The following is a 144,179-nucleotide window of genomic DNA, read 5'->3' on the forward strand; positions in this document are numbered from 1 at the left end:
GGACACTACCTGCCAGCTAAAAACAGCTACAGAAACCAAAACAAAAATACAGTATACTAACACTTCTATGTAAAAAAATAAAAAAGTCTTTCCTAAGCAAAAGTCCATTCAGGTATATTGTCACCCTGAAATATCATGGAAAAGCAGGATTCTTCTGTTAGTGGAAAAATTAAAGAAGGTCAAGAAAAAACTGTGAATGCACCCAGGAAAAAATAGAACAGTTCAGTAGAAGATTATTTATGTTTATTGTTCCCTAAAAGAACCACCAAGAAAAAATAATCACTTTTTCACCCCTGTTTTAAATGTTGCAGTGAGGATAAAGGAGAAACAGGAATTATACCTGATATCAGATAAATCACAATCACCAGAATTGTGGAGCTGGGGCCAAAGGATGTAGCGGCAGCGGGGTGAGCTCATGGCACCACTGCAGGACTGCCAGGCCTGGCAGGATGCTGGACTTGCTCTATTAATCCTCAGAATGAGAGAGCAACAAAAATGGGGGCTGGAGCACGTGACTTATGAGGAGAGGCTGAGGGAACTGGGCTTATTTAGTCTGCAGAAGAGAAGACTATGGGGGGATTTGATAGCAGCCTTTAACTAAGCAAAGGTTGATTACACAGAGGATGGAGCTAGACTGTTTTCAGTGGCTGCAGATGACAGAACAAGGAGCAATGTTCTCAAGTGGCAGGAAGGGAAGTTTAGTTTGGATGTTAGGAAAAACATTCTCACCAGGAGGGTGGTGAAGCACCGGAGAGGTGTTGAAATCTCCACCTTTGGAGATTTTTAAAGCCTGGTTCGATAAAGCCCTGCCTGGAATGATCAATTTAGGGATGGTCTTGCTTTAAGCAGCGGGTTGGACTAGATCAGCATTTCTCAACCTGTGGGCCATGACCCAAAAGTGGGTCGTAAGAATATATGAAAGGGTCGCAAGCAAACTTTAAAAATGGATCAACAAATTTGAAAAATGGATTCTCCTTTAATGGAGAAAAACATGGGAAACTGTGGCTTTTCCCTTGCAGGCTGGCAGAGTTCCAGCCTGCAAGGGGCTGCTTGGAGCCCCCCCACCACACACACACACACACACCCCTTCCCCACACAGTGTGGGGCTGGAGCCTGGAGGCAGGGGGCAGTGGGTTAGGAGTGAGGAGCACTGGGTCGGGATTAGCCATTGATGTTTACAAATGGGTCCTGATACAAAAAAGGTTAAGAACTATTGGACTAAATGACCTCCTGAGTTCCCTCCCAACCCTAATTTTCTATGATTTTATGATCAGAGTAAGTGATTATCAGAAAGCTTAGTCTTTTGCTGCAACTGCATGCCAAGCAGTGCTTCAACCACACACACTACTAAGTGGAGTTAGTTTAATTCACTAGAACAGTCTGGCAATAGCACAGTCCTATAATCTCAGAAAAAGGAATAGAAACTAACATAATTGTCAACTCGCTAATGGAAAAAACTATACTGAATCATGCTTTGTAAGTCTCCTATAGTTAAGATTATCATAGCATTTCTATTCTATCCACATATATTGAGTTGTTCTTAACTTCCTGAAACTTTAACTTGTTGGGTTGAAATTCTTCAGGCTTAGTCTCTGCCTGAAGGTAGGTACTTCTGAGCTCTCTCATAAAACAAAAAGAGAGAATGAACTCCTACTGAACATCTGTTATTTAATTCTACTTTTTTCTAAATACCTCTTCTACCATTCCCTGTGTGTAAATTGTTCAACTTCGGTAGGCTAATGGCTGTTCTTGTGGAGGAGTCACCTCAGGGCGTTCTCATGGAAATCATTCTGACTTGGCTGACTTTTAGAAACTACTGTAATATAGGCTCATGAGTCAGAGGTAGCATTTAAAGCACTTCTAGCAAAAGAAAGAATAGAGTGAGACAGGGTACCAGAAGAAGAGTAACTGGTATGCAGGAATGGATATGATATGGGGAGCAAGATGAATCATTGGAAAGATCTGTAGATAAGGAGGCTTGGGATTTCTCAGAGACAGAAGTCAGGGGGGAAAAAGGAGAGAGACCGAGGGTTTATGGGAAGGGCAGAAACTTCCCTTAAGGGTATGTTGTATGAAGATTGCAGGTAAAGCATGATATGGGAGCCTACAGGTGAAACATGGTATGGGAGCAAAAGCCTATTCCATAGAAGAAGCAAGAGGAAATCACAGTGATATGAGAGTCCAGGAGACAAACAAGTGGAACTTGATGGTGAAAAGGAACTTGTGAAATTTGAAGCCAGAGTGGATTAGGAAAGTTGGAGACATTTTTATAGCACTGCAAAAAAATCTCTCTGTCCTCACATCTATGAAAGGCCTCCACTTATCCTAACCTTTTCTATAAATTTGTAGTGTTAGTGGGATATCAAACTATTTCAGTGCAATACTGGTGTCAACCTATAGTAATAGAACACTGATGTTTTTTATCATACAGCTAGGGTTAAACCTTACAACCCCATGTTCTTTTCATTCTTTCTTCCCCTTCATATTACAAAAAAAATCAAATATGTATTTTTAAAAAGCTTTTCTTGTCCAATGTTAAGTTTGACCAAGAGAATTCATTGTATCTTCTTTCAAAATACACTTCAAAAAACCAATAAATGGAAACAGCCTCTATTTCCAAGATAAGTGTTATATAGCAACACCTGGCTGGAAGAGACACATCTATCACAGTCCCCAAAGACATTCTAGACAGGTACCACTACAGTGCTGATTAAATTTATAGAGAAAAATATCAGTATTTGAGGAAGGAATTGAGACAAGACATTGATTTCCTTTAGGTTTCCCAATATCAAATATCAAGCCATTCAAATTGCAGTAAAAGCAAAATATGTTAAGAATCATAAAATACAGTTATAGAAATCATACAATTTATGAATACTTTAATTTAATGTACATGCAGGAATATGCTTTTCATTAAAATATAGTATCAGTTCAAGAGATCACTGTTCAGTTTCCTGCTCTATACAAGCTTCCTTTTGAGACCTTGAATAAATCATTTTCTCTAACCATGCCTCATACTCCCACCAGTTAAATGGTGTTAATATAATCTCATCTCTTGCCTTTGTCTATATTTAGGCTGCAAGAACTTTGGGGTGCAAACTTTCTCTTTGTGTGTTTATCTAACACCTAGCATAACAGGGCCCTGATCTCATTTGAGGACTCTGGGTGTTACAGTAATGCAGAGATTCACTTACATCTTTATCTCATGTATTACCTGGTGAATCCAGCTAACCCCTAAAAACTATTACTATGAAAAGCCATAATTTTCTCTCAAGTCCACTTTTGACTTGGCATTTCTGGGATGCTGGGTTAACAAAAAGTTCTTGACAGGCAAAAAAAAAAAAAAAAATGATAAGCACCACTTCAGACAAAGCATGAACATAACAGGGAGTGACCTAGTTTAGCCGGATTTTGGAACAAAGATAAGGAAAAATTTAAAGGAAGTTATTTGGAAGAACTGTATATTATCAAGCACATATGGTAACAAGGTATCAGCATTCACCTTTCTCTATACACATCATGCCTTAGTAACGTGGAATATTTAGGTAGGGAAAAAAACCTGTATGAAGCTGCCGCAATAAACATTTAATTTGGTATAACTGTTACTCAAAAGATGATGTGCTGGGAATAGCTAGAACTAAGACATTTCCCCACTTAGACAACAGTTCTTCAAAGCAAAAGCCCAAAAACACTTTGACTCCATGAATGGAAAATGTAAGTCACTGGAATTCTAGATAGAGAGGTATGAAAAGCAAGTGCCTCTCACGTCAACAATCTCTCCTACTTCTGTATGATCCCTTCTTTACCAGACTCTCTAGAAAATACAGGGAGGAACCAGACAGTGGTTGGAAGCATTTTTGCTGGTTCACTGAAGTAGTAGGGTGCATCAACTTTCATGTACAGGACAATGCCTTCTGTCCTCCTCTGAAGTACACACTGGGTGCGTCTACACATTCCTTAATGTGCCTTTGCTACTGCTGATTAAGTTTAGTACTTCTAATATGAGGTACTAGATAAAGGCACAGTAACTGCACTAATTTTCATAGATTTCATAGACATTAGGGCTGGAAGGGACCTCAGAAGATCATCAAGTCCAGCCCCCCACCCAAAGGGCAGGAAGTCAGCTGGGGTCATAGGATCCCAGCCAGATAAGCATCCAACTTACTCTTGAAGGTATTCAATGAAGGTGCTTGAACCACCTCCGATGGCAGGCTATTCCAGACCTTGGGGGCTCGGACAGTAAAGAAATTCTTCCTTATGTCCAGCCTGAAATGGTCTTGCAGTAGTTTATGACCATTCGACCTCGTCATCCCTTGGGGTGCTCTCTCTGGTGAACAAAAGTTCCCCCAGACACTGGTGAACAAACGTTCCCCCAGACACTGGTGGTCATCTCTGATTAACTTAGAGGTGGCCATCAGATCACCCCTGAGCCTGCACTTTTCCAGGCTAAAGAGCCCCATAGCTCTCAGCCTGTCATCTTAAGGTCTGTTTTCCTGACCTCTGATCATGCGCGTGGCTCTTCTCTGGACTCTCTCAAGCTTCTCCACATCCTTTTTGAATTGTAGGGCCCAAAACTGGACGCAGTACTCCAGCTGCGGCCTCACCAAGGCCGAGTACAAGGGGAGAATGACGTCCCGGGATTTGCTTGAGAAGCATCTATGGATACAAGCCAGCATTTTGCTTGCTTTACTAGCTGCAGCATCATATTGAAGGCTCAAGTTTACCTTGGGGTCAATGATGACCCACAAGTCTCTTTCTTCCGTAGTACTAGCTAGCGTAGCACTGCCGAGCCTATAAGGATGCTGCAGGTTTTTCCTCCCAAGGTGGAGAACGTTGCATTTTTCAGTGTTAAACACCATCAGGTTCTCGTCCGCCCATTTGCTGAGCCTGTCCAGGTCAGCCTGGATCACCCACCTGTCTTCAGTTGTGGATGCTTTGCCCCAAAGTTTGGTGTCATCGGCGAACTTGGCCAGTCCGCTTCTGACTCCAGTGTCCACATCATTAATGAAGATGTTGAACAATATGGGTCCAAGGACAGAGCCTTGCAGGACCCCACTGGTCACAGGGCACCATGATGATTGACTTTCATCAATTACCACCCTCTGGGTCCGACCATGGAGCCAATTTCCCAGCCAGCGGATCATGGTGGACCCAAGGCCACAATTGGCCAGTTTCTCCAAGAGGTGATCATGGGAAACCAGATCGAAGGCTTTTTTGAAGTCAAGATATATGACACCAATCTCTTCTCCCTTGTCCAGGTGATAGGTCACCTGGTCATAAAAGGAAATGAGATTGGTCAAGCAAGACCTACCCACAACAAACCCGTGCTGGCTATCCCTCAGGATGTTGGCACTGGCCAGTCCATTAAGGATGGCCTCTTTAATAAACTTTCCTAAGATCTTCCCCAAGATAGAAGTCGGGCTGGTGGGCCTATAGTCTGACGGATCTACTTTCCTCCCTTTCTTGAAGATAGGCATCACATTGGCCTTCTTCCAGTCTTTGGGCACTTCACCAGAGCACCAGGAGTTCTCAAACATCTGTGCCAGAGGCTGGGCTATGATGCACTCCAGCTCCTTGAGTACCCTGGGGTGTAGATTGTCAGGGCCAGCTGACTTGAAGGTATCCAGCCTCTCAGGGTGTTCCTTCATGAGGTCAGCATTGATGGAGGGCAGGGGATCTCCCTCACCCGGACCTCCCTGTCCCGTAGTGGGCATGGGCGTCCCATGGCACTGATGAAAGACCGATGCAAAGTACCCATTTAATAGGTTGGCTTTTTCCTGTGCGTCAGTTGTCAGCTGTCCCATCTGGTTTAGCAGGGGTCCAATTTTGCCCTTGCTTTTCCTCTGGCTCCCCACATATCTGAAAAAGGACTCTTTATTGTCCTTGATGCTTGAAGCTAGTTGGAGTTCAGCTGCAGCCTTGGCTTTCCTGGTCTGCTCCCTGCAGGACCGGACCAGTGCAGAATATTCGTCCTTGGAGGTGAATCTACTAATGTGCAGTAGAAAAGGCAAACTTTTTGTGTAGACTAATTTTACTGAGCATTAGCATGGTTTTTGTCATGGCATGCTAATGTGCAGTAGAACAGTCCACTGCACATTAAGGTGTCTCATTTAGAAGCAGCCACTGTGTCCCATGTTGTCACCCTTCACACACCCAAAGATAACATGAGAGGCATAAACAAGGTGCATGTACTTATGTGACATTCCAAGTGAGGCAGACTCTGTGAAGTAGAGGTTTTTTTTCTACATCCCATCCCCTCAAAACTGAACTGTAAAGACTCCTCACCTAAATGTCCTTTCTCCACTGTGGTGAAGGCTTTTGAAACATGCATGTAATATATTTAAAGAGATTCTTCTCTTCCTAGTGATATTGACATATCTGCACAATATTTTTAAATGCTCTATCACTTCTCCTTAAACAATGACCCTTGCTAAAGAACACTTGGTACTTCTAAATTTGCTAAGACTAGTAGGCGTAGTTCTTTAGTGTTATGTATATTATTCTGCACAATTCAATTTACCACAAGCCCTCTTGTGTTGCTAATTAATGTTAAATATTGTTTTCTTAAAATTCAATTAGACCCTGGACACTACTTCCATATCAAGTCTGATGGTCTTCTCAGAAAAAAATGTTTCTTTCAAGTAAAACTCATTTAAGGACATACTGACCTGAAATGCATTATTTCTTACATCAAATTTAAAAACTAAAATTCACAGTAAACACACTGTCTTACTGTCATATAATTACTTAATTTTAAATAATTACATGCTTAGCACATGCAAACAGATACATATACGTGTGTGTGTCTGTTTACATATGCTAGGTATGTCATTACTTAAAATTAAGTACATGTGCATAGCTAATGAACCACAACTTGGTATATTATGGACTCTGTTTAATGGTTCATAATACTGTCATATAAATCCAGGCATAGAGAGTCTGATTCTGATCTCTTAATGTAGCATAATTACCGTAGTTACTCAAAACTAAGATGAGGTCCATCTCCCACATCAACATGGGGGGGGGGGAAAAAAAGCCTTGTGTTAGATTTGAGTACTGGCCGGGGGCAAGTGGTAATTCAGTCCCAGATTCAGCCCCAGAGCCAAAGCCAGAGCTGAGTCACCATCTGCCTTAGTCAAAGAGGTTCATGTGACAGTGGAGGGGATGTGAAGCATGAGGTGTACACAGTGGGGTGGGAGATGCACAGAGGAGACCCATGGTATGCAGCTTAGGGAGAGCACAGGAGAGACCACACAGCCACTGTCTCCCCACCTTCAGCCACTTGCCCCCTCCCCACCACTTTATTTCAGCTGTGGCTCCAGCCCCAACTTTGGCAGTAGCTTGGGGCCCTGCTATACTGCTGTCTGGTCAGGCTGGGCCAGGGCCCACTCAGTGCCCCAGAGCCAGAGCAGAGCCACCACAAAGTAAGCAGTGGGGAGATGCAGGTAGCAGGGGGGGAGGAACAGTGGGTAGAGGAGACGGGCCCAGGCAAAGCAACAGGCACAATGGGGTAGGGCAAGTTATGGGCAAGCAGGCACCACAGCAGCAAGTGGAAGGTTGAACAGGTGGCAGGGGGGCAGGCACAGGCATGGGAGGGGGAAGGGCAGGGGTCTGATCCCTTGCCCCTCGCTGCTGCTTTCCCAACCACGTTGGTGAAGGGGATAAATTTGAGATGACCCCCACCAATAGTTAGATTCTATACATGGAAAATTATAACATATATATAATTTTCCATGTATAGAAACTAACTCTTAACAGGTCATCTTAGATTCAAAGTCATCTTAGATTCGGGTAAATATGGTAGTTGTTATATCAGATAAAAAAATAAAGTGGCATCAAACTAAGATTCATAATTGTCATTTATTTTACATTTTTTGTCCACATATCCACTTTGCTACACACGTTAAGCAATATTAAGCCTCCCTTTTATAAATTATTTTGCAAAATGTATTCTTAATTTGTACACTTATTGTGACTCAGTACTCAAGTCAAATTAAGCATACAATCCAAATTTGGCATTTTCTTGCATTCCTTGATTTCCATATATACCAGCAACAAGTTATAAACCTAACCATTTAAAAATTAAACTTGAAAGTTGCTTTTTTATTTTTACAACAGGAATCTGGAAAACTCCAGAATACAGTTCAGATCTAAAATCTAGACTTCTTCCTAAACCACAAGAAACCAACTTATTATTTTTCTTATTCCTCTTTCATTGCAGCACTTCTGTAGTGTGTGCATTTCATTTCAACTGTGCCTTAGCATGACCTGAACCTGTAGCATTCAGGTTACAGTAAATGTATAGAGGTGTACCTCATTTCAAACAATTCTCTTCCATGTGTCCACTGCACCCTGCAGTAAGAGGAAGCTAAATTTCAGCAATTAGCATCCGTTTCTTCCTCTTGTAAGTTGCCATGGTTTAGCATTACTAACTGCAGAAAAGAATGGACGCATAGTAGTTATAATGGATCCACTGACATGCACTAGCAGGCCACATCCACACACATGTGGACACTTGGTTCCCTGGGGACAACTAGCAGTGGTGTACCTTATGCTGCCACTACTTGTCCCTGGGAACACCTGTGCCACGCACACGCCCTCTGGCACGCAGCAAGTTACCCTGGGTGGGGTAGCGGAGGCTGGGGCCAGCACTGGGCTGGCCCCAGCAGCCTTACCTGGGGTTGTGGGGGCCTCCTGGGGCTACAGCAGCAGCAATCTTGCTGTGTGGAGACTGGCTGGCAGTGGAGCACAGCTCTGGACAGCCCGGCTCTAGTTTTGAGTTGCACGCACTGCCCCTGCATGTTCCACTCCACTTTTTTTTTTTCATGGTATTTTTTTTTTTTGCCCCGTAGGTATTCCTCCCTCCCCCTGCTCTCCACTCCCCCTGTCCTGCGCAGTTCCCTTGCAGCGCAGAGAACAACTGAACATGCAGTATGTGCTGCCGCAGATGTGTCTGTGGCACTGCATACCACACAGCCGCGCTTATCTGAACGCGGCCTCAGGTAGCAATTTTCCCCCACTTTAAATCCATTTACATGTTGAATCTGTCTAAAAACTACCACATTTTAGGTGAAATTTCTTGTTTTGCTGTAAACTAGTTAATCCTCATAATATGCATGTTTTCATGTCTACCCCTTCCCCCCTCCCTTTTTCAGTTGACAAAGCCAGTCCAGAGCAACAATTGTGAGAAGAATCTCATTAAGCTTGGATTACAGAGGGTGAAATCATAGCTTGATTAGAGTCAATGGCAAAATTCCAGGATTGCAGGCAGTCTTTACAATGATTATAAACAAGGTAGGTGATCATGTATTTTTAAAAAAATAAGAGTACTTAAGAAACATTCCCCTCTCTGGAGAGCTGCCCCTTAATAAATATATAACCCAAAACTTTCAGCTCACTATCATACAGTAATGAGAGTAGCTTTAAAGCATTCAAACCTCAGTGGGTCTATTAATTTTTAACTCAAATCACAAAGTTGCCTTAGTGCACTTCTTGGTTATAATCACTTAGGTAAATTTATTTCAATATTCAGGGAAACCCAAAGCTTACTTAGCAAGGACTGTCAGCATAGTTCTGAGAACTCAGTTTTCCCGTTTTTTGTTTTGCTGTATGTGCGTGCGTGCGCGCGCACGCACGCACGCACGCACGCACACACACACACACACACACAAATTCAGTAGCCTACTTTCTCAATTAACTTCTAATTCTGTTTCATGGAGTATTTCTGACAGTTTTATTACGCTTGGGTCAACAGAATGGGTATAAAAAAAATCATACGTGTCTAGCAGAAAACCTCTTACCCTTATTCGTTTTGGCTTTGTAGATATGTAACATGCTAAATTTTACATTAACTAAAAACTTTCTTCTTATAACTCTGCTTATGCTTAAAATGGCTGTGTCTGATTCTAGGAATTTAAGTTGCTTTTTCATTCTGCGTTCCACAGGACCAATGTGTAGCTCTATGTTATGCAAAATTCAGTCTTTTAACTGCTGGCTGCTGTAAGTTAAATGCAGAGCAGGAAAATATTCAATTTAATCATCTTGTAAATCATTATTTAAATTTAATAAGGAATTGATTATTTCTGATTAAAAATGTTTTATGAAACAATCATGTTGAGCATGTCTTCCATTTCAGGATTTTGAAGACAAAGTCCTAGAAGCCAGTGCCTTTATGAACCTGTCTTGAATTCTAACAAGAAAATTCTTTTAAATGTATTTTTTTTTTTTATTTTAGACCAAGACCGTGAGCCAATCCATTCACTAATTATGTAATAATTAGTAATTTGGTCAATGCTTAACTAACAAGTTGCCCAAGGTTGGACATTTCCACTGCAATATACTATAATGATGAGATACTATGGCTGCACGTTCCCCATCAGTAAAAGGCTTGTGCATCATCAAAAGCTATTCACAAAACTGCCACCAACTAAACGCATAATCAAAGACACCCAGTCCCATCAACAAGGCTAACCGTCATAACACACAGAAAAAAAATTATCAAAAGATACCACATAGAATCTTATTGAAGAATACATTATGTTTGTGTTTCCTTGTTGGGGGGAGGGAAGTCTGTTGTAATTAAATTGGCATCTGAAGGAAAGGGAAACAAAAACCTCTACTAGTCAGTTAAAATAAAACTAATGTAACATACAGGCAGTCCTCGGACTTACAACACAATTTGTTACTGAAAACCACGTCTTAGGTTGAAACGTAACTCGGAACCAATTTTCTCATAAGAAACAATGTTATAAATGGGGGATTGGTTCCTGAACAAGGCCCAATACCCTATTTTCACCAAAAATACCTCAAAATTTTGTACTCGATCAATTACAGATGAGTAATATAGCTACATTAATATATTTATATTGTAAATAGCAATCACATTGATTTGGAAGGACTTCTTTGAGGTGACTGCAGGACTTTTTAAAGGGCTCTTGGTTGGACTTTTTGAGGGGTTCTTAGCTGGAGTCTTCTCAAGAGTCTTGGCTGCATGTTTTTCTGGAGTCTTGTCTGCTTTCTTAAAGAAAGTGTCCAAGGAAGTTTGGACAGATGTTCTCCAGGGAGATGAGCAATGCAGCGAACTTGTTTGCTGGCGCGGCATTGCATCGAATCAAGCGTTGTATAGTCAAAACTGATGTCAGAAAGTTGAAACAGGGTGTCGATTTATAAACATTGTAAGTGGAAAACGTTGTAAGTCAAGGATTGCCTGTATAACTAAATGAGCCCATTAGAGCACAGAATGACTTCTGCAGCAGCTACATTGTAGGAGGTTGAAATGGGCCTATTTGCAAAGGAAGTTACTTGTGCCTGCATAAATTTTAATCTGAAATACATTTTAAAAACTTTCTATGTTTAACTGAGATCCATATACTTATCTAAATTTATTTGGCTGGTTTTAAACCAAATTAAAATATAGTGGGTGTATCTACACTTTCAATTAGTGCAACACAATAAACTCCAGCACAGTTCTTGCTGGAATTAACAGCTCCCAGGCACAGCGTCTACACATGCACCCTGGACTGCAGCAGCTTGAGCCAAGGCAGAGCAGCCCTGGGCTGGCACCAGGCTCAAGAGGTCAGCCCTAGGCTCCAGGTTGTGGTGTCAAGCAGCAGAGGGTGCCCAAAGAGCAGAACCATGTGGTTAGGCAGCAGGCAAGGGTCTGGCCCCCTACTGCCTGGGCTGACCAGGCACAATTTACACCTGAGTCAGCATTTACCCATGTGTTTAAGCTTCATTCTTTTCAAAAATTAGTTTGCTGTGGTCTAATAGCATTGCACATGTGGACTGTGACACTTTACACTGCAGCAAATTAGTCCACTGTGTAGAAGTGCACATGTACATGCTCCCAGTAAGACTCCCTCTAGAGCAGGCTTGTCCAATATACGGCCCGCCAAGCCATTTTATCTGGCCCGCAGCAGCGGCAGTGCCGCCACCCTGGGGCGCGAAGCCGCCACTGTGGAGCACGGAACCGTGGCAGTGGCACAGAGCATGGAGCCATGGCAGCAGCAGCAAGGTGGGCAGGGAGCGTGGAGGGAGTGCAGTGAGGTGGGCAGGGAGTGCTGTGGACCGTGGATCCGAGGTGGTGGCAGCGCAGAGCTGCGGCGGCAGTGGCGAGGTGTGCAGGGAGTGCTGCAGAGCATGGAGCCACCGCGGTGCAGAGTGCGGAGCTGCAGCGGCAAGGCGGGCAGGAAGTGTGGAAGGAGCATGGCGAGGCTGGCAGGGAGTGCTGTGGAGCGCAGAGCCGAGGCAGTGGCAGCGGCGTGGAATGCGGAGCCGCCACTGCGGAGCGCAGAGCCACAGAACACAGAGCCGCCACGGTGGTGGCAGTGAGGAGTGCAGAGCCAGTGGCGGCGGCACAGAGCACGGAGCCACTGCCACGGGGTGCGGACCCACGGTGGCAGCAGGGCCACGGCAAGGCAGGCAGAGCTGGCCCGCGGGCCCCAGCCAGCAGCGAGGGGAGGGGAGCTGCTTACCCCTGCAGGGCCCAGGGAAGCGGCCTCGCGCAGGAGGCCAAGCAGAGGCCACTGGCACTGCCGGACCATGCCTGCCTCCTCACCCACCCACTTCAAGCCAGCCCCACTGCCCTACCCTGCCCCACAGCAAGGCCACGCCTGCTCCCCCGACCAGTCTCCCCCCGGGCGCTGCAGCTCTCCAGGCCCGGCCACCCACGCATGAGGCCCCGCAGGAGGAACCGGGCTGGGTCTGCACCGGCCAACAGAAGCGGCGGCGGAGCTGTGTGCCGCTCAGGATGGGACAAGCCTGTACCAGTCAGTCCAGAGCAGCACAAGGCTCCACCGCCACTTCTGCTGGCTGGTGCAGACCTGGCCAGCCTCCTCCCATCTCCAACAGCACATGGGAAGCCAGCTTCAGCTGCATGCTGATTTTCTTGGCCAGTGCCAACCTGGTTCTGCCCAGGCAGGTCCTGCAGCACCATGTCAACCCGGGCATGCATGCCATGTCAACCAGCACCATGTCAACCCCTGCAACTTCACTGGTGTCAAAGGTCACGTGACATCACTTCCTGATATGATACCACTTCCTGTGACATCTTTGAACATGGCTCGCCAGCCCACTGGGTGATAAAAAGTTTGTGATCCAGCCCCACATTCAAAAAGGTTGGACACCCCTGCTCTAGAGTCAGTATCATTAATGTTAACACCTTAGCCCAGGACTGTTCAAGTGGTAGCTACATAGGCCACATGTGGCCACTCAGAAGTTGGAGAGCCCTGCCTTAGCCTACCGCACAAGTATAGAATGCATGTCAACAGAAATTTATCTTCAAAGAAAATACAAGTTTTCATTTCAGTAAGAGTTGTCATAACCCGTTCTATCATCTTGTGCAGCCTTCATCTAGTGCAGTGGTTTTCAATCTGTGGTCTGTGGACCACCAGGGGTCCATGGAGCATGTTAAGGGGAACCCGTGGTTGTAAAGATGGTGGCCCTGTCCAAAGCAGAAGCACCACCAGTGCCACTGCTGCTCCAGCTCCTCCCACCGCCGGAGGCCACCTGAACATCAGCAGCAGGCAGCCCAGCACCAGCAGGCAGAACACAGCCAAACAACCTCAATTCATTGTGCTGCCACCACTGCTTCATGTGGCACATGGCAATGCTGCAGCCCCGTGTGTCCTCCGCTTGCCTGGTGATACCAATCTACAAACTGGAAAAGGCATGTGAGAGTGCATACCAGGCTGGATGGAATTTCCATTGGGAAAACTGGCAGTGTCTTGATGCACCTATGGAAAGCTTTATTTGGAACAATAAAGACTGCACACATTTTTACTGAAAGGTTAGCTCCTACAAAACTGATGGAAGGGCAGGAGCAAAAGAGTGGTGGGGTATAGAGATATCTGCTAGCTCAGTCTGTGCCCCAACTTTTCATTTTCACAGTACACCACCTAATACATGTGAATATATGAGGATCTGATATGCCAATCTGGGGGAAACCCTGGGTGAATAGTTACCTGATGGCTTTCATCAAAATGCTTAGGCCATGTGTAGACAAAATGAGGGGCATGTGTGCACGACCCTTTAAAGCGGGTTAAATGCTTTTGCACCGCTTTAAAGGTGTTGGTGTTTGCACACATCAGCAGCATATTGCACAGTAATTCCAGCCACTGTAACAAATTTGGTGGCGTAATGCACCTTAAGTGACTTGAGGTGCAGCAAACTAAAATTCCTCCAAGGAGTTTTAGTTTGCTGCTCTACAGCTGTAGAGCGAAGCACCAGGCTCCATGCAGCTCAGGGGCTCTGCAGGAAGCCATGCAGGCAGCTTGCCAGTAGCCCGGGAAGGCAGGCTCCGTCCAAGAAAAAAAAAAAAGCGGCAAGCCTGATTCCCCCCACCCCCGGAAGCCTGCCTGCCTGAGCTGCGCAGGGGCCTGGTACTTCCTTCTGTGGCTGCAGTATCCCCCGAGACTGCCCGAGCCAAGTGCCTGTGGGCAGGTGCCACGGGGCGAGGGGTGGAGGGGGGGACTGCCGCTGCTGCAGAGGGAAGCACCAGCCCCCACCCTGCAGCCTAGGGAGTGCACCACCCGCCGGCAGCTTGCCCTCTCCTCCCTACCACCCGATAGGCAGGTAAGTGCACGGGTGTGTGCATGACACAGGGGCTTACTTGGCCCTAAATTGAAGCAGTGCTTTTAAAAACCCACTGCTTCAATTTAGGGCCCCCAGTTCCTCTATACACACCCTTAAACTCTGGGTTTCTCAAGTAAGAGAAAATGACTTCTATACATTTGAAACCCTTGACAGCTTTGGGCTGAAAATGAGTTGATGCTGGACAGTGATATGAAAAGTAAAATTGAGGAACATTTGCTGGTGCTCAAATCTGTTTCACCAATACTTTCCTGAAATGGGCAAAGAGAATGAGCGGATACATAACTCCTTTGTAGCAGACTGCAACTTTAGGTCCTGTCTAACAGCAAGAGAAGAGCAATTACTCAAGTTATCCTGTGATGGGGACTGAAACTTGAAATTTGAGCAGGAACCCCCTTTACCTAATTTTGGTTGGGGGGTGGGGAGGGGAGAACAGTATCCTGATCTGATAGATAAGGCCATTAAAGTCTTGATGCCAATCACCTTCACATAGATGCTGTTCACCATTAATTTAGAAAAACTGGACTTACACAAGTCCATGGGGCCAGATGAAATAAACCCAGGGGTGCTGAGGGAGTTGGCTGATGTGACTGAAGAACCACTGAACATCATCTTTGAAAACTCAAGGCAATCAGAAGAGGTCCCAGATGATTGGAAAAGGGCAAACATAGTGCCCATATTTAAGAAAGAGAAAAAGGTGGATCCAAGGCACTACAGACCAGTCTGCCTCACTTCAGTCCCCAGAAAAATCATGGAGCAGATCCTCAAGGAATCCATTTCTAGCATTTGAAGAAGGTGATGATTAGGAACAATCATCATGGATTTACCAAGGGCAAGTCATGCCTGACCAACCTGATTGACTTGTATGATGAGATGACTGGTTCTGTGGATGTGGGGAGACCAGTGGAGGTGATATACCGTGATTTTAGCAAGGCTTTTAGTACGGTCTCCCACAACGTTCTTGCAGGCAAGCTAAGGACATATGGGCTGGACAGACTGTAAGGTGGATAGAAAACTGGCTGGCACATCAGGCACAGAGGGTAATAAACAATGGCTCAATGTCTAATTGGCAGCTGATATCAAATGGAGTGCCCCAGGGGTCAGTTTTGTTCAATGTCCTCATCAATGACCTGGAAGATGAGATGGAGTGCACCCTTAGCAAGTCTACAGATGACACCAAGCTGGGGGGAGTACTAGATACATTGGAGGGTAGGGCTAGGATTCAGAGTGACCTAGACAAATTGGAGGATTGGGGCAAAAGAAATCTCATGAGGTTCAAAAAGAACAAATGCAAAGTCCTGCACTTAGGACAGAACAGTTCCATGCACTGGTACAGACTGGAGGCTGACTGGCTGGGCAGCGGCTCTGCAGAGAAGGATCTGGGGGTTACAGTGGACAAGAAGTTTAATATGACCTAGCAGTGTGCCCTTGTTGCCAAGAAGGCTACTGGCATACTAGGCTGTATCGGTAAAGGTGTTGCCAGCAGATCAAGGGAAATTATTACTGCCCTCTATTCAGCACTGGTGAGGCAACATCTGGAGTATTGTGTTGTTTTGGGCACCCCACTACAGAAAGGATGTGGACAAATTGGAGAGAATCCAGCAGAGAGCAACAAAAATGGTAAGGGGGCTGGGGGGCATGACTTATGAGGCAAGGCTGAGGGAACTGGGCTTATTTAGTCCAGAGAAGACTGAGGGGGGATTTAATAGCAGCCTTCAACTAGCTGAAGGGGGGTTCAAAAGAAGACGGAGCTAGACTGTTCTCAGTGATGGCAGATGACAGAACAAGGAGCAACTGTCTCAAATTGCAGCAAGGGAAGTTTATGTTAGGTATTAGGAAAAACTTGTTCACTAACAGGGTAGTAAAGCACTGAAACAGGTTACCCAGAGAGGTTATGGAATCTCCATGTTTAAGACTCAGCTAGACAAAGCTGTGACTGGGATGATCTAGTTGGGGCTGGTCCTGCTTTGAGCAGGGGGTTGAACTAGATCAGTGGTTCTCAACCTTTTTTGTACCGGGACCTATTTGTACACATCAATGGCCAGTCCCAACTCAGTGTCCCTGACTTCTGACCGGCTGCCCCCAGGCCCTCAGTGTGTGGGGGAGGGAGGCCCCAATCAGTCCCTCACAGGCTGGAACTCTGCCAGCCTGCAAGGGAAAAACCAGTTTCACACATTTTTCTCCTTTAAAGGAGAATCCATTTTTAAAGTGGATTCACAACCCTTTCATAGAGTCTCACGAGCCACTTTTGGGTCACGACCCATGTGTTGAGAAACACTTGGCTAGATGACCTTCTGAGGTCCCTTCCAACCCTAATTTTCTATGATGCTATGTTTTTATGTACTTACATGAAAGTGGCTTTTAGCCTTAGTATCAATAAAAATGAACTCCTTCAACACACACATTGTTTTGGGATATCTAAGACTGAAACTGTCACCTACCATACCAAACGTTCATATCCTTGAACTGACAACAAAATGGTGAGTTCACAAAGTTGTATTATTGTTATTTGAACATAGCTGCTCATCACCCTCTACTTATGTTCGCTACACACAATAGATCTCCAAAAGGGTCCATGCCTCTATTAAAAAAAATGTTAGGGGTCCATGAATTAAAAGAGGCTGAAAACCACTGAGCTAGTGGGAAACTCGAAGAGCACAGAAAAGCTTGGATTTTATCCCTGAAGTTCAGGTCAAACTTGCCCAAGTAATATTTTAAATCAAAAAGGTACCATGTTAACTCATGTACCACACACTCACCCTTTCCTGCAAAAAAAATAAAAATAAAAAAAATAAATCCTCCAAAACTGAGTGTGGGTGGCAGGAAGATATCAAGCATCAAAGTCGATTTTCTTTGCTGGAACAGAAACATGAAGATGCTGTGCTGCAAAATGGCTACCAGATTGCTTTTCCTGTGTATTTCCTGAGAGAGAGTCCAGTGTTAACCCCTACACAGCTGGACTCAGCTTCCTGGCTAGAGAAGATGGCAGCCATTGTGCAACATAGCCTCGCCATGAAAAAGCCAGCTCCAGGCCATTACTCCAAAAAATATATATTTCCTACATTGTGCTTTTCAAAAACAAGGTACGTGAGGCATGTGCAAAACCACATTATATTCAGTTAACTGAAATTAATATTGGTTGACTATTTACTTATTTTAAAATATGACAAAAGATATTTTCTTTCCTTCACTGGCATGTCTTTAAATAAGACATTAGGCCTAAGAGACAAAACCAATTCTGAGGTTAGGCACTGTACACATTACTTGCATGTTTTCTTATTGACTTGTGGTCCAAAGCATCTATTTTATCTAGGGGTGAAGACAGAAGTGCAACTCTTAGCTGATTCTCAGAACATTTTCTGCAAAGCTTTCCAAGTTACAACCTTACCCCAAACCAAACAGAAGTTTGCTGTTGGTTGCAGGGAGGAGGGGAATCTACTTGCAGGCTGGGAGCCTGCAGCCAGGTTCCCATAACAAGGGCGAGGGAATCTCTGCCAGTGCTGTTTTCAGAATGAGAGGAGGGAAAAGCAGCAGAGAGAGCTTGTTCTTGGGGATCCCCAGCTGGTGCTAAAGGGCAGGGTGGGTGAATTGAAGCCCCCACCCACACACCCCTCAGGGGGGCTCCAATTCACCCACCCTGCCTTCCAGGGGAGGCTGAAAACCCCCCAGACTTAACTCCCTCCGCTCCCTTTCCCCACCTCCCATTCTGAAAACAGCAACAGGCTGGGACTTTGGCAGACAAGTTACAGATGTTACATTTAGAAACTTCTTCAAGTGATAACCTCATGCAACGAAGGGTTAGATTTTTACCCAATCAGCCATTTTTAAGCTGTCTGCAGCCATGCACTTGTGTTTGGTCACAGCCACAGACTGCTTTCTGTGGCCAGATTGGGCAAAAATTGTCACTGTTTCCTGCACTCTATGAGAGCAAAACAAAAATTCTTTGGTTTGTGTCATTCTTATATCCCCATGCCTTTCATCAGAATTTTAAGCACGGTAAAACACATTAAGCTCTTACAAAAAGCTCAGAGCAACATAGGGCCTCTGCAGGACAAATCAGGACAGCTGGTGGTTGACACGGGGAAGAAAGCAGAGCTCTTGAATGAGTTCTTTGCTTCAGTATTTCTAAGTACCGACCAAGCCAATTCCCCCACCTCGATCATTGACAGATGTCCACATGGCACCAGTCCACCTACAGTTAGTTCTGAAATAGTTAAGGAGCTCCTGGAGGTGCTGGATGGGTACAAGTCAGCAGGCCCAGATGACCTTCATCCATGGCTGCTGAAAGAATTGGCCAGTGTCATAGCTGAGCCGCTGGCACAGCTGTTCGAGCACTCGTGGTGCTCCGGCCAGGTCCCTGAGGACTGGAGAAGGGCCAATGTGGTGCCCGTTTTCAAGAAAGGGAGAAGCGATGAGCCGGGTAACTTTAGACCAGTCAGTCTTACCTCTATTCCTGGGAAAATGCTCGAGAAAATAATCAAAAAACACATTTGTGCAGGCCCAGCAGGGGAAAAGATGCTGAGAGGAAACCAGCATGGGTTTGTCACAGGTAGATCCTGACTGACATAACTGACTCCAAAATGAACACAAGCTGGCAGTGTAACGAGACCATCAACAAGGCCAACTACACCTTGTCATGCATTAGCAGGTGCATGACTAACAGAACAAAGGAGGTGATGCTCCCCCTCTATGCAGCACTGGTCAGGCTGCAGTTGGAGTACTGTGTCCAGTTTTGGGCGCCGCACTTCAAGAGGGACGCAGGAATCTCCAGAGGGTCCAGAGGAAGGCCACTCACATGATTAGTGGCCTTCGTGATAAACCCTACGGGGGGAGGTTGAGAGAGCTGAATCTCTTCAGCCTTCACAAGAGACAGCTGAGGGGAGATCTTGAGGCTGCCTATAAATTTATTAGGGGAGGTCAACGGGGAGTAGGTGACGCGCTGTTTACTAAGGTGCCTCAGGGAGTGACTAGGAATAACGGATGTAAACTAGTTGAGAGTGGATTCAGGTTAGATATTAGGAAGACATTTTTCACAATAAGGGTGGCCAGGATCTGGAATGGGCTTCCAGGAGAGGTGGTGCTATCACCTAGCTTGGAGGTCTTCAAGAGGAGGCTAGATAGTCACCTGGCTGGGGCCATCTGACCTCGGTCCTCTTTCCTGCTAGGGGCAGGGGGTCGGACACGATGATCCATTGTGGTCCCTTCCAACTCTACAATCTATGAATCTATGAAAAAAAGAAAAATCATATCGACTCTGCTTTTAGTTTTTATTTTTAATAAAACAAAAACAGCCTCCACCTTAGAAAGTCAGGTTGCTGCCATCTTAAATTACAGAATACAAATCTGAAAAAAAGCTATAAAAAAAAAAAACACAAAGACAGGACTTCAGTCAAGTATTCAGCTTCTTATTGCTGTAGTTTTAACTCAAGTCCACTTGAAACCTTATGTTTTGGCAACTTATAGCAAGAACACATTCAAATGTTTGGAACACTAGCTGCTATATAAAAGTTTAGAACCTACACATAAATACCTCCCCTCCTCTGCAGAAGGACACAATTCTTGGGAGATTAGTACAATTACAGTCTACTTCAAAGCTAGAACAGCAGCATTAAAGTGCTATCACAAAACCTTACAAGAGCCTAAATGCAGTACATGAAAGAATGCAAGTCCTGCTTTGCAGAGGTTCATTTGCTCCAACCTGGGAATGAACACATCCACAGTTTTATCCCAAACATGATGGATGAAATTTTAATTTGGTCTCTTCCCTGTATTTTTCAAACAGAAGCTTTTAAAATTTATTGCTAAAGCCAAAATTAGTGACACACACAAATACTGTGTTGAACAAAGTTTGGACAATAAACGGTACACCTGAGTTCAGTCTTACAAATTATTTTTGTAAGTAGTGATAAATTAATATATCCATGTCTCCAATATGAATCTAAATGCATTTCTTATAAAATGTGTTAATAGAAATATCCAGGCAAATATATACCATACGATAGCAAAAAGCTTTAAGCCCCATTTAATAAGATGACATCTGATTAAAAAATAGGAGGCAATCAGAATTTACTCAAAGTTACATTAAGAAAAGCTCTCACAGTGCAATATTGAAACTGTCACAAAGTTAAGAAAATACTGATATCAAAGTACAGTCACAATATTTAATAGACAAAACTACAGTAGAAGGGCATCTTGTAAAATTAAAAGGAATGAACGTAATGCAGGACGTATTTAACATCCCTGCTCTAAACATCTGGTTTCCTAGTCTTTAGAGTCATAATCATGTGTTGCTTTTTCTGACATTTGTTGAAGTCTCATTAGAAATAAGGAGTCGGTCTTCTCGGTAGCATGAATCTCGGATCATGATTGCTTCATGAATATTCTTCATCATTGCACAATTTCAAAATAGTGTAATATAGCCATGATGTGCTGAGGCATGAACACGTAGCCAGTATATAGTGCCATCCCGAGGATAGAAACTAGCATGGAATCTGAGGAACAGTTAAGGAGGGATGTTGTCTGAAATTGTACCGAGTCACATAAGAATGTTTTAATACTGTATTAACTTGTCCTCTTACGTTATATATGTTCATCTATATTTATGTATTAATACCAGTAGGAAGAAAAAAACTGTAAATGTAACAGGTAAGAATGACTAGTATGGTAATAGCTTGCAGGTTTTCCACTGTGTCTCTTGCGATGTCCATTTCTTGAAAGGGGGAGGGGGATACAGGGACAGACAATAAAGGGTGTTTATTGCAGAAGCCCATACACACACCACATTTTGTAAGAGCACCAGAACAGCTGCAGGTTCTAGGGTGGGGGTTCATCCAGTCAGCAAAAGCAAGGACATGGGTTCATATGATCTTTTCATAAAGTTAAGATATTGTTCTCTGAATACTGATCACAAGGGCTCTCCTAAATGGAACACAAGCCATTCTATTCAAGTCTGATTGAATTGATAAGGTGCAAATCTACCCTGCCTTATGCTTTACAAATAATTTAGGTACATTACAAATGTGCATGTTACAGAATTTAGTATGTAAAATGCCTTGCAAATTAACATAATGTGTGTGCATGTACATGCCTGGACAGTGGTCTTTTAGTGTAAGCCTGGACCTGGATTCCATTCCTAGCAACTATATACAGCTTGTATGCTTGAGATCACTTAATCAACACATCTCAAAGTATAACTTCAGTTTGAATTCCAACCACATTTGTAAGGCAGCTTTTTGCTTGTATAGCACTAAAAATAGTTTCAGCTCTTTACAAACTTTTTGTAATGCTCACAAACTACAAGTGTCAAAATAACTAAAAACACAAATTAATTAGGTGTGGCAGGATTTGATTTCTGAAATCAACAAATGCTGATTTTACCTGACACTTATAAATCAATGAAAAAAACACTTCCATTGGTAATCATCAAGATTTATAGAACACAATAGGAGCAGGGGTCAAACTTCCACCAAACCCAGACCAGTCCCTGCATGATCAGGTATGCTTTACTGATTTATGGATATTTATTTTTTTATATTTTAACATGTGATTTTTATAAAAAAGTTTTACCAGTAGGCTGAAGTAGTTAAACTGTCTGCCCACCATGCCCCTAATTTCACACAATCCTGAAAAATGTAAATTGATAAAAATCGAAAGAAATGCTTAAGAATAAACAGATTTTAGCCATCAAAATTATTTAAAAAATAAAAATCACGTTCTGCCAGACCTAATAATTATCCAAACCATACATGTATCCAAGTGAGGACATGCTGTCAATCTGCATGGTGTGCAGTGTAAGCAAGAGCAACAAAAACAGAAAAGAAGCAGAACTGCTTTAATAATTGAGAAATAAGTAACTGAAATTAGCTGAGAAAAGGCAAATCTGTTACCAAGCTTGCTGTAGAATACAGCATTGGAAAAAGCAATGGTAAGCAACATAAAATTAAGCGGTAACAAAATTGAAGCTTACAGCAGCAAGTTATTTTCAGCAGAAGGCACTCAGGCATGAGAATGCTTGAAAACTGTTGATAATGAAGTACTCAATAGTGCTATTTATTTGTGGTTTGTGCAAAAATGGAACCAGAGTGTACTAGCATCATAACCAGTGATTAGAGAGAAAGCAATTTGGATGAACAAACAGATGGGGAGGTGGTCCATCATTTAGATTAAGCTCTGGAGAGCTTAAAAACTTTCAATCTCCAGCTGCCTGACAAACACTCTGAATGTGGAAGGGAATGAGAGGGGTAAGGGAAAATTTGCACGGATATCAAGTCAGCTAAAAAAATTAAAAGCAGAAGTCTTATTTCTAGTACTGAAGAAAGACCTCAGTCAAGACCAACCAGACAGCAGCAATGAGATAGGCTTTTACTGGAAAACACTTCCTTTCAACGCCTTGGCATCTCAACAAGGTGGGGGCGGAGGGAAGCAACACTTGATTATAAGTTTGGTAAGAAAAGGACAACAGTGCTTGCATGTTGTAACATGACAGGCTTATGAAAGTTACTTGCAGTTGCATGGAAAAAAAAAAAATAAATAAATAAAAAAAATCAAAGAATCCACAGGGCTTTAGTGAAGTGACAGACCAAGCATGACTGATCACAAACATATGGGTAAATGAACACAACTCTTTTCACCAACTGGCTTTATTAACTGTTTGTCCCAGCTGTGAAGAAGCAAACCAAAAGTAAAATGAAAGTAAAGGAAAATGTATCAACCTATCCATCTCAGAACAGCTATGGACATCAGATGATGCTACTGAATGTCTTTTCCTACCTTCAAACAATTTCGTTCTTTCAGCTTTTAGATCAAGGGGTTTTAGAGAATTACAGAAAACAGCACTTTGATGCTTGCCAATTTCTGAAGACTGAGTCTGACATCTTTACCTTATGGAAAAAGTTTGACTCAAAGATATACATGTGTGCACTGAACTGTCGAATGTACACAGACAGCTTCAAAGAAATGGTGGAAGGGAAGCTAGTGCCTATAGCTGATGGGAAACAAAAGCAGCAAAGTGTTTCAAATAACGCCCCCAAAATTTAATTATGATGTACACATTAAGACTTTTGTGGATGATGTACAGAATATTCCAGGACATGTGAAATACAATCCTAATGATGGCGGTTAGAAATTCAAGCTACAGATTCTAGATAAGAAAAACACAAATGCAGCTATGCCGGAGAGACTGCCAATTAAGATAACACTGCACTGGACAACACCTGTGAAATTACTGCTTATTCTGAAGCTATAGTAACACTTTCAGAGGGTATTAAATGGCAACCCAAGGCAGAATCCACAGTTTTTGTTTTTAAAACAATTGAAAGATCTTGTTGCTGGAAGAAAGTTCTTAGAGACAAACAAGATTGATCAAGCCTTTGCATTCTTAGATGGGACTTTATACTGTATATGCTTCAAAATTAAGTTTATAAGTGGAAAAAGTATTTATGTGTTTATCAGATGTATATCCTGCCCTATTCTATAAGCTCAGGGCATTAGGCACCCACTGATTTTATAAACAGGTTTTGGTTCCAGTTAGTTTGGATAACTGGCACTCCACTGTACCTGCAATTACCTCCATTTTAAAATGCTAAAGTCTAGTAAACAGAAAGCATTATAAACCAACTAAATATTGTGGTGTACATTAAGGGGCCTTATGATAGAAGTATCTAGTTCCACAGTTTCAGGAGAAATCAAATAGCAGCTGCTCAGTTCCTCTGACAAAAAAGTAAGGTCCAAACAGTGAGTGTACACAACAGCTAAATCTCTCTGCTTGGCATATCTGTTACACAGCATAGATAAAAGTTATGCTTATGGAAATTAACTGTATTTTCAGTTCTGGTATCGCATGAATTATTAGTTGTTAAACCACTAAGAGAGACCATTTCATAAATCTACATATCAACATGACTACTTAGTTATGATTTTGGGAGTCTAGGATATCAGATGCTAGAGCTACTTAGTCAGCTCTATGGGGCAGGTACCTTTTTTGTTCTTTGTACAGCATTTAGCACAGTGGTACCCTGGTCCACAACTGGAGCTCTTAGAAAGCATTGCAGTAACAACTAAATCAGGAATACGGCCCATTATCAGCAACAGTAAGTAGTGGATCTTGGTAGAGTCAAGCCTTCTGTAGTAATGCTTTCTAAAGCAGAGCTGCTTCCAACAGTACAAGTAGAAAATAGTTACTTTCAACAGCACATCATACACCTAGTATTGAGAGACAGTCACTAAAATCAGATCTCTATTTACGTTGGGGTGGGGGAAGAAATGATATTATAAGAGATGCAAGTTTAAAGAGCACATCTTTGTATAAGTTCTGAATATTTTGTATAAACTCTACCCTCACTCTCTCTCAAACACAACCTAGAGCTTACCTTAACCAAACAGCTTGAGTAAGTCTGTTTTTTCTGTTTGATTATTTTGTGCATTTCATATCAGTTTCACCATTTCACACTTACAGTGGGTGAATTAGTTTCCCCTGGTCTAAATTTTCTTAATTTTTCCAAAAAGGGGAAGTGTGTAATAAAGTCATTTATAAAATGTATATACATTGGCAGAAAGACTGGGAGCTGTTATACTAAGAAGTTAAATAGTTTTTTATAAGATAGCGGACTTTAAACTGGTGATGTACACCTTTAAAAATGAAATGAAAAATTTGATATCTATAGCTTTAAAAAAAAAGTGGTGTAGAACTATTTCACTAACCCTACTTGGTTCACAAAACATGATTTGTACTGTACTGTTTATTCCTGTTTTGCACCATATTAGTCACTGTACAGACACAGAACAAAGAGACAAATACTAAGCTTTTTGAAGTATACATTACAGGAAAACAAAGTGATGGAGAAAGACTTAAGAGTACAAGGGAACATAAAACAACAGCTCTGCTGTATCAACAGACTCTCTCCGAGCAGACCAGATGCAGCCTTCATAAAAATTACTGATCTCTTAGACAATCAATGATATATTCAGCTTTGGAAAAGGTTTTTGTAGCAAGTCTAGGAACTTAATTTAAATACCTGAAGAGATTTCAACACCTGAAGAGCTTTTAAATTTCTAGAACACTGGTTTAGACACAGCTGAGGTCAATCTCAACATGCATCTGGCAGTCATTCAACAGCTTATATGAAGTAAGTTAACAATGTCAGGCAGTACCTGTCCTAAGGGGTCTAAATCACAATCAGCCACCTTACTGAAGTAATTAGAGAGACCAAGGCCTGAAAAAGGATGGCGGCCAATATAGTATTCTCCCCCAAACCACCTCATGTCCACTGGAAAAATACCACAAACTAAATTTTTTCCAAGTTTCATGTGAAGATTTGCTGTACCATGGGCATTCTTCCTTTTTAAAATGAGGTTAGACTCTAAGCATTAGAAATTGCATTTCTCCAGATGTTAAACAAGCTGCAGCTTGCTCACTCTAAGAAAGTTTACAGTCATTGCTAAAGCAACAAAAGGTGATGGGCAACTGCAACCTAGAATAAGCAGCAATGACATAACTGCAGTAAGAACAATGGAAGGTGTTTGTCAAATTAATTTTAAACTATAAATATCTTAATAAGTTACTTAAGTTTACTACATATTTGTCCAAAGAATAAGGAAAATGTACATATTTTTCATTCGCTCAAACATTTTGCTTGCATCACAAAGAGAAGAAGAGAGTCAAGCCCAGCTACTGACAAAGTATGATGTGCATATACTTACTAAAGAAAGATGTTTCATCACTAACACTTGTAATGATATAGTACTCTTTTGCACACTTCCTATGCAGTCTACTTTGTTGCTTCATTTTCATAGTGAACTAATCAGTTTTCCCTGTCCTTGAAAGTATCTTGTGAGCAATTTTCTTCTACAGAAATAGAAGGACGCTCCCACTTAACAAACAAGTGAAACAGACATCATGTGGATGTATGTGAACCTAACAGAAAATCTATCTAATGGTCTGAAGTCTATCTATATGCGGTCCATTTTTTTAGATTTAATGTGGTTATATAGCTGCAACCTGTTTTTTGTTTTTTGGTTTGTTTGGGGGGGTTTGTTTTTTTCATTTGTTTGGTTTTGTTTTTTTTAACTAGAGGAAGCATTTTTGTAGACTGTCATCCCAATAAAGACATCCAATTAGTCAACAGAGGAAAGATTATGGGTGACAAGATGACATTTTCTCCTCCCCTCCCTGCTTTTTTTAATAATACTTAGCGCAAATGCTTTTAAAGGTCATTAAAGAGCAACTTGTAATAATAAAGTGTTATTCTAACAAAGGATCACCTAACTGCCTCTGTATAAAAATTCTGGACTAAGCCCTGAAGAAGATAGCACAGCACTCTCTAGGAAGAAATGAAAACACGGGTCTCTACGTAATCATCATGCCAGCAGAGTAACTGCAGTGAATTACACAAGACCAGTGAGTTTACCAAAGACAGCATAAAGAGTGATGTTGTAGCCACACTAGTCCAAAAATCATGAGAGAGGTACCGATTTCTTTGGGCTGGTTTGGCTAGGGTTGATCCTGCCTCAGGCCCTAGATGACCTCTGGGGGTCCCCTGCAGCCCAACTTCTCTATGACTTATCTTTTATTGGGCTATGTGGTTGGGATAAAGTCAGGCAAGCTTTCCAGTGCAAGGTATTCTTCCTCAGGTCTCTGAATACAGGAAGCCAAGCACAGCAAGCTGAGACCAGCACAAGAGAGGGGCTGAGATCAGCTAAGACATGCTCAAGGGTAGCAGCCACACAGTGAGCAAAAGAAAGCCAGAGTACTGGAAGATCAACAGCTTTTCCTTTGCTCCTTGTGGGGCTGCTACCCCCAAACACTTCTCTCAGCCCCTCCCTTATGCTGTAGGGAGCTTGCTGTGCTTGCCTTCCCATATTCCAAGACCTGACAAACAATGTCTTCCATAAGAAAGCTTGCCTGACTTTATCCCAGCCACATAGCTGGCCCAATAAAAGATAAGTCATAGAGAAGTTGGGCTGCAAGGGACCTCTAGAGGTCATCTAGGTCCTGAGGCAGGATCAACCCTAGCCAAAGCAGCCCATACAACCACGATGTAAACTCTATGCGAGACTACCCTCAACCCCGACACAACACAAACCAACCCAACACCCCGACCTGCTGCAGTAAGGCAAGGGAGCCACCAGCCAACATCCCACTTGTTTCTTCCTGACCCCAAACATGGGGGATGGTCCGGGCCCCAGCAGAGGGGCAAGACCCTCCAGCCAGGAGCCTCCAGCTTTGCTCCCAGCAGCACAACCGGGTCAAGTCCCCCATCCTCCCCTCCCGTCTGTAGGCAGCACCCAGGCCGCCGGGCCGCTGTCAGGCAGAGGATGACAAAAGAAAACAAAATCCCAGCCGGAAACCCGGGCTCGCGAGGACAGCCGCCAGCCCCCCCACCCCGCCGCCTCCGAGGGAGAGACAGAGGCCGGCGGGCAGTGTTGCGGGGCCAGGCGGGCAGAGCCCAGGGCCCGGGGCCTCGCGAGGCGCCTCTCTCCCGCCCAGGCCGAGGCAGCGGCGGGGCTGGGGCCGCCCTCGCCTGCCACTCGGAGCTCGCGCACCTCCCCACCTCCAGCCCGGCCCGGCCCGGCCCGGCCCCGGCGCCTGCCGAGGCAGCGCCCCCCCCAAAGTCAGCGCGCCGCGCCGCCAGAGGATACTGAAGACGGTGCGCTCCCAGGGCTCCAGCATGTAGAGCGCCGTGACGAGCAGGTACTGGTAGTAGAGCCACGACACGCGCTGCCAGGCCGAGCCCAGCGCCATCGCGGGCGCCTCCACCGACTGCCCGACCTCCTGCGCGTGCGGCTGCCACTGCGCCGCCCCCACCCTCCCGGCCCGGCCAGCGCCCCGCCCCCACTGCCCCTCCCAGGGGGCGGGGTCACTGCAGTCACGCGGCCCCGCGGCATTGCACGTGGCCCCAGAGCAGAGGTGGTCACCCAGGGTGCCTGGAGAGGGGCACTTCCCGGGTTGGCCCCAGGATTCACGGGACATACCGCACTTAACCGGCAGGGGAAACACTGCGTATCTGGGTGCAGGAAGGCAGTTTTCCTTAAGCGGCCCCGGGATAACTGTTCTTCAGTACCGCCGGGGTGTTGGGGTTAAAGCCCACTTTATGGAAATGGGAGGATCCTGGATTTGGACTTGATTTGGCTGGGAACATGAAAAATTTCTTTAAAAAAAGAAAATTCACATAGTAACCCATGGCGTTCAAAGCCTTCTGGCCTGTCTGAGGTGTTTGCAACAGAAGACTTGTTCTAACACTTTCCTGTAGTCAAAAACACATGAAAACTAAGGTGGCAATTTCCGTGAAGTGCCTCAAGCCTGAAAAGGTTGAGAATCACTGCCCTAAAATATCCCTAAGCATCAGTAAAGGGCTCTCCTGTCCATGCCAAGTAGGGGGTTCCCCTATAAGTATTGGGCAGGTTCTGGTAGATACAATATACAACACCTTGCCAGTTTCTAAGTGGGACCCTTGCATCTGTACCATAAAGATGTACAAGTTGTAGCAATATTAAAATTGGCCCCCACCTTCCTCATGGGTTCCTAAACACTGACAGGTCTCAGGTGACGCATAGGGGAGACCGGGGTGGGGGGGCGGCACCGAGGCACGTGCCTTCCCTCCCACCCCCTTACAGGCTGGCACTGCCGGCGCCTGCGGGAGCTCGCCAGCTCTGCCTCTGCCGCCAACAGTGGCACCTGCGGGTACCCCCCGCAGGTACCAGTCACCCATGGGTCTCCTCATAGTTTTATTAATGCCCTGAAACCATAGGTACCACTCTGCAACAGGATGGAGAGAGACTATATAACACATTAGACTTCACTTCTTTTGAAAGGTCTTAAAGAACCAGAGACTACTACAATTGCAGAATCCCCAAGACTTGCTGTTGGCTCACCCAGATTAGGTTCCTCTGCATGTTTCTGCAGCTTCCACTGATTTTTTTTAATCCGACTAAAGGTGGAAGCAGCATGAACATGGTGCTAACTTTGAATATAATATCTGCCCTGGGTCAGATCTGTGTAGTCTTGTGTTACTTCATTTTATATCATCCAAATTAGCAATTTAATCAGACATTACAAAGTATACTGGAAACCTTTGAGGCCAGAAGGCAGCTCCTTGGCCCAGGTACTTAAATCCCCTGGCCTAGGCTTTCCATATACTCCTGTATCTGCAGTTATTCTACATGCCACCCCCACACTTCCTGACTGAACAATAATCTTTTCTCACAATTGATTTGCTTAAAAAATATGGCAGCTCCTTCAGTGCTAGCTATCCAAGCAAATAAAGACAGGTAAGAGTCAAGTATTCATGCATCTCAGAAAAACAAGAGTACAGATCTAGGACCTAACCATGAAGGGAAAATAGGTTTGGCAGATAGATTTCCAATACAAAGGAACAACTGAATACTACATTAGCATATATGGTAGTACCTGAAAAGGAGGTAGATTCTACCAGAATACTAGCACGTATGGTTAAGACTCGGTTCACCCATGCAAATTTATTTCAGTGCTTGAGGAAACAGTAGAGGGTCAAAAATACCAGGCAAAGGTTCCCAAAAGAAACTTGTCCAGTGGATGCTAAAGAGGATGCTCAGCCTGCAGTGAATATGATTAAAGAATGCCTATCAGCTAATGAACAAGAAGATAAAATTGAGAGTCCAAGGCCCACCAGGCCAAGTCCAGTGAAGCAGCACCAGAGCCTATTCATACTACAGTAATGCATGTGATAAACACACTGCCTTTCATAGGACCAGCAAGTAAAGCATCCATCCACTGAAAAGAATGATTGTATAATTACTCTCAAGCAATGGAAACAACTCTCCCAACTTTTTCATTCAGTCATTAAGACTGCTAAGCAATGTCCAGAGAACATCAACACTTTTAAGAGAAGGGAATATAAACATTTTCTCTCCCCGAACTGTCTTAGTGTAACTGCTGCTTGAGATGACTCTTATGCTATTGCTGCTTGAAAGGCTGGCAAACTATGTGGCTGCTGTTAGTGAATTTGAAAGCACACTTTTGTAGTAAAAAAAAAATGAGAGAAGCAAGATTTGTTTGGTAATATCTTTTATTAGACCACATACATAGGTGAGAAAAGATGTTAGACCAATTTTCAGGCACAAAATGCCCTTCCTCGGGTACATAAGAAACAGATACAGCCTAAGCTAAATACCAGGCAGAGCAATTACTTTTGTTTAACCCTATTATGTAAATGAAGCTATCACTTGAAAAAAGAAAAAGGGAGCAAAGGGAACTGGCATTATGAAGCAAACAGAACTGGCATTTACTCTGTGAAGCAAACAGAAGTTATCAAAAGTAGTTACAGACCAAATAAAAAGAGTTGAAATAGATTAACCTGAATATGTAAAAAAAAAAAAAAAAAAAAATAAGACTGTTGTTATTACCTGTGAAGTACAGAGGAGTTAGCAGAGACCCAGTAAATTAAAATGAGCTATGAAACCATTGTGTTAAGGTCATGCTTTGTAGTGTCCAGTAGTTATGAATTTCTGTTACTAAGCCTCTCTCTACTTCATCTGAGCGAAACCCAGCAATCTCACTCCTTTCATGAAGCATGGTTGCAGTTAGGGACTGGATGAAGTGAGCCAGCTGAAGCTGAATGCAAACAAGACAGAAGTGATGGTATTGGGCAGACCATGCAATTTTGGGGGGATTGGGACATCTATCATTGATGGGATATAGTCTCCTGTTGTCACTCATGTTTGCAGCCCTAGGGTACTCTGGATCCTCTCCTGCATTTGGAACTTCAGGTGACAGCAGTGCCTAGAAGCACCTTTTACCAACTCCATCTGGTGAGAAAGCGGTGGCTCTTTCTTTCAGATTCAGATCTGGCTACCATCATCTATGCCTTTGTAACCTTGAGGTTAGACTACTGCAACACACTCTACATAAGACTACCCTTTAAGACTATCTGGAAGTTGCAGTTCATGCAGTGATAGCCCACCTAACAGGGATGGGCTTCCATGAGCATGTAACTCCAGTGATCCAGTCTGCACTGGCTCCCAATAGATTTCCAGGTATAATTCAAGGTGCTGGTTTTGCCCTGTAAGGCCCTAAACATATCCAAGGGACTGCCCATGCACCTAACTGCAATCTCCAAGGTCAGCTGAGAACAAACTCCTACAAGTACCATCAATGCACCAAGTCTGCTTGGCAAAAACATTTGGCATGTTATTCTCAGCAGGTGCTCCTCAGCTCTGGAACTCCCCCCATCTTTTGGTATGCCAGAGCCTGAGCCTGAACATCTTTCAGAAGGTGCTGTAAGACCTTTCTATTTGGGCAAGTGTTTAACAGACAGAGGTAGGCTAGGATATTGGTTAGAGCAGTTCTGATTTATCTTAATGGTCCAGTTTGTCTTTTAAGTTATGTTGTTCTCTTGCTTATTCTCCTGCTTTATAATTAATTTTGTCCTCTTATTGTAAACAGGTTGAGTCTTTGTTGGGAAGAGTGGCATATAAATCAAATCAAATCAGATAATAAATGAACCAGGTAAATGACTGTGAGAATATACTGGGCAACATAAGGCCTGATATGTAAGCATATGAAAGTGCCAGTGGACTAGAGAACATACCACAAAACCATACACTGTTCATGCAATTATTTGTCAGGTTTGCAACAGGGAAGCCAATATAGCCTGCAACATCTGTGTATAGTTCTGGTACAGCTCCTAGTTAAAATATAATTAAAAACCACAAAAGTAAGTGAACTATCCAATAGAAGCTGATTCAGTGCACAATAATCAACACTATTGCCAAGTAATACTCCCTTCTGCTACAGCTGCAAATGATTTTTCTCATGTATATAGCATAGCATAGATAAGGCAGTGTTTCCCCATCAGTCAGTCAACCCAAAGGGACCAGAAAAGGTTATCAGGAAAGGAATATAGCTAAGTAAATCCTGCTCCCCTACACACCAATTATTTTGGCTTATGGTCCTTGATACACTTTTTTCTGTCATGGTAAATATGAGTTTGTCAAAAAAATTTACTTTAAGTAGTCATCTTTCTAAAGAGGTTGAGAAATACTCAGCTACCCAGAAATAGGAAAGGTGCTCTTAGCCGATCAAAAGCAAGAGTTTAGCTATTCAGCAGATCTAGAAATTGAACATTAACTTGACAATGTTTCTGCATTCTTCTTGAACAAGTCCAAACTAAAACAGAAGAAAAGCTATGTATTGTTTCCATATAGAAACTGTCAGTCTACTAAGCAAAGTTAAAAAGTAAACCGTCTATTTCTATGGCCTGTTTGAATTGATTGTGCAAAATTTTTCCTAAAATGTGTCCAGTGACTATAAGCAAAAAAATAACACAAAAATATCATACTTCCTCACCTACAATCCATGATTCAAGCTATTTAACTAAGATTTAATATATTTGTTTACAAGAGATGCAGGGAACAAGCCAAAAAGAATGCAACATATAAGTAAAAAATGTCCACACTTAGATATTTTAATAGCATCTGGATATTGATACATCTACAAAATTCTCTCCTTTAATATCCACCTTCAATAAAACCAAACCAACTGGCCAACTTAGGGAGTCCACCAACCAATCTAGTTCATCAGCACTCCAAAAACCGTACTACGTAGGTAAAGAATGTATATAGTATTTAGTTTAACAGTTCTAACATACATCAAGATATTTCATAATAAGTACACAAGTAGTGGTTCTAATACACAACAAATACTGCACGCTGTGTACACAAATTTAAACTTTTTGTTCTCATTACATGAAGGTCTGATAGAATACCATTCTCAAATGCAAACAATTTACTGTTTCCCTTTCATAAATCTTTAAAGAGATGCCAGAAAAATGCCAGTTTAAAAATGTTTAGGTAGTATGAAGGGGCATTTAAAAATATATACAATCAATATTTTTGAGGTCTCTCAGTCTTGGTCTTGAAATACTGAAGTTCTTTTTACATGTTAACAGTGGCTGGCTAGAACATTGAAGAAGTGAAAAACTTCGTCTTTATCCATGACAGCCACTTCAGTTGAACATTCATTACATCTGACTGGATGATATATTTCCTCCTTTTCCTCATCTCCTTGGACACTGGTGGTCTCATTGCTTTGTTTCATTTTCTTATTTCTTCTTTTTATTGTCCTGTTCACTGGGGCTTTGTATTTCAGAATCTCCTCTTTGTTAACAGAACAGTTCATCACAAACATTGCTCTATATTGTGTTTTGTACGATTCATGTCTACAAAGGGGAAAATGCAACAGTCATTTCCTATACATATAACATTCTTCAGGCACAAAACTAGTCACTATTGCTGAAAATGGGACTGAAGACAGAAAGTACCAAACTAAAGAACTAGGAGCCAGTCACGAAGTATTAAAACCAGAAAATGAACTCTTTGGTTTTTAAATTAAGCTATTTTGAGATTGGTAGATGGATTATTTTGATAAAATATCCCTGAAGTACAGAGCCATCTTGCTATGAAGTAACAAATGACAATTTACAACTAAAGATGGGATAAAGATTAGATGGAAGAATTTGAACTATCTTTTGCCCATCATCCCACCCAACCTGTCTGTCCCCAACTCCTGCTAAATTGGTCACTAAACTTTGAAATTGTGGTTCAGCCCTGAAACTTGCCAAAATATACCTGTTGTAAAACTCAGTTGTGCCTACCAAACCATTTCTCAGTATACGTCAGAGACGCCCTACATTTCACCAAAATAGTCTGCTCAAAGCCTGAAGTTACCAAAATAGACATAAAGAAACAAAGGCCTGGAAAAGAATTCAAGTGAGTCAAGTCCAGTTCCACACAATCCTTGGTAACCATATAATGAAAATTTGCCCAAAATGGTCCACAAGAACATTCACTCTGTCCCCTCCCACACATCACAACCACAACATACCCCTGTAACAAATGTAGGGGAGGAGAGGTTGAACTAAAAATCCTACCAAGTGCCACAGGAAGGCAACAAGAGAGGGCAGGACTCATGTCCTGGGCCCCTGTAACAACAGGGAAATGCTTTAAGATGAACAGAAGTTGGAAAAATCTGAACACTCCTTAGGATTGGACCCTCTTAAATATCTTTATATAATCCCTACAGTCTAATCTCTACAGGTGAGTGTGGGACCTGTTTATACAGCACAGAGCCTCAACTCTAGAGAAGCAGTAAGCATAGTTCAAGGGAATTATGGAAGAAGAGAGGCTGATTTCTCTTTCTAGCAGATAGTTTTATGTGAAAAAACTACTGATGCACCCAAGTAAATCAGTACCTGATGAGAAAACTAGTTTTGTGGTTTATTCATTGGGCAGTCTGCCCAACCCACTAACAGCTTGAAAATACTGGTTGCAAAGAAACCTGGATCTTTAAGAACATGATTGTGTACAGCATTAGATATTGTCCAAATCACACTTCATAAATACTCAGCTAATTCAGAAATTACTCTTCTACAGAGTATTTATTTGTTTGCTGATCCTTCCTTAATCCCTCCCTAACAAAATCTGAGATTTGTTGCTGTTTGAACCTAGGTGTTGTTCAACACTCTGCTGGTGAACCTAGGTGAAATATAATATAATTTAATATACATGAGCTGGATCCACACATTTGCTTCCACCAGGCTACTACAGAACTAGCACATGAAAATTACATATTCCATTGTGCCTGAAATTAAGACAACCTAAAAAGATTATGTCATTTTTATTGTCCAGTAATTACCTCTGACAATCTAGACACAACGTTATCAAGCAAGCAGGGCAGTTCAAAACAGCATCACTGTTTGGAATGGCTTGAGATTGAAGCTGCTGCTGCTGACCTCTTCTTTGATTGTGATACCTACCAACAGAAAATCCAATAGGTAAAAATATTCACACTTACAAATAAAAAATCTAAAAATTGAACCTCAAAAACCATGTTAACATCCAATCACATCCACACGTCTATAGACACCTCCCCCCACCACTTCCTCAATTCAAAGATCCTGGATTTGTTTAGCATGAGGGGCTTTCCATTGGCTGGATTTATGTACATAGCTTTTACCTCGAGTAAATAAAAAGGTGCATTTTTTCCTGTGGGTAACTCATGAGTGACATAAGAACTGATGAAACCAGAGATACAAAAGTTAGCGTGTCTTGCATAAAAAAGACTAACCACTTTTTTTTTTTTTTTTTTTTTTTAAGTTTACCCCAGGAAAAAATCTCACCCAAAAAGCATCTCTGGGCTTTCCCTTTTATCCAAATATAGTATAACTCCATAAATGTGGCATGCTCAGGACCGGGCACCTGCCAGAAATGTGAAAATTCTGGAATTTTAAAACCAGAGCAGCAGCCGGTCACAGAGCAAGGCGGAGGGATTAGCAGCAGCCAGTCCTGGAGCAGCGGTGGCACAGGGTGGTGGATGGTGGCGGCAACCACCGTGTGCAAGCTTCCCCCTCCATTGCTCCAAGACCAGCTGCCACTACTCCCCAATTTAGTGTATTTTTTAGAAGTGTTGGATTTTCAAGAATTCCAGACTTTTGATATCCAGCTTTATAAGGTTATACTGTAGTTCTGCCTCATTAAATTCCAAGACTGGCATAAAAAAAACAGCATTCACATTGGTTTTAACTAAACACTAACCAATTCAGTGATCAAAATATAATAGAACATTAAAAAGTAAAAATTCACCAATCCTGTAAGCTCTCTATTTATCTGGAGCACCCACTGGGATCTCTACTATAGAACTGGCTTAAGGATTTGGACCATTTTTGAAGAAAAAAATTAAAATTAAAAACTGTCATAAGAGAAAAACACTTACATCAATTACTTCCTTTCCCAAGGTCAAATCCTGCTAGAACTGCCATCAGTGGGGAGTTTGTAAGAAATAGGTTTTAGCCCTGAGTACATACTTACTGATTCACATAACTGGTAAACACTATATTAAAATAGGCTTTTACATTTCACATTCTTTAAATTAAACCCTGAATAAAACAACTTTTAGAAAAAGGTGACTTTATGGCATAGCACCTTCAACAGTATTTTAAAATTTATTTGAATTGAAATATTTACAGCCTCTTACCCTCTTCTCTGCGAATCTACCCATTCCTGGTCTCGATTGTCTTCCTCTGGATCATACAGTAGCTCATCGTTAGTAGGAATCCGGCGTTGTTGATGTCTCCTTTTCTTCCTGGCTACCTCCGTAACTAAGTTTTGTGTAAATGAAGTTTTATGCCACCTCCCAAACAACTTGATGTATTACACAAAGCACAGTTATCTATTTCACTAATAAAAAACCTAAACATCTGCTTCATGCGTTATTGTCTATACTCACAAAATCCAAACTAGAACATAAAGGCTGAGGTTGTTCTAGAAGGATTAATGCAGCACCAAACTATAAGAATCATCAGCTACTTTGCAGCACCGTAGTATTGGCAAGATAACACTGGTCTCCCAAACCTCCTTTCCTGCCCTCAAGACTCCCAGCAACAGATCCTGACCCAAAGAGGACTCAATAGGGTCTAGAGCAGAAGGACACTGCTGTAAAGCTGCCAACGCCTTTCTCAGTCGTTTACCTACTTTATCTTCATCCTCTGAATCTGAGTCAAAATAAATATCATCGTAGTACTTGGAAGTGGTAGCTGTTCCAGCTGATCCAGTACTTGTGGGAGTACCTGTTTAAGAAATTAGGAACAAAGGGTCAGAATCAACAATATTTAATCCCACTACCCTGTATCTCCGAGTTCAAGGAACATCACTGGCACATTTCCCCTGGGTCCTACTCTAGGAACTTCACTGCACTGCAGGCTGGTGGGTTTCTGTTATAAACAAGTTCCTAATTGGTGTGCCCTAATCCAGTTCTTTAAATGTTATGTAAACCCTATTAAACTGACTAAACTATACTCCATTCATTGACTACAGTGGGACTACTCACATATTTAACTTTATACACTGAAAATCTGGCAAGACTGGAGCCTAATTAATGTACTACTAATGATCTATGACAGCACCCCTAGGCATAGATACACCAACTGCAAACAATTAATGGATGCAAGGTCAACTCAAATGGATAACCAGAACACAGTCCAGGACAAGCTTTCATTTGCAAGTTAACAGAACACTACCTGAAGAAGTGTCATGTTATCTCTTTTTAACAAACTGGAAACTACACCAGACCATGTTTGCTTATTCAACTTGAAAAATACAATTAACCTTGTTGACCCCATTTTAAAATGAACCTTCCTATTGGCAATTTGGGATTCTAATAAGACTACCTCAATATTCATTCTGTAGCAGGAAAAAAGAGTTTAAAATTTCTTCAGTGCTCAGTTATTGTGTCACTCTGGATCAAAAATAACTGAGCTATGTTTAAAGGAAGCCCTCTCAGTATGATACACAGTGCACTCAGAGGGAAGGCTCTGACCACTAGCAGGTGTTCTTCAGCCCTGCTGTAAATGGGTTAATTTTACTGTCAGTTTAGTTTAGTGATCAATTTTTTTCTAAGTCAAAAGGTTACTATTTAAAAATTCCTATTTTTTTCCTTCTGGATTTTGATTTTAATATAAAACCAATGTTGTTGGAAATGCTGTCCCTGAGAAACACATTTCTGGATTCAATATACACCTCCTACTGGTAGCAATTTCACCTGTAAAAATACAAACATCATGAGTCCAGACAAGTTCAAACATACAGTCAGCAGTGCTGCACACGCCACACAAGCAGACATTTCCCATGCTGTTAATTTGCAGCACAGTAGGAAAAAGTGAGGTGGTGCATGTGGCGGCAGCATGCACTGCCCAGACTCAAAGCCTGGCCAGCCAGAGCCACGCTCCAACTGCCGGATCACCACCAGTAGAGCCCCAGGAAGCCCCCAGGACTCCAGGTAAGGCTGCTGGGGCCTGCCCAGCTGCTGGCCTCAGCCTCCCCTACCCCACCTGGGATAACATGCCACACACCAGAGCACACATGCACAGGCATTCCTCGGGGACAAGTAGCAACACCACATATTTTACCACTGCTGTTTGTCCCAGGGAAAAAAGCATGTTCCTGCAAGTCTGGATCCAGCCAAAGTGGCAACAACCTTCGTTTACTGTGACAAGTCATCAAACACTTTAAAACATGACTAATTCAGGAGCTGATGCCTTCAGCGTCCACCGTGGAAGAAACTAGTGTAGCTGCTGCTGGAGCTTCAATAGGCAGTCACATTTTTGCTTAAGAAATCTTCTAACCAATGAAGTGCTCAGAAAGAAATTAAAATTTACCAGATTCCAAAAGCAGCTACGTGGATGTGCCTGACATCTTTACATTTAGACCAGCACCAAAGACTGAAAAGTGACTGTGGCACCAAAAAGCTGCAGGTTTATTCTTAGGCAGAGAATGTGAACTACAAACACTACTGTGGCATACCTGACATTAATAACCATATTACTTAGCTAGACTTAACTAGCCATCAATTAACTCAAAAGAACAACCTCAAAATCTAGTCTAGACCAGGGGTTGTCAACCGGAGGTACGTGTACCCCAGGGGTACTCGAGAACGCCCTAGGGGGTATGTATGCGCAGGCAGGCAGGGATGGAACACTGCCGCACATTATCCTGCGCTGCTGCGCAGGCACCGCCCGCCCGACCAGATGTGGGGAATAGGGGAAGCTTGCATGCGGTGGCTGCTGCTGCTCCATGTTCAGCCATGTGACCTCCTGCCCCCGGCTCTGCGTCCCGCTGCCGGGAGTACATTGTTTCACATCTGGCCACTGGGGGTACACTGATCCAAAAAGGTTGAAAACCCCTGGTCTAGACAAACCCTTAGCACAGTCCTATTCTCCAAATACATTTCTGATTCAGGGGGCTCCAGGTACAAGTAAAAAAAATCACTTTTCACTCTAGGAAAAAAATGCTATTTATATTTTTCTCCTATTTCCTATAGGTGAGCACATCTCCTAGTGCCCTACGTCCAAGGTGCCAGATCCTAACCACAGGAATGACATCTGACGGATCCAACTGCGATCTGCAGCAGATGAAAGAAAACTGCTGTTATCCAAATCCTGGCAATGTCTGGAAAGGGTTTAAAGGAGGGGAAGTACAAGACGCTGCAGTAACAGCAAAAGCCTCCCTTAAATGTATGGAGAGGGAGAGGCTGAAAACAGGAATGGAGACCCTTAAATAAGACTAGTCCAAGAAAGGCAAGTCATCAGCAAAGGAATATAATCTAGGAAAAACCAGGAAAAGAAGAAAGTCCCTAGAAGTGTGAACAACCCTATTCAACTAAATGAGTTTTCCAGAACATAGGGCAGTCATTTAAGTGGCTAAGACAAGTATTTCACTGCTGACCACTTTACCAAGAAGTGACCAGCCATTCTTCAGTGATCAGTGGATTGTCAGCAGAACTCTTCTTTTCCATATCCCAGGACAGAATAATGCATAACATAACTCCTCAGTGAGCCCACACTTCACTTACAACTTGACAGAAAAGCAGGTATTAAATACATGTACCTGCTTCTAATGCCTTCCACTTCCCCTCCATGGTTTTCATAGTGCAGTCAAGTTCAGCCTCCATTTCCTTCTGAAACTCATCTTCACTAGAGGACTCACTCTCCCCAGTGAGGCACTCCCGGATCAGTTTGCGCTTCTGATCAGGGGTGCCATGCAGGAGCACATCCACTTCATCTTCTGAGCTATGAGAGATTTAACCGTTCACATCGGTTATTAACAGTCCAGAAGTTCCATGCTGCCGACTCCCCTCCCCCACTTCAAATGGTTTGAAGGCCTCAAGAAACACGTCACTGACTTGAGAAGCTCTTGTAGATCCCGCTCCGTCCTACATGCTAAGACCCCCAAGCCTACAGGTGACTCCCCGTGGCCCAGCACTGTCCCTGCAGGACCTGGGTCGCATGCTGTCAGCAGGGCTCCATGCCCAGGCAACAGCTTGTGCGGCAGCACTGGGATTCCTCACTATTTCCATTTAAACCAACCCCCGCCTCCCCAGACTCAACCTGTAAATGAGCTCCAGCAAAGAGCTTGGAAAGCAGGAGGGGTTTTCAAAGATGAGGCTGGAGTGCAAGGGCTGCTGCAAACAATGCCACCTCATTGCACATGTGTGTCCAGTCCCGCCCCACTTGGTGCCCTGTGCGGTCGGGGCAGGTGATGGGTGACAGGCAGGGGCGGGAGCCTACGGGCCATGGCGGGCATCACTGCCCGCAGCTCCCTGTACGCTGCTTCAACCAGCACTGCCAGGTCTTAAATATGAAATTACTATACGGGAAACTCAAAATTATCATGTTTGCTGAAAAACTATTGTACATGGAAAAATATGCAAATAAGTATGCAAATACGTCTTCTTCTTACTTTGTATATCACTCACTGTAAATCATAATGAGTGAGAACTGGGTCAAAATTGAAACATTTCTTTTAGGGCACGCTGATAGAAATATTTTTGAGCTGATGCCGATGGCCAATTATTAATGAACCATATTGGCCAATACCGATCAGCAGCGTCTGGCCAGTAAGTCTGTGAATGAAAGGGATGTGAGGGGCAGATCCCCTGCAGTGAGGGAGGGAGTGAGTGGGGCAGGAGCAGGCAGGCAGGGCATGGGACAGAACCACACAGCTCGCCTGGGGGGGCCCGGGGAGGGGTGGGAGCTTCAGCTGCTACATGCACCGCCAGAGGAGCTGTGTCAATTTTCCTTTTATTGGTGCCAATATGATATGGACCAACGTATTGGTGCACCTCCAATTTCTTTATTCAGAGGCAAGCAGCCCTAAGGATGTGCTGACAGAAAGCCCAAAAGCCATGTAAGACTCCCTGATAATGACTTGGGTTTTGCACATGCTGCGTCAATTTGCTGCCTCAAAAATTATTGTACGTTTTGCAGGGGTGCAGGTCGTGGCCATGTTGGTCTAAGGACATAGGCAGATACGGTTCTTTGGACAAATCTGGTATCTTTTATTAGACCAACTTAAATAGTTAGCAAGAAACATTTTCCCAACTATTTACGTTGGTCTAATAAAAGATACCAGATTCACCCAAAGAACCTTGTCTGCTCCCGTACATTTTGAGCACTTTTACTATTGATTGTACATCGTACGGGGGCTGAAGTTATCATACAGATACGACACCGGCTTCGCTCAGGCGGCCCGGGCGACTGCGCGGCGCGTGAACCGGCCCGGCCCCCCTCAGCCAGGGCCCAGGCAGCCCCGCGCGGGGCCGGGCCTAGCACCCCGGCCGCAGCCAGGCTACGGGAGGGGGGCGGCTGGGTACCTGCTCTGCCCCGGCTCCTCGTCGCTGGGCTCCTCGATCACGTAGGGGTCGTCGTCCTCCTGCAAGCGGCTCATGACGGCGGCCGCGCTCCCCCACCCCCAGGTGCAGCCACGAACTCGGCCCCCCGCCGCTCCCGACGCACTTCCGTTTCCGGCGAGCGCCTGCCTAGCTGTCGGCGCGCGGTGCTTGGCGGGAGGAAGCCGGCGCTGCGGAAGCGGGGTCGGGCGCAGAGGCAGCTGGCCCCCTTGGTGGCAGCGCAGCTGCGAGGTGCGACCCGCCCCCCCCGCCGGCGCCCACCTGTGACGTCAGCCATCACCGTGAACATCACAGGTGCAGCAGGAAGTCGTAGAGCTGCCCCGTTTCCCTCCCCCTTCGCCCACATTTGAGGTCAGTGACGTTCAAACGGGGTGCGCGAGCGGCCCTCCGGCCCAGGGGAGTCTCCTCTCTTCTGAACCCGCTGGCCTCCTTCCTTGCTCCCGGCCGGCTCCGCAGGGGAGGCGGTAGGCAGTGGTCCGCACGGCGGCCCTGGCCGGGGTGATTCATGGAGCAGACACAGCGGACAGCTCGGCCCAAGGGTTCAGGCCCTAGCTGAGCAGAAGTGCAGGGCAAAAAAAAGACTTGGAGTTCAAATGAGACGCACAAAACATCCCATCAACAAAAGGATGCACAGGATACACGTCTTAACTGAACTCTGAATTGTCATTTACAAATCTGGAGCAGAGAAATCCTTCCTTGTCACCCCTTCACTGGGGTTTTTTTTTAGGAGGGGGTGGGAAGGCAGAGCATCTTGCCTGTGACCAAGAGGAGATGCCTCTTTTCTGCCACTTGTCTTCTCCTTCCCACTAGAATCTGGAATTAAACATTCCTTTCTTGTGGAAAGACAACCACATGCAAAAAAAAACAGTATTTGACTACAAGCAGGCTAGGTAAATCCACTTCCAACAAAAAGGCAAAAAAACCAAGGCATGTCAAAATTTAGGTGAGAAGTGGCATGGTATGAATCTAGGGACAATGACCGGTCCAATCCACTGCCCTTGTTCGTTTAGAGCAGGGGTGTCCAACCTTTTTGAATGTGGGGCCGGATCATGAACTTTTTATCACCCAGTGGGCCGGAGAGCCATGTTCGTATTTTATCATCCCAAAGGCTGTACGTTGGACAAGCCTGAAATAAGGCAAAGCTGGCATAACCCCTGACCTGTGCTCAGCTAGTGACAAACTACAGCAAATGATGTCCTGGACCAGCCATCCCAACAGCTGGGGCCCCCCTTCTGCCTACTACCACCACCATTTGAAGGCAGTCCCAAAAGATATTGGACATCCGTGTTAAAATATGTGACCAAGCCAATGTAGCCGGTGCTCTCACGCAGGCCAAGGGGGCGCCTATGCCACTGCTTCTCCAGGCCTTGCCCACACCAGCAACACCGCTGCCCAAAGTCTTGGCAGCGCTCGGGCAGACGAGGCTGGGGCCCAGCCAACGCATTAGACAGGGGACAGCGGAACTGCGGGAGTGAAGCTGGTTCCCAGCCTGGCAGGGGCTCAGGCCTGGTCTGCCCAGGGCAGATCCTGGCAGGGGAAGGCCTCGGGGAAATGGCCTGCTCCGCTCCTCTACGCTTCCCTGCGGCGAAGGCAAATGGCCCCTGGGAGGGTGCAGGCAGCTGCAGCGGCTGGAGAGCAGTGCCCGGCCCAGCCGCAGGGAGCAACAATCCCCCCTTCCCCCCAAGGCCGCCCCTGAGCAGTGCAGCCCCATGAGCTGGCACTACCTGAGGGGGGCCGGAGCAAGGCGGCAACTGCACCGCAGCCCCTTGCCTGCATGGATCCGCTCACCATGGTGCCTAGCCACCCATGCACACAGCCCCGACAGCCTCAGCGCTGTGAGCCTGGAGCGCAGGGCCCAGTGGACACTGGCTCCCACCACCTCGCCCCGCAGAGGTCACGCCAGGACCCCGCCTGCTGAGGCCCCCCCCCGGGGCTGCCCTGCTGACTGCCTGCGCCAGGTGCTGCACCCCGTTCCCACCCCGCCCTACAGCTGCCAAGCCCAGCAGGTCCCGGGAGGTGGGCAGGTCACTGGGGGAAAGGAGCCAAGCTGGAGACAAGTAAAAGTGGGTGCTGTCCCCACCAGCTTGTCTCATCAGGCACAGCCAGGGCAGCCCCATGCTAAGCAGCCCTCGGGGCGGTGGCAGGACCCACTCATGTGACATGGGAGGTCACACAGCCCTGGCCCATGGGGGTGAGCAGCTCCCCTCCTCTCTACCACCTGCCTGTCCCGAGCAAGGGACCTCGAGCCTCAGAAAACATGCTTGGAGGGCTGCATGGTGGCCCACGGGCCGCATGTTGGACAAGCCTGGTTTAGAGAATAAGTAGCAAAAGTGTTGATCAAAATAACCAGACTTATTAGGAATACTATTAAAACTATTACAGATGATACAATCTCTGCGTAATTTTAGAAAAATCATGGATTTCACAGTTTATTTTACAATAATTGGGATTAGTCTACAAGTTAAGGCAAACATACTAATGCATTTGCTTTTCTTTTTAGATCATAGTTATAAAGATTACATAAAGTTTCCTCCAAAATCTCTAGGAAATGGTTAATTGAAAAAAAATTAGGTTGTAAGAGACTTGATATCAGTACATGGAAAAACTAAGACAATGTATACAATGTTTTATAGTAAGAATATTCAAACATCTAATGGCAATATTTAATCCATCTGAGCAGTGTAATTCAAATGGACAACTTTAGAAGTTACTTACAAAGGTAAATAAGATTGGCAGCCATACCATAATACTATTCATAACATGAACATAATTATATTGGCTACTTTCACAAAAAACAGAACATTTGGTTTTTGAACAATGAAAGCATACAATGATTAAATAAACGTATGTGCGAATATGCGCGTATAATAAGTATGCTGTTGCTTCATATAGTCTGGAACTGCTTTCAGGTGGCTTCAATTGTTTTCTTTTACTTTTTTTTTGTTTTGTTTTTAAAGAAGAGGAGCTTGTTTATGTGCACTTGGTCAATTGATTTCTCCAGTGAGTTGTAAATACCTATTTGAAGTCATGAAAACAAAATCCAGGAGGGCAGCCCTTGTTAGAGGAGGGATAGATAATTATTTATGTATCTCCATTTAACACTGCCAAGCAGCTCTGCAGCAGCTGTAAGTTTCCCTGTAGAAATAAAGAAAACTGTGATAATTTCCAAGTTTTACTCTGGTAAAAAAAAAAAAAAAAAAAAGTGTTTAAATACAGTTGCAATTTGTCACTTATAAGCAGTGATCCTGGTTTTCTCTGATTAAAGATTGCAAATTCTCTGATTAAAAACCCAAAATCCATGATAAAAATTAAAAGGCCCACCCCCAGCGCTGCTGGTGCTCCGCACTCCCCCCACAGTCTCAACAGCCCTCCTGATGTCCCTCGCAACAGCCCCCCAGACCCATAGACATGCAGACACTGACACCCACCCCAGCAGGTAAGTGTGTGGGGGGGGAAGAGGCAGGGCGGGAGAAAGGGAAGGTGCTGGGGGGTAAATCAAGAAGCGGGTGAGTGTACTCCTGTGCCCACTCCCAGGAGCAGGGCCAGGGGGTGAGGGCAGGGGTGCTACTCTGTGGGCCCCACACATGCCAGCCAGCCTGACAGGAGGTTTGCACATGGAGGCTGCCACTGCAAATCTGCCTCTGTACCCTGCACTACCATCCCACGGCCACCTGCACGGCTTTGTGGGCAAGGGGCACAGGGCACACCAGTGGCAACCACCATGTGCGGGCCACATACGTGCCACCCGGCCGGGGGGTGAAACGGGGCTTGCATGCAAGAGCATGCCCCACAACTGGCTGCACGGCTCTGTCGGTGCAGGGTGGTGGCAGCTGCATGCAGGGTGGGGGGACTATACAGGCAAGCACTGCCACTGCGGAGCCATGCCCTTTGCCCCTGGATCCTAGAGGTAAGTGGGGCTTTGGGGCTGTGAGGCAGGGCTGGGGAAGGTGGTTGGGGGCTGAGGGAATGGCGGGTGTTGCTGGCCCCAGGCGGCACACCCTAGCTGGGAGCAGAGCCAGGAGGTGAGAGCAGGGGAGCCCCTATGCAGGGGGTTTTGCGGGCAAGCAATGCAGGGCGCAGTGTGGTGATGCCCGCCAATGTGCGTGCTGCACACATACCGCCTGCCCAGGGGAGGGGGAGAGGGAGGCTGGCATGCAGCCGGATCACAGCTCCATGACCAGCTCTGCAGCCACGGTGACAGATAGGGACGTGGGCTTGCACGTGGCGCTGCTGCTTACCTGGAGGCCCGTGATGGCCGCTGCCTACAAAACCTCCTGCTGCCGCCATGGAGCCATGCCCAGAGCTGTATGGCCGGTCGCTGAGCGGCAGCAGCAACATGGTGGTGGCCAGGTGGCAGGAAGCCATCCCCACTACCATCCCACACTGCGCCACTGCCGCCGGCCGCACAGCTCCGAGCACGGCTCTGCAGCCACAGCGGGAGGTTTTGTACACAGCGGCCGTCACCTCTGTCCCTCTGTCTACGTTTATCTCTGGCCATCCATCTGTCTATCTGCCTAGATACCTATCTATCTCTGTCTTCATCTGTCCATCTATCTGTCTCTCCAGCTACCTCTCTACTCTTCTCCCTCTCTATCCATCTATCTCTACCTCTGTCTCTACCCTGATATTTCTTTTCATCTCTCCATGTATCATTTATCTATATGCATCTGTCCCTCTCTATCCATCTTTATCTCTATCTATCTCTCTGTCTCTTGCCCTCTCTCTCTATCTAGATATCTCTATCTACTCATCTCTATATCCATCTCTCTCTGTGTCTCTAAGTACCTATATCCCTGTTTATCCATCTATCTCCCTAGATATCTCTATCCATACATCTATCATCTACCTATCTGTCCATCTCCATCCATCCCTCCCTCAAACCAGTCCGTCCATCCATCCAATGATCCAGACCATCTGTCTATCTCTATCCATCTCTTGTCTGTCTATCCATCTCTCGATCTCTGTCTACCTACATAGATATTTCTATTCATCTATCCATATATCTAGTTATCTGTCCATCTAGCCAATGAACCAGTCAGCTATCTGTCCGTTTCCATAACCCCATCCACCCATTCATCTGTCCATCCAGCCATCCATCTCCATAATCCCTGTCTATTCATCCATCCCTTACTCCTCTCCACACACCAACAGTATAACCCTGTCTACCCACCCATCCATCATCTCTCTCTCTCTCTCCCTAGGTATCACTATCCCTCTAGCCATAAACCTATCATCTAGCTGTCTATCTCTGTCCATCTCCACCTCTCACCATCCCTATGTTCCTGCTTTCTCTCTCTCTCTCCATCAACTCTCTTGTGGTGCCCAGACCCACTGAGCTGCCAAATGGTGGCAGAGACCCAGAGCAGATCCTAACCCTGCCCCCCCCTCCCACTTCCCCCAAGCCTGGTGTCCAGCTCAGCCTGGGGTGCCCAGCAGCATGGAGCAGCCCCCAGCACTGGGGAGGGGAGGCTGCAGCCTGGCTGGGGCCCAGATTGTCCCTGCCTGGTGGCCTGAACCTAGAATGGCCCCTGACCCCTGCCGGGTGCTCAGAACCCAGACCTCTGGGATGCACGCACGCACGCACTTTCAGAGTTAGTTATTTTAAATTAGATGTTCTTCTACCTCTCACCTCCTTCCCAGAAGTCTGTTCTTGATATAAAACAATATTTTCAGAGGCTCTGTTTAATCCTGTTAGAATTAAAATCTCACACAGACTCCAAGATACCCATGGAATATATCCTCACAGATACTCCCTGCTCTACAGTGAAGGTAGTACTACTAACTGTCCTCAGATTTTTCTTCACAAAGCAACAGTATTTCATGTAATATATCAAATGATGTTGGATATTTCTATATTTTTCCTTTCAGAAATTGAGAAAAAACAATCAGGTGCCTAATCCACTAATTGAAAGGATGACCCCCATTTGAAAAATGTAAGAACAGCACAGATCTGTTTGTTTGTTTGTATGAATACTGTTACAGATACTGTTTTGCAGTATCTGTAAACAAAACAAAAAATCAAAATTTGACATGCAAACTTTGTGTTTCTAGCAATGGACAAACCTAAATGCACGGCATGATTTTCAGATCCCAGGCTGAGTTAAAGGAGCTGGCAGTTGGAGCAAGATTTTATTTACAACTATAGTATTGAGAGAGAAAAAAAGACAGTTGACCATAGATACCTAAGCTGCCCTTTTCAGAATTTAAAGGAAGTTAAGCACTTTATAAACTGCTGTCCACATCTACATTTCTTGTTGTGTCTCTTTCAATTCTCTGGCTGTTTTAGAAATGCAAATAATTGCATACAGCATATTCTCTAACAGGAAGGAAAAATAGGAATTGTTGAAATGAGTGTTAACAGCCTAATGTTCCATTTACTCCTATATAAAATGTAGATACAACCCTCAGAAAGCCCAAATACACTATATGAGGAATTGTTTCCTAGCCCCAGTGAGCAATCAGCATAATCTGTGAAGCATTTAAACTGAGTTTTTATAGTTCTTACCATACCAATCATAACTGCATATACTACTTTTACTCAGAGCGAGGTTCAGCATTAGAGAGTACTGTGTTACTTAACAGCTGTGAACAACATTTAATGCAAAAACAAAGCTTCTGACTTAATTAAAATCTAGTGCTTCTCCACACCCTACTATTCACTAAAGTTCCTGGATTTCCTTGTAAATCCTCTTTCCAAACAATGCAGTTAAATTAAGTTCAAAAGACTTCACAAAACAACAACTCTCACAAATGACCCCTAACTCTCTTTGATCTTCTTTGCCCTGCTTTGGAAAAAAACTGGAGCACCGTTCTCAGTTAAGACTCCATCACCAGCTCTGTCTGTCCTTACACCCATCCATTCTTTTAGTTAGTAAAATACTTGCTTATTCTGTACTGACACAATGTCATCTTTCCCCATGAACAATTATTATAGCTATGTCTAGTATCAGTGCTCTAGTTTGAGACCTCTTTAAAGCAAGGAGCAACCAGTGGTGAGGCCCCCTTGACTTTAGAAAGTTTGTCTCCCTTCTCCTCCTCCCCCCTTCCTCCTTCACCACCAAAATAGTAAAAATCTGTTGGCCTGCTAGGCAATCAAGACTGTTTTTCCAAGAAATCTAGGGAGGCAGGAGCAGAACAGCCACTATTTGTGGGAAAGTAATTCTTGGGACTTAGCTGTTAATTTCTGGTTTTGGGGAAGCCACTACTTGGTTCTAGTTCAAATTCTGTATTTACTGTATCAAACCTACTTACAGCCTTGGATAGGCTTTTTAAAGTGCCTCATATATCTAAAATAATTATCCAAACACTTAACTGCCCAGTCTTAGGGTCCTAAAACAAGCCATACATGAACTGGTTCGCTTATGTTCACTGCAACTTGTTTGTAAGATTGTTTTCCTCAACCAATATTCCTCACCACCAAGTTAACAGCAGACTGTTCAGGAACTTCTAGGGACTGAGATGTAGTTTCTCAACTACTGGGTGGCAGAGGAGTAACACATCCTGTTACCTCCATCTCTTCAAAGGAAGGTAACATTTTTTATTGCAGGTCGTCTCTCAAAATTGTCTCTTGTTCCACTTCACAAACACGTCAGGATCTAATTTTATTTATCAGATAAGCATTCTGTTCTGTCATGGGTTGCTGAGTCCTTGCCCATGTCAGGACTACATCCTTACTCAACAGCACTCAAAACTATTTTAGTTCTGTGATAACAAGAACTATTTAACAATTTCTTTGCCTCCGTTTTTCTGAGCAGGTCACCCCCTGCAGCGGGACTCCCTCAGGCCCCAGGGGAGGCGCACCCAGGCCTAGGGTCAGTGAGGATCTAGTAAGGGGATGTCTGGAGGACGCATTTAAATCAGCAGGTCCTGACGACCTCCACCCCAGAACGCTGAGGGAATTAGCAGAAGTAATTGCGGGACCCCTGGCACGGCTTTATGAGCACTCATAGTGCTCTGGTGTGGTGCCAGAGGACTGGAAAAGGGCCAATGTGGTTCCCATTTTCAAAAAAGGGAGGAAGGAAGACCCAGGAAACTATAGGTCAGTTAGTCTTACCTCGATCCTGGGTAAGCTTTTTGAGAAAATTATCCTGGCGCATGTCCGCGAGGGGCCAGCAGGGGAGATTATGCTTAGGGGCAACCAACATGGGTTCATTAGAGGCAGGTCCTGTCAAACCAACCTGGTGGCCTTCTATGACCAGGTCACCAAATCCTTAGATGCAAGGGTAGCAGTGGACGTAGTCTTTCTGGACTTTAGGAAGGCCTTTGACACGGTCTCTCACCCCATTCTCATTAAAAAAACTAGGAGACTGTGGCATCAACACCTACACAGTCAGATGGGTCACTAGTTGGCTGGAGGGCCATACCCAGAGAGTGGTGGTGGACAGGTCATTTTTGACCTGGGGGGATGTGGGCAGTGGGGTTCCCCAGGGCTCAGTCCTCGAGCCTGCACCATTCAACATCTTCATCAGCGACTTGGACAGGGGGGGCAAAAAGCACCCTGTTCAAATTCACAGATGACGCTAAGATGCGGGGAGAAGTGGACATGCTAGAAGGGAGGAATAGGCTGCAATCGGACCTACACAGGTTACAGGGGTGGGTGGATGAGACCAGGATGGGTTTCAACACTGAGAAGTACAGGGTGCTGCACCTGGGGTGGAAGAACCAGCAGCATACCTACAGGCTGGGGAACTCCCTTCTCATCAGTGCAGAGGCAGAAAAGGATCTGGGGGTCGTTATTGATGCCAAAATGAACATGGGCCAGCAGTGTGAGGACACAGTCAGGAAGGCCAACCACACCTTGTCATGCATCCACAGATGCATCTCGAGCAGGTCCAAGGAGGTGATCCTCCCCCTCTATGCGACACTGGTCAGGCCGCAGCTGGAGTACTGCATCCAGTTCTGGGTGCCGCACTTCAGGAAGGATATGAACAACATGGAGAGGGTCCAGAGGAGAACCACCTGCATGATCAGGGATCAGCAGGGCAGGCCCTACGAGGAGAGGCTACGGGACCTGAACCTGTTCAGCCTCCACAAGAAAAGGCTGAGGGGGGATCTAGCGGCCGTTTACAAACTAGTCAAGGGGACCAGCAGGCATTGGGGGAGTGCCTGTTCCCCCGAGCACTGCCAGAAATTGCAAGAAATAACAAGCTGGCACAGGGTAGATTCAGGCTAGACATCAGGATTCGCTACTTCACTGTCAGGGCAGCTAGGATCTGGAACCAACTTCCAACAGAAGTGGTGCTGGCTCCTACCCTGGGGGTCTTTAAGAGGAGGCTGGATAAACATCTCACCAGGGTTGTTTGACCCCAGTACTCTTGCCTGCCATGGCAGGGGGTCGGACTTGATGATCTGCTCAGGTCCTTTCCAACCCTACCAACTATGAAACTATAATTAAATAGGTTTCTATGCAACTTTCCCATAAGATGGCTGTACACTGGACACACTTTCCCACTTATTTGATAGAAACTCAGAATTGAAAGGAATTTGTTCAGTTTAAAATACTTTATTTACCTGAATCCCAGACAACTCTGAATTTAAGAAACCCCCCTTAATAAATTAGATTCTATAAATAAGAAACTTATAAATTTATTATAATTTTCCATGTATAGAACCTAATTATTGGGGGTCATCTTGAATTTGTCTCCCCAACTGCTGCAGTGGGGGCAGGCAGAAGGGGAAGAGGCATGAAGATGGGAGGGGGTCAAGCACCCTGACCTCTATCCCTGGCCCCCCCCCAAATGCCTACACCCCCTGGCACCTGCCCCTCCTGCCTAGTTTTTTTTCCATTACAGAAACTCAGCTCCAGAAAGGGATTAGAAAATCTTATAACTCTACTCAGGACACAACAAATTCTGAGAATGTAAGAAATAAAGCCAAAAATAAGTACTTGAAAACTATCTGTATGCTCAATTTCCCTGCTTTCTAGCACATTAAAAAGTTCAATGTTTACCTCAATTTCCAAACACCATCTAAATAGCAAACTAAACAAAATAAGGACACTAAGATTGTGCTTCTCTAGAACTAGTAAAATAATAGTTCTTATGGATCGATCTAGGTGACTTGTGCATTTAGCCTTTTAAAATACCAAGTGAAAAGCCCCACTCATTCTAGTACTTCCACCACAAAATACCTATCTTGAGTAAAAATATGTTGAATTCCCTACTTTATTTTCAGCTGGATGAGGAAGGGTAGATAAGAGAGAGAGTTGAACGTTACGCTTCAAGAAAAGGTATTACATCCCATAGCATAGCTTTAAATATACATGCAAACCAAACTGTCTTACATCAAACTGAAGTGGCCAGTCCAATTTAAACAAAAGTTGCCACACACATTACACGCACACCTTTCTTAGATTGCAGATACCTAGTTTCATTCAGCCTCAAATACTCAAAATACATTCCTAAAAAATTTGGGTTTATGCAAACGTATACAGGAAGTGATAATGCTTAATCTGAATTCTGTAGGAAAAAGGTACTTCAACATTGCTATTTTGAAAAATCCCTTACAAGAGAAAAGGCAAATTATTACCTTCCTATGGCCCAAGAGAAAGGTTGCCCAAATGCACTGTAGTATTTAGCCATCGTATATTTAAATCCTTTTGGGAATAGTAATTTGCCTGCTTTAAACCTTTTAGTTCAGTGAAAAAATTACCTGCAACTTTAGTTTCCTATTTAGTGTTTTAAGCGAGTGACTCAAAGGGATAAAGTGCTGTTGTCAAGATAACATTCAGTACTGATGGAGAGGCTCTCAAACTAGGCAGACAGCCCAATAATAAGGGTAAAATATGAAATAGAACAAGCAAAACTCTAGACAAGGGATGTTGAGCTGATCTAGCCTTGTGGGCCAGATGAGTGGCATGAGCTGGATTGAGCACACAGACTACAGCCTCCCAGCATGCCAGACACAACATACGCAGCACTCATTCTGGCTGGTCCACAATGCAAGCTGCACTCAGCACCTGTTCCAACCAGTCTAGAGCATGCATTGCATGCAGCACCATCCCAGACTGGCCAGAGCGGGGACTGGCTCCAGCATGCAGATAACCACCCCCTACCCCCCCTCCCATGCTGGATCCAGTGCCTGCGCTCCTCATCCTGGAAGCAGCCAGAGCAGGCACCACATGCAGCACAGTCCCAGGCCCTGCATGCGGAGCGAGACCAGTTCAGCATGCATGTGTAGGTCAACCCAGGGGCAGCACCAGAAGCTACATAAGCGGGTTCCATGGGCCAGATCCACCCACAGGCTTCATCTTTGACACTCTTGGTCTAAAAGCACGTGAAGTGCACAAGTCCCAGTGAAAGTTTCTGCCTGCATTCTTAAATTCTTACAACGTCCTAAAGAAGTCCACCTTTCAAATGATATGTTCCTCCACACTCTTTGGAGGAATACACATCATAAAGTACATTTGGCCCTTTTTTAGATATCCAGGTATACAAGACCAAACAACTGTCTTAAATGGAAGCAAAAATAGATTCCAATTACCTTAGCGTGCTTCAGTTCCAGTTCTGCCAGTTCCACCAGATTTTTCCTGAATGCTGCAACTCTTCTTGTTTTAAAGTCTATAAGTTCTGTAGAAAACAGAAGTTTGAACCCCAATAAATTAAGTGCAATGATGTTATTTAAGTTCTACTTAAGACATAAATATCAAGCTTAAATCTGATCCCACAACCTGGGCACAGAGCTACTGATGCACTGTTAAAATAAAAAGACACTTTAGGCCATGTCTACAAGGTAAACTTACTGCACTGGCAGTAGCACATGCTGCACTGTTCACAGCAGGCTGCATTCTAAACTAGCTAGCATTTAGCTGCATCTGTGCAGCACTCTGGGTAGGCTCACTGCATGGCTGAACGTCTGGGCCAATTAGCCTATCTGCTAACTACAGTTTAGACAAGGCCTTAAAGTGCAACTGGGCCATCTTCTCCTAACAGCAGCTTTTATATATGCAAAGCTTTTTCAAAGAGAAGCAGTAGTTTAGGCACTAAGGGTACTTACACATGTGCAGGGAGCCTGCTCCAACATGCTGGAAATTCAGCACATCAGAGCAGACTTGATTAATTAAGTCTGCTGGAACACACAAATTACATGCTCTGGCAGCCTTGCACGTTGTGTATCAGTGCTGCTGCGTGTCTCCGAGCTGAGAAAATGGTGGCATTGAGCCCTGAAATAAAACATGTTCAACGTGCTTTAATTCAAAATGCCCTGCCACCATTTTCTCAGCATGGGGACACGCTACACTACTGATACATGACACAGGCACTATTAATTAGCACGTCTTGCTAATTAAAAGTGCCTGGTGTTGCATCAGGAATACATGTAAAAATGCCCTAAATGTTTAAAGAGTGAATTCCATCTTCTCCCATCCCCACTACTTTCTGTCCAGAGACTCCAAATATGAAGAATCCCTTGGCAGACATGGGATCAAAGCCAGTAAGAGCAGGTGAGGCTTAAAAAGACAGAACTATTGCTTGAATACTTCAGGAGCTCTCATCCACAGCTTTCTGCAAAGAATCGACTTTGGCAAATGTACAAGGCCAAAGAAATCTAGCTACTGGTGTTGCCAGGTATCCAAGGTGCTGACCAGGGACTAAGTTAGGATAAGGGATGCAAATGTTGGGGGAGAAAACCATTTTTCTAGACCCATCCTAACCGTGAAGGGGAACAGACTCTCAGGAGGGATCCACTGAATAGACCCTCTTCTTTGGAGGAGCTCCTTCTATCCCCCAAAGTTGCTCCAGTTTGGACCGAACTCCAACAAAACCTCTCTTCACTGTTTCATCTAACTTGACCCAGAGCCACCTGCAAAAAGGTGCTGCTGTCCCAGACAGAGGACAGATGGGCTTGTATGGGACACTTCAACTGAACTTGAGCTTAGGTTTGGCATTACTGTTTGCAGTCAGTTATGCTGTTGTCCAGAGCTGATCAGTTAACAGCCCAAGAGACGTGTGCAGCCCCTGAAGGGAGTTAAGCTGTATCCCCCAGACTCCTAGTCTGGAGGCTGTTGCCCCCACCACTCCAACTGCTGCTGCCCTTCTGGGAGTCTCCAGGATCCCCCAGGGGCAACAGAAGGCTGGGGCTAACAGGGCTCAGCTCCCCAGACACAGGGCAGTGGGTAGGGCCATGGGGCAGCCCAGCCGCAGGTTTCAGGTGGCTGCAGCAGGAGTGGGGAAGGGCGCACACACAACCAGGATTGCAGCCTGGCATGTGTATGACTGGCTGCCCAGCACAGCAGGCAAGTATCAATCTATTCTCTGAAGGGGAAGGGGCAGATCAAGGCCCCCACATTGAGGGAAGGAGTAGGGCAGAAGCAGGGGATGGGGTGAATGGGGCCCCAGCTGGGCCAGATGGTGGGATAATCAAAGCCCGGGCGGTTCATCCAAGGGTGCGGGGGGGGTCCTGCCACTGTGTGCACCCTGGCAGAGGCCCGGGGGGGCACGTGCTTCCTGATCTGTGCACAGGGTGGAGGCAGCTGCTGCTGCATGCTGGTACTCTGGGCCCTGCTGCTGGTGCAGCTGCCTGGGGAGCTGCACAACGCCAAGTGCTTCCCGCTGCCAGGCGGTCAGGGGGCGCAGCACAGCCCAGTGGCAGCGGGACACACATGGCATCGTGCCTCTCCCAAGGCAGCTGCACTGGCAGCAAGGCCCAGAGCCCCAGGCACAGAGGCAGCTGTCTCTGCCCCACACAGATCGGGGGGGCGTATGTGCCCCCTGGGCCCCCGGCACCCCTCAACGAGCCGCCCAGGCTTCAACTGTCCCACCACCTGGCCTGGCTGGGGCCCCATTCACCCCTGCCCCTGCCCTACTCCCTCCCTCACCTCAGGAGCTTCAATCTGCCCCCCCATGGCCCTTCCCCCACAGACTTACCCTCTGGGCAGCAGGGGTGGTGTGCACACATATGCATGTGCTCAGTCCCCCCAAATAAGTTTCTCTCCCTCCACCTATGGGCTACCTCCAACCCTTTCAACTTCTGGTTTGTTCCCCAGGAAATGGGGCAGTAGAGAGCAGCCAAAGGAACTGAACAAGGAACTCAGAAGACCATGGGATGAGACACAGTGCATGAGCATAGTGCAGTGGAGGGGTGGGGCACGCAGCCCAAAAGAGGCCACGTGTAGCAGTGCATGGGAAACAGCATAGTGTGCCACACAGCACTGTAGTGTACCACTTGCATGACATAGTATTTGGAAGTTGGACAGCCCTCATGTATACCAAAACAAGAAATGACTAATTTGCATCTCTACTTTCAGGAAATCCAGCCACTTAAGTGTAATATTAGCATCAGAAGGCTCCACTAATCTCGAAGGAAATCTGAATGACCCAAGATAAGAAGTCACAAATAAATATGTATTATACATCAACAAGGGCCTGTTTGAAAGAAAGCAAAAAACAGATTACAGATAATGATCAACAAATTAAGGCCATTCAAGTAAACAGAGACAAATATAGCATGCGATTGTTCAAATACCTTGCTTTGCCGATTCAGATATTTTTTCGAATTTCTGACAACAGAGTTGCTGAGTGGTTTCAGCTTGCAACACATCTTTGTTCTTTGCTCTTGCTTTATCCAATGCCTTGTTAGCATTTTCATAGTCTACTAGGGACCTAGATCTTCTATATAGGAGATCCTGAAAAAACAGAGTAAAAAATAGAGACAGAGATACATATATATTCTACAAGTACCTACACTTGGAACACTATACCTACACTACACCTATACCTACACTATACCATCATCTCAGATTCATTTTATTCTTTCTTGAGATTATTCTTATTTTAATAAATATCAGAGCTATTTTGTTTTTGCAATTTATAAGGATTGCCATACTGGATCAGATCACTGGTTCCACACAGCTTAGTAACCTAACAGTAGCCAACACCACAGTTCGGATAACGTTTCAAAAAAAACCCCAGGAATGGATCAACATGGGGAGTTCTACACCCTCCCAGCAGATCAGTAGCAAATTACCATTTTAAGTTACGAATCTGAAAAACATGCGTGGCCTGAGAAACACTATTTACTTACATTTTTAATATGGTTGACATAACCACCATTATGACTGTTTTCTGTAAGTAGCCATTGCTTGTACATCATTTCCTCATGACGTTACTGTTTGCTCTCACCAAGCAAATTCTTTTTGGTACTAAATTTGCCTATAATACATTTAATTTAAAAACTGTATGCAGGGTTTTACAGTGCTTGAAATAAGCCATTTATTTTTTAAGTTAGGACATTTAAAGTACAGGTGGCCCTCAGACTTATGACACAATTGGTTCCTGAAAACCACGTCTTAAGTCTAAACGTGGTAACACTGTAATTCAGAATCGATTTTCCCATAGGAACAATGTTATATATGGGGGATTGGTTCCTGAACCAAGGCCCAATACACTATTTTCACCAAAAATAACCCAGAATGATCAGTTACAGATGAGTAATATAGCTATATTAATATATTTCTATTGTAAATAGCAATCCAATTGATTTGGAAGGACTTCTTTGAGGTGACTTTGCTGGACTTTTTGAGGGGTTCTTGGCTGGAGTCTTCTCAGGAGTCCTGGCTGCAGGTTTTTCTGGAGTCTTGTCTGCTTTCTTAAAGAAACTGCCCAAGGATGTTTGGACAGATGTTCTCCTCTTTTGCTTGTAGCAACTGTACATCTTGGATATGCCCCTATTCACTGATGCACTGTGTTCAACACTGGGGTCATGTTCCTAAAACAAGGACTTGACAGTTTCCAAATATTGAAATGCCTCAGCCAACACTTTTGTTGTCAAGACTTTACAAGGAGTCTCTTCAACAGAGGGTGCATCTTCCAAAAGAGCCCAGTTTCGTTAACCTTGCCGAGCACAATACCCACCCTCTTTAATGACTGCAGCCAATGTCTCAGGAAAAGCACAAGCTGCCTCCTCATCAGCGCTGGCAGTTTCACCTGGGATGCTGATGTTATGCAAATTGGCCCTGGCTTTAAAACGCATAAACTACCCACTACTTGCATTAAGAGGCTCAGCATTAGAACTCTCCCCCTGTTATTTCTTTAGATAATCATAAAGACTCCTAGCCTTTTTCTGAATTATGCCTAAATTCACAGGAGCACAGCATTGATTTTGATCCTCCAGTCAAATGACTAACAGTTTATCAACCTGAACAATAAGTCCAACACGTTGTTTAGCTATCAAAATTGATTGTTAAGGGGTCGGCCTCTATACATGTTCTTCAGTTCTTACTTTGTCTTTGGATGTCCCCACAATAGTCGTTCGGGGGATATCCAAAGCTCTACCAATTTCAGTTGGCATCTCACCTTTTCCAGACCTCTTAATTATTTCCATTTTTGTTTCCATAGTAATTACACTCCATGTTTCTTAGAAACATCACTTGCACCAGATTTACACTTTTCTGCCATTATTATGGACAAAGAGAGACTAAATTTTAAGAAAAAATTTGGAAACACAAAGATTCACGTAAAAATGGAGTTGGAACAACAACCGAGTGCCTTGAGTCAGGGAGATGGGCAGTGCAGTACATTGGTGCAGGGAAATGGGCAACACAGCAAACCTATTTACTAGCGTGGCATGGTGCCAGATCAAGCATTGTAAAATTGAAACTGATGTCAAAAAGTTGAAACGGTGTCAATTTATAAACATCATAAGTGCCATTCATCATAACTCGAATGTTGTAAAGTCAACAGCCTGTAGTCTGCCGTTTACCCAAGTCATTCCTCTATTACTTCCAACTCCACTAATGAAATAATGCCCTATGGAACAAATACTATAACAAACACTGCTATGAAATTCTGCTACTATTACTTCTCAAAATCAAGATTCTAATGTGATGCTTTTGGGGAGGGAAATGAAGATGGGAAATTCTGGCTTGTTCACTGGATAAGCATCAGTTTACATTGCTTTAGGTATCTCTGCTCTTTCATAAAACGCACTACTTCACTAAAAACAAGGCACAGCAAATTCACCTTAGCAGCTTGAGATTCCCTTAAGTAGTATTTCAGAAGATCAGAAAGTTTAAGATCTTCATCAGCAGAAACCCGGGCCTCTATTTTCTGTGGAGAAAAATAAAGGAATGTGACAGTATCAAAATAACTGGACTTCCACTTTTCTTCATTTCTTTGATATTAGTACAACAAAGTATTCTCAAAGTAGTAAAGTAAGCAGTGCCTGCCAGACGCTGACATTTAAAAAAAAACCAAACTGTTCAATGTGTGGCATGATTCAGTAGTCATCTGTGTTTAAAAAAAGCTAACACCAAGTAACTATTTTATTAAAAACCTGTTTTTTATACTGTTCCCAATTTCAAGGATATATTTTGTATACTAGAACAAAAGGTGGAAAAGGTCAAATTCATTCAGTACAGCGAGGGTGCAGTGGGCACCACCGGGCCATTTAAACTGGGGATGGGAGCAACCCAGCCCCAACCAGGGCCCATGGGGGGAGTGGGGGAGGACGACTGATGGGAACATGGACCAGCCCTAACCCAGTCCTCTGAGGAGGGAAGGGGGCATGCCTAGCCCCCCAGGAGGAAGGGGACATGGCCCAGCTCAACCTGACCCTACAGCTGGCACAGGAAGGAGGCATGGACTGGCCCCAACCCAGCCCCACAGTGAAGGGAAGAGAGCACGGGCCAGCTGAACCCAGCCCCAATCCAGATATGGAGGGGCCTTGCTGGAGAAAGGGGGCGCAGCACAGCTCAGACTGCCCATGCAGGGCTTGGAGTTTGGGAATCTGGTGAGGGGAGGGAGAAACGAGCAGGGGGGAGGGGTGGCTGTATTAATGGCCACTGTTCCCCTACCATCAAAATTTTCCCAACCCAGGAGGAGCCCACAGGCCAGATAACAAGGGTCCACGGGCTGCACCTGGCCCACAGGCTAGAGGGTGAGAACCCCTGATAAAAGGCCTCAAAAAGGAAAATACTGACATTGTTGATCTCAACAAGAGTATAAAACACTTCATCCTAAACTCTATTCCAGTCATTTAAGTCCAGATATTCCCCAGAAATACCAATTCCATTGTGAATGGTCTGGAAAGGTCAAATCAGTAAATCTTTAGCACTAAATATTACTTCAGTGACTCATCCAGCTTTGACTACATCAGTGTCTGTGTTCAAAAGGTCTGCTTGCAAAACTAACTTATGAGAAAGCTGTAAATCAAGTCAATGCATGTCCTGAATAAAATGGGTACCTAATGTACTATTACAGCCAGATGCAGGTAACAGAACACAGTACTTGAAAAAACTCCTGATTCTAGAATGTTTTATTATTCTCTGGGTAAGCCAATAGGTTTTTAAAATATTCTCATTTATAGTACGTAGTTATTTTTCAGGGTCCTATTAGCATACATTTCCTTCAAACTATTAGATTATATTCTAGGTCACAACTGCCTCAAAATCTACCCTGTAAGATAGCTATCTTCCTGTAACGCAGTTTTAAATATAAGTCATCCTTTTAAGATATGGAGACAACACACATTTCTGCTCATTTAGTTAAATTTAAACCTGAAAGGATGGAAGTTTCTTATTTAATTCTTTCAAATGAGAAACTAGTATTTTGGTCCAGAAGTTAACTATTCTTGCTCATTCAATTTTCTTAAATATTCACATGCAATCATTTTGCTGTGCACACAGCAGTTACTTCAGATGTCTTAAAAAGTATAATTTTTTCTTTACACTTTTCCGAGAGTGCTCAGAGCTATAAGATACAACTCAGACAAAGCAAATAAACAAGGCAGAGTAGGCAAGACTCTGGAAAGTCCAGAGAAATTAGTAAGCAGCAACATTATTGTGACTCACTTCCCCAAGAAGTGATCTTGACTCCAGAGAAAAGCTTGGATCCTGCAAAGAGATTTCATATGGGTGCAACAGCCTGCCTACATTGGGATAGTTTGTGGGGTTGGGGCTTAAAGAAAGCCCTGTCTAAAGAAAAAGTTTCTATTCTATCAGATATCATTAACCAAGCAGCTTTATAACAAAGCCTTCTTAATATTTTTACCCAGTAAAATAAACTATTCCTCCAAAGTCCAAGAGCTAACTATACCATTTCACATACAGCCTAGAAAATCATTGCAAATCTGTTTCAAAGATTAAACATTTATGTGTTAAAAAATAACGTAGTTCATGAGGATTTTTATTGTACTTCTTTTCCTCTTTACAATCATCCATGACAAATACTTGGCATAAAACACCCTCCAAAAGCTGACCAAAGAACCATTAATCCCGTGATACTGATTGATAACCACAGTATTTTTCAGCTGTACAAAATCATGGCATATACCAGGATGAACAATTAAACAGTAATTTTCATGTAAGAACTGATTTCATAATACGTACCCTTGTTTTGTCGAATAACTCCGATACTTTCAGAAAAAATCTAGGGAAGGAAATGCATGATCAATTAAGAGCTTTCATTACAATGCAAGTCTAATGACATACTTCCACATTTCTCCTTTAGAAATCAAAGGAATAGAACCTATGCTGAGTGAGAAGTGCCAACTCAGCAACTGATTATGATTTAAGGAATCCTGGAAGACTGAAGTGACTGATTTCAACCTGCGATGCATCTGAAACTGCATTTTTTGCTCAAATGTTATATGTAAGAATTCACAGTTAACTAAGACTCAACAGGAAAGCAAAACAGGGGTAGCACCTTAAAGACTAAATGGTTCAGAGAGGCATGGGGTACAGGTTGTAGCTGTGCTGGTCTAAGGTCATTTGGGTGAATCTAGTATCTTTTATTAGACCAACTTAAATAACTGTAAAAAAATTTTAGCAAGCTTTCAGGCTTAAAAAAAACCCAGCCCAGCCCCTGGCTTCTTTACTATTCATTCCATCCAGGAAGAGCATACACCAACTGCAGAGACTTCCTCAGCCTGACAAAGGGTTTTTAAACCAGAAAGCTTGCTAAAAAATTTTCCAACTATTTAAGTTGATCTAACAAAAGATATCAGATTCACTCAAAGAACCTTGTCAGAGAGGCATAAGCTTTCATAGGCAACATCCTACTTCATTAGATGCTATGGTACTATGGTTTGCTATTTCTTTAAAGAAAAAATTAACATGGGAACATTTGCTCAAGGATTGCCTTTGCTTTGTATAAAAACCTGAACTGTTGTACAAAATTCTTTGTACAAAATCCACACTGTTCATCTTTTTAGCACTTTCACTATTATCAGAAGCTCATGGCATGTGGTTTAGTGCGAAGAGTGAAGTTAATTCAAAGCTACGGTGCAGGCCCTGTTCAGGCTTCTGGACCTTGGGAAGTTTGAGTAAAAATGTAGTACATCCTCATTGGGTAAGACAACATAAAGAAGGAAAGCTTCTCAGTGGATTTAGCCAGGAATCTAGACTGCCTCAAGTGATAAATGAAATAATTTGCCAACTACAATTTGGAGTTTAAACAGATTGATCAAAAAAGTCAAGATTTGGTACAAAGCAAAGGAGACCTATCACCACTAAAGGAGACCTGCTCCAATTAGTGGTGTGCTGTATTACCAGAACTGATGTGAACTGACAAATACACCAACGTTAACTTTAGTGTAGAAATCCACCTCCCTGCAGTAATGTCCAAGTCCTATCTGTCCAGTTAGGCTGCTATTTTCAAAATGTTTCCCTAACATTTTTAAATTGCTTAAGTTTGCCACATATTCAGTTAGGCTTTTGTCCAAAGTACCACCACACTGCTCAATACATTGGACCATAGTACTAAAACCTTGAAAGGGCAGAAGTCTCTATAGGTACACATATATTGTTTTCAATTCTCAACAGAACAGGGCTGTCCAACTGGTGGCCAGTAGGCCTCATGAGGCCCCCAATGGGTTAACATGCAATCCCCAAGCTCCTGGTCTGGTCGCTGCACACCACACTGCTCCAAGCATCTTCTGCTGCCTGGGCTTCTGGGCTCCCCCTGCCTTCTCCAGCTTTTGATGCCTAACCCCACCCCTGGGGGCAGAGCTGAGGCAGCCCACAGCTACATGGCTTGGGGGGACCCAGGGGCCCTGCACAGTGCAGCACTGACATAGTACAGCAGGGCACCTGCTGTGCAGCACAGCAAGAGGGACCCATGTGGTGTGACATGCAGGGCACGGGGGTGCCGAGACAGTAGGAAGAGGGGTACACACACACCCATGGTGTAGGGGTGGCTTGCAAAGTATGTACAGTACAAGCAGAGGTTGCACATCCCTGTAGTAAGGGATGAGATCCACATGGCCAGCAGTGAAGCAGCCAGGCCTTAAGAGGTCATTTTACATGATCTCTATGCAGCGAGTATGCACAAATGTTTCCACACCAGACGTGTCCATACCGGTTTTTACACATTCACGCTTTTGCAAATAAGTACAAGAGCAGCTGTGTATTTTAAAATCATGTTTTTACTTTCAGAGTCTCTTTCTGTTTTAGAAGGCCTGTTCTGTTTTCTCATTTATTAATAAAAATTTTTAAAGTATTATTTATATAATCCTAAATATTCCAAGAAACAGCTTTTTTTATAACTTCTTGTGATATTAAAAAACTTTCACAATACGGAAATGAAACATGGACAAGGATGAGAAAGAAACTACTATTTTGGGTATAAAAATCTAATACAGCCATTCATTTTTTTATCAAAGTGCAATAAGCACATGCAGGTCATAACTGACACAGTTGTGTAGCAATTTGTCCTGTAATTTATCACTGTTAACAGAATCTTACTTGCATATATCTGTGGAGTCTTGCGTTCCTAACGTGTATAATGAAGAACCAATTCTATTATAATCATCAGCAACATCTAGAAAGAAAAAAAAAAAAAGAAAAGGCTTACAATTCAACATTTCATTCTTTTCTTTTAAAAAAAATTCTAAAGAGCATGCAGTTCTCTTTTTGAAAAGTACCTCATTTTAAAGAAACTTCTCCCCAAGCTCATATAATAGTAATTTCTGCAGCAAGCTTATAACTAAGTGAAATTTGGCCCTTTATTATATGCAGGTCTGGAAGGTGACTGGAGGAACACAATGGGCCCTTCTGATCATAAAGTCATTAAGTATTAATACAGTTTTTATTGAGTAACATCTCAAAGGTGCAATGTTGCAGAAGATGGGTCTTATCTTTCATATGAGGCAATGTCCTATGAAGTCAACTGTTCTATATTGGAGACTGTACTCCAAAGTAAATCCATTTGAAAATATCACTGTCAGGGCACTGAAAAATAAGTCCCTAAATGTATTAAATTCACCAATTTGAACAGAAGTTGTGAATTTGGGTACAACTTATTGCCTGTATGTGGTACTTTGTTAGGTATGTACTGGCTTAACTCTTTCAAAAAACCTTTATCTGGCAGAATCGCTGATTTACAGATAAAATATTTATTTTAATTACCATATTTACTCAACTTGAAGACAAACCTGAATTTAAGATGAACCCCTGATAATTAGATTCTACTCGAGGAAAAATTTTAATTTGGTATTGTTTTTATAAACAGACCTACTGACAAAAACTATAGCAATACCAATGAGTCATACATTCAACATTAGCTTCAATTAAATTCAAACATGAATTTATGCTTAATCTACACTAGGATCTGTTCAGAACCGGGTGAGTGCTACTCCCTTCTTAGATCCGGCAAATTAGGACTGGTCACTTTCACATGCATCCTCACTCTTGCACTTCACTCATCTTCCCACAAAACATCATCTTCAGTTCCATTCATGGTATTGGATATACAGCACTTCTTGAAATCGTTAATAATAGATTCTGAAGATATCCTTCTCCAATAAGCTGGAATCCATTGGCAAAGCAGTGCTATGGTTGGCTTCTTAATCTTTCCACCAAGTGTAAGTACGCGGTTCCCTGTCAAGAGCCAGTCTGAGTACTGACACTGTAAATGGTCCTTAAAGGGCTTATTCACTATGACATCCAATACCTGGAGTTGAGATGTCATGACTACAAGATCATAGTTCACCGACTTTTTGCTTTCCCATCAAGTGTTAAATGCTCTCTGAATGACTGACACTAACATTCCTCTTCTCTTTAGCAGTGCCCAAGGTCTCCATTTCCACACAACATCTAATCAGTCATTCATCAGTTCACTTGACATCCATCCTTGTTCCTGGCATCTAACCACTATTCTTGGTGGCAACTTTTATTTTGGCATAGTTTTACGTTTCAAAATCACAGAGTTGCAATTTTCTCCCATCTGCCAATACTACTAAAATCACTGTAATTTGTAATTTTTCATTTCTTATATTTCTCAGAATTATGGATTTTTCACCTCTCTCATGGATGGTGACATATACTCTAGTCTATTTTGACATGCTGAGTAAGCTCATCAGGATTACCTCTCTTGCCCAGCAGGTAATCACGAGTTTTCCATAGCCCAATAAAATACCGCTGGAATCAAACAAGTTGTATGCTGAAGTCTGATGTTAGCTTTTGTGCAAATGATGTTCTTCATCTCAGGGCTAAGCCACTATGTCACATTATTCAGATATGCCACCCACTATTTTTGCTTTGAATTTTTGAAGAGGAATGTTCAATTTCTTTGCTATTTCCAATGCCTTGAGTCAAAGTACTTCATGGATGATTGGCATTCCCTCCTTTCTTTAGTCTTGAGCAGACTTGAGAACTTGCTTATCAATTTCGGGAAAGCGACTTTGTTTTGGACTCCCAAATGTTCTCCATGTAGACTTGGCATTCTTGCATCTTCCTTTTCCTTGTCTCCATTGACACACATTTGACTCAGTAACGTTATACTTCCTTCCTGCCTCTCAATTATTTGTTACCTTATAACCTTCCTTTTAAAGTCCGCACCATAGCTGCGCCTCATTTCTTTTGGTATCTTCACATTTGTACTGCTGCTTCCTTTTTTTTTCTACATGGTCTGTCATGGGGGTTTCCCTGCCGTTGCTCACCCCACAGGATTTCCTATGGGTTTCTGTTTTTAAATTTTGACCACTCAGTGGTGATCTCAGGCCCTATAATCTGCCACTTTCCCTGCTACTCTGCCAAGTGCTCCCTTGCCACCTGCCCCTCTACTGGGTACCTCGCTGTCACTTGCCTCACTGTTGTTGGGTGCCTCATCGTATGCTGATTCCCTTAGCACCACCGACTGGAACCTCGCTATGTGCTAGATCCTTCACTGGCATGCTCATGCTGGGTCCCTTGTCGCATACTGGACAAGGGAGTCGCTTGGAGAGCTCAAGCAGCTAATGCTGGAGCAACCCAGCACACAAAAGGGACCCGCCCAGGCTGTCAGCATGTGACAAGTTGCTCCAGCACACACCGCTGGGGCAGCAGCTCAGAGCAACTTAGTACGTGGTGACCAGAAACCCCACATACTATGGGAACACTGCCGGGTCATTTTGAGCTGTGTCGGGTTTCCAGCCAGAAGGTACCAAAGCAACTTGCCATAGGCAGGCAATAGTTTCACGTGACCCTGCACACTGCACATTGAAGAAAGCTCTGGCACTCTGCGCATTTTCCAGTTTCAGTTAAGTTGTATGCGACTATAAGACAAGGCTTGATTTTTCCCATGTTGAATGGGGTGGAACCTTACCTTATAAACAAGTACATACAGTAATAAAAGTAAAAACTATTGTAGCTGTGGTTCAACATTAAACCAATTAAGCTGGTGTGCTGAAGGTAGTTCAACTGCACATTATTAATGCACATGGATGCCAGTAAAGCCCTTTTCTTGCAAGTACCAGGCCTGGCTTCAAAAATAATTTTTGTAGAGAAAGGCTGGACATCAAGGTTGAATGCAAGCCACTTGAGAAGTCACTGCCTAATGTGGACAGGTATTCACATGATGTAAAAGGCATTAGTTTGCCACATGCTATTGATTTTTATATTAAATGCATCACTTATGAGGAATTAAGCATACCTTTTATCTTTGAAATACTGTTAGCTCAGCTGCGCCTCCCTGTTAGCACCTAATTAAGGCTGGTTACATTGTTATGAACAGGGATCTGGGTTTTCCATTTCCCATGGAAAAACGGAGTAAACCATGGATTTTACCTTTTACCAGAGGCAAACATGGATTTCTCATTTTAACAAGAGAAACCTTGGGATTTTGCCATTTTGTAGTGAGCTCCCTGCCAGCTGGCAGAGTTCCAGCCGGCAGAGAGCTGGAGGGGGGCAGGAGGAAGGTGTTGAGACAGGGGGCTCTATATGCATGTACATGCACATGGCTCTGGGAAGCCTGCAAAGCAAAGCAGTTCCAGAAAGTAAGTAGGGAGGGAGATGGGGATTGAGGCCCCTGTAGGGAGGGAGCTAGGCAGGACTGAGACTGCTGCCCAGCCAAGTAGGGATTGGGGCCCAGGGCCACAATACACGGCTACAGGGCCCCAGCAGGGAGCAGGATGGGGCCATGGGTGGCCTGCCTTTGCATGGGGCTGCAGTGAGAGCAGCAGTGCAGGACTGTGCCCCTTAAAACAGCGGCAGGTGCAGGGGGTGCATCGCCAAAGAAGTGCGCGTTTGGAGGGGGGAGCTTGCAGCAGCGAGCAGATCCCTGCACAGCCCCACTGTCCTCAGCTGTGCCAGATCATGCCCAGTGGGCTGCAGAGGCCTCAGGGGAGGGAAGCAGGGCAGGAGCTTTAGCCCACAGCCTGCGCCTGCCCCGTCTACATATCTGGGGGGTGCAGGTCCACCGGGAGCGCACGCAGCAGCAGGGAGCCACCCCACCCAAGCCCGCAGCAGCTAGCAGGGGATAGCAGGGGCAGGGGGCTGCGGACCCAGGTCCATAGCCCTGGCAGCTGAGGGACCCCTCCAGCAGGGCTGGGGGAGCAAGGGCTGTGGGTGGAGGGTGACGGGCAGCAGCAAGGCTGTGGGGACGGGGAGTGAGAGGCAGGAACAGGGCCAGGGGACTGTGGGGGTGCTTTATTAGATTTGGGGGTTTTTATGAAAGAATTTGTGATTTTTTAGCAGAGAATTTGGTATTTATCAGGGAAAACCAGGATCTCTGGTTATGAAAGGCCCCAATAAAAGCAATCAAGCAAGCAGCTGCCTACAGTTTGTCTTAAATAGCTGCAATGCTCTAGCTTTTCAAGCCACAGGTAGGCTGGCTCAGTGTAGAGTGGTGATCATCCAGCATCAACTGACACAGGCTTATGGGATCAGTCAGTCACTGAACACATCACAACTTTCCTGTTTGTCACATGAGCTTGCCATATGCAAAACTAGAGGCCATATCACTGTGGGTACAGGCAGAAAGTAGAGCAGGGTTGCACCTTAGAGACTAAATGGTTCAGTGAGGCATAAGCATTCACAAGCCACAACCTATTTCATTAGATGCTAAAAGTGTAGGTATATACTAGTAAAAAATATGAGCTATTTACATAGCTATTTTGTTCACTTTATACTATGAATCTTACAAATGAATTTATACCAAGGAAGAGAAGTATACCTACTCTAGTGATAAGGTTACAGACAATAAGCTTGGACCTTTAACTTTATTTCTCAGAGGTTATAATGCAAAAAATTGACTCATTTAATCTCAAGAGTACAGGAAAATTAATACCCATTCTTGTTCTAATGGTGCTTCACTACAGAATGAAGGAAGGACTCTAGTACAGACCTTGTTTTAGGCATACTGTATATCAGGTCTTATACAAGTCTTAATTGGGTACTCAAGGACCCAATACAAAAATTTGATGCCATGCTTTAGACACGGCACAAAAATGAATAGAATACAAGAAAGCTAGGGATTTTGATTAAAATGGAAGATAGAGACAGGAGTTTGGGGGACACAGGGCTCATATCTCTGTGACAGATCGGAACAAGATGGCTCTCACTAACTCCTAGTACTGATAACTGAAGAATGTAATCTTCAGATAATGAATGTCTCAGAGTCTGAACCTGGGCCCCAATGAGCTTTTCAAATACCAGTCTATGATTTCGTTACAAGGGAGGCTCAAATAGAAGGTATATGGAGCAAGCCCTGATTACAGGCAGATAAGCAGAAACAGACACCTTATGCATTAGAGGACAGAAGGCCATAATGCTGGATGAAGCTATAACAGAAAGCCCCAAACCACAAGTGATGAAGATTACTTCCATTCCAAGCTGCTCAAGATAAGTTCTCCCATTTTATTAAGTAGTGAAATCATACAGTTGGACTTCTACAAAATATGCAACAGAGTTCCCAACAATCCAAAGATTTAGTACAGAGATTAAAAAGGACTTAAGAAGTTTGGGTGAAGAATCTCACTCTAATTGAAAAAAGAGATCTGGGATACTAAGATGAAGGATTTGAGGTTCTGATCTCTGTCGCAAGATATACAAGAACAGAATCTGGATAACTCAAGTCAGAAATAACAACACCCTCAAGCCTTGACCAATATGCTGTCCTTCAGCAATAAAGTTCCCACAGATGTGAAGTCTCAGAAATCCAAGAATTCTTCATGTTGATGTTTGATTATAAAAAGATATTTGTGTCTATCTGACACCTGAGGAAATAGAACAGTATAACATTTTCCCAGGGCAGAGGACATGCTCAAGAGACTAAACTCCTCTCAGCTAGCTAGCTGCAAAGAAATGCAGGTGGTCCTTTCCCCAATTCTTTCCTAGAGAAGTAGTGCTACTTTAGGATGTACCCCTGTCACCAAACTTTATAATCTCAAATTTGAATAGGACCAGGGACCTCAATGCCACTTCTGCCAGGCCTCAAAGCAGCATCTTACTCCAAAAGAATCTCTGGTATCAAAGTGCCTTCCAGTTCTACCAGATCACACAATACATTTTTCAAGTGTTTCTTCCTTCAGAAACGATTCACAGATTTCCCTCTTCCTTTTCATGTTTCATAGCAAAATGAAAGATTAAACATCTATCAAGATTGTAAATTTTCACAAGTTAATAGTTGGTGACTAGCACAGAAATTCGTCATCAGAGATTCCATCCTGAGGGGAACAGAGGGTCCCATCTGCCGACCCAACCCCATGGCACGGGAGGTCTGTAACCTGCCTGAGGCTCAGATTCAGGATGTCACAGAGAGGATCCTGGCCTTTATTTGACCCTCAGACCAGTACCCCATGGTCCCAATCCAAGTGGGAACAAATGACGTGGCCAGGGGCAACCCAGACCATATCATGAAAGACTATGAGGCCTTGGGGGCCAAGCTCACAGACACAGGGGCACAGGTGGTATTCTCCTCTATTCTCCCAGTAAGTAGATGCAGCCGGCGTCATAGAGTCCTCATCAATGAAGTCAACTGGAAGCTTCAGAGTTGCTGCCACCAAGTAGGCCTTGGGTTCCTGGACAATGACCTGCATTTTCATGCAGGGGGCATGCTCGGTTGGGATGGGCTTCACCTCTCCCCTAAAGGCAAGCGTGTCTTCTCTTCCAGGTTGGCTGATCTCGTACGGCATGCTTTAAACTAGCTTCGCTGGAGGATGGGGCCACAGGAGGACATGAGGACACCTCCCAGCCAAAACAGGGGATGAGCATAAGAGGTACCCAGGTAAGGGACAAGGGTCCAGACAGTCCTAAGAATCTGGGGGAAGGGAAAGGCATGCACCGATAGGAAGCCTTAAGCGCCTTTATACTAATGCTCAAAGTATGGGGAATAAACAGGAGGAGCTCGCCCTCCGGATAGCTAGTACAAACCCAGACACAGTAGGGTTCACTGAAACCTGGTGGGATGCAACCCATGATTGGGCAGTAAACATTAGAGGTTACAGACTATACAGGTGGGACAGAATGGGGAAGAAAGGTGGGGGAGTGGCACTCTATGTCAAAGAGCAGTACATGTCCTCAACTAACAGGATGGGGTCAGAGGAGGGGCAGGCTGAAGTGCTCTGGGTCAGAATACAAGGGGGTCGCGGGGAAAGGGACTTAATGGTGGGTGTCTACTACAGATCACCTAACTGGGGGAAGAGCTGGACCAGGAATTCTCGGGTCAGCTTGCGGAGGCAGTTAAGTCAAGGGATGTGGTCATCATGGGTGATCTAAACTACACAGACATTTGCTGGGAGGAACAGTTAGTCAGGTCTATAGGTTCCTTGCTGGGATACAAGACCTCCACCTAACCCAGGCAGTGCACAGTCCCACCAAGGGGAATGCCTTGCTGGACCTAGTCCTGGCCACAGGCGATGACCTGGTAAGGGGACTCCAGGTCCTTGACCACCTGGGCGATAGCAATCATCGCCTACTGAAATTCACCATCCAATGTAGGGTGTCAAGGGTCTGCAGCAAGGCAGTAGCCCTTGACTTCAGGAGGGCCAACTTCAACAAGTTGAGGAGATTGGTAGGAGAGGCACTGCAGTTCCAAAGAGTAGGGGAACTAGGTGTCCAAGACAAGTGGTGGTTCCTTAAGGAGACAATCCTCCGAGCCCAAGGGGTGACAGTCCCAACGCGAGTCAAAGGGAGCAAGAGTGCTCAAAACCCCCTTGGCTCACCAAAGGCATTCAGGAACGTCTGAAAGCCAAAAAGGAGGCGTACATCCAGTGGAAGGGGGGGCTATCACCAAAGAGGAGTATACCTCCATTGCAAGAGTATGTAGTGAGGCTGTTAGGAAGGCTAAGGCGGAGACGGAACTAGGGTTAGCAACAAGGATCACGGACAACAAAAAATCCTTTTTTAAATACATAGGGAGCAAAAAGAAGGCCCAGGCAACATGGGGCCCCTGCAGGATACACTTGGCAATCTGGTGGTTGCACCAGATGAAAAAAACAGACCTTTTTAACAAATTCTTTGCCTCCATTTTTCTGAGTAGGGACCAGGACTTCATCCTGTATCCCGGTGGGGGGGGACTCAGGAGCGACTCTGCCAGGCCTAGGGTCAGGGAGGACCGAGTTAGGGAACTTCTGGAGGGGCTGGATGTGCTCAAATCAGCAGGTCCAGACGCTCTCCACCCCAGGGTGCTGAGGGAATTGGCAGGGGTCATCACGGGACCCTTGGCACAGCTTTACAAGCACTTGTGGTGCTCTGGCCAGGTGCCAGAAGACTGGAAGAAGGACAATGTGGACCCCATTTTCAAAAAAGGGAAGAGGGAAAACCCAGGCAACTACAGGGATCTGCACAGATCATCAAGTCCGACCCCCTGCCATGGGCAGGAAAGAATGCTGGGGTCAAACGACCCTGGCTAGGTGATCGTCTAGCCTCCTTTTGAAGACCCCCAGGGTAGGAGCGAGCACCACTTTTCTTGGAAGTTGGTGCCAGATCCTAGCCACCCTGAATATGAAGTAGTGCTTCCTGATGTCTATCCTGAATCTACTCAGTCAACTTATGGCCGTTATTCCTTATTACTCCCAGTAGTGCTCGGAGGAACAGGGACTCTCCCATTGCCTGCTGGTCCCCCTTGGCCAGTTTACAGATGGCCACCAGATCCCCTCTCAGCCCTCTCTTGTGGAGGCTGAACAGGTTCAGGTCCCATAGCCTCCCCTTGTAGGGCCTGCCTTGCTGCCCCCTGATCATGCAAGTGGCCCTCCTCTGGACCCTCTCGATGCTGGCCACATCCCTCCTGAAGTGCGGCGCCCAGAACTGGACGCAGTACTCCAACTGCAGCCTGACCAGTGTCACAGAGGGGGAGGATCACCTCCTTGGACCTGCTCGTGATGCATCTGTGGATGCATGACAAGGTACAGTTGGCCTTGCTGACCAATTTTTAAAAATAAAATAATACTGAAATAAATGCCAGGTAAAGCAGTCCAAAGAGAGCTTACCCCACTTGAAAATATGCAAGCACTAAAAAAAGTTTCTTTACAAAAATAAGCATATTTATCTGTTCACAGTCAGAAATCCCCAGAAGACAAAAGGACAAAACCCAATGAAGGAAGCAGCACACTGCACTCTAAGCAGACTAAAGCAATTCCACACCTCCTCTACACTCCTGGCATTCATAGCAAGGAGAAGGTAAGTATACACACAATCCTAGCAAACGTGACTTGCCAGAAGTTTCAAGCTGACTCATATACCAATAGTACAAGTAAATGGAATATTTGTATTTCCTCCTGAGCCTTAAGAGTGCTGGCATTTCCCCAGTTTGGGCATTCCAAAGTCCTCCAATCCTCTCCACTCCCTTGTTACTGCCATTTTGGTTGAAGAGAACTAAACAGACTTCAGCTTTTCTGTAGCTGAAGTGTTTGCTACTGAATAAAGAAATGAATTCCTGGCATGGCCCAGGTGACTGTAGGGGCACCTAAATCTGTTCTAGTCAGGGACAGCTTCATGATACAATTTGGTCATGAAAGTACCTGTACAATCCACCTTCAAACTCCAAATCCTAAAATCAATAGTTCTCCCAAGGAAAAAAAAAAAAGTGTTAAACAATTAAATTCAACTTTCAGTTCTCTCTCCAAAGAGATGGCAAAAGGCATAAAGCTGTCTCCAATATTATAGTAGGATTATTTTTATTTCAACCAGTCTATTCAACTGGACTGGAAGTCCCGCAACTGAAGGGACTCTCAGCCCCAACAGCTGCCAACTCTAGGCCCCAGCGGCACCCCACAGCTGCAAAGTCTAGCAGTCCTGGATCCAGCTAAATCCTGGCAGCCACAGGGCACAGCTGCAATCTCCCAGCCCCAAGGGGCTTCATACATAGGATGACCATAATTATTTTACGGAAATCCAGGATAGGAAGGCCAGGGGGCACATACACACACACCAGGGCAGTGTGTGGCAGCAGGCAGGACCAGAGCAGCCATCAGGAGCGCAGTGTCTCTCTCACCAGGGCTGTGGGCTGGGGCCAAGACATGCTGGGAAGTGCGGTGCCTGTCTCACTGGAGCCAGAGCCGTGGGCTGGGGCCAGGACCAGGGCGCCAGCCAAGCTGGGGACGCTGCATGGGCTCAGTCTGCCCCATGCTAACTCACAGCTCCAGTCCCATCCTGGCACCTGCAGCTGCATCATGGCCACGTGCCCCCCAGCCAGGCAGGTACAGCAAGCCCCAGCCTTGTACTCCACCTCCCCCGGTTAGGCATGGGCACAGCCAGGACAGCCTGAGCTCTCTGCATGGGGGTTGTGATGCAGCTGGCCTGGGCCATCCCAGAAGCATGTGGCCAGGTTGTGGCTGCAGGTGCCAGGGTGGGGCCAGAGCCCTGAGTCAGCGCAGGGCACACAGAGCCCACTCAACACCCTCAGCCCAGCCAGCGCCCCATCCCTGGCTCAAGCATGCAACCCCAGCTCCAATGACAAAGGCACCAGGCTGTCCAGTGCACCCTGACAACTGCTAAAGCCCTGCCCACTGCAACACAAACACACACAAACACATGCACAGTCTCCAATGTATTAGCACTGCAGCAACCAGGAGCAGGACCAGGCAGGACCACATGGCACACACGCAGAGTCTTGACCATGCAGCTCCCAGGTTCCCACAAAACTGGGACTTTTGCTTAAATTTTCTCCAATAGCTCAGACTCTGAAAGGCTATAAAATCTGGGATATATGGGTACCCTATTCACATATCCTTGGGACTGGGAGATGACAGCAGCTGCATCTCCCGGTTGCAGGTGGTACATGGAGTATCCTTGTGGCTGGAAGCCACTCAGCTGGGGGGATCCTAGCCAGGGCAACTTGCTTCTTGCTGGTGCAGGGGGAGCCCATAATCAGGCTCCCCCTGTACTGGCAGTAAGGCGCAATGGGATCTAATGCACAATCCCACAATTACGCTTCCTACCATGCACATGTGGTATAGCAGGAGGTGTAATGGTGTGGATTGCACATTAGAGCCCATTGTGCCTTTATCTGCACATGTAGATGGGGCCCAAGACACATTACAGCAATGGCAAGTTATTTTTTTTGCTTCTGTCTGCACAAAAGCTTGTAGTCAGAGAACTTTAGAACATTTCTCACATCCAGGGAATAGTAAAGTGAAGGTTATTGCTCTTCACAAGGCATTAGGAAGTTTTTAGTATATGGCAGAACTAATGTGGCTTCTACCAAGAAAAATACTCACTTTTGTGCGATCTTGTCATTTTGTCTGATTTGGCAGAAGCATCTTTGACTCGGTTGTGGTATTCTACAAGGAATGTTCTTTCATGCTCAAAGAAGTCATCTACATCCTGTAAGACAAACCAGACTTTTATTCCTATTTTGTAATAGTCTGTGCAATCACCACAACTGCATAAAGTTAAATAATTTACACTGCAAACTATCATTTTGTAAGCCACATATGAAAGTTTGTTTCTCTTTAATTACTTGTCAAATAATAGATTTAAGAAGTAGAAGCCTTTCTTGCAATATTTTAGACTCTGGGGGCATGTCTATACAAGATGCTACTACACTCTGGTTACTGCACATTTATTTAGTACTTGTATAAGCACTTGCTTATACAAGTACTAAATAAATGCACAGAAGCCAGAGTTACTGCGCAGTAGCACCACCAAACATCTTAAGTGATGCTACTGCACAGTAGCCTAATAATACCGCACAGTAGCACATCATACCACGGACAATGCTAATATGCTACTGCACAGTATTATTAGGCTACTGCGCAGTCAGCATCTCGTGTAGACACACATATTAGAATCCCAATGTCAAGATGAGCATATAGATTAATTTAGATTTTAAATGGAGAGTTTCTTCATTCATTTACAAGAAGTATCTTTCACCTCTAGGTCATCAGCTACATTCTAACCCAAACCAGTTGTCATCCTTCATTAAACGAATTCCCATCCCTCAACTGTATGTATGCTCAAGCCCTCATAGACAGGTATCTAACTACATAGAAGGATTACTTATAAAGATGTCAAATGGTGTCACTTGTAGTTTCAGGAACCCTGCACTCCTCTGAGATCCTGATCATTCAGGTCTCCCAGTACATGGGTCATTCAAGCTGGGGTGTCAAAGGTGGCTTGATATGATGCAAACCACAACACTCCTGTGCCATCAACTGGTATGACTCAACCATGCTAGCCCTGCGGGCTACTAGGCATAATCAGACCTTTGGTCTACGCCACTTTCAAAATACTAACTATAATGATAGGAAGAAGCCAAAATGTTTTTAAACAACATTAAATTTGCCTAACGTAATCTTGCATACAAGACTGAAAAATGACACTCATCTATTCTGTTTTATTTTTCTTCTTGAATAAAGGCTGTTATCTACCTTGCCCTTTGGATTCCCTTGCACCAAGATCAATTCATGGTTGTATTCACCATGTCCAGTGTCTCTTAAAAATTCAAGAGCACACAATTAGGAAAGTTAGGGGACTTGAAATATCCACTCACCCACTTGGTAGTAGCAAGTGAGAAACTTTTACTAGAAACTAAGTCAGGTTGTAAGTTAGAAACTAAGCAGACCTTAAATTTCTGTTATTGAAGCATTTTATTTCCAATGAACACTGAACCAAGGATATCTTGACAAAAGTTAATTAAGTGCCATTTGCTTCATCATGTTCTTCCTGGATTTGCAGACAGTCCCAGTGACTACAGCTACTCACAGGTTTGAAAAGCTGATGAAGAGCAAAATTTACAAAGTAGCAGTCAAATTCACTTCTATATTTAGAACTCTTGTACAGTAGTGAAATGTTTCACACTGCTATTTGGGGAAACTACAAGTAAAATCAAAGTAAGTACCCACTTCAGTAGGTGGACAAAGATGCCCCCTCCACCCAAATAAAGCTGGGAAAAGAACAGCTTCCTGTAAGCAGCAGTCAAGCAGCTCTGAAAGGTGGGAGTAATGAGGGTGGAAGGAGAACCCTTTTCCAGCAAATAAAAAGGGATGCCTCAATATTCAAAGGGGGAGGGACATGAATGACAAAACCTCTAAAAGTGATCCCAGTATACCACTCATCTGTCTCAATAAGGTGGTGTTTCAGGGAGACTAGTTTTCTGACCAGGCACTCACTTAAACTTTGCCTGTGGAGTCTCAAGTTCACCTACTTAACGTCTCTTTACCGCTGTCAAACAAACACTGACACATATGTAAAAATGAAATTACATATAGCCAAGGAAAAGGGTAATAATGTACCTGATAAGCACAGGGTATGTCTCTATTTCTGTAACCATTTCAGACTTACCTTAAACTTATAATACATTATTTTTAAAAAAGTAAACAGTTAAAATAGCCAAGAAGGGAATCACCTTTACTCCTGACACAATGACACCATCTGCTGATTTAACCATGTTTTTAAAGAAGTCTTCTAGTTTCTCTTTCTTATTTTTTCCACGAACACTCAACTGAAAGATAAGATCACATCTCAAGTCAGCATGTTCAAATGCAAGAAAAGCAGCAATTCTGCTCTACAACTACAAGCAAATTTCAACAAAAAACACAGCTCCTCTGTCAGTCTTGCTTCATCTGTCTAACCACCCACTGTTTGCTAATCTGGATCAAGCAAAGTAAACTACTATATTTAGTAGTTAAAAGGAATCTGATCCCCGGCAGTTAACCTAATACACTGGGGGGGGGGGGGGGGGGGGAGGAGTTTGGGGGCAAGGTTATAAAAACATGCACCTTCATAGTTTGGGGAAAATACTAAATTGATTTGCATACACCTCACATTTCTAGTTATTTCAGTTACATACATATTTTCAAACATAATAAGAGGCTAGAACAAGCCCCTAGACTCTACTCTTACATACAACAGCAATTCCATCATCTTCAGAAATTTGTAATCCATTTCCTTCTCACTACCATTGAACTCAAACCTCCCACAGAATCTCCCCACATCCTTCCTGTCCATTTAGCCTCTCTAGATTTATTCAGAATTCCTGAACCAGCATTGATATTTCTACATTAGGCAATGAGGGGGCCATTTATAATCCAGAGAACTGAAATCCACTGTTCTAGTTGAACAACTCAGTTGATTAAATTGATTTACTTTGTTTTCAGTCCATCCCTTTTTCAATTTTAAGGATTCAATGTTTAGGTAGTACAAGTCATATTTCATATGGTTATATTAAAAAGTTGCTGAAATCAGTATTTAGATAGTGTAAATCTCAAAAGTTGAATTTAGGCTTTAAGACTGGTACATATTAAGTACCAACTTCTTTATATCAATATCAGAATGCAACTCACTGTACACAGGATGAAGATAGCAACTCTAGTTAAATGCAACAGGAAGGATCCAGTATAGGCTTATCACTAAATTATTCTGTTTTCTAAACACTCCATGCTGGCATAACATTTAAGTGATATTACTTAAGAGCTTCCCCTTAGTAAAAATAAGCATCTTTCACCCACCAAAAAGCTTAATCAAAAAATTTCTCTTAGAGGTCTTGACTTAGACAGAAATACCCCCCCAAGTATTAAAAAGAGTTTTAAAAAAATAACAGTTACGCTGAAGATTTGTTTCACCATGTTTTATTTTTCCTGAATTCAGTTAGGAGAATGGGCAATTAAAGCACCTTATGGAGTCAGAGCCAAATCTCCCATAAATCTTATTTTATAGCCAAGCTACAAGTCTAAGTTGCTTCCTGAATACCAGTTTCACAAGCTGCAGGAGAAAGAACTCAGTCAGAACCAGCTAATTGAATTTCTAAATCCAGACAGGTTTAGCATTAAGGAATCACTGTAAATTTCCTGAAGAAATGAGAAATCTTATTTATTTCTGTCATATTATGAAAGTACAACTTGAATACTCTCACTACAGATGCAACTTCCAATACTCACATCCTGATTATATTCCAAGAAGACATGGAAATTTAAGTCCTTTCTCAAAATTGGATGTGCTGCCACACGGCACAAGAACACTTCATGCATTGCAACCGTCTTCTTGAATATTGCCAAATATTCACTGAAAACAACAAAAAAAGAAATTAAAAATTTCCAACTGAAGCAATTAAATTTCTATTCAGCCTATTGAAAACATTAAGATGTCTTTATCTATAGATACTTCAGCTAACACTTTTTTCTAAGTTTTTATTCCAGCTTCCAGTGCACTTTAAATCAGTATATGACACAATGTAAATGTGAAAAAAATAATAATGCTAAAACATGAAAAAACCCCCATACCTTTACAATACTATATAGGCAGGACTCCAGAAATAGTAAAAAAAAGTATATATAGGCCTTTTAAATCAGGATTCAAATGAAATCTGCATGTTGGCTTCACAATGAGTATATTATAGATGTGACCAAATTTAAGCTTTCCATATATTATCAAAAAATTAACAAAGTGCAGACTACCACACCAGTCACTCTATAGCCTTGTTTACAAAATCCTTCCTTTCACATCTCCATCTGTTTGCTCCCACCTCAGTTGTTTGTATTTTGTTCATTTAGTTGAGCTCATATTTCACATCAAAGAATATAGAGCAGGTCAGATAAAATTTATGTGGCTTTTTTGCTTGCTTCTGCCTTTAAAACTACCATTAAGATGTTAAGCTTAGTGCACAGATCCAAAAGAAAGTTTCATAAGGATGAGCTTTCAGTTGCCCAGTTCAACCAGAGTTTTAAAGGAGTAACAGAATTATGATGAAGAGAGTTATAGAGGAAGAATATCTATTCTTATCAATACAAGCTGCAATAGTTGCTTGTTTTACAGTTGAATGGATAATTTTATTAAATTGTGTTGCTTGGAGAGAGATTACAAGAAGCCTTCTTCCCCATCTCAAATTAACAATGTAATGATAACTGGCACTCTTTGCTTCCACTATGTGCAAGGATAAGATTTACATACCAGCAAACCAGCAGGACCAGTGTTGGGGTGTGTTTGATCTCTGTGACAGTAGAAGTCATTCAGTGTAGACAGAAAAGAAGGATTCAGAGGATGAAGGTGGCAGTAGAAGAAACCCAAAGTTTCTGTGTTATCCAGCCCCTAACCAGACCACAAGAGAATCATGATCAGGGCCACCAGAAAAATCACAGATTCTTCCAAATTTATTGTGTTTTGCCAATTTTCAGTTTTCTGGCTTATGACATCTCTCTCAGACACTGGTCCAACATGATATTAACACACTTGCTCACAATGGTTGGATGTTGGCAAATGGAGTTAGTTCCCTTTGCCAACCACTTTCAAATTCTTTTGCTACCACTTCAGAACTTGAGAGAAGCAGTCTGGTAGCAGTGTAAACATGCACTTGAGGTATGAAACCAGTGAGGCAGAAAAAAGAATAAAGAGGTGGTCTCAAGAGAGAAAAAAGCAGGACTAAAAGAAAAGTACTCCATGTTAAGTCACATAGTACAGCCTAAGCCCTATAGCAAATTCTCAATCACTTAAAATTGTGCAACTATGAGAGTCCTTATTTTCAAGAAATGCATTTTTTTTTTTAAATCTGGATTCTCCTCAAAAAAAAAGTCCAAGCAATTATCAAATGTCCATTCAGCGACTGCTTACAAACAGCTGACGGCAGCTGTGACTGTACGAGCCCCTGTTTCTTTACAGCTTTGCAAGCTCTTCAACTTCTCCTATTTCAAATGCTAGGTAGAATGTAAAATCTGCATTTTCAGTTGCTACTAGCAAAAATAGCTCAGCTCCCAAATACAGTGCAACAGAAAGGTCTATATAAGTACATAGTGGGCATGTCTACACGTCACAATGTGCATTAAAGCATTGCAAAAAAACCATGCTTTTTAGCTAATGCACATTAAAATAAGCTACTGTGCATTTTTCCAATACCTCACAACGGAGGTATTACATTTAATGCACATTACCTAAAGAATATTAATTGAACATGTAAGCAACCTAGTGAAAACCAAAAAGCAGGTCAGAAAAGACTGGGGATGCAATATGTCTTTTACAGTTTGCTTTAAAAAAATGAATTAATGAACAAACTGTTGTTTGCTTTTGGTTTTCAACAAGTATGTATACCCTCTATAGAATTCCCATCATTCTGAACAATAATTTCAACAATTTTCCTGATGGCTCTGATCATGATCACTGAGATAACACTAGTTATATGGAAACTCTGGATACTCAAAACTGTATCTTCCAGAAGGAATCACTGTGTTGAAATGATCAAAAGTATGAGATAGCAGAGAGCACTTGAAGTGAATTGTAATCCACACACAGTAGTGAATGATAGGTACGCACGCTTCCAGTTCTTGTTTCATCTTGGTGAACTCTTCTTTAGTCATCGATCCTTCCCCTTCTCCAAGTTTCTGTAGTTTTTCTCTAGAGGCATCAAAATCGGGCCTGGGTGGTGCTGGTGGGATCTGTCAAACGAGTCAATCAGGGAGTACTTTTGAATTCCTCGCCTTCTTAGTCAAAGTTAAAGCCCTTCAAATAAGGATACAGTAAGATGCTTATAATTTTTAGACCCAAAATCCTCATCCCCAACCCATTAACACACCTAGGGAGAAGACAACTTACCTTATGAATGATTCATGGAGCACAGAGCCCTAATATTTCATTTTCTAGTCATGGTTTCTTTTCATATTACTAAAAAATTAAGTTCTGCTTTCACAACAGTCTTATATAAATTAAGCAGCATTTAATTCACTGAATTAACTTGATTCAACCATTTGGAGGTTTTCTCTACGGTATTTTCCAAAATGAAATTACTATCCTCCATACATATTTTCTGGAAAGCTAGGACTCATGGAGTACTGTTCCCAGTGTTTGCACATGCTAAACTGTTATTGATAAATTGTTGGCATTAAAGAATAAATTGACTAGAAAATAAGTTAACGTCACAGAAAGTAAGAATAGTACAGTAAGTAAACTTTGAGCTAAACTTTCAACTGTATTATGATGCACACTGTTTGTGGAAGAATTCAGCCAAATGGTTCCTGCATTACTATGAAAAAGTATATTAGGGTAAATGAACCAAACCCCAGTCTAAACATATAAGCAGAAAGCACTTTCTTAAGAAAAACTTTTCACTTCGCCATAATCTAATACCACATACAAAGAAAGTCTTAAAGGCTAAGAAACCAGTCAGACACTTCCATTTATATAGCTTACATCATCTTAAAAGAGAGAGATTACTTTCCAAGTAACTTGTAGTTGTGAAAGAGGAGTAAAATGCAACATGAAGAGTAAAAATGTGTTGTCAATATGCATTTGAGCACAACATATATGCTGTAGGCACTACCAAAACAAGAGGGGTTTTTTTGGTTACATACTGTTTTTAAAAAGAGCATTCAATGAAATGTAGAAGCCTCTAGCAAGTTAAATATCTAAGATTCCTGTATTATAACAGTAACTCATTGTTAGATGCTTTTTAAATAGCCACTTTCATCATGCAACTATGCTAGGGACATCCACTCCCTGAAGGCCTAGACTAAGTCACAAGTGGAAAGCCATCTCAATTATGCATTAGTTTTTGTTGTACTATTCTAGACCATATTTGCCCTCGCCTTTAGATAAATCCGACATAAAAACGGATTCTGCTTATTTCATTGTGTACCATTCCCTACAGAAAATTCAAGAGAAGCAATGACTTTGAAGCTTAATGCTCCACCCTTCAGCCACAAAGGAAACTTGAAACTTAAAAGCAGTAAGTTAAGTATTAACTCCTGAAAACAATATCACCAAGTTTCAGAGGTTGTCCATTTTCTATGCATTCAAAGTTTTAAACTAAACTGCCTCAGGACAAAATTAAACATTAAGCCGCTCCGAATTCTTAAGAGTAAAAAAACAAAACAAAAAACCACAAAACAAAAAAAAAAAAACAAAAAACCAACAAGCACGATGCAAATGTACACACACAATGAAAGACTACAATGATAGTCTTAAAAATTGTTAAAGTAACTTGAGGGCGTAATGTGAGGGGCTTAAAGAATACCCACAGCTCCCATTTGCTTTAAATGAAGAAACGGATACTCAGTACTTCTGCTAATCAAGCCTTCAAATAATAACTTTTCACAAGAGATCTAGACACACAAAGTAAAAAGGGCATAATACTTACAATGTAACCTGCATAATCTTCATTTTCAACAAAGGAATCATGAAGCCAGATGAACTCTTCATGTTGTCGAACAACAGAAAATTCATTTTGTTTGAAATTAGGTAAAGAACTCTGCAAAGGAAGGGGGAGGAGTTATTTAGAGTGAAAGAATATTACATTACAAAAAACAGCTTTCAAATAGAAGTACAGTAAAATTTCCTTCAACTGTGAAAGATAAATCATTACTCTGGATGCAGTTTCTCCCCCAAACATTTTTGAAAATAAAATATTAGTTTGATTTTACTGTATTAACATGTACTCAAATAAGCCAAAGCACACTATGAAAACAAACAAGCAAACAAACAAACAAACAAAACGTAAGGTCTTGGGCAACTACTTTGGAAATTAAAATCTGAGACTGAATACAGCTCTATACTGAATAACACCACTAAAGACAGAAACAACCAACAAAGAAATAGAATGTACACCACAGTGAAAAATACAGGCGTCTGTGGAAAGGCTCCAGTTGCAAACATGCCAATAATCCATTAATATAAATGTGGGGCTCTTAAGACAGAATACTGTAATGCATAGAAAATGGAGTCAGTTTTTAAAAACTAAAACTTAGCTTTCAAAAGCAATTTTTTTGCATACACTTTGAATCTTCTTTGTTGATTACTTTAGGCCTAATAGTGCCCCTTCAATAACAAATTGTTACTTCCTCATTTCCTAATTGTTTGGGGGATTTTTTTCACATTTGCTTTATACAGGCAGCTATGCTTTTTTATATAATTACCAGAAGAGGAAAATTTCATTTAGGGTGCAATGTTGCATTTTACCTTGGTATGGACAGTGAACTTCACTTTGTCCCTCTCACTAAGAGCATCTGAAATATCCACTTGCAGGGCAGCATCAGTCTGAAGATCTACATTTATTGCTCTAAGCTAAACAAAGAAAAATCAATTTAGCCTTAACAAAAACTAAAAATAGCACTTCATTTTTTTTATTTTCCAATCAACAAGAGCCAAGATAACTACTGTCACAAATAACTTTAGACTGCAATGGACAGAACAAACCAGCATTAGAAAATACTCCCTGTGGGAAAACAAATCCCAATACACACTTCTTGTAGAGCACAAAAGCACATCTCTTTCATTTACTATACTTCCTTGTTTGTGTACAACTACTAGCATTTGCCTATTTATTGAATATTATTTCTCAACCTGTCAGCAGTTAAGAGCAAAATCCACTGCAGATTTTAAAAAGCGGTAACAACAACAAATTCTAAACAAACTCAAGAATCTTCCTCCTTAACATTTTTTACACACACAGACTTAAAGAACATGTGATAAGATTAAACAATTTTAAAGGTGCCAGGGCAGGGGGGATTTAGATTTGCCTTTTTGCTTGTTTACGATACACAAATTTATCCACACCTTTTACGCAGACAAGGCTCCTTGGGTGAATCTGATATCTTTTATTAGATCAACCCAGATAGTTGGAAAATAATTATTAAATAAGCTTTTGGGTTCAAAAACCCTTAATCAGGCTAAGGAAGTTTCAGCAGTTGGTGTGTGCTCAAGGGTTTTTGAAACCGAAAGCTTGCTTAATAATTATTTTCCAACTATTTGGGTTGGTCTAATAAAAGATACCAGATTCACCCAAGGAACCTTGTCTGCATATGTCCTTAGACCAACACGGCTACAACCTACCCTCCACACCTTTTAGAAATTCCTTTTGTAATTTGTCAAAAATACATATCAAACACGCCAGACCTTTAATTATGGGCTAAGAAACCAAAGAAAAAGTATTTAAGTCAGGGGTGGGCAAAATACAGCCCGCAGGACAGATCCAGCACGCCAGGCACTTTCATCCAGCCCACTGTGATACACAGCACTGGCTGGAGCCACACAACACTGGGCACCAGCACCTGTGCCAGGCACCAGTGCCCCAAATGTCCCTGCCTGCTGCTGTGCCATAGGGGGAGTGTGGGGAGTCTCCACACACCCACACCCTACTCTACAACTCCCCACATATACACAAACCCCCAATATACCCTATGCCCTGCACACACACAGCCATGCCCCCACAACCCTCCCACACCCTAACACACATACACTATGCAAGACTAAGAATTTATTTTTGAGTTATTATCCAATCACCTCTATATACAGTACACAAATACAAATCACAGGAAAAATATTCTAATATAATAAAGGCCCAAGTATGTCTGTCTGTCTGTAATGCTTTATTCGCACTCTGATTGGCTGACAGAAACAGCCAATCAGAGTGCTCCAAGCGTGGGGGCGTGCCACCATGATTCTAAAGCCGCGCCATGGACCAGACAAAGGGTGGGGGAGCTGCTGGCCTCTGCTGGTGCCCCCCCAGACTTGGGAGGCACCAGTTGCCCACCCCGCTCCAAGAGGCAGAACAACGGCAGCATGCGGTGTTAGGTGGCAGCACTCCCCCCCCCACCCCCCATCATTCTGGACAGGCAATTGGCTAGTTTTTGTAATAAAATTAAAGTATGTTATAGTAAGTATCAGGGATGAGACTTCCAGTCCCAAGATGGCAACCAGGGGCAGGGCAACTGTCAAGGGGTGGAACTACCCACATGGCCTCAAAAGCTCACCAAACCTTTTCAAGTGGCCCTCCACCCAAAATAACTGCCTGCCTCTGATCTAAGTCCTCCCCCAACAAAGTAAGGCAGATTTTACATTTATAATACTGGTAACATGAAGTAAGATGAGAGCTTTTAAAAACACAATGTTTCAGATTTTCTTAAGGCAGAAGCATAAAAAATGGACATAAACACCAATCTTTTTTTTCTTGTCTTCTGCAGATTATGTGTAAAGTAATTCCAGTTGGGGGTCCAAACCAGTGCATCAGCCAGATTTTTGCATAAGTCTTCAAACAAGAAACAACCTAAATTCAATTTTTAAACTAAGATTTTCAATTATTTTAATGTCTTCATGGATCTAGGCTAAAAGATTTGGGTATGGCAGACTCAGGACCAGATGCTCCATCTGCACTGGAAGAACTCCTACCCCCCTGTGAGCAGGATGGGGACTTCAAGCTTTACAAAATTCCCTCCACCACAGAAGCCTCTTAGCATGCATAAAAATAATGTCAGGCTCTGAAGATCAGAATGGGGAGAGAGTGCCTGTCACTTCTGCCCTTGCATTGTGTAGTCTGCCTGTGAACCCTCTGAACAGAAGTTCTTCCATGAGTTACTGCAGTTTCTAAACTGACAAAAAGAAAAAAAACACAATTAAGGAAAAAAGGATCCAAAGACATGGCAGCTCTCCCCACTCTTACTTCAAGATATTCCAACTAGCATCTTGGCATCCTCATGAAAAATTTCAGATTTCCCAACAACAGTCCCTTCTACTGACATGAAGTTGGAAGCCCATTCCCACCAAGGAAAAAGTAGGATAGTATTTCTGAGACTATCCATTTGCCAAGAGGAGTGGACAATCTATTCTAAGGATGGGGGGGAAAGGTCAGTTTCTTGTGCTGTTCTTCATTATTGCTGGAAGCAAATAGGCATCCAAGTATTTTTTTTAAAGTACTTGGGTATACTTAAAACCTTCTAATTTATTGTTCTCCAATTACACCACCAATTTATTTTTTTTATTTACATGCCTCCTTTTTGGATGTAACGGTCATATTTTCTTTGCTCTTGTAGCTTCTCCTGAAGGCATTTTTATCCTTAATAGTTCAACTGACTGGCATTTTTATATTGGACTTTGAAGTCCAAAATGCTTACAAAAATATGTTCTGTTGTGACACTATGCATTTCATAACACATGCATTTTCTGACAGTAATCTCATTACCATCCATTAATCATTTTGTTTCAGAGAACAGTGGGTAAAAAGTCTATATTTTTAAGCTGCCTTTCAAAGAGCAAAAATTAGGAAAGTAAACCTATATTAACATGTCTTGCTTTCATTCATCATTTTCCCCATACACAAAACTAAAAACAGTGCAGCAATATGATTTTAAGGTTCAAAACAATAGCAGCTAAAATGTTTCATTAAATTACATGCTTTGTACAATGCCAAACTATCAGTAAGCCATTTTTCACCAGTTAGATTTATGAATAACTTCAACCATAGAATTTTTTTGAACAAGCTTTGATATTTTAAAGACAAAGTGAAGAGGACACTACAAGTAACACGTTAAAACAATCTGCAATGGACAGCTTGCCTTACAAAATGTACTCGCTACAGAAATCTTGGGGAGGTTAATAATATGTTAAATTATGCTATGTAGCCTGCCTGGCAACAGGGACCATTTTCATTTGCAATGGAAATGAGGCATTCTGTACAAGGTGTCAAAGACAAAAGAGAAAGTTAAAGGACTTTTGAGAATCATGCAGAAATTCACTGTATTATTTGGAACTGGTTCACAAACAATGCTGTCATCCTGAAGTTAGGCAACTTCTTCAATACTTGAGAGGAAAAATACCTCAAAAGATGGCTTCCCGATAGTTAGGGCCAGCAGAAGGAAGAACCCAGGACACTGTGCAGACTTCCAAAGTCTAGTTTAAATGACAGTGCGAGTCAGCCGGCTGTCTGAAAGCCTAAAATGTCTGATTTGGAGTTTTATGGTAGGGGGAGGGGCAGAGATGGGAGGAAAGACTGCATGCAATTATACAAAGCTGCACACATCAACTGCTTGCAAACACTTTAAAAAAAAAGCGTTTTACTAGAAGCAGCAGTGTGTTAGCTCAGCCTGGCTCCGCAGTGTCTGTATAGATCGGGCGCTTCAGCAGGGCTTTTTGGTGCTTTTATCTAAGGCTGAATCAATCAGCTATTCAATAAAAGCACCAAAAAAGCCCCACTAAGGCACCCAATCTATACAGATGTCAAGCAAGTCAGGTCCAACTAATGCACTACCTCTTCTGGGCAGTACATTAGTTGTGCTGGGCTCAGCGTGGGAGCGCAATGAGTTTACAGTAAAGTGCCATTTTTAGGTTGCTGGTTTTTTTGTTATTTTTTTAACATCTGCAAGGAGCCATTAATTCTACACTTCAAATTAATGCAGCATACCCATACACAACTTCCCATAGAACAATATATGCCATTAGCATCTATGAAATTCCCATAGAACAATGTATGCCCTAGCATCTATGAATTAGAGAAATCACAATATAAATACCAACTGATAAACTATGCCCCCCCCCCCAAAAAAAAAATAATCTTTGAAGTAATCCAAATATGAAGTGGAAACCAAAGTAAGATTAACTGTTGTTGGGGTATGTTAGAGAGATGGAACTGGACCTGAAAATTGCCTGAAGTACAGTACCATCTTGCACAATACTGAAGGAACTTGGCACAGCAGAGACCAATACCAATGCCTACCAGATGCTCAGCTCCTTCCAAAAATTCAAGATGAACCCTTCTCCAAGAAGCACTCAAAGCTTAGTGAGAGGAGCAGAAACAGAAAAGAGAAAAAAAAAACAGGCAATGACATTTGTCAAGGAAAGGTCATTAGATGTCATAACCTTATAAACCCCATGGGAAGACTTTTGCTCATGATTTAAGTGAAACAAGTACAAGCAACCCCATTTAATGCTGTTTTGCTTGGCACTATTTAGCTATAACGCTCATTTTAAATTGATACCTGATTTCACTTAGCGCTCAGCGAGTTTCAATATAACGCTCGCGGTTGCCATCTTGGGTCATTAAAAGCAATTGCGGTCACCATCTTGGGTCATCAAATACTTTCGGTTTCACTTAACACTCAGTTTTTCAGGAACCAATTAAGAGCGCTAAGCGGGGGTTGCCTCTACTAGATTAGCTTCTTTTAAACTGCAATTAGTAACATTTAAAAAGAAACAGTCAGCAAAAAAAAACCATACCAGACTTGTCTTGCACACACTTCTGTATACATAAAAATGTCCAAAAATGCCATTAAAACAAGTAGAAATTCTACTACTCAAAGTATGTTCAACAAGTACAGCAATTTTGTGCTGCTACAATTTAGGAAGTAGTTTTTGCAAATGCCTATTTATGCAGAACAATTTATAACGAAATCCAGTCATGGACTACAACCTTAACTCCCCAAATTTTGTTCTGAAATGATCCATATAACAAGCCATCAGAAAAGTGTCCAGGTGGCACTATTTAACGGTTTGAGAATCATGCTCTATGGCAGGGATCGGCAACCCACGGCACGGGTACCAGAGCATGGCACACGAGGCCATTTTCCTCAGCACATTGCAGCTGACTCAGGCTCTGGGCAGCTGCCACCAGCCACGGAGCTAGGGCTGCTCACAGCAGGTGGCCAGGAGGCTACAAGCTCTGCTGCAAGCTGCCTAGGCTCTGTGGCAGGCAGCAGCTGCCCAAAGCCTGGGCTGGCTGCAGCTGGGAGGCTGCAAAAAGTTGCATGGGGCTCCGCAGCCCTGGCATCAGCTCCGTGAGTGCGGCAGCTATGCACATGTCTCCAGGAGCATGGCCAGGAAGGGACCTGAGGCAGCACAACCCTGGCCCCTCCCCTGCCATCCATCCTGAGGTGCACGTGCCGCCACTGCCACCACAGAGTCAGCGTCACGGAGCCCCGTGCAGCTGTTTGCAGCCTGCCCGTCACTTGCTGCAGCTGCCCAGAGCCCATGCCAGCTATGGCAGGCAGCTGGACAGCTACAAACAGTTGCACCAGGCTCCAAAGCCCTTGGCTGAGTTCCATGCCACCAGCAGCAACATGCGTACCTTAGAGTGATTGGCAGGTGAGGGGCCAAGGTTGTGCTGCCCCAGGCCCATTCCCAGCCATGCACTCAGAGGTGCACGCACAGCAGCCACCACCACAGAGCCAGTGCCAAGGCTGCAGAGCCCAGCACAGCCATTTGCAGCCTTGGGGCTGCCTGTTACAGCTGACCCAAGCTTTGGGAAGCTGCAGCAGGAGGGAAGCAGGTTGCAAACAGCTGCACCAGGCTCCAGATTCCTGGCACTGGCTCTGTGACAGCAGTGAGAGCAAGTGCACCTCGCAGCCCACAGCAGGGAAGGGGCCAGGGCAGCACAACCCCAGCTCGTCTCCTACCATCTGACCCAAGCTGCACACACAGCCACTGCCAGCAATGAGTATTGGGCCCCTTGTGGCTCCCCTGTCTCTGGCATGCTAAGTTGAAGCATGGGTGGAGGCTGGGGTGTTTTCAGCACTGGCCAAAAACACTGCCAGCCCCTGCTTCATGGTATCAACGGACACCTCTTCTTTTCTTCCCCATCTGATCCTATCCCCTCAATGGCTAAATACAACATATTTATAGCTCGCAGAGAATGTAATTTTGGTGTGAACAAGAAATCACCCTTATCTAGAGTGGAAAGGAAATCTACCCAGTTCAGAAGTCAATTAGCCAAATCACAGGTTAGCATATTGCCTTGTACTAAGGAGGCTAGCTTAGCCTCTTTATTTTTACCACAAGTACAGGAAGAAGATAGCCAAAAAATATACTCAACCCAGAATGAGGGAAATATCTATTTATGAAAACACTGGAGAGGGGGGTAGGATTTTCCTGCTACCAAGAAAAGCTAATACTGTTCTAAAGAGAAAATCATAATTGGAGTCATTTATAACAGCTTCCCTCTTCTACTTTTTGAGCATGCTTACCTTATTGGTCACTACCAAAAACCTGTAGAGCACAGGCCTGTCAGTTAATCATGGAAATTTACAATAATAGGACAAAGAAAAACATCACTAGAAACAGGAACAGCAGGTGAAACATGAGGGGAAGTGGAGAGATTGTGTTATTAGCACTGGATATTGGAGGAAGCAAAAGGGATTGCTCTTGGCCAGCTAATTTGCTCAGTAGCACAAGCAGTACTGTCGATTAAGATTTTTTTTATTACTAAAGGTATTCGTAGCTTTAGTAGGAAAGAAACATAAGGTTATTCTATAAAAGAACAGACTACTGACATATAAAGACAAGAATCTTCTTGCAGTGCTGGCCAATATTGAATACTTCACAAACCCGCCCCCCCCCCGAAAATAAAAACAACCAATCTATATGTTTCAAATACAATCCTGTCCTTAGTGCAGTAGGTCCCACCATTTTTAGACTTAAAGCACTCCCCTGGAAAATGCCAATTCTTAGTTTTCACTTTTTTTTTGGAATACAAAAAATACTAGAGCAATTAACGTTACAAAGAACACAGAAAGGCCACAACAGGACAGGTTTTCAACACTATGGATTCCCACGTGAAAACTTTGAGTTTATCTTCTGACTCATGTTTGCACATCTAACAATGCTAACATTGTGGGGCACCCGGTGGCGCCCTGTTTGAGAATCACTGCTCTAGAGCCTAACTCTAATGGACACAATCAAGAAATCAGTCTCTCTGATATCAAAAGATTCTGCAGTACTTGGCACTGCAAGTGTCCACTGGAAAGGTCATGCTCCTCACCTGCCCTCTCCCATTTATTCTGTATTCTTAAATAGAATTATGTATGGCAAAAGCTCCATAACGCCCTTGACCAATAACACAATGCAGCACACAACATGCTCCTCCTTCTTGACCTCCTGGGGATTGGTATAGAATAAAATGCAATTAAGTCATATCATGTACAAATATTAATGGTCAAAATGACTCATCCCTCACTTGAAAAAAACTCAGTCAGCACACTTCAAAGTTTATGCCTGAAGCCTCAAACACACAGCCTGTAAAATGTTTTCTGCCATCAACAGGGCATTTCAGAACCTCAACATCATTTACAAAACGAGTTCTTAGTCTTCAGGGGCTCTGTCTAACTCACGGGTGACCAACCCGTGGCATGGACACCAAAAGTGGCATGGGCAGCCTCTGTGTGTGCCACACAACATGCTGGAAAGGGGACAGGCAGCACAGCGGCAAGAAAGGCAGCGAGCAGAAAGCAAAGAAGCAGATCAGGCTGAGGAAGGGGACTGGAGTGGCACTAAACCAGAACAGGGCTAAAGTGGTGCCAAAAAGACAGGCCCAATTGGCCTAGTTTCTGCTGGGTGAGCTCACATTTGACAACCACCTCCAGCCTACACCTCATTTCCCCTCTGATTTACACCTTCAACCAACTTAGCAGGTGGAGGTCAATCTTTCCTAGGGCGCTGCCTAAGGTGAATCAATACTAACAAGGCTGATACCAATGTAAGCGCATCCACTTCACGGGTGTAATGGGGCTAAGTCGGTTTGAAGAAACAGAGCCAGGGAGCAGAAAGCCTGCTGGACCAAGGGTGATGAGAAAGGAAGGGACCCAAGGCTGAGCCACAGCATGCCCTGGTGTCACTGCCCACCCCAGCGGCTGTCCCCTGGGCACGGCTCTGAACTGCTGCCCGGGCCCCGGCTCTGGGTGAGGACTGGGGCCCACAGGCAATCTCAAGGAGCCCGGGCAGGGGCAGAGCCCCCCCAACCCGCCCGCGCCCAGTAACCCCGAGCAACGCGTCCGTGCTGCGGGGGGGCGGGGGGCGCAGCAGGTGGGACCCGGCCGGAGCCCGAGCCCGCCCCGTACGCCCGGGCCCCCGCGGCGGCACTTACCCCGCGGTCCTCCTCCGAGAGGAAATCGGGGCCGTCGTCCGAGCCTTCCTGCTCCGCCGGGGCCGCGGGCACGCACGGAGGGGAACAAAGCGCACAAGTTAATGCCCAGCCCCGGCCCCGCCGCCCCAGGCCCCGCGCCCGCGCCCGGTCCCGCCCCGCGCCCGCGGCCGCCGGACACCCACCATCATGGCTGCTCCCCGCGCGCAGGCCCCGCCTCCAGGCCGCGCTGGGCCGGGCCAGGCCAGGCATGGCCGGGCGGGGGCGGGATCGGGCAGGGGGCGGGCGCTGCGCACCTGGCTGCCCTGGGCCTCGCTAGCTGCTCGGCTCCTCCGGGCCCGGCGGCGCGCACCAGCCCTGTTCTATCCTCGCGGCCCGGAGACAGCCGGTGGCGCCTCGCGGGCGCTGAGACCCGGCGGGGCCCTGGGGCAGAGGGAGCCGCAGCGCCGCGGCCCAGGGCTTTCCCGAGGCCTGCAGGGCGCGGGGCCTGCAGCGGGCTGCGCTGGGACAGCCCTGCTGGAGGGCCGAGCGCCCTGTTCCCCTTGACGTGGGCGGCGGGCGGGCACTGCTGTGCCTCCACGGTCGGGCTTGGGCTGCTCCCCGACTCAGTCAGGGGTCGGGGCCTTGGGCGCAGTCCGGGGCGCACGGGACAGGACGGCGCTGGCTAGTGTCGCTAATTAAAAACTAGATAAGCCGCAGCAGCATCTGAGGGCTGCAGCACCCCCGCTTTCAAGGTGTTTGTAGACGTCACATCAGATTTTACATGACGTGAACAAACGGGGCCTCACGCCACCTTGACCAAGGCTCGCTGGTGCCACTTTAACCCTGTACTTGGAGTTCACAGTCCTCCACTAGGCATCATGTCTAAAGCCTAGCATCCAAGAACGGGACCAAAAGCTAGGAAGCTTAGTGAGGCACCACCTAAACTTTTCAGCAAAAACACCTAGGACAGGGGTTTTCAGCCTTTTTGGATCAGTGTACCCTGGTGGCCTGATGCAGAGCAGCGTACCCCTTCCCCTGCATCCCGTCTCCCATTAAAGCAGATCTCCCATTTGCCCCATCCATTGAGCTATAAGGAAGCTGGGTGTTTCTGTCTCTCTCACCGAAGCTATTGCACTTTGTTTGAAACAAATATTCACTGAAGCAAAGGAGATGAACCTATCTGTCTGGCGAGTTCACCAGGCCCCAGGCAGGGGAGTCACTCAAGCTCTCTCTGGCCCAAGGAATAGGGGTGGATCAAGGAGTGGTGTGAGTGCAGCCATAGCCCCTGCTTTGCTCCCGGTTTGCCACTGAGATAATTGATATCAGTTGCCTCACTCATGCACAGTGAGCTCTCCAGTGCTGCCACACATTCTTCATCCTGCATCCAGTACTGCCAATGAATATTGAATTATTTTATAAAAATAACAACGCAAGATCTGATCCTCCACCTCAGTAGTGCTCAAGCTTTTTCCCCATGAGCCAAAGGAGTGGTGCTTAGCAGCCTTGAAAGGATCTCAAGGCAGGCTGAGTATCACTGCCCTAGAATAAGTATAGAAAGGGGAACTCTTGGTTTGTGAATCCCTCCAGGGCTTTGGCTTTGGGCAGCTCACTGACATCAGGACTTAGCCGGCTGTGAACATGCCTAGCAGCTATCATCTTGATGCCCAAGGAATCTTTGGACATCGTTACATGTGCTCTGGCATGGAGGGCACTTTAATTAGAGCAACTCATACAAAGTAGCTTTTGATGCCCAATTAATTTTCAGCTTTGGATGTGTCAGAACACAGAACAACTTATTTAGGATTTAACTGTGAAAATCCCAAAACCTCTACTGAAGGACTGAGGGAGGGTTGTTTAAGACCCATGAGCATCATGTTTCCTTCCCTTTACTCTCTTTGCTGCCTAACACCTAGATCTATGGTGATGCACTCTGCCCACCCCTCACCCCCACCTGAGGAAGGCTGGACTCTATTCCCTCCAGAGCCCATCAACACCTTTATGCACTGGCTACACACAGAATGGGGAGACACATTTGGCAGAGGTCAGAAGATGTTCCATCATTGCATGATGGCCATGCTGTTGGCACTGCACAGCTCCTGCCACCTCAGGGAGAAAGAGAGTAGGTAACAATAATTACCCACCTTTGTTAAGTGCTTTGAGGTCTTCAGGTGAAAGTACCACTTTACATGCCTACTGTTGTTGTTATGTTACCCATTTTAGGAAATTATCCTCTAAAATCAAAAATAATCTGCTAGTGGTTTTCCCTGAGTTGATGTGAGAAAAATGTAACAGTTTAATTGTCATTACTCAGGCCTTTCTAGTCTCTCTCATCCCTGTTCCTTTTTAGGGCACACAAGTGACCTCACTGATATGATGGGATATTTTGAATAAGCAGATGCTGGAAGAACTGGGGATGTATAAATACAAATCGCCTTGGGCCAAAAGGTCCAAAGGGCTTCTCCACTAAGAAGCAAACTCGTGGTTCTAGCTATGGGGTGGGCAAAATGGTGGATCTGGCCAGGAGCTAGACTCCATTTCCGAGCAGCTCCTGCCCACATTGCTGCAGCTGGTGTCCACAGAGACCCCAGCAACAATAACACCGTGCCAGTGCAGGGCCAGGGTTTCCATGGAGACCAGCCCCAGCAGAGTTGTTAGGGTGTGTGCCTAAGTAGGGAGCTGCTCCAGGGCCAGGGCTGGGATCTTGCAGCAGTAACAGTGCGGCCCAGAATCGGGACAGAGCCACAATCCACTGTGTATACACCCCTTCCTGGAGCACATGGGCAGCAGATCACAGCTCTGCCCCAGCTCCGGACCACACTGTCACCGCCGCAAGATCCCAGCCCCAGAGCAGCTCCCTGCTCAGCTGCACATCCTGCCAGTGCTCTCCATGGAAACCCTGGCCCAGTGCTCCTGGGGTCTCCATGGAAACTGGCAGCAGCAACATGGGCAGGGGCTGCTGGGAAATGGAGTCCACCATGGGCATGATCCAGCCCATGGGCCAGACTTTGCCCAGCCCTGTTCTAGATGATAGAGACCAGCAGATGTGTTTCTTAAAGTAGAAGTGACATGCTGAACCTGTTACCAAATCCCAGAAGTAAAGATGGCCAGCAATAGAAGTTGTGGGTCTGTTCCCAGACTTACAGAAGGTGGACAACCTTAGGGAGACAATCGAGTTTCAAAAGGAAGCAGAGCAGTGTAAGCCTGGATATGCTCTGTGATGAGAATCAGCAGTCCCCATAATGTAGATTCAGAGCTGTTCCCTCAGTTGGAGGAAGGCCCTGAGTGAAGGCCCACTGCTTCCCCCCACCCCCACAGTGGGCCAGCTTCTCCTCCAGCTCGGGCTCAGGGCGCTTCCTCCCCCTTCTCCCCACCATTGGCTCTGAGCCCGTTTCTCCCATTCCCCCACCACCTCTGGGTCAGCCCGGGCCCAATGCTTCCCCCCCTCACTGCGGGGGCCCAGCTTCTCCCCACCCCCGGGCCCGGTCCTCCTCCTCATCGGGCCTGGGCCCACTCCTCCCCTCCCCCCGCCGCTGCAGCAGGGAGGAGGTGAGCAGGCCTGGACCCCAAGCAGCAGGAGGTAAAGGGGGAGCGGGCCCAGACGGGGGTGGGGCACAGGGCTCTGTCCCCACACGCTCCCCATACCGCACACTCTCCCCCCATTTTTCCTGATGGGCAATTGGCTAATTCCCTAATATTAACCAGTTTCAATACAACTTTCCTTTCCCTTTCTATTATTTATAAAAGCTTTGTGTGTGTTTTTTCTTAAAAATTCTATAGGACAAGGACAATGTTTTATTTGATGTTTGCACAGTCCTAAAGAGAGTGGGTTCTGATCCTGTCCAAATTAAGTTTCTCTAGGTGATATTGTGTCTGTGCGTGTGTTTATGATGATGATGATACCTAGGTTTCATCATTCTGATGCAGATTATTTGAACATATTCATCTGCAAAGACCCTCAGTGTCAGTAGATGGTGCTCCATACACCACTTACAGCACTTACCCAGACAATGTGGAAGAGTTATTTCTCCAATTACATTTTCATTTACATTGCAGAGGCATGGATATTAAAATAAGTATCATATCCCTGGAAACCTAGAAGCCACACAGTTTAAGGACAGCTTGGCTTTTATCAGGAAACCAGTGAAACATACATTAGAGCAGATGTTCACAGATTTACAAGAGTTCCCATTCCTTGGAGTTTCTTTCCAGTAAACGTAAAGAGTTTATGTTTCTAAATGTTGTGCCTCAAACATTTTCATTAACCAACTGATATATTAAAAAGGTTTGAATTAAACTATATTTTTGTGGATATGTCTCTTACTCTTTCTTTGCATGCCTTCTCACTGGCTTCCTCTCTCCACACAGGACAATCTCATTGTGTTGATCTGGGGCTTTCCCCAAGGTGCTCAAATGTTGCTATGACTAACAGACAAGCTCTTGTCAGCTGGAACATCTTTCCTATGTCTTAACCCTTAACTGACATCCCATTTCATCTCATCTCACAAATGAAAATATATCTTTCTCCTTTGCCTATATCTTTTTTACCTTAGGGTGGAGGCATGCATGGGGGCAGCTGCCAAAGAGCAGTTTGCATGCCATGAGTTCAGATTCTGGTTTATGTCATGGCAACTTGCTTGTGTACCTGTACACATAGCTGTGCTGAAGGCTAGCAAAGGCTATATTCTGCTATGCAAAAAGGATCCACACACCTAAACATAGCCTGGATATGAGAACCTAAAAAAAGTCAGAGCTGAAGATGTCATCTGGTAACAGGCTTGAATAGCAGGTAGGGTGATGATGTTCTCTACTGTAATCAAGACAGGATGCAGCAGGGAAGGCTTGGAGGGGGGTATACTGAGAGTGCTGTATTCACCGGATTGAGCTTGAGGTAGGAGAGGGGACGTAGGCTTGAAAGGGACATCTGGAGCGGGTGGGGGGATCTCCCATGAGGTTGAGGTGGGGTGGTGGGAATGGTGTGGGAGTAGGAAAAGGTTTCTTGTATCTGGACCTGAGTGGCAGTTGCAGCCTGTGGCTGGCAGTGGTAGGAAGATTTGCTAGTGTGGGGATTCGGGCAGGGAGGCAGCGGTTGGGGGAAGGGGGACTTGGAGTTCTCAGGTTTTGGGGTATTGTTTGGGGAATCAATCCCCTCTGTGGATTGTCTGTTTATTGTCAGCCACTCTGAGCCTTTTGGGTAGGGCAGGATAGAAATCTAAAAAATACATGTATTTTTCTACTTCTGCGTAACTGTAATTATACTATTTAAAATGTTATATGAATACAATTTGTGCTATACTGGAAAATTCAATACATCAGGAAAGGTGAATCAGTAATATTCACCTGCCATTTTCATTTTCAATAAAAAGGTACAAAAGTTCCTCTGGGGTTAAAGACCAAAGAGAGGAGAGGAGTACAATGTCTTTCTGTCAGACCCATTATAAAAGCCCAGTTTCCAGTGAAAGCCTTCTATATGCTGCAAGACCAATTAACAGCAAAAAATAAAGCAGACCCGACACTGAGAATCTTTAGAAACTCAGATGGAAATGTAGAAAGGAACAGAAAAGCCAAATTTCTGTGTATTCTGGAAATAACTGTAAGTTATTGCAGTAAAGACTTCATAAAGTAATTGTTGCTCTGGAAGTAAGTATAAAGGGGTCATATGCAAACATGGGGGAGGGGGAATTCATTTCAGGATGCAGAAATCCTCAACGTTCATTATGAAATTCTAAATATCTCTTCCTCCTACTCCCAATACAGTCATATGTATCAAAACCAGAACATGTTTTTCTATGTTATGCCATGATATATATATATTTTCTTCATATGTGCAAGATTCTTCAGTTGTACATAAATCTGTGCATGCGTGCACACACACACACACACACACACACACACACACACACACAAACATAGTGTTACAGTGTGCTAATTCCTCAACAAAGCTTCTATATATGGTATAGAGATAGTATTGCAGTATGCGTCTTCCTCAACAAGGCATCTGTGATTATTAATTCACCTTAGTGGGTAATTCTAGCCATACTCTTTAGGGCTTATCTGCATTAAATAATTTTGCAAGAGAATAGCTACATTGATATAGGAAGTTGCTCTAATAAAAGCATACCTTTACACAAGTGTGGCACATGGACACTTGGGCAGCTGTACTGGGGTAATTATGTCTGTGCAGTACACTGGTACAAAACTCCCTAATTCAAGCCATTAGCCTTTTTGAACAGCTTTTTCTTCACTTATTAACCCTCCCAGCCTATTTTTATAATAGCTTGCTGGATATTTTTGTTTTAGAAAAACCTGTTATTTCATAGAGGATCACAAGGAGTTTATAGCTCCTGCCATTTTCATGGGCAGCATTTTAGATTTAATAGTACTTTGATTACTTAATACAGATTCAAGGCCACTCCATCTGAAGCAAGTAGCAAACCTGTGCATTTTCACTGATGTTGAAATGGAAGGAGCACTAAAGTATGGCTGCTGTCATTTTATCATCTTGTCAAATCAGACAAAGTTCAGTTCCAGTTTATACTAGAGTTTCTATCATTGTTAATTCAAGTAATGCTTTGCAAGTGCTAGTGAAATGGTGAAAGATTTTAAGACAAACCCCAGCATAAATACAGTCCCATTGATGATAGGATAGTCCATGAAGGATGAAAACCCAGTACTGGTTCCACAGAGGCAGCACCAAGCTCGCTGGCCAAAACAGCATTTGTAGTACCTTGTCCTTGGCTCAGTAATGTTTCTCAGAAAGGACTTCAGAATGCCTATCAATTTACCAGAAGTGTTTATACAAATTAACTATTTACATAGCATTGATAACTACTGTTTGTTACCCTTCTTACATCCCATCATTCCACTTGTCTCTTCCCTTCTCTCCTACAAGAGTAATAAATCAATGTCCTTTATCTTCCTAGAACTAGCAGTTGATCCGTGCCTGCCCAGCATCCTAAAGATAGTCTCACCAGTCACGTCTCACCTGAGAAGACTGCATATTAGTAAAGACTGCATTGCTCTTTTATTATCTATGTTTTACAAATGGGGAAAACATAATGGCTGGATTTGAAGGACTTTCATCAACAGTTAAAAAACAAGCAGTTCAGTAGATTCTTCAATGGGCTGATGGTATTCTTAAGACAATAGACTACATCTTGGAAGCAGACTTGCTTCCAACTTTATGAATCCATGGTGACCACGCAGATACAGACAGAACATGCACATGGGAGCAACCAGCCCTTGGTCACCTTCATTTGTCATCTCATAGCCAACCTGGTTGCCCAGCAGTCCAATTAGAAAGGACCCTGGACTGGTTCCAAACTTGTTCCTTTCAATGTGTCTTCTTCCAAGTGAGAGGCCTTGGGAGAGTTAGGACTGAAATGGGAACTATTCAGGAAGAAAATGGCTGAAATAAAAAAGTAATCCAGTGTACCGTGGTCAATTTGTTAAATCTAACTAAATAATGGTGGGAAACAGATGCTTGCTGCAGCTGTTAGACTCCCATTGTCTAACAACTATACAGCTGCTTGCTGATTTTAAGATGCATTATGCTTCCAGATGCTTTTTGAGAAAGGGTAAATGGCTCGTGGCTTGTCTTCACTGCACTGTTGTCTTCACTGCTAAATCAAGTTATCTACATTCCAGTTAGCCTTGCTTGAGCGGGAATGCTCACACTACCTAACAACAGCTTTGCAGCACTGAATGAAAAGATTTACAGCATATGCATCCCTATAATACTACTGGCTCACTTGAGCTTCAATATGTGCATCCTGGCAAGACCATTCACTCAATTTTAAAGCAACACTTAACTAGTGCTAGAGATCTTTGTGCATGAACAGTAATAAGGCTAGTAGTCAAACTGTTCCTCAGGCTATCACTTCAGTGAAGAAAAGCCTTCAGAGATAATTCTCAGATTCTATAGTCAGTGGCCTGGTGTATAAACTACCTCTACATTACAAGCCTCTATCAGTGTGGCTCTGCCAACACAGCTGTGTCAGCAGAGGCCCATAGTGGCCTAAGAATAGTCTGGAAAGAAGGCTAATGAAAAAAGTATCTTGAAGTCTATTAACACCTTATTTAATTGCAACATTCCCACTGTCATGGCAAAGCCAATATTCTAATATCATGAGATTTTTAAAGGCAGACGTTAAAAAATGTATTACACTGAAAAATATGTACCTGCAGAAGTGATCCTCATATTGTAATGTGCATAGAACTAAGGTGTTCAGTATTTCAGGCACAAACCTGCACTCCATTAAGCTAATAGGAGCCCTATTTGTTGCTTATATCCATGGAGGCCGAATCAAATCACTAGGGTAAAATTCATCACAGTTAAGGCTGTACAGCTGTTGGGGGAGGGAAGGCATGGATTCCTCGATTTTCTTTTCTTTTTTTTCTTTTAATGTTCATGACTTCTGACTTATAGGATTTTTTGCAAATGAGTGGGTGGATCTGATGGTGAACAGCTGAACCAATTTCACTGAGACCCTTGAAAGCTGCCAAGTTAAACCCTGGGCCACATGGGTAATTAATAGAGAGCAGGAGCTCAGCAGCAAATGCTGAATCAAAGAACCAGGCTAGAAAACTCTCTTATTTCTCTTGGGAAGAGAGGTTTCTGCTTCCCAAGGTATAAAAAAAGAATTCAGAGTATTAGCTTGGGTTTAGAAAGGTCAGCTCTGTTATGGCAACTACTCTGTTCAGATGTGTCCACTGTTATCACAGCAACTGGTAGTGCATGAGGGACAAATGGTATTACTATATAGGAATGGCTCTCATAGACACAATAAATTCTTCCAGGGAGTGGTACTTGACCTCTATGCAACAAAGTGTGGGGTGAGATTCAGCTTCTTGCACCTCCCAGGGATCAAGTTAATCTTTCTGGAGTTCCTGTGTCTCTGTCAGCTCTGGAGTGGCTGTCCCAAGGATCCCCACCAGCCTGGTTCTGTGCCAATGCAGTAAACACTAAAACAGTTCATACATAAATTACAAACCTGAGCTGCCTGAGGAGAAGGTATGTGCAAGAAATGATGTCTATGGTCCCATAGGCAAAATTCTTAGAATACTGTAGGAGGGCACTGGGGTGTGCCTACTCCTTGAAGAGAGCTAGCAGCCTACAAGGCTGCTTGCAGGTGAGGCAGGGAGCTAATGAGAGGCTCAACTGGCCCAAAGAGGGTTCAGGCTGGAGCTATATAAGCTCGGAGCCTGAGCTGGTCAGGCAGTCTCTCCCTGCCAGCAAGGCTATTGCAGGGACTGTGGTGCTGCATGCAGATCCCCAGTAGGCTTCAGAAGCTCACTAGGATATAGCCCAGGGCTGGAAGGCTATCCTAGCTGTGAGAGGAGGGGAAGTTTTCCCTCTTACATGGGGCAGAGGGCTGCTTACCCTTTTGGTGTTTATGTTATAGCCTGGGTCCTTAGTGTTTGTGTTGAAATTATACTAGTAATTTGGGTTTGGACTGTAAGGGCAGTATATGGAGGTCTGATTAGCGCCCGAGGGGCACGCGATCACCTTGAGCCCTGCCAGGGGCAGGCTCAAGGCTCGAGTGACTGTTAAGCCTGGAGGCAGCAGAGTGTGAGGTCACAGAACCAGACAGGGACCAGGGGCCTGGTGCCTGAGAGGGGCACAGCCATACAGAGTCCAGGGGCTCAGCGCACAAGAAGGCGAAACCAGAGCCAGTGCCTCAAAGCCAAGTCCAATACAGTGGGCCTGGGCTAGAAGGCCTAGCTAAAGTAAAGGGGTAGAAGCTGAGGAGGCCAAACCCCTAACAGAACAACAGTACAGAAACACCCATGAGGCTTGGAGCATGGTGTAGGGGAGGACTGGAGCCATGCAATTAGCCTCTAAAGCTTTAGGTGCCCCGCAGTGACATGGTCTAGTGAGGGGCCTGGGAACAGTGAGACCCAGCAGGGGTTTGGGAAGAGTGTAGGGGGACTAGAAGGGTCCAGTAGCCCAGCAAGGGGCCTGAGAATAATATAGTAGAGGCCAGTAGGGTGCTGAGGAGCCCCAGTAGGGGTCCAGTTGGACTGGGGCCCACGTGAAGGCCCATGGGCAGCCTCCCTGTTAATCTTATTATTCCATCAAGGTGTGGTGAGTAAGTAGGGAAGGCACCTTAGGGGCAGAGCGGGGCATGGTCACAGAGCCACCAGGGGGCATCATGGCTGCTCCTGGGACTTCAACACCCTATAAATATTTATCCCAATCCTGCAAGATATTAACTCCTAGCAAACCAAAGGGAAACAAAGGTGCTTGGTATCCTGCAACACTGAACCTATATTTTTCCTTCTGTCAACTAGGACAATCAAAGATAGCTTTGACACCAAAAATGGAAATTCTGTAAACATCTGGGAAGTAGAGCAATGAAGATCCTAATATTTATTTACAGGAGCAACCTCATTTATTTCATAGGATTACTCACATGAGTAAAAGTTGCAAGAATATATCCTCTTCTACCTGATGGCTCAAGTCCTCAGCTGCTGCACTGAAGTCAATGAAGCTATGTCTAACTATGCCATCTGAGGATGTGGCCTGAATGTACAGTTTATATTTGTTTTTATATACTTGTTTTATAATAGACTAAGGTACAAGACTTCTTATCTCAGCTCTCTTGACAGAACATAAAGGAACTGCTCCAATTTCATTTAACTGTCTTTTGTTCCAGTCCCACCTCCTCAAAAAATCCTATTGTTACTTCTCACATGAAGGAGCAGTTCTAACTAAGTGACTGAATTAAACCTTCCTGTTACCAAGCCTACATTCCTGTTCATGCGCCACCATTTAAGGCAAAGCTGTTCTCAGATGTTGCACCTGTTAGAATCCTACCAGAAGAATCAAAGGATTAATATAACACTGGACAGCCCTGTAAATCCTCATTTTCTTTACATTAACAAGAGATGATAAAATGAGCTTTAGTTTAAATCTCAGGAGACACTTTACATTCTCATCTGATAGGATAAATTATCTTTGTCCCACTTATCATTTTGAATCTTCATATCAATCTCTCCATGATGGCACTGAGGCCAATGGAGTTTTAGTGATTTATACCAGTGGGGGATTTCTCTCCTCCTCTGTGATGACTGTCTTTATTACTCTAGATTTGCCCAATAATTGTAGCCTCTTCATTGAGGCATATATTTCAATAATAAGCTATTGTCAGTCAGTGATATTGATGTCATCTAATACCATTCATTGATTTCATTTCAATGTTCTTATTTAATAATGCCCACATTACATTTTGATATACATTAGTGGTACCTAAACTTTTGGTCCCATGGGCTGGATGAATGATGTGAGGTCAGTTCACAGGCTGGATCTAGTCCATATGCCTGATCACTCAGGTATGTGAGGTGTGCCCCACATGCTGGATCAGGCAGATCAGGACCCATGCCAGATTGTACCCATAACCCTGGTCCCATGTGCAGTCATGTCATCTGGCCTGTAGGGGTTGGAAATTTGGTGGCAGGGGAGCAATGACAGTGTTAATTGCCACTGTTCCCCAGCTCTCAAATTTCCAGATCCACGGGGAGCCCCACAGGACAGATGACATGGCTCTGCAGGTTGGAGGTTAAGCACCACTGATACCCATAGATCCGCTTGCAAAAAGACTCATGTATCACAGAGCTGTATAACACCATACCAACTCTTGCTAAGCAATGTCAAGGCAACTCAGTACATGTAACAGTGGCCTCCAAAGAAGTGTAGCAGAAATTGTTATGTTGGCAATTCATCGGTGATATTTTTCCTTTTGGACTCATACTAAGCTAATGCTCAAGGCTGCTGGAACTCTTGGCTTTCCACTGATCCAGAAAATGTCTTAACTGCTTACAATCATTAAAAATCCCATGGCACTTTTCATATGTCTATGAGGACCCAATATGCAACCACAGTTTCAGTACAGGGCTGAAATTTCAGCCTGAAATTCCTCCCTGAAATTTCAGCTGAATACAGTGTTCTTTCTCTCTTCCTTATCTAAAGCATTTTGTTGTTAAATTCTTGCTACATTCAGCTTCTTCCTACAATGATATTGATACTCTCATCACAGTTTGGTGTCTGTGGGTAGCACAACCCCAAAGTCTTGTGCATTTGGGCAGGCTTTCAGCCCCCTGGAAAGTGCTGCCTGTCCTGTTGGAAAGCTCCATGATTAATGAGGGACCTTGTAGTTTTCCATGCCTATCCACCCAAGTGTCGCGCCTCTGGGTCTTTTTTGAGCCTCACTGTTCCCTTCAGGACTGCACGGTTGGGCTACCAGGAGTGGCCTTGGGTCAGCTCCCCCAGAGGTCTCACCTGACACATCTTTGATGGTAATTAGTCTTCTAGCGGGAGGAAGGTGTTTGGTCCTGTCTCCCCTGGAACCTCCCCATGGTCATCCTTGCAGCCTTTGCTTCTCGGGGCTCCACCTCCCCTACACCCTGCCTAACGCCAACCACCTAATGCCAACCATGATGTTAACCGTTGGGGCCAGTGTTCTGGCCCTCACTGACACTCAGGTTCTCAAGGGCTGTGGCTGTGGGCTACAGATGGCACTGGCACCGAGCGTCAACCGTCGCCCTTTGGTGTTCCCTGGTTCACGCAGGGTCTGGTTCCTCCTGGGCTTCGGGTCCCCTTGGCGGATTACTCCCTCCCCAGGTTCAGTACCTGTTGCCCATCATCTGTGTCTGGGTTCTGGCTTCGTTGTCTCCATAAGTGTCCTAGTCACTGCTGCTGCCGGCCTCCATCCATGCCGGTCTTGTAGATGACTCCTTGGGGCCTCACTGGCCCGACTTGTCTTCCTTGGCTCCCCCTCTAGGGTACCACCACATCTCCTCTGCTGCAGGACCTTTGGTCCTCCCCAACCCCTCCGGGCCAGTTGGGGATGTCACTTCCTCTCCTCCCAGCTTCCTTTCTGCTGGGCTTTTTATCCCAGCGCTAAGTGGCCGCCTGGCCAATTGCCCTTGGCATGCTCTTACAAAGTGCGCCCAAACAGATGTGGGAGCCGTTCCTGGCTCCTCCCGGCTCCACTGCGGGTTTTCCCTTTGATCTTGAACTACAGCGGCTCCCACTGCCACGGTTTCACTTTTGCCATTGCCAGCTGCCAGCACAGCATCCCACCGCCTTTCTCCTGCCGCAGGTAAGTTTTCTCCACAGTTCTGTAAGTGGGTTGCCTCACGTGTGGGCTATTTCAGGTAAGCTTTGCTGAGTCCACGAAAAAATCCAGAGTCTTTAAACAGACAACAAGTAAACCTTGTTGTCCTTTCCTGGACATTGGGAAGAGACTCCTGTAGCTCTGGCTGTTGTGTAGATACCTTTAAGAGTGTTATGTACAAGTTGCTACACTTGCCTGGGGACTGCAGGAAGGAACAGCTGTTACCAAATTTGCCCATTACTTTGGGGTGTGCTCATTTATTAAAGGATAGTTTCTAGGGTCTTGGTGATTCTGTCAATGTGCTGCTTGTGTTACTATATGGAGCTGTATCTCTCCCTTCTGCAAGCCCTCACCCCCAGTGGAGCTATCTTGCAGGACTCAATCTCAATGGGACTGGGTTCCTCCAGTCACCAAATCAGTCATACACACACAAACACACACAAATTAACGTGACACGCCTGACCTGGCCGGGCTGATCAGCATGGACAGGCTGACACCCTCATATGCCAAGAATCAGTTCATAAGAGCAACAATAAAATGCAGTCAGACACAAGCACACGGGTGAACAGAATCCCTCTGAATCCGGCTGGGTGTCCAGCTGACACCCTCATGGGCCAGCATTCAGTTCATAAGGGCACGTCTGAGTCAAACTGGGTCAATCAGCCTGTACAAGCTGATCCCCTTATGTGTTTCAAACTCAGCACGTCCCAATCTTTGGCCTCTTGATGAGCAGACCCCACAATAATTTGGGCTTCACAGGGATCTTTAGCATAGGTAAAAGAAGCGTTGCTGCAGAGCACGGGAGGAAAAAGAAGCAGAGAAGGAAAAATATACCCAATTACTACCAGTTTGACTATAAAAGTTATTTATTGCTAAGCATATGAAATATATAATAGTACTAATAGTAACAGACATGCAAAAGAAAAACAAACACAAACAATGACAATACTACCCTGGTTTCACTAAGTATTTGGGGAAACTTAGCTCAAGCTTAACTGATACAGTTCAGGTTCAGAAGTTTATGCCTAGAAAGAAGAGAGAACGTTGGGATCTCACCTAGTCCATGGTACTCAGGCTGCAAAGCTGACAGGCACAGTCCGTAGCACAATCCTTGAAGAGAGAGATGATCTGTTCTTCCAGCGTCCCAAGAACGACAGGGGATGGTGTCAGCACAGGAGTTTTCTTCTTTCTTCTTCTCCTTCTTTCCCCTTTTTCGCAGCACACACACTTACAGATTTTTATACCCTCAGCTCAGCTGCTTCAAAGCACCCTCAGTAGTGTAAATCATTGTCTTTTCTATTGACAAGGGGTTATCTGGTTTGGACCATCTCAGGAAACTGATTGATAATCAGGAAACACTTAAGATTAGGGAGTAACCAAATACTTGGGAGCCAGCTTGAAATTCCTATGGATGGCAGATGTACTGATGAGATATCTCATGGTTTCTTCAGGAACAATAGATAGCTTACAGCATCAGGATTTTGGATTTTTACTTGTTGTGCACAAGCCTCAGCTTAGCATGACTTTTCCAGATCTTACTATAGTCTTTTAACAGACTTAAAGCAATCATTGGGGTGCTCATAACCTTTTGTGGAGAGGACTCCCACCAGTCGTCTCGGGAAAGATATGACAACACCTGGGATTAGGGCTCCAGCAGGCTGGATGCTGTGATGAACCCTTAACCATTGTTCAAATGTTGCCCATACCCCCTCTGACTCAGTCTCTTGCCTCAGCATTCCCTAACCCAGCAACCGAGTTTTAGTCAATCAAGTTTAAATAGGCCTCCCATAGTGGGACCGGGGAATGTACGGCCCGAGATGCCTATTAAACTTAGAGCTGTGTGTGTGTGTCTGGGGGGGGGAAAAGTCCTTAGCAAATCCAGATTAGAACTGGTCTGATAAATGCTGAGCTGGGTGTATGTGAACATGGGTTGATTAACATTTGAAGCACAGATTCCCCATCATGCAGCGCTCTCCTGCTTCTCTGGTCCCAGAATTCACTGCAGTCTCTGCTTCAGGCTTTCTGTTTTCCATCTCTCATGTAAATTAATGGTCATCTGGTTCCATCTCAGATGTAAATGAGACCTAGGGCAGTTGTTCACTCTTATCACCCTTATCTGGAGAGTTTTAGGTGCGTCTCTCACTGCATCTTAATCAGTTTCACTTAGGTAGAGGAGGGGAGGGAGGGGGGGTGAGTCCTTTGTGAGTCAGACAGACTGCATCCTGTGCCAGGGTTGCCCAAGAATACAGAGCTGAGGCGTAACACAGCAAAACTGCAGGCAAGGTACAGCTCTTTGAATAAACAAGCTTTATCGTTCTACAAGCTTGAGTCCTTGGTCTTTTGAGAACAACACATGATATCAGGAGTGGGGTATGAAGAAAGACAAAAAAAATGGAACATCTCAGAATTCTGGAGGAATTAAAGCTGTCTAGCAATGCAGCAGAAAACTGGAAGAAATGTAAGCAGAGTTTCACCAGATATATGATGCACGGTAGAGCTACAGAGAAGGAACATTCACTCAAGGTAGCTATTTTTTTAAATATAGCAGGCCCAGAAGCTCTGTCTCTTTATAATTCTAATATAATAAAGAGCTTCACGTATCTGTCTGTCTGTAACGCTTTTGGCCAATTACACACATGTTGCTAAGAGGGCAGGCAGCAGTTGACTACGCAGGCCCTGGCTGCATGGTCCCAAGTTTGAGCTGCTGCCTGTGGAAATTTGTGGTGGTGAACATGCCCTAGATTCCACATGCCTCCCTGCCTAAGGGCAAAAGGGGAGGAGGCAGAGGGCAGGGAGGGAAGCGGGGGAGGGGGAAGCAAAGGGGGGGTCATGGTGATGGCTGTTGTCAGGCTGGGTGGTGGGAAGGAAGGGGAGCAAGAAGGGGGCCCCAACAACACCCAGCATGGAGGGGGAGGGAAGGAGGCTGCACAAGCCTGGGCAGGTGTGTGGAGGGGGGAGGTGAAGAGGGAGTCATAGTGGCGACTGATGTTGGGACCAGCTGTTGTCAGGGCCAGGTGACAGGGAAGAAAGAGAGGAAAACAGGGTGGGGGTCATGGTGGCAGCACACCACCACTGCCCAGCCCCAGCAACAGCTGGCAGGGAGGGGGAGGCGGCAGGGAGGGAGGGAAGGAGGGGAGCGGGGAAGGGACAGGAGGCAGGGGGAAGCCCTGTTGCAAAGCAGAGGTGGGCAGGGGGAGGGAGCCCCCACGCTCTGCGGAGCCTGAAGGAGGAGGTGTCAGCATCAGAGGGAGTCTTTACATGGCTGGCCCTGAAGGGTGAGTGGGGTATGAGGAGGGGGGCATGTAAACACTCTGTGAAATCCGTCTTTCTTAGGCATTTATCTAGTATCCTATAACTGTCAGAAGCAGAACAGAAAAGTTATGGCACAGTAATAAAAAAGTTTGAGGAATACTGTATACCCAAACAAAATGAAACCTTTGAATGATATAATTTCCATATGAGGCAGTAGAAAGAATGTGAGACAATAGTGGAGTTTGTCAAAGACCTCAGACTGCTGAGCCAGACATATAACTTTGGAGACCTAAAAGAGTCCATGATCAGAGACCAAATAGTATTGGGTATAAGGGATACAAGCCTCAGGAAAAGACTGCTAAAAAATCCTGAGCTAAATTTGGAAAAGGCAGTCAAAATGTGCCATTTGGATGAGATAACAAATGACAGGCTGCAAAAGCTAGAGGAAAAAGCAGAACAAGCTGAACTAGACACAGGATTACAAGACTGCAGAATCTAAGGCAACACACAAAAAATACAGAAAGAAGGACCTCACTATGAAGCAGGCAAGTGGAGGTCAAAGAGAAATGCTTGAAGAAACAATGCTTGAAGAAACAGCTGCAGATGCTGAGTTTCCACAAACCCACGCAATGTCCTACATTTGATAAGCACTGCAACAAATGCAAAAGCTTCAATCACTTTGCAAGAATTTGAAGAAAGGAGCAGGATACAACCTACAAGAAACAGCAGGTGCATGCTCTATGCAACAAGGAAAAGGAAGAATTCCTCACTGGCACAATGCAAAAAGTGCATTCTTCTGAAGACTGGAAAATCACCCTGGACACCAATGGACTAATTGTAACTTTTAAATTAGATACAGTGTAATACCAAAATACATTGTTCAAAAAATGAAAACTAAACCTGTGTACTATGAGAATAAGAAAGTGAGACTTAGAGCATATAATAGGAACATGATTGCAACCAAGGGTGTTTGTACACTGCATGTTAGACACAAGGGTAATATTGTAAAAAGTTCAGTTTGTAACAGTCCCAGGAAAGCTAGTGCCAATTATTGAGTTGCGAACATGTAAAAGTCAAGGTTTGATTAAGAGAATAGATGCCATTGAGAAACTAGAGAGCCAAAACACAGAAGAGTTTTATGTGTTTCAGGCATAAGGAAACTGTCAACTGAGTACATGAGAACCAAATATTCTGACTATACATGCTCCAAAAAATGTTCCCCTTGTACTAAGGGAGAAACTGAAAAAGAAATTAGACTGATTAATTAACATGAATATAATAGAAAAAGTAGAGCAACCAACTGCTTGGGTTCATTCATTGATAATAATAGAAAAAGATGGATCCTTGAGCTTGTGTCTGAATCCTAAGCAAATGAACAGGTACATCAAAAGGGAGTATTTTCCCATTCCCACCAAAGAAGAGGTTTTTGGCAACATGGCAGAAGTTAAACATTTCTCCACTTTGGATGCCTCTTCTGCATTTTGGAAAGTTCCCCTAGAAAAGAATAGCCCTAAATTATGTACCTTCAATAGGCCTTTTGAAAGATACTGATTTTGTAGGCTTCCTTTTGGACTGTGTTCTGCATCTGAAGTATTTCACAGAAAGGTGCTACAATTTTTTGAAGGTCTTGATGGACCTATGGTTTACATTGATGTATTAGTTTTGGAACTACTATGAAAGAACATGGCTTAAGGCTAAGAAAGGCACTAGAAATAGTTTGCAAAGCAGGTTTGAAACTGAACAAACAATAATGCAAATTCAGGGTCAAAGAAATAACATATCTGGGAGAAAAGGTGTCTGAGAAAGAGGTGCAAATCGATCCTGCAAAAGGTTAAAGCCATTACAAACATGCCACCCCCTACTAATAAGGAAGGAGTGCAAAGATTACTGGGAATGATCAATTTTGTAGGGAAATATCTACCTAACTTAGCAGACCAGACCAAACACCTTAGATCTCTCTACAAAAGAATGCTGAGTGGATATGGGAACATGAACATGAAGCTGAAGTAAGAAATAATGAAAGCTCTGGTACTAAAACACTATGACCCTAAAAGATCCATTAAATTATCAACAGATGCTTCTAAAAAAGGCATTGGAGCAGCCAGCTGTGCTTCAAAAACATGGGGATAGCTGGAGACAAGTAGCATATGCATCTAGGGCACTCTCTAAGTCAGAGTGTCTATATGCACAAATTAAGAAAGCAAGTTTAGCTTTGGTATATGGCTGCAAGAAATTTCATATATTCATCTGTGGGAAGCCAGTGATAGCTGAAACTAATCATAAACCTTTGGTAACTATAGCAAAAAAAGGTTAATCAATCAGACACACCAACCAGATTACAGAGACTTTTCTTTCAATTGAAAAACTATGATCTAGACATACACTACACACCAGGGAAACATTTACTTATTGCAGATACGTTGTCCAAAGCATACGACACAATGGAAAATGACAGAATTCCAGACTCAGACATAGTACATGTTAATCTAATTAAAAGAGTGATTCCGGACACAGGTAAAATGTGGGCACTAATTGCACAAGCTGCTGTTCAGGACATCACATTGCAAAAAGTGATAACAGATCCCCCCCACTGGGACCCCTGTAGGCCCCAGGGGAGGCACACCCAGGCCTAGGGTCAGTGAGGACCTAGTCAGGGAACTTCTGAAGGGACTGGACTATTTAAATCAGCAGGTCCTGACGACCTCCACCCCAGAGTGCTGAGAGAATTAGCAGAGGTCATTGTGGGACCCCTGGCATGGCTTTACGAGCACGCATGGTGCTCTGGCGTGGTGCCAGAGGACTGGAAAAGGGCAATGTGGTTCCCATTTTCAAAAAAGGGAGGAAGGAGGACCCAGGAAACTATAGGCCAGTCAGTCTTACCTCAGTCCAGGGTAAGCTTTTTGAGAGAATTTTCCTGGCGCATGGCCATGAGGGGCCAGCAGGGGAGATTATGCTTAGGGGCAACCAACATGGGTTCATTAGAGGCAGGTCCTGTCAGACCAACATGGTGGCCTTCTATGACCAGGTCACAAAATCCTTGGATGCAGATGTAACAGTGGACATAGTCTTTCTGGAGTTTAGGAAGGCCTTCAACACGGTCTCTCACCCCATTCTCATTAAAAAAGTAGGAGACTATGGCATCAATACCTACACAGTCAGATGGATCACTAGTTGGCTGGAGGGCTGCACCCACACAGTGGTGGTGGACAGGTATTATTCGACCTGGAGGGATGTGGGCAGTGGGGTTCCCCAGGGCTCGGTCCTCGGGCCTGCACTGTTCAACATCTCCATCAGCGACTTGGACAGGGGGGTAAAAAGCACCCTGTTCAAATTTGCAGATGACACTAAGGTGTGGGGAGAAGTGGGCACGCTAGAAGGGAGGAATAGGCTGCAATCGGACCTGGACAGGTTACAGGGGTGGGTGGATGAGAACAGGATGGGTTTCAACACTGAAAAGTGCAAGGTGCTGCACCTGGGGAGGAAGAACCAGCAGTATACCTACGGGCTGGGGAACTCTCTTCTCATCAGTGCAGAGGCAGAAAAGGATCTTGGAGTCATTATTGATGCCAAAATGAACATGGGCCGACAGTGTGAGGACGTGGTCAGGAAGGCCAACCATACCTTGTGTTATGCATCCACAGATGCATCTCAAGCAGGTCCAAGGAGGTGATCCTCCCCCTCTATGCGACACTGGTCTGGCCGCAGTTGGAGTACTGCATCCAGTTCTGGGTGCCGCACTTCAGGAGGGATATGAATAACATGAAGAGGGTCCAGAGGAGGGTCACCTGCATGATCAGGGGGCAACAGGGCAGGCCCTACGAGGAGAGGCTGCAAGACCTGAACCTGTTCAGCTTCCACAAGAGAAGGCTGAGGGAGGATCTAGTGGCCGTCTACAAACTAGTCAGAGGGGACCAGCAGGTATTGGGGGAATCCCTGTTCCCCCGAGCAGTACCAGGAGTGACAAGAAATAACGGTCACAAGCTGGCAGAGGGTAGATTCAGGCTAGATATCAGGAGGCGCTACTTCACTGTTAGGGTGGCTAGGATCTGGAACCAACTTCCAAGTGAAGTGGTGCTGGCTCCTACCCTGGGGGTCTTTAAAAGGAGGCTGGATTAACACCTTGCTGGGGTCGTTTGGCCCCAGTACTCTTTCCTGCCATGACAGGGGGTCGGACTTGATGATCTGCTCAGGTCCCTTTCGACCCTACCAACCATAACTATGAAAATATGAAGATATTTGTGCTGGTTGGCCTGGAAACCATATACCTAGCCCCTACCCTCAAAATGGAACTGCTGGACCCCGAGATAAAAGTGTTGGGCCCGGGAAGGGCCGCAGAAGCTGCTTACTAGCTAGTGAACATCTCGGCAGGAACAGGGGAGCAGAGAACGGACCCTGGAAAGCCTCCGGCACACTTTAAAAGCGTGTGCTGAATGCATGTTGGGGGGCATCCAACTGCTTCTGGTTTGGACGGAAGCACAGAGCCGGCTTCAAAAGAGAGCCAGCAGTCAGCTGATGGAAGGCAAGCCGGGGAAAACCGGCACTGGCAGTCCTGCCTGCATGCCGGTGAAGACTGGCATGAGGACCAGCCAGCCATGGAAGACCAGCCCTGGCAGTCATGCCTGCACACCAGGGAAGATCAACAACAGCCCATGCGCCAACATGAGGGAAGTGGCTGGCAGAGTGGGCAAGGTTGGTCAGACACAGACAATCCACCCCAAAGAGGGGATAGACAGAGAGCATTTTAAGTCCTGTCATTTGGAGAAGTGATCGGTGGGAGGGGCACTGGAGCAAGACCCAGACTGGAGATTTCCCAGGAAGCAGTCCACAACAAGGAGTGGAGAACCTGGATGTGGAAACATCTAACCATGAGTCCATCAACAGTACGGTTTTCTTCCTAAATTGAGAAAATACCTTACTGAATTAACTATTCTATTATAGTGATTGACATTGAACTTGTATAAAGGGACTTTGAGCCTATTCTAGAGTAACATCTGTTGGTGAAATATTGGGGTAAAAGGGGAGGTAGAAGCCCCAAGGAAACAGCTCCTCACTGGTTAAGATCTTTAGGCAAGATCGATGGCTTTCTGATGAAAATAAATTAAATTCAAGTCATGGCAGGTGAGAACAGAAGTGCAACATACAGGCACAGAGATTAAAATAAGCATTGGCTGTCAAACTAGGCCCCAGAGAGTGAAAGCTACATTTCAGTACACCTAATTACATGCTGCTGATTGAGCACCATGTACACATGGGATTCCCCAAATTGTGAGAACAGATAATGGACCTCAATTCAACTGTCTTGAGTTTTAAAAGTTTACAAACAAATATGGATTCCGTCTCAACACTTCAAATCCTAAATACCCACAATCCAATAATCTGGTGGAAAATGGAGTACAAATAGTGAAGAAATTGTTGAAAAAAGCTACAGATTCACACACTGATGTTTACCTGTCACTCTTAAATTACAGGGCAACACCCATGAAAATGGATTGTCCCCAGCAGAAATGCTGTTTAACAGGAAACTCAAAACCAAGCTGCCAAATCTTGTGGATGATGCTCATCAGAATGAAAAGTGAAAACATTTAAAACATTCCACAAATTCAAACAAAAATGGTACTATGACAGGGGTTCCAGGGACTTACCACAACTGCACAACAAAGATATGGTGCTTATTTCAGATGGATGAACATGGAAACAAAAAGCACTACTTTCCCATCACGTAGCTCCCAGGTCCTATAAAGTAGTCACACCAGAAGGACTGGTATTAAGAAGGAACAGACGACACTTGCAGCTCATAAAGGGGAGAAAAGAAGCAGCATCATGAGATTCACCAAAGGAAACAGAGCTAACATCAAAGCAACAAGAAACAACAGAAGAGACTGAAAATGACATAGAAATAGAGACATCTGAACAAGGAAACCAAGCAAGAACTGAACCAATAAGGATTGAGAATGCAGAGAAACTGGGGAAGATCACTGTTTAGAGCTAAAAAACCAACACAAAGACTAATAGAGACTTATTAAAATGTGGTTTAACTATGGATTGAATCATGGGTGTCTGGTGCCTCTGAGTCGGGGGGGGGGGGCATGTGCCCCCCCAACACCAGTCAGCAACTGGAGGAGGGGGTCCCCCAATGGCTGGGGGGGCCTTCAGCAGCCAATCCCACTGGCTGGGGGGGAGGAGTCCATAACCAATCTCACTCACTGTAAAAGTGGCTGCACTGCTTCCGGAACTCCCGCGGCCACTTCCAGAAGCAGCACGGTCGCTTTTGCTGGCAGCCCCGCTTCCCGGCTGGTGCTCACAGGGGGGAACTGGTGCTCCCGCCTGCCCCACTGCCTGCTGGCTAAACAGGAAGCACAGCCTGACAGGGGGTGCACTGGCGCTCTCAGGGTGTGCACATGCACCTGGGTTGAATTAAACTGTCAATCTTAGTATAGTACATGGGGGTATGTTACATGTATGGTTACCCTTAAGAGTGTTATGTATAAGTTTGTTACATTTGTGGGGGGAATTGCAGGAGAACTGTAGGCAAAGTACCGCTGTTTTATCATTCTATAAGCTTAACTCTTTGGTCTATTGAAAACAACACAGCTGTCACACAGCAGTCTGGCCCTCCGTACAGCAAGCAATTCAGCCCACCACTTGTCTCTGGCTCACAACTGTTCCCTATCAGCCATAAGCGATGTGTAGGGGGTGCATGGGGGTACATGTGCACCCCCTGAGAGCGCTGGTACCCCCCCGTAAAAGAGAGTGCTTTCAGCTTAGGTGACGGGGGGGGGGCGGGGAGGCAGAGCACTGGTGCTCTGGGATCAGCGCCTGGCTGTGGGGGGACTCCCTCTCCCCCAGTTGGTGATTGGCCCACTGCCAACACTGCTGCAGCCTCCTGTAGACGGGCCCTGCTCAGCCTGCCCTTACCACCAATGTCAGCACAGCTGACTATGGGCAGTCCCCGCTCGCTGCCACCATGCCCCTGCTGCCATTGCCTGTGGGCAGTCACCATGCCCCCTCAGCCTCAGGAGGCACATATTGCCTATGCTAACAGCAGCAGTTTGATGCCCTGCTGCTCTTCTCTCTGTAGTTTGTAACCTCCCGTGAAACACTCCCCTATCAGCAGCCTTCCTACAGCTGCAGGTATTTAACAGAGCTGGTTGCCCCCTCTAAAAAGGACAGGCCACCATGTTGCAGGGCCTCACTGGAGTTCACTCAGCTCTGCTGATGTCTTACTCAGTTTCAGACAAAAGCCTTTTACACATTGCAGTTCACTGAGGAGACACTTCTCATTGTCTCTGTCATTTCTGGATGAAAATGCCTGTAGCTACTGTTTTATGCTGTAATCAATACTGCTGGTATGTTAGGCATATGCAGAGCACATCTACTAGACTGCGCCCCTCAGGGGATTTAGTTGGAAGAATGCCTAGATCCTATGCCTAGGTATAAGATAGTCACTGAACCACTTAGCCCTGCCAAGATGGTGTCACTTCTGCGCATGCACAGAAGTAAAACTTGATTGCCCAAGGTAATTTTCTGGCAAAGCTCATGCCTCTCTGAACCAGTTACTCTCTAAAGTGCCATCATACCCTACCTTCTGCCTATTGTACCATAGATAGCTTACTTTTAATAAGAAAAAATTGGTAACAGAAGACTTGCTCCTATGTGGAGACCATGCATGTTGAATTCTGGCCTGGAATACATATTCTAAATAACATGGAAATCAATTTTTAACATGCAATGAGGTACACAATGGTATCATTGGCATTTTGTGTTAAACACAGCTATATTATTGTAATTGTGTTAATCAAAAGTATACTTGTACTTTGTCTCCTTTTCCCCCTTAACTTGTACCACTCCATTCCCAGTATTCCCAGCAAATTCAGTTCTCCAAGAAACAGGCATAATCTCCTCTGATTTCAATGGGAGCTGCATTTGCATATGCTAAGCTTGAAATGGCCCTTACAGAATTACAGGTCAATATGCATTTTACCCAAGTTTTGCTCATTAACTGAATGCTAAATACATATTAGATACAATGCTTTGACCATTACTCTTGTTTTCTTACTATGTTATGGTAAATGTATAAACTTATTCCACTATTCAAACCTGTTCAACTAAAGTTGGCCCTATAACAGGGGTGGGCAAAACATGGCCTGCGGGCCAGATGCAGCCCACCAGGCCACTGTATCTGGCCCGCACAGCCCCTAAAAAATTTAGAAAATTTATATTTATCTGCCCCTGGCTACCTGTCATGTGGCCCTTGATGGCTTGCCAAAACTCAGTAAGTGGCCCTCTGCCTGAAATAATTGCCTGCCCCTGCCCTATAAGAATAGCAAAGCTGATTAAGAGAGTCAAATCAAGCGTCTATCATCAAAAGGCTTAATGACCAATGCAAAAACAAACCTGCTTGTTCTCATAAGAAACATTAATCTCTGAATATTCAAAAAAATATGTCATGCTCTACATGGAGCATGCCTGCCTACACCCATAAGCACACAATGGCATGGCAAGATGCCCAGTCTCTGAAATGCTCAGAGTCAGCATTTCAGAATCTCAGGAATCTAGTAAATTTCACATTGTGGCTCTCAGTGGGGGATGGTTACCAAGGCCCAGACAGAAAGACATTAACAGAGCAATGGGGAGTTGGAGACAGGCAAGGGATTGCCTGTTTGCAATGCAAACCCAACCCAGATCTCGAGTTGAAACAATATTTTATTAGTCTCATACAACATCACCAACAACTGAAATTCAGAGTGCATCTACACATGCCCCCTATGGCGCCGTTGTTACTGTGCCATCATTTAGTACTTCCTTTTAGAAGTACTAAAAGATGGAGCAGTAACAGCCTATACTGCACCATGCGCGCCTGCAGTTACTTTTAGGCACTACAATGCCGTAGCTGTGACATCAGTTTTTGCCCACTGACACTTCCTCACTATAGTGCATTGCTATGGTGACATAACATCATGTGTAGACATGCCCTCAGTAGAATAAATTCCTCCTTTAGTTCCACATCTGCAACACTTTGTCCCTGCAGATGACATGCAAGCAGGTATTGAATTTGGTTCACTTCTCTACAGATGACGCATTTCTTCAGTGTTAAATGCAGCAAAAGGTGACAAAAAATATTTCCGTCTCTAAAGTAAGGACATTTTCACAAGCTGACATATAAATTATACACAGGAGTCCCATCATCAATCACTGAAATGCACAAAGGAATCAAATAAAGTCTGTGTTGCAGTGCACAGTACTACCAAACAGGTTCTAGACAAGAAATGAATTATTTCCATTTGACAACACAAAGGCAATTTAGGGAGAAAAGGATTTGTCCAACTAGACTAAGAAACTGAGGCTGAACAGCTCCACTTTTACAAAAACTGTCCCAGATGGCTAACTGCAAGTAGTATGGATGGAAAGTTTTATCTTAGGGTATGTTTAGATAAACCAGTTATATCAAATTAAAAGGTAAAGGGGCAACTATCACATATTAAATTGATCCATGGAAACTGTTTCATATGTCTGCTTCTCTGCAGCAATAAGAGAAGCTAAACCAGTGATTCTCAACCAGAGTGCAACAGCACTTGGGGTGCTGCCAGGTCCTTTGAAGGGTGCCATGCAGTGTGAGGAGATAAGCAGGCAAGCACAGGCTCAGGCCTGTTCCTGCCTGGCCAATCTTCTACCCCTGCTACTATATAAATTAGCTATTGAAACTGGGCATCACTCAATTCATAAAAGTTATAGAGGGATGCCTCAAGTCCAAGTTGACAATCATTGAGCTAACCTGTGATAATTTACTCCTGAATGAAACTTGTGCAAATTATTGTGATTTAGCTTTTTACTTATAAGATAAAGCAGATGCACAAAACTGTTGCAATGGATCAGCTTATGCACGCTCACAAGTAGGGGTGCACTGATAAATATTTTTTTAGCCGATACCGATTACCGATTATTAACCAGCCATATCGGCTGATACCAATCCGATAGCTGATATGCAGCCCAGCAGCTTGGAGAGCAGCATCTGGCCAGTAAGTCTGTGGGGGGAAAAGGGTGTGGGGGAGGAAAAGAGCATGGTGGGGAGCAGATCAAGGCCCCCACAGTGAGGGAAGGAGTGGGGCTGGAGCTGGGGCAGGCACTGCCCAGCCAGGGCAGGACGCAAGACAGAGCTGTGGGCAGCTCGTCCAGGTCATGCAGGGGGGCGGGGGCCAGCTCCCTACCACTGCACGCACCCCCAAGGGAGGCATGGGGGGCATGTGCCCCCATTTGTGTGCAGGGCGAAAGTGGACTGCTGCTCAGGGCTCAGGGCCAGGGGCTGCACCGGCATCCTCCTGGTAGGAGGGGCTGGGCCAGGGTTGTGCTCAGGGTGGACGGCAGCAGCACTGAGAGGAGGGAACATGATGGGGCTATGGTGAATTTGAGGCAGGCTGTAGCCCACACCATACCTCCCCCTCCCAGCACCACCACCCCCTGTGCCCTATCCCCATCTACCCTGAACACAGCCCCGGCCCAGCCCCCCAATGGGAAGTGGCCAGTGCAGCCCTTGGCCCTGAGCTTGTAGCGGGCAGCCTGCCCTTGCCCCATGCACAAATCTGGGGAACATATGCCCCCCATGCCTCTCCTGGGGCAGGAGCTACCCCCCATGTGCCCCACAGACGAGCTGCCTGCAGCTCTATCCCATGCCCCACCCTAGCTGGGCAGCAACTGCCCCTGCTCCTACCCTTGTCCTACTCCCTCCCTCACCATGGGGCCTCGATCTGCCCACCCCCCTAAACCCCTTCCCTTCCCCATGCCCCGGCAGTCAAGAATGTACTTGTTAAAATGGGAGAGACTCACTAAAGCATGCTTATATTCTGAGAAAAAAGAGACAGGATGTGGTTAGAGTAAGGGAGCAGGTGAAAGTAGGTCCAAAGGGGATTAGGGACTGGCACAAAAGAAGGCAGTAAAGGAAGAGAGAAGATGAGAAACTTCCACCTATGAAGGAAAGAAAAGGGAAAAGAGAGTAACCATTAAATAAGTATACCTGACTCTGTCAAAAGACATCCAAGCACCACAATTCATGTCATTTATGCACTTTTCTTCCCAGCATCCACCTCTAATAGCAGGAAGAGTAATTTTAAAAGATGACATTAAAGTGATCGCTAAGAAATAGATTGAGAGAAATTGTTGTTCACTGTAGAAAGGGAAACCATATGTTTTTGGGTGGGGGTTCCGCAGAGAGAAGACAGACATCAGTGTCACACCAGTGTCAGCTGTGAATGATGTTTTTGGTGAACTATGTATAAAAGCAACAAAATAGTCATCACATATTTAACTATTCTAATTCTATATTTATCTCTAAGGCTCAATATTTATAACAATAGAAAATAATCTCAGATGCATGCCATACAGTATTTGCAATATTCATCTCTTTCAAGTACTATTACATGATTGATGAGGTTGACTATGATTATTTCAGGATTAAGAGCTAGAAATAATAATCTCATTCCTAGTGAGTGATCTCAAATACTCTTAGCAAATCTATTTGTGCATTTTCCTCAACTGATTGAGTTTAATCCTAAATTAGGGAAGAAATAGCTCTAAAAATGGGTAAAGCATACCATTTATTCTTTTCTCCACAATAACTGCATGCAAGTCTGTGCTCTGAGTACAATTTCACATTATGCAACTCTTCTTCACCCTAATCAAAGATATTGTGTTAAATGGGAACAATGGGATTTGGTCTATATACTGGTAACTGCTGACTATGCCTACTTTGGAATATGTGAAACTGTGGCCCATGCTTCTCCATTTCCTTTTGTGTTTATTTTACAAGTTGTTCATAGAAGGCTCTCCAGCCATGAAATACACGCATTAAACTTTCTTCTTTATCTCACAAATGATTTGTTTTCTGTTTAATTCCCATTAATAGTGAGGTATTACAATTCATGCCTATACAAAAAAAAAGTTTTACTTGAGGCATTTTGTATTAAAAGCACTAACACTTTTTAAAGAAAACATATGCTTCAACGATGAAGATTCTTCTAACACAAATAAACAAAGAAGCACACATTATGAACTAGCAAGCACTCTATGAGGTGGAAGCAGGGAATTACACCCACATGTCGAGAACTAAAAAAATTTCTGGAATAGTCATCAGTACAGTTATAAAACTCCTTTCTTTGAAAGCAGTCTAATCCAATCTATAATTAGACTACAGTGTGATACAAATCTTGTGTGGGACAATACCACTACCTCTCAAAAAACAGCCAGCCTTAAAGGGAAATAGAACATAGTAGTTTCATAGTAGCTAGGGTCAGGAAGGACCTGAACAGATCATCTAGCCTGACCCCCTGCCACAGGCAGGAATGAATGCTGAGTTCACAAGACCCCAGACAGGTGATCATCCAACCTCCTCTTGAATTTGCCCAAGGTAGGGGCGGGGACCACTTCCCTGGGAAGCTGGTTCCAGATTTTGGCCACCCTAACTGTAAAATATTGCCTCCTGATCTCTAACCTAAACCTATTCTCCATCAGCTTATGACCATTGATCCTTGTCACCCCAGGTGGTGTTGGGGAGAAAACGGCTCTACCTATTTGCTGTTGATCTCCCCTGATGAGCTTGTAGGCAGCCACCAGGTCCCCCCTCAGCCTCCTCTTGCTGAGGCTGAACAGGTTCAGGTCCCTCAGTCTCTCCTCGTACGGCCTGTCCTGCTGCCCTCTCACCAAGCGGGTGGCCCTCCTCTGAACCCTTTCCAGGCTGGCTACATCCCTTTTGAGGTGCAGCACCCAGTACTGGACACAGTACTCCAACTGTGGCCTGACCAAAGTCGCATAGAGGGGGAGTATCACCTCTCTGGACCAGCTTGAGATGCAGTTAACATCATTAAAAACGTTAGCAGAGATCACAGCGAACTTAAGAAAGCTATGAGTCTTCTACTAAATATTCATTTTGTGTTTCAAAGCTTAATTTTGTGCTGGAAACTGCTGCACAAAAGTGTGCATTAATTTTAATTAAAAAAAATGAACTTAAAAAAATATGCTTAAAAAAAGACTCACATTTTTTTGTTCATTACCCACAGACTTTCATCTAGGCATCATTTTAAAAAGCATGTGACATCAGTTGTATGCACACCTCACTTAAACTGCTGATGCAAAAGGAAATGAGTCTTATTTTCCCAGATTGCCTTGCTGTTACAACAGCAAAACTATTTTTAACATCATCATATCTAAAGTAAAAAATGGGAAAAATGGGAAAATTTCCAAGTTCCTTCAATCCTTTCAGCTAGACTGTATTTAATTCAAACCCAACTGGAATTTCTTCTATTCTTTAAATAACAATCCGTTTTTAATATACCATGCTGTCTTTTCAAAATAAGCAAGTGCTTAGAAATACTATTTATGTTAAATATGTATTCATCCTTGCAATTCCTTGGTGCATAGAGACCACTGCTGAATCAGATGCCATAAATAGATACATTAGCATAGAACTATGTTCCCCTGATGTCTGGCATATGCTAAACTGTTTTGGGAAACATCCTACCTTTATACTAACACAAGTGGTAGCAACAGCAGAAGTATACCAATGACTCATGTGAATTCTAGCATTTGTTACCGCAATGGCACCTAAACTGCCCCGAGCCAGTGGCAGTATAGTAGTATTAATGCAGCAATGGGAGATTTCCCAAAGGTCTAGTGAAGACACAGCCTCCATGATATCCAATATAAACTCCTGTTACGGCCTGACCAGCGTATCTGCAGACCTGCTTCTCTTTTCCAGCATACAGTGCCCAAACAAAATTTCGACCTTTCAGTGTATCTGTTACAGTAGCCACCACTGGAAGACGGCTGGGTTGGACTGCAGGTGTTGACAGCTGAGCTACACTTTGGTCACATGTTCCATATTGTAACGAAAGAAGAAATATAAGGAGTTATTTTTTCTCTCTCGAAAAGTGTGGAAGGCTAAAATTCCAAAGTTTACTCAGACAGATAGGCTACCAAGGCCATCAGCAACATAAACTGTCTATCCATTCTATCTGCAAGCAATTCTTCAAAGAAAATTATGTTCCAACAGTTTCCATGAAGGATGGCATCTTTACACATTGCTGCCACACAATTCCAGATATGACCCAGCCTAGGCAATTTATCCACCTGAGACAGAAAAATCAGCTGTTCTGATCCTAATGGTCTGACCCTTTCTCAACCTTTTTATCAGCATCTGTAACAGACACTGTCCATCTGGAAGAGACCTAATCTTTTGTAAGAGACATCCTTGTTGGAAAATAAATATCAGGCCATCAAATTAAAATTAAATTTAAACAGCATTTAAACAACTGCTGATTTTGACAAGACTGATCATTTAAATTTCATCAGGCTGTAGTTAGTTGGATTCTGAGCATTAATACAGCCACACTGAACTCTAGGCTGTTAACAGTAAAGTCACCATGTTGGTTAGAATTATTAAAGGGTCCTTTTAATTAGTATTATTTATCCTAAAGACATGTCCAGGCATTTTGCACATGTTCAACAGCTATGTAAAGCTGGCCAGGATCAAAGCCAGGTGTTTTTGTCAAGTGCTAGTAAGAAAAAATTATATTATTATGATCCTGCTGGTCAACTCACTTGGCCTCCCTAGGGAACATGGAATTCAGCCAGGACAACAAGCCCTTAGCTGAACAATTTAAAGTTTCTGCTAGGTTTTTACATCCTCTAAATTGGGCTTGTGGTCCATAAAAGCCTGTAAGAACTGGGGACACTTTTGCTGGGAATAAATAAAGTTAGAAAGAGCATACTTTTACTGACAGCAACAATGACATTTGACAACCACTTAAACTAATCCATGTTACTATGGATGTCCTTACCTATTTCAATGACAGAGCATAAATATTGTTGAGGGACTATGGTTATTTTTGAGATTGAAGAATTAATTTTGAAGTAGGGATGTAAAGAAGTGAAACAATTCCAAAAGTCAGTATTACAGATCAAGGAATCAGTTACTCAAGATCATAAAATAAGCACAGAAAAAGAATTAGCAAATGTATATAAAGCTCCATCTCTGTAAAAGTTAAAAATGAGGAGCTGAGGTTTATGCTCCCAGCCTCATAAAGTCAAATTTGTACAGGTAATGAATAATTAGAGGTAGGAAGAGTTACATGGTTAAGTTACATCTAAAGCCTAAAGGCCTAAAAGCCACATCCATAAGTTAATTTGAAATTGTCCAATAAAAAACTGTAACACTTCGGCACAACTCCTAAAGCAACTTGTCAGCTGGTACATGTTTCACTTAAGAAACTGGACAGTTCAACAAGCTATTAACAAATTTCAGGTACATCTATTGCAAGACTTTCAAGACCACAAGATGTCTCACTATCCCATGGCTTCATATTTATAAGATTTTAAAAAATGATTTAATTTTTATTTCACATTTTTAGATTTACATTTTTATCCTCTAAAACTTTTATATGGGTTCAGAGAGACTGTGAAATAATTATGTACAGACCAAGTAAGAAACGATTAGAGCTTGGTTTTTAAAGCTGAAAAATTCATTTTAGAAACAGACACTAAGTAAATCTTTATTTGGTTTCACATATTTAAGCATTTTCCTTCGTTATGTTTTTCTATGATGAAGTGCTTGCTCTTTATCTCCCTCCCCCACTTTCTGCATCAACTTTGCTGCATTCAAGTTCGATTTTCTGTTGAAACAGCTGAAATGGAAGAAAAGCTTAGCTCCCATGTTAGCCTTAATCAGAGGGCACAAATGAATGCAGCGCTGCTGCTCATATGAGAAAGCAGCTACAACTGGGGCTGGAGAAGAGGGGAGGGGTTAATACATCTTTTCAAGCAGATACGTACCACGTACCCTATGACTGTGCTCAAAGATTCTCTGATGTTTTGAACTTAAATTAGTAAGGCAGGTATGCTAGAAGTGTTGTAGAATTTTGTTCTTAGCTTTTCTATACTGCATTCATACAGAATGGAGTCAAAGAGATGAGAAAACAGATACTAAAAGGTAGAAGAGGAGAGGCTGCCAGTAAAAGCTTTATGGAACAGGGTGGGCAGATGGTAGGGATTTGCAGTGACACAGCTGGTTTTTTTTTAAATACGAGGTAGAAGAAAAAGGAGACATGGTTATGGCTACACATTCACAAGTCTGTTCAGTACAATAGAAAAACAGTGGGGGGAGGGGTAAGGTTTGTATGTTAATTTTCTACCATCCATCTACACTGATATTTCTGAGTATTCTAGCAATTAAGGAACCACAGCAATTTCCAGGTGTTTTCTCCAACACTCCTTCCACGCTGTACAAAGAGTATAAACAAAAAAATGTACAACAGAAGTATTAATGCTGTATTAAGAATCAGAAAGAGGCAAAATTCCAAAAGTGCAAGGTGTCAACAATTTTAATGAAATCACATAACACACATTTACTTTCATTACTGATGTATAAGAATTTGCAATATGGCCAAATTAAAAAGTAAAACCTTTTATACCGGATGATGTAGATGAAAAATACCTATAATACTTTGGGATTTTTTTTTAAGGACTGAACAAAAAAGGCCAACATGAATATGACACCCAGCTAAGAGCATGCTTAACACATAATCCACTTTTAATACCACTTATTTGTCAAAAATAAGAGATAAAGATTACTTCAAAGATCAATTTATCATGCTTGTTCTCTGAGTAAAACCACATATTGCTTTTTTTAGTCTTTTAACATCTACCAACTTTCTTCAAAATATCGTAGGCAACCTGACTAGTTTGTAGATTAGTTGCAAACTAGTTGTTATTTCTTTGTTTTTAAGATAATGAAGAAAATGAAAAGTAGCACTGAAATTACTTTTGTATCCATCTAAAGGACCTAAAACACTTTCTGTGGAGCCAGTGAAGGCCATTCTGCATTGGCTGCTGCAGAAAGAAGGTAATTGGGGGGGGGGGGGGGGGGGGGGGGGGGGGGAGGAATTATGAAGTAGACTTGAGAGAATGGAGTTGTAAACTAATAAGCCTGGTGCTTTTGACATGCCGCATACATTTTGCTTTGGTATTCGTTTCCATCTCTCCTGTTCTATTCAGGCTGAAGTAAGAATTTCCATTGTCCCTCTCCTAACACAAGCAGAGAGGATTGCAAAAAGAGTACATGGCAACAAATTTCAGATCCGATAAGACAAGGTTCTTATCACGGCTACAACCTATACCCCTGTAGACCTGATAAATATTTTTAGTAGAACTCCTTGCCACAGAAGTTGCTGAGTCCAAGAACTTTGTAAAATTATGTATTTATATGAGTATCAGTAATGCAAAGTTGTAACACATGCTCTAAAAGGGATATAAAACTCATTCCTAAAGGTTTACGCCAATCTATTAGACAGCAGAATAGGACATATAAGAGCCAAAATATCCAACAGCTGTTTACGATGGGGCTCACATATTTTCTCTGGTACTGGCCTCTCCTGCAACTGGATGGACCACAAGTATGATCTAGTATGGCAAGTCCAGTGGATTTAGATTGCAAACTCTGCCTCACAAAGCAGCCAAAATTGGAGAGTGGAAGTGCGGTCTCTAACACAAATAAACTGAACACCACCTGAGGCTATTGTTTTAAAAGAGTTTTATTTAAGCCACATTTTCAGAATCTGAGATAATTTAAAAGAAATTTAATACTTTGAACAGATGCTGCACTGTGAGCCCTCTGAACATTACTGGTGTGTTTCTCTTTAATACATAACCATTAAAATTCAAATCATGAATATGAGACTATGGGAGAGGTTGATAAAAATATGACTGACTAGCCATGAACTCGTTTCTGATACAATAAGGGTGCTAACTCAGAATTAGCAATTAGAAATAAGGTTTTTGTAGAATACCACTGCTAGTTTTAAATAAACTATATGAAAGCAAAAGGCTCTCCTACTTGAAGAACCCAAGCTCTGTCCCAAGTTCGAGCTCAGAGTGACTTTTGAGATGGTCAAATTACATACAACAGCTTTGGTAACATCACTGAGAGGCATTACTTTACTGGTTACCTCAATTTCTTATTCATATTTGAAGAACGGTCTTAGATGCATTCCTCACCTAGTCTAATTCAAGGTTGATTTGTTTGAGAGGGGAAATCAGTCCCTCTCGTAAGTTGGAAAGGTAAACAAATTAAGCTGGAAAAGGTATTTTTATTAAAAAAATGCCACTTCTGCACAAGCTACTCTCGTGAAAACTTTTATTTTACACTTCTTTATCAATTAAATAACTGAAGACAAGATACCCAAATGTCACATCGACAACAGAGATACAAAGAAGATATTCGACTTGAGAGGCTTTTCCTTTACTTCTAGATCACAATGAGGCCCTCATCATTTTGCATGACAGAAAACAACAGCTGACAGGCCATTTTGGAACAGATGCCAGCTGCCTCTCATTTGTTTTATAATTCAAACAGCAACAGATCTGTAGCACTGTTTTTAAAAGCAAGCTATGTTTTAGCAAACTGGACCTCACACTAATCAGTACTGTTTCAAACACAGATTGAAGGCAGACTAGAAATCTTAGATCCAAAAGTTATTTTAGATCCAGGTCTCAGCTCTGGACCCAACATAAAATAAATTTTGAGCTTAGATTTTATATTCATTCATGTGGATTTGACTGAATACACACTTAAACTAGCTTTAAAAAAGTGTAACCTCTAATATTCAATTAAGAAACCACAGACATCCTTCCAAAGCTATTTGCAGTGGAGGACAATATTAAATTTCAACAGAGAACATCTTTAGAATGCTGACCACCTAAATGGGATTTTAATGGTTTATTAAAATTTAACACCTTAATTAGACAAAGCCAAAATCCTTTAAAATGAAGTTGAAGTTGCACGTATGATCAATAGTTTAAAGACTACGATTTTAGTGGATTAGACTGTACTATAGTGACCTCAAATGAAAAGAGAGCATTGAGCACAAATTAGACCCCCACATTAACCAAGCTCTGGACACAACATAACTGGAAATAAGGAAATTATCTTGAGGAATCAAAATAGCTTATCGATAACTCTGACACATATCATCAGTTATTTCTCAAACTTAGTGAAAGAAACTGGAAAGGAAAGGTTTGAAATACATGGTCAGGACTCCTTATACATTTAGTACTGTAAGTGAGTGTGCATCGTGCCTTATTAGTTGTATAGCCTTTCATCTACATAAAATACATATCAAAGTGAAGTGTGTAAGACATAGGGACAGCTGAAAGTCTAAAATAAAGTATTTAAAAGCTCCATAGGGACAAGAGAGTCTAACTACAATTTTACTAGGTCTTTTGATTTATATAAAAAAACCTGTCATCATCTGCTTCACTTCTGAGGAAGGGCTCAAGGCTAAAAGTACCAACATTTAAAACTTCATTAGCTCTACTCTACCAACTTTTTAAAATAAGGTAATGTTAAAAGCATTCCTTCTAGCAGCATGTACATTTCAGCTGTGATTGGCTGCCTAACAGAGTTCCTTTATGCATACCAGCAGAATCATGTCCAGTTTTGCCATTTGTGGATAACGATGACAAGATACAAAAGCATGTGTTTGCCATAAATAGCTCTGGCTAACGAAGGATTGCTCACACAGAGCAGATCAAATTCTCTATAAGGAGAGCTGTGTTTGGCTTTTAGCCAAATCATGTCCCTGATGCAAGACTTAGTAGTGGCAAACACTTTCCAGTTCTATTTACACAGAATTACTAAATGAAACAGTTCATTAAAATATTTCTTGTACCAAGTTAGTATTAAATGGCAGCTTTTGTAGATGCAGTGAATATTTAACAATTCATAACCTGTAATTTAAATACCCTATGATATTTTCTCCCTATTACTATACAACAAAGAAAGAGCTGTAAAACTGTATTAAAGCATTTTCCTCTGACTTATAGAACTTTAAGAGTCTTCAAATAAGTGCACTACATGGTTGGTGGGTACATATTTTGCACATTTCAGATGAGTTTGTATCTAATGCTCCCTAATAAATGGTAACTTGTTTCGTTAAAAGATATGATCTGTGACTAGGTTCTCTATCCATTCAACAGAACAGTCTTAAAAGTATTGTAAAGCAGTGCCTAAATCATGGCTAGGACCAAAAAAAAAAAAAAAGTCTGTTATTTAAGCCAAGATTAACAATTGTTTACCTTTACAATACTTCCCACAGAAGTTAAGTTATTCAAAATATGCTTACTTTAAACATACTTAAAAACTATATTTTCCAATGAAAACAAGGCAACGTTCTGTAATAAGCCACAAGTTTTATTGCAACGTGGCCAGCTGGGTTGTGTGTTTTTTTTGATCTCAAAAACAGTGTTCCATTTAAGGCTCTTTTTAATACAGAAATTGCCATCATGAATGATGTTTTACAAAACAACTTTAGTGTTCCAAGACTCACATGGTAAACAGATAACCTCTACTCCTGTTCAGTAGTGTACATTCAATGGAAAACAAAAAGGCATCGTAACAGCTACTTCATTTATAAAGATATGCATGTAACAGGAATGAAAACTGAGGTACTACAATAGTTTGATGACACAGTTACAGCAACTTAATTGGCATTCCTTTGAGGGGGGGAGGGTAAAACATATTACAAAAAAGTGCTTTAAATGCATAGTGTTGTGTGCTGCCATGTCACAAAAATAGGCTTGTCAAGGCAGGTGAGGTGTATGAATGCACAAGAGCCTCATGGAACTGCAATCAAGTGCAACTGTAAGTAATACTGAATAGAGTCTACCATCCGACCAGTGGACAATACTTTCAAGGCATTCAATTAGCTTACCCTTTGCTGTCTGCTAGACTATTCACATTAACTATCACATTCATTGTACATGTTTCAAGGAATGCATGCAACGTCAGTTTTGGCTAAGAGTATGACGTGAAAGCATTCCTTGGGTTCTACATAAAACTACCAGGATTAAACAGTCTAATGGCAATCACTGGTAGACTGCTTAACTTAATAACATCTTCTTCAGATGTGTAGGGAGGGGAAGTTGGCAGAGGGAGGGGACTGGGGTAAGGGAGACTAATGCTATTCCAATTGAATGAGCTGCAGAAATGGAAGCTCCTTAGGATCCAGATGGCACTTGTCTGTCTTTTTATAAGGGTTTTCCTTCAAGTGAAACTACCACATTGCCTCCCAGTTTCTCTCCAAGCGTTGAACGGTCCTTAATATCATCCAAACCATTTACTTGCCACTCGTGTTTAATGCCTGAAAGACAAATGAACAAAGATGCATTTGCTCAGTACCTTAACATCCATAAGATATTTCAATTGCTTTGTGGATTATTTAAAGTCTGTACCTGTAAATTTCTTTTTAATGGCATCTTTAGAGCTTGCGTAGATCATCTTGCTTTTTAAAGGTGCACTTTCAGGAGCCCTGTAAAAGGAAATAACATAGTTATTCAACTACCCATATTCAGGCAGAAAGTCAAGAATATCTGGTTTAAAGACAGCAATCTTTGATTTTACACACCAGAATATAAATACCAGATCTTCTTTCTTAGACTCCTTTGTCTCGTACGTGGCATCATACAAAGCATATCGGCAATCATTCAAAGGTAGTAACTTGACAAAGGATGTATAGGGGTCCTCCACGGTATCTCCAATATCGCCAACCAATATCTGCTTTGATTCCTCCACAATGATTTGTTTCTTGTCATCACTTAAGCAGAAGAGAACGGCTTTCTTTCTTTTTTTGATCTCTTCTGGGGTTGATGATTTCCTCACTTTCATGTCATTAAAAACCTTTATGACTTCATCATTCACTGTCACTCCAGAAGCCTGCAAAATGAGACGAAAGGCATAATTTAGCCTCAATACAAAGCGCTCACCAGAGGAGAGCACAGTTGCTTGTATTGAAAGTTTACTCTGCAAACTACGAGCAAAATTCTAGCACTCTAGAAACCCGCAGGATACAACACAAGGAAAAAATCGGTCCCTGAGTTATTCATTTGTGATCCCAGTAGGATCCTCTTACATAAAACTGACCAGTCAAACCAGACCAAAGATCCAATCCAGATGTCAAGTAGCAACCTAGGGGTTTGGCTCAGCCAGGTACAGGGGCAGGCACTTCTGTTTTTTTTCCTGTGGTGGAACAAATGCGGCAGCGGCAGCAGCACCTCCCCGGCCCTGTCATGCTTCTAGTTTTGCTGGGTGATGTCAGGCTGTAGCAGCAACACAAATGCTTTCTGCCTTGTGTCAGCCTAGCTCCAAAACGTGGGATTTAGCTTCATGCTCCTGCCCTCGGGAACAATAAGGGGGGAAACACCTCCCCCCCGGCTGGTGCTGGGTGGGGGGCGGCCCGGATCGGCTCAGAGCCGCGGCGCTGCCACAAAGAGCCGGGAAGCTGCTACTCCCTCGGCCGCGGCCGCGTTGGCAGGGGCCGGGGCCGAGCACTCCCCGCCCGGGCCCACGAGCCTCCGCCGCACAAAGGAGCCGGCCCAGCAAACAATGCCAGCCCCGCCGCGGGCCCAGGGCGGCGCCCGCGCACTGCAGCGGCTCCCCGGGGCGCGGCGCCCGGGCCCACGCGGCTCCCCCGGGCAGAGACCCCACGCCCGGCCCCGCCCCGCCCCGCCCCGCCCGGCAGCGCGGGAGGCGGCGGCCGCTGCATAGCCCTAGAGGACCGCAGCCGCTGCTCCCCCCCACGGTGCGGGAATCCCCGGCCCCGGCCCCAAATTAAAATAAGATGGCGGCCGCGCGCAGCGGGGCCCGAGCGGCGGGACCAGGCCCACACACCCCCTGGCCCGGCCCGGCCCGGCCCGGCCCGGCGCCCTCACCATGGTGCAGCCGGGGGTCCCTGCGGCGGCTGCGTGCGGTGCTGGCGGAGCGAGCGCGGGGAGCGCTGTGCCGGGGCGACGGGCGGGGACTCGGCCGGGCGAGGAGGGCGGTCACATGGGCGCTGCCTCCACCACGTGCCGCGAGGCGCCCGGCCCGGCCCTTGCGGCGGGCGGCCCACGCCTCTGGCCCCCGCCCCGCCCCGCCCCGCCGGGCCGGCCGGAGCACGCGCCGCGGGGCGGGACGAGGCGAGGCGAGGCGAGGCGAGCGGCCCCGCTCTTGGCCCAGCCTGTCCCGCTCCAGCGGCACCGGGGCGGAGTCGCGCTCTCCCCACCCCCAGCTGCAGGCCTCGGGCTCGCCGCCGCCGCCGCCGCGGGAGACTCCGTGGCGCTGCAGGGCCGCCCGCGCCCTCCCCTCGCAGGGAGAAGCGCCCTGCGCCGCGGCCGCCTCGAGAGCCCCCGGAGCAGGGGCCGCTGCCAGGCCAAGGAGGCGCCTCGCTCGCTTCTCCGCTGCCGTGAGGCGGCGCCCAGCCTCCCCGAGTTGATTTTCACTCTGTTGACATCGGCGTTGTGTACGGGGCGCTTTACCCGCTGCGACCCCGCCACAAAGGGGATCCGCGTCCCCTGGGCACAGTGCCTTTGCGTGGCGGGTTGTCATCCTGGAGACCATGTGGTGGTTACACAAGCAGTGGCACTGTGCCCGTCCTCCAGACAGCCTAGCAGTGCCTGCTGAGGTGCCTGAAGGACGCCTTCCGGATGAAGTACCTGGGTGACCTGAAGGCAAGACCTGACCCAGGCAAAGTGTTTGAGGTCACCTTGGGGTGGGGTGCCAGCAGCCATTTCATGCCACAGACTGGTACTTCATTTAGGCCCATCTAAACTGCCTCCTGCTCAATGGCACCATTTGCTACAGCCATTGTGATGAGGTGCAGCTACCAGAGCAAGTCCCACACGAGCATGGCAACTCCACCACAACACCATGCAGGACTGGCCGGTGAAGGCCATCTCAGCATCATTTGGGAGGATAGCTGTGAACCACACCATCCCAGGTTGCAGTAACCTGGCACTGTCTTAACAGATGAGGACAATAAAAAGATCCTGATTATTGATCTGGCCGTCCACTTTAACGGCAAGCTCTCAATGAAGCCCTGCAATGAAAGCTGTCCAGGTACAGGACACTGGCTAATACCCTGAGAGAGAAGGGGTATGAAATGACATGGCAGGCATTGATCAGTGATCACTGGGGCACTTGGAGCATGGAACCCAAGCCACACGAGCATCCTGAGAGCTTGCAGAGTATCCCCCAGCTACTGAAAGTTGATGAGGCGCCTCATGATATCTGATACCATCTGATGGTCAAGGGATGTCTACATCAAACATTATGTCCATTGCCAAGACCAAGAGAACAGACCAAGACCACCTGCTGGAAGGGGGGTGGGGGGACACTAAACACCCCTGCGTGATATACCTTGCAAAGACTGTTAAGGCCTTTGAATATTCCCCACCTTGGAAATTGTACGCCATGTTGCTTGAAGCCAGTGACTTGGCAATCCTTACAAACTTTGTACCAGTGTGGTTACCTTGCATGCGGTCCTGGCTTTCTCCTTTACAAAGCATCAGCATTTAAGTTTTCTAACAACTTTACCCCAGGCTAATTGAGGGTGCACGACTAACTGCATGCCTTAGATTGTGTCAATATATACCAGCCATGTGCCTATGCAACTACAATGCACAGGGTTCTTTATTGTCTCTCAACTCTACCGAGCCATGTAATAACTATCATTTTAACGTTTTAATCTTAATCAAGGTGTATATCTGTCTGGTTGCACACCATGATATCTGTCTGGTTGCACACCATCCCGCAGGCGCTTCCCACCCTGTTCCGATTGTTTTGTGTAGTTGCCTGCGAGCCATCTGCTGCTCAGGATCAGAATGTCACCTCCCTATCTAAATGCCACTGTACTTGTCAGCTTGCAGGAGCCATCATACCGTGTGTTTTGTTCTAGCCCTGTCCCGTGCCTTCTCTTCCTGCTGCTATTGGGGGCCAAGCTAGAGGTCCTGCGCTCCTTTCTACCCAGGTGAGAGGAAGGTACAGGGAAGTACAAGTGCTAAACATGCTCATAGCAGGACTCAGTACAGTGCCATATTTAAAAAAAGAGATACAATGTTGCTTTATAGGACAAAAGAGGGGGAAAAAAGGAATAATTCTCCAGGAATACTTCAGCCACCTCTCCATCTTATGAGAACTTGTCATCCCATGCCAAAATTCTGTTCATTGTTACCTTGCACTTCATCTCGGACACAATTGAAGGACAACAGAATGTCAGGCATTAAGAAGTAGGGCTGGAAGGAACCTCCATAGGCCACCTAGACCAACCCCTACCAAACAGCCCATAGCTCTTCAGTATGCAGGAACCCAAATGAGACCCAAGAGTAACAGACCTTGATACATACCAACTCCCCCTCCCCCCAGCATTCCTAGCCATTCCAGCCTTTCCTCCTGGCCAGTGCTCATGTTACCAGCACTGCAGTAGAGAATGGTAAACATGATGTTTGTCTTTATTAGAAGTCATTTGTATTGCATTGATATATACCTGGTGTTTTTTCTTGCACCACAGCTAGACATTATCTAGAAAATAGGGCTGGAAGGGACTTGAAAAAGTCATCTAGTCTATGGGTAGGCAACCTTTTCTGGCTACAGACTAGAATGACCCATCTTGGGTGGATATAAACTATATCCCTATCAACTCCACACTCTTGAGTTATAAACCTTGTCTGCACACTCAAAACAACTGCATTCAATGAGTCCAAGAGGTGGCCTGTCAGGCACACCTGCCCTCTTCCTTTCCCAGTTCCTTCTCCAGTCTTTTCCATCTCTCAAGCCACTAAAACAGCAATCACATTCCTCAAGAATGAAATAGCAAGTTTTGATCAGGTAATCAATTTTGTCCATCACTACAAGCTTTTTTTTTTAACACCTAATCTCAGGAAGGCATTTATTTACTGGTACAAAACTTAGAACTATGATTTTTTTCACCAGTATAAATCTTAGTAAGGCATTTTATATCAACAAAAAATCTCAAATGGATTTTTATTGGTGCATATTTATAGGAAAAATACAATGTAGAAATATGCAAATTCCATTACACCATACTGTTAACAGGGCACCAATGCTGTTTAAGTGCCAATATGCTTGAAATTGATTGCAAAACAACATTAATATCAGAGCATACTTTCAGCATCTCCACAATCAATATGGCATATAACTTTTTATATAGAATGTTTTTGATGCCAGGCTCTGACATAGCAAGGTAAGGCTGTGTCCTTCCAGGTTCCCAACAAGATGGTTACACCCTTCTATTCACGTGAAATATCAGGGAGTACCTTTCTGATGAATAATGATAAAGCATATCTAGCTGGGATCCCTTATCCTTCATCAACAGGAAATTCCTTTGCTGGTTGTAGGATGTGTCCCTGATGCTTGTGACCAATGTTAGGACTGCCTGTGGAAGCACAAATACAATCAGTAGCCTACCCTCGTCATCAGGCTCTCTATATGTACCCCCAAATTGCTCATCATTAGCAAGTCCAATGGTGTCTGACCCTATGTTAGAACTTTACATTGAAATGCCCTATAGCAAAACAGGAATCCAATGCATCGCATGTAGTAAAACTCGTATTGTTGTATCCTGCATACAGCATCTATGAACTATGGAGGTCTCCAACACTGTGCTTTCAGAGCACACAGGAGGATAGGTGGGCCTCTATTACTGGAAGAATGATGGAGAGACTTCATGAACTTCTTTCATGAAGTTGACTTGCTGAATCATAGAAAAGAAGGTCTGAAAGGGCCTTGGGAGGTTATATAGTCCATCCCCCTACTCAAGGCAGGATCATCCCTATCCAAACTACTCAAGTGTTTGTCTAGCTTATTCTTAAAACTACACAAACAACCCTGTCACACAATGACCAGGAACATTGCTGCAAAACACTAAGAACACCCTAATCTACCACAGGCAAAGCTGATAACCCTTCCAATGATGCCAATACTGAGGCATCATGTATCATAGCATCATAATTATCCCAATACTGACAGACCTTATGTGATGCTGTGTGCTGCATCTCCAAGTAAACTGCTGATTTTCTCCTTAGGTAAGTCCAAGACTGGTTTGATGACAGTGATGTGGCAGACAGGTTCCATACATTCTGTGTCAAGGACAGCATTTTATAGACCACTGTTGGATGTGATGCCACCAGTCAAAGTCAGACATGAAGATACTGGTCGTGGATTGCAAAGACATAAAGCAGCAGTGAGTGGATCCAACACTTCTAATATCTGCTCCATATTGACACAGGTGCCAGTGGAAATGCAATGGGTTTTGACAAGCAGCCATCCACATACAAGATTAACATTTCAGCAGCACCTATGAAGATGCACAAGACAGAATGCACACTTCATAGTAGTAGAATACAACCCTCTTCCTACCAAAACTCTATGGAGAAAGCTTTGTTCTAGCTCTGACATTTCTTATATTCAGTATGGAATTAATCACTGGATAAAAACCATCTTTTCCAGTCTGCAACTTTTTCTCCACAATGAGCTAATGTCCACTTTTTGTTTAAAATTACTGGAGGTATGCAGAGTATGGAAAACATATATATCCCACACAATCCAGCAGGCTCTGGCACTGGGCTAAAAGCAGTCACATATTACAAGCTAAAACAAGCAATTCAGTGGGTTAGAAAGACATATCCAAAGCATGCAGTTTCCTCAAAGTAGATGCCTAAGCATCCCTGATAATGTGCCTTTGGTGATTATTATTCAAGTGGGTCAGCATGGGCTTTATACTTGCCTTGCTTTACCTAACACCTTTGAAAATGGTGTTAGGTAGAACATTTTCCATTGTTCCCATGAACACTTACCATTTAACAAGCCCAGTATCTTCAGTGGGAGTTTTGTCTTCATAAGGACTAAGTAAAGAGCACAGATTCAGATCTAAATTCATATTATATAGAGCTACTGAGAATACTGTAGAAAAACCCAGTAAGAGATAGGCACAGAGTTTTAAAATCCCTGTGGTCTAATCAAGGAGAATCTTCTGCAAAATTAGACCATCCATGTTTCAATTTTAATTTAATGAAGTTCCTGGTGTCTCCTGTTAGACTATCTGCTGGTAGTCACAAAACCTATAATAAATGGCTGGGTTTTAATCTGGGCTAAGTCAGAACAAGAAACTCAGACTCAAGGTGTTAAGTCAGATCAAGAAACAGAGGAAAACAAACCCACTTAAGGAACTTCCCTCTAACTGACAGCCCTTCTAGACTTAAACCAGCCAGTCCAATCCTTACTGCCTGCTGTTGCACGTGTGCAGGTGTGGTGTCACAGCTGCTGCTGGACAAGGATTCAAGCCATGGAGAGTTTCCTCAGCTAGCAGCAGAGGTGACATTTGCTCTTAACTGTTTCACCCTCCTCTCTGGGCTTCCCCTGCCTTGAGTTTATCAACAGACTCTTAAAACTGTGCCCGATGCCCCTGGAAGCTGTTATTGTAATCATTCAGTGGTAACAGAGCAATTTTGTTGCACCATGAAACATTGCATCAATTGGCTTCACGTGCAAAGGGTGGGCTATCGGTAGGGGGAGGAAAAAGCAGCATACAAATTCATGCCGCCAGTGCTTGCCAGCTGGGGAAGCTTGTCCTGGCCAGGATTAGGGGGGAAAATGCCACCTGTACAATGGCAGTGGCGTCATCCTTGGCTACCTCTTAGGTCTATCAACAGTTTTGAGCTGTTTTGTGCTCTTCTCATTCAAAATACTCCAATATTCCATACTATATCCTGGGAATTGCCCACTTAAACCCTTGTCAGCTTACTCATATCCATTACTTCCTTCGACCTTACATTCTGTTTTGACTCTGCTTGTCTCTGCCATTGAAGCAGTAGATAAAAGGCCTGTGGTACTGTACTTCTTCACATGAATTATGCTTCATGAATTCTGCTTCTTCTATGCTTAATGTAATATCACACATGAGCCCAAATCTAAAACCCCCAAACTGAGCAGGGTCTTGATGACTGATACCCATATGTGTTGTGGGGAAATCAAAACTCTAAGTTTGTGTAATAAAAAACACTAATAAAAAGAAATCTAAGTACCCTGCAAACTTTGGGAAAATCTGATGCTGGATACTGCTGTGTTTAGGACCTACCTCATCTTTAAAAAGGGTGGTCTTCCTCTTGGACAGGGGCAGGCAATTATTTTGGGCAGAGGGCCTCTTACTGAGTTTCAGCAAGTCATCGAGGGCCTCATGACAGGCAGCCCAGGGCAGATTAATATTAATTTTCTAAATTTTTTAGGAGCCCCATGGGCTGGATAGAATGGCCTGGCAGGCCGCATCCAGCCCCCGGGGCCGCATTTTGCCCACCCCTGTTCTTGGAAGACAGCATTTTTTTCATAATGTGATTCCTGTTCAATTCCAATCACAACCAAATCCTGGTTTCTTTAAAGTCAGTTCCAAAAGTCCCACTTGCTTTAACTGGTCACGAGATGCTGACCATGCAGTTGGTACTGCACAGTCATTTAGTGCTTACATAACCATGTACTAAATGACTGTGCAGTAACTGGCGTTATTGCTCAGTAGTGTCCTGGCATGGTTGCCTACCTTGTGATGCTTACTGAGCAGTAGCTCATTACTACTGTACAGTAATGCAACATCACAGTTCATGTTCGGCGATGCTACTGTGTAGTAGTGAACTACTGCACAGTAGTTCGTTACTACTGTGCAGTAAGCATCTCATTTAGATGCAGCCAGTGGTACTTATAATTCTGATCCAACTCCCATTGAAGTCAATGGGGCTAGGGACAGAATTTGCACATAAACTGGTTTAAGTGGTCAGAAACTGGTTTAAACCTGTAATAGAACAGAAGTTCAGTGCACATAAACCAGTTTCAAAATGGCTGAAACCTGGTTGAATGTAGTATCAGACTTAACTGATTTGGGTCAAACCAGTTTATGAAATTTCTGCCCCAGACCTCTTCCTGGTTCAAGTTAAATCACAGTCTCCCAGTACCCCAGCATGCTTTCCAGCCCTAGCCTGGGCTGTGCTGGGCTGGGCTGTGCTGTCTGCTCCAGCAGAGAAGGGTTGGGGGCAGGGAGTGCCCCCACAAGCAAACCCTGGCTGGGGTCTGGGGCCAGGGAGGGGGGAGTGGAGTGGGGGTAAACTTTTAGCTGCTCTGCCTGGGTATCAACTTACTGCTGGCTATAACTGTGGACTACAGATCCCAGAGGCACCTGGAAGCAGGAAGAAGAAGTGATGAGCAATGCTGAAGAGTCCTGTTGCTGTAATTCTGGACTGCAAATCCTAGAGACATTGGGGGCAGCAGGAAAAGGAAGCAAACATACAGCCCATGCTGGCTGTGTGTCAGAGAGCCGTGCTCTAGCACCCCCCTGGCTGCTGGCCTGAGCTACTGCAGGCATGTCGCTACATTTCCTGAAGCACAAGTGAATGTCTGTTCAGTTGTTTCTCAGTTTAATCTCTGCAGTTTAGACTAAACTGCAAAGACTGAAATGATTCAGCCTCAGGCTTTTTGACTGTCTGTACTTAGCCCTGGAGCTTTTTTTTTACATCAGACCCTTTAATTCTCCCAAGCTAGCTCACTCACTAAGCTGGCCTGCCACAGGTCCCATCACAACTGTGTTACTCTCCCAACAGCCCCTCAGCCTCAGGGTTGCCTTAATACTGCCCAGGGCTTCCTTTTATCCTTATCGTTTAAGCTGGCATTGCCTCCAAATTATGGAAGCTTTTGTTTGTCATGGGGTTTTGCTCCCACTAACCAATGTCATGCTCCCATTAACCCTTTTCCTACTGTGTGGGGTTTATAGGCCCCATGGTACCTCAAGGCAATATGAATTATCAAACAATGTCTGATCATGAAACGAAAATGTAAGGGAAAAGACTGCCTGTTTGCTAAGGATGCGTGTCTGAAAGATACAGTGATATCTGGCTACAGAGATGCTTTATGACACTGAACTTGCAACAAGGAAGCCAAAGTCACCTTTAGAAAACTTCAGCTGACATATGGATCAGAAAAAATTTTCAGTCTGCTCCAGGAAAATGTAACAAAATGCTAAATGATAAACAGGTTTCATAGTAACAGTAACCAGAAATGTTTACTAACAACCAAAGTGTTCTGGCTACTTGGAAAACCTCATGTGGATCATCTATTAATTTTGTATTTTCATGGAACATGCAACATAAACCTTTTCCATCACCTAGACATGTGCAAATGCTGTAGCCACTTAAAAAGTGCCAGTGCTTAAAATTAAGCAAACAAAGAAACCTCACACAATATATAAAAAAAAAGGAAAAAAAAAAAAGAAAAAAACAACCAACCCATCCTTTGCTTCTGTTTTTAGCCAAACAGCACTTCTTTTGGTTTGAAATAGTTGATTTTCTCTGATGTCCCTGTGCAGACAATTGCTGCATGTAGAAATGTGAGATAACAAGAACATGAGGAGTGCCTGAGCTCCTAATCCTAAACTAAAGAGAACATTGATGAAAGGAAACCAAGTCACTGCTGACTAATAGCACAAATCTGGGCAGAAAGTAAGTATGTAACTAAACACCTAATTGGCATGATGAGATTCATACCAAAGCCCATTCCTTATGCTTTTACTCCATGCATACACCTGTGAGGAAGACTGTTTGGACTTACTGCATGTGTTTCAATGTGGAGGACTCTGAGTGGTGTTAAACCTCATTTCATCTTCAAGCACATAGTATCTTTTTGCATTTGCCAAACCACTCAGCAACTCTGTGCTCCTTTTTGCCATCCTGTAAGGATGCTCATGTAGAAAACAGACTCCACTAGGAGTCTTGCTGGTCTGTGTCAAGAATTTGCAGTGGTGCAATAAAATGTTGGTGTATAAGGGCAGAGGGATGTTATCCAGAATGATGGTCACAGGAGAGACTCTTTTTCCATAGTAATTTCACCCTGTGCTACCTCTGCAAATATGCTGCAGTGTTTATGGCAAAAATTCTTTTCCCATGCAGTCAGAAGGACATGGCATGGATGGTTAGGAAACTGTTCTTATTATATGCCTTGTTTAAGCTGTGCTTTATGCTGTTGCTGTGTCTTTTTGCTGAGCACATTCCTCATCAGCATGCAATAGTTTTTGCTTTCTCTTGAACATCAGGGGTTGGTACTTGGGCTGGTACTCTTTAACATCTTCATCAATGGTCTGGATTCAGGAGTCAGATGTGAACTGGCCAAGTTCATGGACAATACCAAATTATGGGGGAAGGCAGTCACACCACAGGCTAGGCTGGGGATACAGGCCTACTTGGACACACTCTCAAGGTGGGCCAACCAAAACCTGATGGCCTTCAATGCAGAGAAGTGTAGAGTGCTGCACCTTGATAGGAAGAACCCCCAGCACACTTATAGGTTCATATGGTCCAAGGTCTGGAGGGCACGCCGTATGAGGAGAAGCTGAGGGATTTGGGACTCTTCAGTCTGGAGAAGAGAAAACTCAGGGGGGACTTGCTGGCAGCCTACAATTACATAAGAGGGGTGCACCAGGACCTGTGAAAACACCTGTTCACCAGAGCTGCACAAGGGATAACAAGGTCTAAGGTCCATAAACTCCAAGAAGGCCGATTTAGATTGGATATAAGAAAAAAGTTATTTACGGTGCATTTGTCCAGGGTCTGGAACAAACTCCCCCAGAGGTAGTGCAAGCACCTACTCTGGACTCCCTCAAAAAACAGGTTGATATATTTCATGCTGGGGTCAGTTGACCCCAGCTGACTTCCTGCCTATGGTGGGTGGGGGCTGGACCTGATGATCTCTTAAGGTCCCTTCCAGCCCCTAATGTCTATGACATCTTTGAAATCTATGAAATCGTACACACCTTTGAGAGCAGTATTGGTTAGCAGTACCAGATTGCTCTGCCTTATTCTCTATATGGTATGTCAGATTCTGCTCTGTTACAGCAAGAGTTCAACAGATTTGCTGAAACAAGTTTGGTACATTTTCCTTTAACTGTAGCCTGGATATAGGGAGAGAACTATCCAATTTCACAGGTTCCTCTGTTCTGAACCAAGCAATTTATATAATTTTATTATATGAAAGAGGATGCAATTTCTGACCTACAAGAGACACCTGATTTGCAGTAGTTCTTTGCAGTAGAGACATCACCAAAATAAGATCCACATCCCCAGTTCCTACCACAACAGATGCTAACTGTTCTTCCTCCTAGGACCTTGGTGGTTCAGGTTACCAGCCACTCCCCAGTTCTGTGTATGGCAGGCTCTTTTTTTCTGACACAATGTTCAGTGTCATGGTGGGCATGATCTTTCTTTCCTTGAATTTAATGGATTTTTTTTAAATTTACATTGGTGTGAGCAGGATCAGGACATTTATTAGATTCCTCTTTTATTCACCTCAGCATTAACTAGAAGGTTGTATTAGTGCTGGATGTTTCTTTACTCTAGTAGAATCATATTGTAACACAGGTTAATTATAAAGAAAGGCCACAAACACCTTTTCTCATCTTGCAGAACCACATACAGGCTGGCTACAATTGCAGGAGAGACCCAAGGACTGCTTCATCTCTGTGACCCCTGGAGTTTAATCCACCACAAAAGGCACAGCAAGAGTCCTATCTGTCTTCCATGCTGATCTGCAAAGGCTAGGCAGTGTGCAAGGCTGCAGCCTCTGAGGGGGGATCACAGGTGGGCTAGGGACAGACATTACACATAAACCAGTTTAAGTGATCAGAAACTGGTTTAAACCTGTAACAGAATAGATGTTCAGTTCACATAAACCAGTTTGAGAATGGCAGAAACCGTTTCAGATAAACCTTGTTGAATGTAGTATCAGATTTAACTGATTTGGCTCAGACAGCGCTGACCCCAGTACCCTCAGTGGAGGGGTTCGAGGATGCCTTCACACCGCAGCAAGTGGAAGCCTGCCTCAAGAGGACCAGGGACACCACCCCTGGCAGGGACGGTATCAGGTACAGTCTCCTCAAAAACATGACCCGGGCTGCCTTGTTCTTTCTGTTCTTTTCAACAGGTGCGGAGAGTTCCGGCGCATGCCCACCAGCTGGAAGAGGGCCATGACGGTCCTCATCCACAAGAAGGGGACCCGGGCAACTGGAGACCCATCATCCCTGTGCTCCACCGTTGCCAAGCTGTACACCAGCTGCCTGGTGGCCAACATCACCAACTGGGCAGTGACCAGCAGGGCCGTCAGTCAGAGCCAGAAGGGCTTCATGTCAACAGAGGGCTGCTACAAACATAACTTCACCCTCCAGATGGCCCTGGACAATGCCTGGAGGACCAGGAAGCAGTGTGTGGTGGCTTGCTTGGATATTTCTAATGCCTTCGGCTGCGTGCCCCACCGCCACATCTTCAGCACACTCCACAAGTTGGGCCTACTGGATGGCATCATCGACCTGGTGCAAGAGCTCTATCATGGATGCACCACGACCGTCCGCACCACCAACGGACAGACCACAGAGATCCCCATCCGGTCAGGGGTGAGACAAGGCTGCCCCCTTAGCCCCATCATCTTCAACCTAGCCATGGAACTGCTCCTTCGAGCCATGGCGGGCGGCCCCAGCAGGCTCAACTTGTATGGCCAGAAGTTGAGCATCCTGGCCTACACTGATGACCTTGTTCTCCTTGCCCCCTGATGCCACCCAGATGCAGCAGATGCTGGACATGACATCTGAGGTGGCCAGGTAGATGGGCCTGCACTTCAACATCGCCAAGTGCACCTCCCTGCACATCGATGGCAGGCAGAAAAGCTGCATCCTGGACTCCACCCTCACAATCCAGGGCCAGGCGATGAAGCACCTGCACAATAGCAAGGCCTACTGCCACCTGGGGATGCCCACTGGCCACCGGGGCAAGCAGATGCCAGAAGAGACCATCAATGGGATCGTGCAGGATGCCCACAAACTGGACTCATCCCTGCTGGCCCCCTGGCAGAAGACAGACACAGTGAACACCTTTCTCATCCCCCGCATCGTGTTCATCCTGAGAGGCTCGGCGGTCCACAAGACCCCCCTCAAGAAGACGGACGCTGAGATCTGGCAGCTGCTGAAGTGGCTGCACCTGCTGCTAAGGGCCAGCAATGAGATCCTCCACATCCCCTACCGGCAGGGAAGTGCCAATGTCCTCTGCATGGGAGACCTCTGCAACATCACGGTGGACACCCATGCCTCCCACCTCCTGATCTGCCCAGACCCCACGGTAAGTATTATCGCTGCCAGCACCCTTGAGGAGATCATCCACAAGAGGATCGCGAGACAACCAAACAGATGTGACTTGGCCACCTTCCTCAACGGTTCACTGGAGGGCAAGTTCAGCAGAGACAGCGGGGACTTTGCCTCGCTGTGGAGGCAAGCCCACAATGCCACGCACCACCTCAGGAAGCGCATCGGCTGTGCCTGCACCTGGATTGAGGAACGCTGGGAGTCTCTCTGCAACCAGCCCCGCATGCTGACCGTGTCACTGTGATGCCCCACACAAGGACCTTCCTGGAGCAGTTCCTGAAGGACACCATCCAAAACAAGTACGCCAGCAATCTGAGGGCCAAACCCAACCAAGGCAAGGTCTCCAACATCACCTCGAAGTGGGACTTGAGCAACCACTTCATGCCCAGCAGGAGCTTCACATGCTTCATGGACTGGTGCTTCTTCCACCGTGCCCACCTCAGTTGCCTGCCTCTGAATGGGGCCGTCCGCTTCGGCCACCAGGACAAGAGGTGCCGATGGTGTGGCTATGCGGTAGAGACCCTCCCCCATGTGTTGTGCAGCTGCAGGCCGCACACTAGAGCCTGGCAGCTCCACCACAACGCTGCCCAGGACTGCCTGGTGAGGGCCATCCCAGCCTCAACAGGGGAGATCTCCATGAACTGCACCATCCCGGGCTGCGAGAGCCAGATGCAACCCAACATCATAATCACAAATGAAGAGGCCAAGAAGGTCGTGATCATGCATATAATCATCCCCTTCAAGAACTGGCACCAAGCCTTCACTGATGCCTGGGCTCCAAGCAGGAGAAGTACGCCCCATTGGCCAACATCCTGAGGGGTCGTGGCTACGACATGAC

General features: G+C 44.4%; 4 protein-coding genes and 1 long non-coding RNA gene across 6 annotated transcripts; 1 reads left to right on the forward strand and 4 right to left on the reverse strand.

The window, feature by feature from the left end:
- Positions 1–19,842: 19,842 nt before the first annotated feature.
- Positions 19,843–28,384, reverse strand: SPTSSA (serine palmitoyltransferase small subunit A). The gene is made up of 2 exons (XM_006258735.3): positions 28,225–28,384; positions 19,843–21,080 (listed from the first exon to the last, which is right to left on the reverse strand). Exons 1-2 carry the CDS (start codon positions 28,325–28,327, stop codon positions 20,977–20,979), a joined length of 207 nt encoding a protein of 68 aa, XP_006258797.1. The 5' UTR covers positions 28,328–28,384; the 3' UTR covers positions 19,843–20,976.
- A 4,626-nt stretch (positions 28,385–33,010) lies between these two features.
- EAPP (E2F associated phosphoprotein) lies at positions 33,011–41,911 on the reverse strand. The gene is made up of 6 exons (XM_006258736.4): positions 41,765–41,911; positions 40,000–40,181; positions 37,086–37,184; positions 36,593–36,716; positions 35,255–35,371; positions 33,011–33,779 (listed from the first exon to the last, which is right to left on the reverse strand). The coding sequence occupies exons 1-6, from the start codon at positions 41,836–41,838 to the stop codon at positions 33,503–33,505; spliced, it is 873 nt and encodes a 290-aa protein (XP_006258798.1). The 5' UTR covers positions 41,839–41,911; the 3' UTR covers positions 33,011–33,502.
- Positions 41,912–41,961: 50 nt separating this feature from the next.
- Positions 41,962–86,844, forward strand: LOC109283503 (uncharacterized). 2 transcript variants are annotated; one of them, XR_002090671.2, is made up of 7 exons: positions 41,962–42,151; positions 47,669–47,733; positions 61,243–61,383; positions 70,102–70,215; positions 72,488–72,608; positions 82,000–82,077; positions 85,310–86,844. It is a non-coding gene; the product is annotated as an uncharacterized LOC109283503 (long non-coding RNA). The 2 variants fall into 2 exon arrangements; XR_002090670.2 differs by lacking the exon at positions 82,000–82,077 and having other exon boundaries at positions 41,968–42,151.
- Positions 44,200–92,204, reverse strand: SNX6 (sorting nexin 6). Its single transcript, XM_059723046.1, has 15 exons — positions 92,154–92,204; positions 91,972–92,019; positions 83,307–83,411; positions 82,489–82,599; positions 80,670–80,791; positions 78,308–78,431; positions 76,777–76,872; positions 74,648–74,753; positions 63,477–63,552; positions 61,122–61,161; positions 60,585–60,626; positions 58,756–58,842; positions 56,261–56,420; positions 53,282–53,367; positions 44,200–44,935 (listed from the first exon to the last, which is right to left on the reverse strand). The coding sequence occupies exons 1-15, from the start codon at positions 92,157–92,159 to the stop codon at positions 44,882–44,884; spliced, it is 1,263 nt and encodes a 420-aa protein (XP_059579029.1). The 5' UTR covers positions 92,160–92,204; the 3' UTR covers positions 44,200–44,881.
- A 34,274-nt stretch (positions 92,205–126,478) lies between these two features.
- On the reverse strand, positions 126,479–131,254 carry CFL2 (cofilin 2). The gene is made up of 4 exons (XM_059723047.1): positions 131,064–131,254; positions 129,761–130,068; positions 129,588–129,664; positions 126,479–129,496 (listed from the first exon to the last, which is right to left on the reverse strand). Exons 1-4 carry the CDS (start codon positions 131,064–131,066, stop codon positions 129,384–129,386), a joined length of 501 nt encoding a protein of 166 aa, XP_059579030.1. The 5' UTR covers positions 131,067–131,254; the 3' UTR covers positions 126,479–129,383.
- Between the last annotated feature and the right edge of the window lie 12,925 nt (positions 131,255–144,179).

The sequence above is a fragment of the Alligator mississippiensis genome, chromosome 2 (genome assembly GCF_030867095.1).
Source record: "Alligator mississippiensis isolate rAllMis1 chromosome 2, rAllMis1, whole genome shotgun sequence".
Taxonomy (NCBI): Eukaryota; Metazoa; Chordata; order Crocodylia; family Alligatoridae; genus Alligator; species Alligator mississippiensis.

What these genes read in the sequence shown, in the direction of transcription:
- SNX6 (XM_059723046.1), bottom strand. An exon ending in GACTCCACAGATATATGCAA is followed by an intron (nt 61,162 to 63,476) that starts GTAAGATTCTGT and finishes TTCCTTCCCTAG; the next exon opens with ATTTTTTCTGAAAGTATCGG. An exon ending in AGTTATTCGACAAAACAAGG is followed by an intron (nt 60,627 to 61,121) that starts GTACGTATTATG and finishes ATCTCTTTGCAG; the next exon opens with GATCCAAGCTTTTCTCTGGA.
- CFL2 (XM_059723047.1), bottom strand. An exon ending in GATCTGGTATTTATATTCTG is followed by an intron (nt 129,665 to 129,760) that starts GTGTGTAAAATC and finishes TTCCTTTTACAG; the next exon opens with GGCTCCTGAAAGTGCACCTT. An exon ending in CATTAAAAAGAAATTTACAG is followed by an intron (nt 129,497 to 129,587) that starts GTACAGACTTTA and finishes TTTGTCTTTCAG; the next exon opens with GCATTAAACACGAGTGGCAA.
- EAPP (XM_006258736.4), bottom strand. Translation starts at nt 41,838, where the DNA reads ATGAGCCGCTTGCAGGAGGACGACGACCCCTACGTGATCGAGGAGCCC. An exon ending in AGAGGATGAAGATAAAGTAG is followed by an intron (nt 36,717 to 37,085) that starts GTAAACGACTGA and finishes CACAAAACTTAG; the next exon opens with TTACGGAGGTAGCCAGGAAG. An exon ending in TTGTGTCTAGATTGTCAGAG is followed by an intron (nt 33,780 to 35,254) that starts GTAATTACTGGA and finishes TCCCCTTTGTAG; the next exon opens with ACATGAATCGTACAAAACAC.
- SPTSSA (XM_006258735.3), bottom strand. Translation starts at nt 28,327, where the DNA reads ATGGCGCTGGGCTCGGCCTGGCAGCGCGTGTCGTGGCTCTACTACCAG. An exon ending in CTGGGAGCGCACCGTCTTCA is followed by an intron (nt 21,081 to 28,224) that starts GTATCCTCTGGC and finishes ACTGTTCCTCAG; the next exon opens with ATTCCATGCTAGTTTCTATC.